This window comes from Mastacembelus armatus, chromosome 7 (genome assembly GCF_900324485.2).
Source record: "Mastacembelus armatus chromosome 7, fMasArm1.2, whole genome shotgun sequence".
Taxonomy (NCBI): domain Eukaryota; kingdom Metazoa; phylum Chordata; class Actinopteri; order Synbranchiformes; family Mastacembelidae; genus Mastacembelus; species Mastacembelus armatus.
The window spans coordinates 8,369,369-8,510,170 of NC_046639.1; the positions used below are offsets into that span (position 1 = coordinate 8,369,369).

General features: G+C 39.6%; 13 protein-coding genes and 1 long non-coding RNA gene across 18 annotated transcripts; 7 read left to right on the forward strand and 7 right to left on the reverse strand.

The window, feature by feature from the left end:
* The first annotated feature begins 7,842 nt into the window (after positions 1–7,842).
* ocstamp (osteoclast stimulatory transmembrane protein) lies at positions 7,843–11,037 on the forward strand. Its single transcript, XM_026332863.1, has 3 exons — positions 7,843–8,014; positions 8,524–9,538; positions 9,630–11,037. Exons 1-3 carry the CDS (start codon positions 7,977–7,979, stop codon positions 9,981–9,983), a joined length of 1,407 nt encoding a protein of 468 aa, XP_026188648.1. The 5' UTR covers positions 7,843–7,976; the 3' UTR covers positions 9,984–11,037.
* A 2,417-nt stretch (positions 11,038–13,454) lies between these two features.
* Positions 13,455–15,348, forward strand: LOC113145876 (thyrotropin-releasing hormone receptor-like). Its single transcript, XM_026333013.1, has 2 exons — positions 13,455–14,231; positions 14,947–15,348. The coding sequence occupies exons 1-2, from the start codon at positions 13,455–13,457 to the stop codon at positions 15,346–15,348; spliced, it is 1,179 nt and encodes a 392-aa protein (XP_026188798.1).
* Positions 15,349–24,378: 9,030 nt separating this feature from the next.
* Positions 24,379–30,234, forward strand: LOC113145713 (transmembrane protein 198-like). The gene is made up of 5 exons (XM_026332748.2): positions 24,379–24,577; positions 25,658–25,969; positions 27,832–28,407; positions 28,543–28,670; positions 29,413–30,234. Exons 2-5 carry the CDS (start codon positions 25,813–25,815, stop codon positions 29,560–29,562), a joined length of 1,011 nt encoding a protein of 336 aa, XP_026188533.1. The 5' UTR covers positions 24,379–24,577; positions 25,658–25,812; the 3' UTR covers positions 29,563–30,234.
* Positions 30,235–30,424: 190 nt separating this feature from the next.
* LOC113145712 (matrix metalloproteinase-19-like) lies at positions 30,425–33,562 on the reverse strand. The gene is made up of 9 exons (XM_026332747.2): positions 33,285–33,562; positions 32,923–33,011; positions 32,663–32,793; positions 32,353–32,565; positions 31,960–32,205; positions 31,775–31,876; positions 31,467–31,631; positions 31,192–31,319; positions 30,425–31,106 (listed from the first exon to the last, which is right to left on the reverse strand). The coding sequence occupies exons 1-9, from the start codon at positions 33,405–33,407 to the stop codon at positions 30,867–30,869; spliced, it is 1,437 nt and encodes a 478-aa protein (XP_026188532.1). The 5' UTR covers positions 33,408–33,562; the 3' UTR covers positions 30,425–30,866.
* Positions 33,563–35,402: 1,840 nt separating this feature from the next.
* Positions 35,403–39,619, reverse strand: pym1 (PYM homolog 1, exon junction complex associated factor). Its single transcript, XM_026332749.2, has 3 exons — positions 39,325–39,619; positions 37,430–37,523; positions 35,403–37,032 (listed from the first exon to the last, which is right to left on the reverse strand). The coding sequence occupies exons 1-3, from the start codon at positions 39,353–39,355 to the stop codon at positions 36,504–36,506; spliced, it is 654 nt and encodes a 217-aa protein (XP_026188534.1). The 5' UTR covers positions 39,356–39,619; the 3' UTR covers positions 35,403–36,503.
* A 425-nt stretch (positions 39,620–40,044) lies between these two features.
* On the forward strand, positions 40,045–57,871 carry spats2 (spermatogenesis associated serine rich 2). The gene is made up of 13 exons (XM_026332753.2): positions 40,045–40,180; positions 42,397–42,660; positions 43,692–43,771; positions 44,297–44,405; positions 44,921–44,970; positions 45,116–45,338; positions 45,795–45,974; positions 46,164–46,299; positions 49,826–49,884; positions 51,335–51,444; positions 51,667–51,769; positions 53,409–53,554; positions 53,667–57,871. The coding sequence occupies exons 2-13, from the start codon at positions 42,636–42,638 to the stop codon at positions 53,889–53,891; spliced, it is 1,446 nt and encodes a 481-aa protein (XP_026188538.1). The 5' UTR covers positions 40,045–40,180; positions 42,397–42,635; the 3' UTR covers positions 53,892–57,871.
* Positions 57,872–58,898: 1,027 nt separating this feature from the next.
* pan2 (poly(A) specific ribonuclease subunit PAN2) lies at positions 58,899–69,173 on the reverse strand. Of its 3 annotated transcripts, none has more exons than XM_026333346.1 (26): positions 69,060–69,173; positions 68,366–68,671; positions 68,078–68,247; positions 67,836–67,956; positions 67,639–67,716; positions 67,284–67,554; positions 66,815–67,160; positions 65,663–65,759; positions 65,306–65,425; positions 65,064–65,183; positions 64,852–64,980; positions 64,523–64,722; positions 64,200–64,348; positions 63,967–64,073; positions 63,772–63,870; positions 63,585–63,673; positions 63,156–63,300; positions 62,868–63,005; positions 62,683–62,742; positions 62,503–62,593; positions 62,255–62,412; positions 61,952–62,095; positions 61,218–61,397; positions 60,973–61,066; positions 59,246–59,437; positions 58,899–59,116 (listed from the first exon to the last, which is right to left on the reverse strand). In XM_026333346.1, exons 2-26 carry the CDS (start codon positions 68,648–68,650, stop codon positions 59,082–59,084), a joined length of 3,618 nt encoding a protein of 1,205 aa, XP_026189131.1. In that variant the 5' UTR covers positions 68,651–68,671; positions 69,060–69,173; the 3' UTR covers positions 58,899–59,081. The 3 variants fall into 3 exon arrangements, with proteins under 3 accessions (XP_026189131.1, XP_026189130.1, XP_026189132.1); XM_026333345.1 differs by having other exon boundaries at positions 68,988–69,146; XM_026333347.1 differs by lacking the exons at positions 68,366–68,671; positions 69,060–69,173 and having other exon boundaries at positions 67,836–67,969; positions 68,078–68,203.
* Positions 69,174–75,467: 6,294 nt separating this feature from the next.
* LOC113145636 (uncharacterized) lies at positions 75,468–77,045 on the reverse strand. The gene is made up of 3 exons (XR_003297260.2): positions 76,992–77,045; positions 76,186–76,259; positions 75,468–75,514 (listed from the first exon to the last, which is right to left on the reverse strand). It is a non-coding gene; the product is annotated as an uncharacterized LOC113145636 (long non-coding RNA).
* Positions 76,574–82,224, forward strand: ormdl2 (ORMDL sphingolipid biosynthesis regulator 2). Its single transcript, XM_026332595.1, has 4 exons — positions 76,574–76,696; positions 79,680–79,853; positions 80,610–80,761; positions 81,522–82,224. Exons 2-4 carry the CDS (start codon positions 79,680–79,682, stop codon positions 81,655–81,657), a joined length of 462 nt encoding a protein of 153 aa, XP_026188380.1. The 5' UTR covers positions 76,574–76,696; the 3' UTR covers positions 81,658–82,224.
* A 1,667-nt stretch (positions 82,225–83,891) lies between these two features.
* Positions 83,892–90,231, reverse strand: nemp1 (nuclear envelope integral membrane protein 1). Of its 2 annotated transcripts, none has more exons than XM_026332594.1 (9): positions 90,108–90,231; positions 89,442–89,563; positions 88,947–89,163; positions 88,794–88,866; positions 88,624–88,717; positions 88,408–88,522; positions 87,442–87,667; positions 87,052–87,228; positions 83,892–84,653 (listed from the first exon to the last, which is right to left on the reverse strand). In XM_026332594.1, exons 1-9 carry the CDS (start codon positions 90,214–90,216, stop codon positions 84,629–84,631), a joined length of 1,158 nt encoding a protein of 385 aa, XP_026188379.1. In that variant the 5' UTR covers positions 90,217–90,231; the 3' UTR covers positions 83,892–84,628. The 2 variants fall into 2 exon arrangements, with proteins under 2 accessions (XP_026188379.1, XP_026188378.1); XM_026332593.1 differs by having other exon boundaries at positions 83,892–84,673.
* A 2,518-nt stretch (positions 90,232–92,749) lies between these two features.
* On the forward strand, positions 92,750–100,281 carry cd63 (CD63 molecule). The gene is made up of 8 exons (XM_026332788.2): positions 92,750–92,878; positions 93,640–93,725; positions 97,044–97,232; positions 97,367–97,441; positions 97,523–97,618; positions 97,828–97,971; positions 98,860–98,943; positions 99,491–100,281. Exons 2-8 carry the CDS (start codon positions 93,660–93,662, stop codon positions 99,554–99,556), a joined length of 720 nt encoding a protein of 239 aa, XP_026188573.1. The 5' UTR covers positions 92,750–92,878; positions 93,640–93,659; the 3' UTR covers positions 99,557–100,281.
* A 789-nt stretch (positions 100,282–101,070) lies between these two features.
* On the reverse strand, positions 101,071–110,602 carry letmd1 (LETM1 domain containing 1). The gene is made up of 9 exons (XM_026332787.1): positions 110,474–110,602; positions 110,030–110,184; positions 109,264–109,379; positions 103,602–103,684; positions 103,193–103,379; positions 102,203–102,304; positions 101,923–102,075; positions 101,580–101,676; positions 101,071–101,297 (listed from the first exon to the last, which is right to left on the reverse strand). The coding sequence occupies exons 1-9, from the start codon at positions 110,587–110,589 to the stop codon at positions 101,221–101,223; spliced, it is 1,086 nt and encodes a 361-aa protein (XP_026188572.1). The 5' UTR covers positions 110,590–110,602; the 3' UTR covers positions 101,071–101,220.
* Positions 110,603–112,746: 2,144 nt separating this feature from the next.
* On the forward strand, positions 112,747–115,206 carry gtsf1 (gametocyte specific factor 1). 2 transcript variants are annotated; one of them, XM_026333122.1, is made up of 7 exons: positions 112,747–112,837; positions 113,480–113,604; positions 113,690–113,796; positions 114,255–114,381; positions 114,475–114,558; positions 114,901–114,958; positions 115,046–115,205. In XM_026333122.1, exons 2-7 carry the CDS (start codon positions 113,529–113,531, stop codon positions 115,125–115,127), a joined length of 534 nt encoding a protein of 177 aa, XP_026188907.1. In that variant the 5' UTR covers positions 112,747–112,837; positions 113,480–113,528; the 3' UTR covers positions 115,128–115,205. The 2 variants fall into 2 exon arrangements, with proteins under 2 accessions (XP_026188907.1, XP_026188908.1); XM_026333123.1 differs by lacking the exon at positions 112,747–112,837 and adding an exon at positions 112,873–112,997 and having other exon boundaries at positions 115,046–115,206.
* Positions 115,207–125,673: 10,467 nt separating this feature from the next.
* On the reverse strand, positions 125,674–130,762 carry nr4a1 (nuclear receptor subfamily 4, group A, member 1). Its single transcript, XM_026333163.1, has 7 exons — positions 130,669–130,762; positions 128,876–129,668; positions 128,613–128,742; positions 128,362–128,525; positions 128,068–128,270; positions 127,758–127,936; positions 125,674–127,236 (listed from the first exon to the last, which is right to left on the reverse strand). The coding sequence occupies exons 2-7, from the start codon at positions 129,656–129,658 to the stop codon at positions 126,980–126,982; spliced, it is 1,716 nt and encodes a 571-aa protein (XP_026188948.1). The 5' UTR covers positions 129,659–129,668; positions 130,669–130,762; the 3' UTR covers positions 125,674–126,979.
* Positions 130,763–140,802: the final 10,040 nt, after the last annotated feature.

Below are 140,802 nucleotides of genomic sequence, written 5' to 3' on the forward strand. Positions count from 1 at the left end.
AGAGGAGTTCAAGGTGGAGGTGGGACTGCACCAGGGATCGGCTTTGAGCCCCTTCTTGTTTCCTGTGGTGATGGACAGGCTGACAGTTGAGGTTAGACAGGAATCTCCGTGGACCATGATGTTTGCAGATGACAGGAAAGTCTAGAGAGGTGGAGGTTTGCTCTGGAAAGGAGAGGAATGAAGGTTAGCCGCAGTAAAACAGAGTACATGTGTGTAAATGAGAGGGACTCAAGTAGAACGGTGAGGTTACAGGGAGTAGAGGTGAAGAAGGTGGAGGATTTTAAGTACCTAGGGTCAACAGTCCAGAGAAACGGCGAGTGTGGAAAAGAAGTGAAGAGACGTGTGCAAGCAGGTTGGAACGGGTGGAGGAAAGTGTCAGGTGTGATGTGTGACAAAAGAGTGTCAGCAAGAATGAAAGGAAAGGTGGACAAGACAGTGGTGAGACCATCAATGTAGTATGGTTTAGAGACAGTGGCACTGAGAAAAAGACAGGAAGCAGAGCTGAAGATGTTGGGTTGGTGTGGGTGAGGAGGATACAGAGGATAGGGTTAAATGGAGGCAGATGATTCGCTGTGGCGACCCCTGAAGGGAGCAGCCGAAAGGAAAAGAAGATAACACATTATGGCCTTTGTACACACAAAAATTGAGCACACAGGTGTAATTTCCTTAGAGTGTTTGTTTTGGGTTGTAAACTAACTGAAGTCACAAGGCCTGATAAAAATGGTTAACTTGTACAAGGCTGCAGTGGTTATTCAGTGTTTGACGGGTCATTGCAAAAGATCCAGTAGTGTTTAAGTGCAAAACTGTAAAATACTCACCTAAAACCCACAAACCAGGACAAGATGTACCCAGCTAATTTTTGTTAGTTAGTTAGTAACTTTTGAAACAGAGTGTACCAAAGCTGATTTGTAGATTTGGTTTTTCAGAATCCAAATACCTGATTAGAAACGTTTGAATTCTCTGATTTTATTCATTATATATGCACTCATGAGCACAATTTTGTGTTAATCGTAACAGAAAGACTGGCACTAAAGACTTCTTATTTTAAATACATCAAATGTGTTTTCACCACTGCACATGACTAATAAAAAACCCTGTGACTTTCTGTGATAGTTGTTGAATCCTGAAAACTGTAATGTAACTTTAATACAAACACAGGAGAAAAGGGGTAAAAGCCTCTTCACCAACATTGTATTTAGGGCAAACTGTTGAATTTACAGACGAACAAACAATGTCATGCTGTAGACCACTTCCTCATCCTAATAATCCACCACCAGCTCAGCTTCCTCCGTACGCCCAGGGAGAGGAGGGTGCTGTCGGTGGAGCAACATCACCTCCCACAGCACCTTCCGATCCTGTGCCTCGGCCTCAATCTCCTTATGCAGAAGACAGTGAGGGAGTGCTGGCTTATTTTAACAGACTGAAAGAGATGTTTAACACTCACAGTGGAATTCAATTCAATTTAATTCAATTTTATTTGTATAGTGCCAAATCACAATACAAATCATCTCAAGGCTCTTTACAGAAACTAAAACTAAAAACCCAACAAATCCCTTATGAGCTAGCACTTGGCGACAGTGGAGAGGAAAAAGTCCCTTTAACGGAAGAAAAAACCTCCAGCTCCAGGGGGAAGCTGAGGGCTCTGGAGGATCTTGGGAGCTCAGTTTGGGCGGCCATCTGCCTCGACTGGTTGGGGTGAGTGGATAGAGCAGAGAGAAAAGAACAATAAACAACAAATAGTTGCAGTGTGCAGGTTGGTGGGGCCAGTAACTGCACATCAGCGATATACAGCTCCAAGACCAGGGACACCTGCAGAGGTTACAGAGAGAGAGAACAGAGAGAGGGAGAGAGCACAGACTAGGGGAGAGAGCACACAAGGTTAGAAGGTCCTGCACAGAATGGGGATGGACCTCCAGGGTTTCCCTCTCTACCCTGCTCCCTCCCACACCCCGGGTCTTGTCTCCCAGAACTCTCGAGAGCCCCCAGCTTCCCCCTGGAGGCCTCCCTCTCTCCCCTGCTCCCACCCACAACCAGGGTCTTCTCTCCCAGAACCCTCCAGAGCCCCCAGCTTCCCCCTGGAGGCCTCCCTCTCTCCCCTGCTCCCTCCCACACCCCGGGTCTTGTCTCCCAGAACTCTCGAGAGCCCCCAGCTTCCACCTGGAGGCCTCCCTCTCTCCCCTGCTCCCACCCACAACCAGGGTCTTCTGTCCCGGAACCCTCCAGAGCCCCCAGCTTCCCCCTGGAGGTCTCCTTCTCTCCCCTGGTCCCTCCCACACACCGGGTCTTCTCTCCCAGAACACACCAGAGCCCCCAGCTTCCTGGTGGAGGCCTTCTTCTCTCCCCTGCTCCCTCCCACACCCTGGGTCTTGTCTCCCAGAAACCTCCAGAGCCCCCAGCCTCCCCCTGGAGGCCTCCCTCTCTCCCCTGCTCCCTCTTCTCCCAAGAGGCCTCCCTCTGTCCCCTGCTCCCTCCCACACCCCGGGTCTTCTCTTCCAGAACCCTCCAGAGCCCCCAGCTTTCCCTGGAGGCCTCCCTCTCTCCCCTGCTCCCTCTTCACATAGGAGGCCTCCCTCTCTCCCCAGGCTCCCTGGGGAGAAGGAGGCCTCTAGGAGGAAGCTGGGGGCACTTCAGGGTCCTGGGAGAGAAGACCCGGGCTGTGGGAGGGAGCAGGAGAGAGAGGGAGGCCTCCAGGGGGACCTGGGGCTTCTGGAGAGTCCTGGGAGACAAGACTGGGAGTGTGGAAGGGAACAGGGGAGAGAGGGAGGCCTCAAGGGGGAAGCTGGGGTCTCTGGAGGGTCCTGGGAGACAAGACTCTGGGTGTGGGAAGGAGCAGGGGAGAGAGGGAGGCCTCCAGAGAGAAGCTTGGGGCTGTGGAGGGTTCTGGGAGATGAGACTGGGGATGTGGGAGGTTGCAGGGGAGAGAGGGAGCTCTCCAGGGGGAAGCTGGGGGCTCTTGAGTTTTTTGGGAGACAAGACTGGGGATGTGGGAGAGAGCAGGGGAGAGAGGGAGGCCTCCAGTGGGAAGCTGGAGCAGAGGGAGAGAGGGAGGTCTCCAGGGGGAAGCTGAAACAGGGGAGAAAGGGTGGCCTCCTTGAGAAAGAGGGAGCAGGGGAGAGAGGGAGTCATCCATGGGGGAATATGGAGCAGGAGACAGAGTGAGGCCTCCAGGGGGAAGCTGGGGGCTCTGGAGAACACTGGGAGACAAGACTGGGGGTGTGAGAGGAGGAATGGAAATAGGGAGGCCTCCTGGGGTTGTGGGAGGGAGCAGGGGAGAAAGGGAGGTCTCCAGGGGGAAGCTGGGGACTCTCGAGGATCTTGGGAGATAAGACTGGGGGTGTGGTAGGGACGAGGGGAAAAAAGGAGGCCTCCTTGGGGAAGAGGGAGCAGTGGAGAGAGGGAGGCCTCCAGGGGGAAGCTGGGAGCCCTGGAGGGTCCTGGGAGATAAGACTGGGGGTGTGGGAGGGAGTAGGGGACAGAGGGGGCCCTCACTTACCCGGTGAGTCAGGGAGGTGAGCCCCGAGCGGGCTCCCGCATTTGGTGTCAAGTGCCCGGCCCTGCCGGGCACGACCGGCTCCGGGGACAGTGGCATGTGGGAAGTTTGACTGGGGTGGTACACCTGTCAAACGGTAATGCAGGTGTCCTAAGGTGAGCTCAGGGAGGACAGAAACATCCCGTGGAGCAGAAGGGCAAAAGCTCGCTTGATCTTGATTTTCAGTATGAATACAGACCGTGAAAGCGGGGCCTCACGATCCTTCTGACTTTTTGGGTTTTAAGCAGGAGGTGTCAGAAAAGTTACCACAGGGATAACTGGCATTGTGGCGGCCAAGCGTTCATAGCAATGTCGCTTTTTGATTCTTCGATGTCTGCTCTTCCTATCATCTACTCACAATCAGACACACACGCATTATCAGCCACTAACCCTCAGCACTAACCCTCAGCCTTAACCCTCAGCCCTAACCCTCAGCCCCAACCCTCAGCCCCAACCCTCAGCCCCAACCATCAGGCCTAACCCTCAGCCCCAACCCTCAACCACAACCCTCAGCCCTAACCCCTGCAATTCCCAATGCTGCCACAGGGGGGCAGATATCCTTGTCAGGTCTTGCTAGAATCTGCAGATTCTAGCAGGATCTGACAAATGGGCCTGCCACCACAGCATCACCTTTTCATGTCTTAAAACAAAACACAACAAAAAGTTGGTTTCATTCAAAACGTTAATAAACCCACCCACTGTTTCAATCACACCCTTGATCTTGTTCTGACCTATGGCATCGAAATTGAACATCTAATAGTTTTTAACCCAAATCCTGTTTTGTCAGATCATTCTTTAATAACTTTTGAATTTAAAATGCTGGATCATGCAGTGTTTGGAAGAAAATTCCACTACAGCAGATGTTTATCTGACAACGCTGTTAATAAATTTAAGAAAATGATTCCATCTTTATTTACATCTATGCCAAGTATAAACATAGTGGAGGGCAGCTGCTTCAATCCCACTCCTTACCAAATTGATCATGTTGTTGACAGCGCTGTAACCTCACTGCGTGAAACGCTTGATTCTGTGGCCCCTCTGAAAAAGAAGTTAGTGAATCAGAGAAGACTAGCCCCATGGTGTAATTTACATATTCGTACCTTAAAGCAGGCATCACGAAGTCTGGAAAGGAAGTGGCGTTCCACAAACTTAGAGGAAATTTTTCTAGCCTGGAAAAGCAGTCTACTAACATATAAAAAAGCTCTCCGTGAAGCCAGAACTGCATACTATTCATCACTAATAGAGGAAAATAAGAACAATCCCAGGTTTCTTTTCAGCACTGTAGCCAGGCTGACAAAAAGTCACAGCTCTGTTGAGCCCAGTGTTTCCTTAGCTCTCAGCAGTGATGAATTGATGAGTTTCTTTACAAATAAAATCACAACTATTAGAGATAAAATTCAGCAGATGCTTCCTATACAGTAGCTCTTAAATCATCTGTAGGACCTCAGTTATGTTTAGACTGCTTCTCTCCCATAGATCTCTCTGAATTTACATCAGTAGTTGTGTCATCAAAATCATCAACGTGTCTCTTAGATCCCATCCCGACTAGACTGCTTAAAGGCACCCTGCCATTAATGAACTCATCTTTATTAGACTTGGTAAATTTATCTCTAGTATCAGGCTACATACCACAGGCCTTTAAGACTGCAGTAATCAAACCTTTACTCAAAAAGCCTAGTCTTGATCCAGGAGTCTTGGCTAATTATAGACCAATATGCAACCTGTCATTTATTTCTAAAATCCTAGAAAAAGCTGTTGCTAAGCAGCTATCAGACCACTTACACAGGAATGAACTATTTGAAGATTTTCAATCCGGATTTAGAGCACATCATAGTACAGAAACAGCACTGTTAAAAGTCACCAACGATCTTTTCTTAGCCTCAGATAATGGACTTGTTTCTATACTTGTCCTCCTAGACCTCAGTGCTGCATTCGACACCACTGACCACAACATCTTATTACAGAGACTGGAGCATGTGACTGGTATCAGAGGAACAGTGTTAAAATGGTTCCAATCCTATTTATCGGACAGATTCCAGTTTGTTCATAGTCCATGATGAACCTTCCACACGAACAAAAGTTAGTTATGGAGTTCCACAAGGTTCCGTGCTAGGACCGATTCTGTTCACCCTGTACATGCTTCCTTTAGGATATGTCATTAGGAAGCACTCTATTAATTACCACTGCTATGCAGATGACACTCAGTTATATCTATCTATTAACTCTGTTAACACAAACCAGTTAACCAGACTTCAAGCCTGTCTAACTGACATAAAGGCCTGGATGACCAGTAACTTTTTACTTTTAAACTCAGAGAAAACAGAAGTCATTATATTTGGGCCAAAAAATCTCAGAAATAACTTTTCTAAAATTATAGCTACTCTAGATGGCATAACCCTGGCCTCCAGCACTACTGTAAAAAACCTTAGAGTTATTTTTGACCAGGACATGTCCTTTAACTCACTCATAAAACAAATCTCTAGAACTGCATTCTTTCACCTGCGCAACATTTCCAAAATTAGGAACATCCTGTCTCAAAATGATGCAGAAAAACTAGTCCATGCATTTGTTACCTCAAGGCTAGATTACTGTAACTCATTACTATCTGGATGTTCCAATATCTCCATAAAAAGCCTCCAATTAATCCAGAATGCCACAGCCAGAGTCCTGACAGGAACTAGCAAGAGAGATCATATTTCTCCTATATTGGCTTCTCTTCATTGGCTCCCTGTAAAATATAGAATAGAATTTAAAATCCTTCTTCTCACATACAAATTCCTTCATAATCAAGCTCCTTCATATCTTAAAGACCTCATAGTACCATATTATCCCAATAGACCATTTCGTTCTCAGAGTGTAGGTCTACTTGTGGTTCCCAGAGTTTCCAAAAGCAGACTGGGAGGCAGAGCCTTTAGTTATCAAGCTCCTCTCCTGTGGAACCAGCTCCCAGCCTGGGTTCAGGAGGCAGACACTCTCTGTACTTTTAAGACTAGACTTAAAACCTTCCTCTTTGACAAAGCATATAGTTAGGGCTGGCTTCAGGTAACCCTGAACAATCCCTTAGTTATGCTGCTATAGGCCTAGACTGCCCGGGGACCATCGGTGCACTGAGCTCCCCTACCCTAACCCCCCCCCCCCCCTTCCCTTCCCCTCCCCTCTCTTCCTCTCCTCCCACCTCATGTATATTCAACCATTGAATGTCACTAACCTTGTGCTCTCTCTCTCTCCCCTAGTTTGTGCTCTCTCCCTCTCTCTCTGTTCTCTCTGTACCTTCTGCAGGTGTCCCTGGTCCTGGAGCTGTATATCGCTGATGTGCAGTTACTGGTCCCACCAACCTGCAGTGTCTATTTGTTGTTTATTGTTGCTGTTCTTTTCTCTCTGCTCTATCCACTCACCCCAACCGGTCGAGGCAGATGGCCGCCCAAACTGAGCCCGGTTCTGCTGGAGGTTTTTTCTTCCGTTTAAGGGAGTTTTTCCTCTCCACTGTCGCCAAGTGCTTGCTCATAAGGGAATTGTTGGGTTTTTAGTTTTAGTTTTTGTAAAGTGCCTTGAGATGATTTGTATTGTGATTTGGCGCTATACAAATAAAATTGAATTGAATTGAATTGAAATTGTTAAAAATTATCCTTTAGACTTGCTCTGTACAAAATCCACCAGCACTACTACCTTAATTACATTAAGACCATTAAGACTGTTCAACTCATGCTTAGGTTTTTGTGCTTAATGCTACACCTCTGGAACAGTTACTATATGCTTAGCTTATCTGGCAGGAAATAGCATGGGTGAGGGCACAGGTTAGAGACTGTAGAACTGTAGAAACTGACAACTGAATATTAAATTTGGTCACCATTGTCATGTGACAAAATTTTTTATTATTATTATTTTTTTTTTTTTTTTTTGTCATGATTTAAGCTTGACACCCACTAAAAGCAGCCAGTTTGTTACAGGCCCAAACCATTGCTACATATTTGAAATGTGCAGCAGTCATCAGTTTAGTCTATTCATTTGAAGAACTGAAGGAAAATGTAAACAGGAAAGAGTACAGTAATGAGCCCATCTAACACCCCACCCACCCCAGCAGATGAATAAAAAAACCACATGCTGTTTTGAGTGGGGACTGACTTTAAATAAACCACATGTGATTACGCTGGTGTCAACTGAACACTATGTGTGAGCTGACAGAAGCAAATGCCACAAATTACATCAAATGTTATTCCACGCTGACCTAAATCACACTGTCAGTGCACAAGTGTCATGCTTCTCCATAAGACTTTGTGTCATGTGTGGTTTATATCAGAGTTGTTTTATCATTTCCCACATGGGAGCTGAGTAGGCCACCCACCAACACAAACATGACAGTGACTGTTGTGAACTTCCTGTTTTTTTACCATTGCAGTCCAGCAACACATCAATCCTGTTTCTACTTCAGCTCGTTATTTCATTGAGAATGACGTTCATCACGGCAACCGTTATTACTGCCGTCAGGTAAGAACATTTATTTTTGAAAGTGTTTGTAAAGGCTGTTGCAAATTAAAATGGTCTGTCATAAAAAAAAACACTATATTATTCTGTAAAATTATACAATTTTTTTTTAGTTTTTTATTTGTTTGCATTTTGTTTTTTTAGAGAACATTTTTAAAAATTTTAGGAAAATTGTCGTTTTCTTGAGGAGAAGGGTACAGGACCAAAACACTATGGTTTAACAGGGAAAAGAGCTCCTGGATTTCAGATTACAGAAATTAACCATCTTCCTAGAGAAAGATCAGCTGTGGTTAAATTATTGATTATAATAATAAAGAAGTTATGGAAGTTTTAAGGTGTATGCATTTTGTATACAATTCATGACCAGCACCTACATTTTAGTGCCCATTCACCAGTTAGCTCTGTTGGTATATTCTGATTCAACACACAGACAAGAGAGTGGTATCACATAAAAATGTTCCCCAAAATGTCTAACTAGTCCCTGATTTTGAGCTTGTGGTTTTTCTCCTCAGGAGCAGAACAGCAGCTGGCAGACAGACGCTAAAATCCGTCTTCTTGTATCTCTGGGATGTTTACTGTGCACCTGCACCTGCTGGCAGAGACGTCCTGACTCTGCTGTCTGTCTGTTTCACCCTTACTATCATCACAGGTGGCCTGCTACATCACTGGTTGTCCAAGACTCTGAAATACGACCATGGAGCATCCGTTCAGACTGCATGCATCTACAGTGTGGCCATGTTTCTAGTCTCGTTCCTCTGTCACCCTCTGCGCTGCGTGCTGACTATGACTCTGCCCACTGTCTGTACCAAACAGGGACGCAAACTTCTCATCTCAGCAACTCTCATGATTTTAGTGTTGAACGTCATCCCTAATATTACACTGAACATAGGGGCAGTCGCGCGCATCCTCAAGTGTACCGCTGAAGGTTTTACAAAGACTTTATTAAACTCCTCTGAACCTCTGAACAAGGTGAAGCAAGATCTTGTGGAAGAAGCCATCAGGGTGCAAAGGGAAAACTTTGGGATTGTGACTAACTTGAGGAAGTTGGATCATTTCACACATGTTGATGTGTCAGCAGTCAAAAGCAGGTTTATGACCATGATTGGGCAGATAGAGGTCAACTTCACACATGCCAGAAACCTGCTGAAAGAATGCAAACTGCTGTCTAACCGCATCCTTGCTGCCATTTTCGTTGCTGTATTAATCTTTGAATCTGCACGCTATTTGAAATTGTATTTGACATCAGTTCAGTTCGATAATGGGTACATCTCTCAAGAACTCCTGAAAAAAGCAGCTCCTGCTGGTAACACAAGGCCAGTTAAAAATAAAATCAGTCCCAAAAGCTGTAAAATGACAAGTCAGGAATGTACCTCTTGTTTTGTATCATTGGTTGTAGTAACATTGTATTTTTTTGCAATAACTTTAATAGTGGCCTTGGATTATGTTGTATATCACATAGTACAGGTGATTATGCCATGGCTACTGGATTTTCCACCTACATCTGCTGGGATAAGTGTCGAATATAAGGTTAGAGAGCACACAGACTTTATACCTGTGGTATTTGCTTCCTAAATCATCTTTAGGATTTTCATTAATATTTTGTTTGCTTGTTTTTTAGGTTTGGTCATTCATCCCTGCTTCTTGTATTATTCCACAAGCCTGTGTCACACAGGAGCTGACAAGCTTCCACAGGAATTACAAGTGGACCTTCAGCCCCGAACCATCGCTCTGTGATGTGACAACCTCAGCTCCAAACACAGGAGTCACATTCCTGCTGGCATGTCTCTGGCTGATGAGCTACTCTCTGGTGTTCTTTGAGGTTTATGCCAGAAGGCTGCGCAGGAAAATCTCTGCTTCCTTTTTCCAAAAGCAGGAGGAGAAGAGAATGGCTTATTTGATGAAGAAAATACATGAGAAGCAGAATAAAAAAGAACAAAAAGAGACAATTTCTGTTGAAGTTTCCTCTGGATGAACTTGTCATTATGCAATACAATCCTAGTGTAATTTTTAATACAGTGTTATCATAAAGTAGCAGCAGGGCTCTCATTGTCAGACGAGCCACCAGGCAACTGGTTTTGAATAAATTGCCATGTATTTTTCCTCAGACAGGCTTTGTGTTTACTGTGCAAATGTTGGCACTAATGCTCTAAACTAAGGTCATGGTCCATATTCTAAGCTTGTTAGCATAATGACATTAGCACAGCCTCACAGAAATGCTATAGCATGACTTTGACCCCTGTTATTCACACTACAGGTTTTTCTATACATGCTGGATTTTTTTTTCTTTGTTTTTTTTAGTGACCTATAGAGCATCCTGTATATGAGTCCGTGTCCTAACACCTTTTTCTCTGCAAGCGCACAGACATTCATTCTCACATCTGATGTGGTTTTCTTAGCTGTACCCTCATATGTGCTGACTTTGCACATGTGATGGTTTTGTTGGGTAACAGGGTTTTTTTTCAGTTCACAGAAAGCACCTACAATGTGTTGCTGTATTTTTTCTGTAGCCTACTGTGTGAGCGGTGTTGCGGTTAGCTTAAAACTATGAGTGATTTATTTATTCCTCATCCCTCGGCTCCACTAGATGCCACTATGGTGCTTTGGATAGACGGAGACTGAGAATAATACTGTTGCTCCAGGCAAGAAATGAGCAGCAATAGGTTGGATATTACAGGTTGTATTGGCCTAGATAACTTTAATAGATTAACTAATCTGTTTTAAGCATACATCCAATCATCAGTCTATTTTAATCAGAGTCCCTTGCTAAAAAATCACTTCCTTTTTCTGAAAATATACTTTGCATATCAGTGCACTCTTCCTTCAAATTCCCATGAGGCCTCAGGAGTTTATTTTAAGACCCCTTCCCAGAATAATAATAGAATACCTCTTTATCATCTATTTTCATCCATTTCTGACTTTTTGTCCACTTCATGATGGTCTACAAATTTAGCAGTTTTTGTATAATGATACACTGTTGTTGGTCTATAAAACTCCTGCTTTCTATGCATGTGATAAATCTGTAACCAAATCTGGAGCATATTATTGTAAATAAAGCCATTATTTTTAATAAAAAATGACCCATTATATAAATTTTCTCTCTTTCTGTCTTTGTTTTGTGGCTGCACTAACAGTATAAGAATATTCTAGCTTTTACATACAATTCCCCCAAACCCATGCTGGTGTGCTTGGTGCCTTTACAAACTTTGGGATGTCCATTAGAATTTAAAATATGTATATGGGTTTGAATGAAGTTTGAATTGTAATGAAAAGGCAAACACTAGGAAATAAAACCAGATAAAGCTACAAATAAAAGAGTGTGGCTTGCTGAGGGCGAGCACAATAATTATAACATTTGTTCAGACACATTAGAGCTCAGATTTCTTAGCATGCAGCAGTTCAACCAGACAATAACCTAGACATGGACTGAACTGCAGGACTTTTTTTTCCCTTCTGTCAAGCTGTTATCTATTTATTACAGGTGCCCGGTGGACTGAATGTTCTGCAACTGAAAACTAGTCTATGAAAATTCAAGCATCTGTCAGGTATTGGCATTCACTGACACATCCCCGGCCATGGATTGAGAGCTAGAGTTAGAGAGCTTTCTAACCCCTGCGTGATTTGTTAGAGCTTGTTTTTATCTAAGGTTTTTAGCTATTGGGATCACGAGAACAGTGTGAGCATCTACTATACAATCTGAGCTGTGAAAGCCTTCTCAAATGTGGAGGACACAAAAAGCAAGAATCTTTGTCTTATGATGAGCTCCCGTTTGTCCCTCAGGAGGCAAGAATTTTTTTAATGCTACACTTCCAGATAATCCAATGCTGTTAATTTGCCCTTTCACACAAGATGAAGTGTTAACTGAAAGTCTAGTAGTGGCAAAAACAAGGTCAACTTCATAATTAGTGCCATTTCCATTCAATGGCCAGTGCAGTGGATGATGACAGGAATTGCAGGCTACCTCCTCTGTTCTTTCAGTAATTACAGGGTTTGTGGTTAAAGCCATGGACACAGTGGTTGACTTGACAATGTGAGCTTGGATGGGGAGGTGGAATTGATTTTTACGTTGGTGGCTATACAAGCCAGAGAGGATATAATGATGTGTGATGTGAGAGGGTGGGAGGGCAGCACTGGGGAGACAGAGAGAGAGAGTTATATCTGTGGACGACTGAAGCGGCTCTGGAGGACGGTGAAGCAGTTGTCTGTGTTTCTTAGTGATTGCACCTAAGCACTCCGACCATGTCAGAGTGAGTCTTTTGCACATGATGGTAAGTTGCCCTTTTTTTTCCTCTTGGAAATGTTTGTTTATTCTGCCGTAATGATATTTTCTTTGATTTTAATCAACTGTAGATGTTTTAGATGTTTTAACAGTGGGGGTGATCAAAATTTATTAGGGACGGGGAGACGAGAAAGCAGGAGAGCAATAGTTTTTGCTAAAGACTCAGTACTCTGACTTGTACTGAGGAATGGAGTATTTTATTTTAATTCACTCCAAGTTCATACTTCAACCTTCCCTGCAAGATCAACTTAAAATCAGATATTTGCAAATGATGGTTTTCACTTTTTGTTGATTAGCTGTCTGGCAATCATATACGTGGATTTTTATAGATGTCAATGATGAATGACTCTTGTCTCTCTCTGCAGTCACGCTCCCTTTCACTTTTGTTTGCATCGTAATATAAAGTAAAAATTATAGCGTGAAAAGTTAAATGCATCATTTCAAATTTGCCCATATTATGATTACAGTTTAGCCTTTCGTTATATTTATTCTCATAAACAAAGCATCTGGAACCTTGTTTTCTTTTCCATAAATTTTAAAATGAATAATTCTGCTTCTAATGTGCCCATTGTTGGCTATTGTGAAAAATATCATGTTATTAATTGTATTATTGATATTAATATCATCATCTTTTTTTTTTTAATGGCTGTGAACTCAACACTGGCATATCATCACCTTTCAAGTCGATATGGTGAACCTTTAGCAGACAGTTGCTTATTTACACATCCAGCAGTTACACAGCAACATTGATTTTGTTTGCATGCATTAGACAAATGTTAGTCAGGTATTCAATCTCTGTTAGATGATTTCTGCAGACCACCTCCTGAGGCAAATTTCTGGCTCCTTAGCTGCTAATTACTCCGACTGTGTGTGTCTACTGTTTGCAGCTAAACAGGCATCTCGGTTTGTAAAACCAAAAACAACAGCATGTGAAAATAAGCAAAGACAGTAAATCTATGGGCCAGTCAGCTAAACAATGAGGTAAAGCTGCACAATGAAGAAGGCATAGTTTAAACTTCTGGGGATTTTTCTTCCTGTGCTGATGTGAGACAGTATGAAGTAAATAAAAGGAAACATCTTGATTTCACAGTCCCTAACTCTTGTTTTTTTTGTTGTTGTTTTTTCTCCTAAAGGTCAACTGAATTTTAACCACAGGACTTGAACATGATGGAGAACAACACAACCATCTTTCAGGATGTCACCCAGGTTGTAAATCTAACTGAAATGCCACTAAAACCTCTTGAAGAGCAGGTCATAACAATATTTCTGACTATGCTCATCTGTGGAGTTGGGATTGCCGGGAATATAATGGTGGTGCTGGTTGTGCTGCGCACTAAACACATGGTGACTCCCACTAACTGTTACCTGGTCAGTCTGGCTGTCGCAGACCTAATTGTGCTCCTGGCTGCAGGGCTTCCTAATATCTCTGATGTCATAGCCTTCTGGATTTATGGATACACCGGATGCTTGTGCATAACCTATCTTCAGTACTTAGGCATCAACGTGTCATCATGCTCCATAACAGCGTTCACCATTGAGCGGTACATTGCCATTTGCCACTCCATAAAGGCACAGTTCATATGCACCGTTTCTCGGGCCAAAAGGATCATAGCGGGAGTGTGGGTCTTCACCTCACTCTACTGTGTTATGTGGTTTTTTTTAGTGGACACAAATGAAACTGTCTATACCAATGGAGTGGTGGTCACCTGTGGCTACCGGGTCTCCAGGAGCCTCTACATGCCAATCTATTTCCTGGACTTCACTCTGTTTTATGTGATCCCCCTCATCGTGGCTACTGTGCTGTACGGGCTCATCGCAAGGATTTTGTTCATGAGCCCTCTGCCTTCACACCTGAATGACCGAGGTGCAGGAGGGTCAGTTCACCAGGGTCACACCAACAGCACCAACAAGGCCAACAAGGGTGCAGTCTCAGCAAGAAAACAGGTACTGAAGGCTGAAAAACACTTTAAAGTAAAAAGGGAAATGAATTAAAAAGAAGAATAATGAATCTTCATGATAAAATAGTGACATTTTTGACAAAACTCATAGACTGTATTTAAGGTTAATGTGGAAAGTAATCGTAAAGGTTAAATCTTGATTGTGAAAGTCATAATTTTGTAGCAACAGGGCTGCTGATCAGTCCACTACTGAAATTTATCACAAACAACAAGACATTTTGGACAGCGCTCATAGTCTGCAGCTCATGAATCCTACTGATTTTGATGATTTTGCCACAAAGAGTTTAACATTTCTGCTTCTGGCTCAATAACTATTAAATTGAACGCATGACATTAGGTTTGTGATCCCTTAGGTTTTCGTTTAATATAAGGGATCATGGTCCAAAACTTCCATTTATACCTGCAGAATCAATGGCATTCTCAGTCTCAGCTTGACTTTGCTTTAGTGCTAATTAGAAAATGGTACACACATGGTAAACATTATAAATAACTTCTAAACATCTAACTATTTCAGCTGCTGTTTATGTGAACAATCCAGGGCAACCTTATGAATGTCTAAGCAAACATCTATCACAGAATGCCTCATGATTCAAACTGACTAATGTCAGATAATGACAGTTGCACTTCTGTTCATTATTGTCACATCACTCTCTGGTTCCTTGTTTCTGTGTCCCTGTGTGTGTGTCTCTCTGTAATAACAGATAACAAAGATGTTGGCTGTGGTGGTCGTCCTCTTCGCCTTGCTCTGGATGCCTTATCGAACACTGGTGGTGGTAAACTCCTTCATCGACCCGCCTTACCACAACACCTGGTTCCTGCTCTTCTGCAGAATGTGCATCTACACCAACAGCGCCATCAACCCCATCATTTACAACCTCATGTCTCAGAAGTTTCGCGTCGCTTTCAAAAAGCTCTGCAGGTGTAACTGGCAGCAAAATGAGGAGGAGGCCAAGTACAATTTGCCGATGTATTACAGCGTGATGAAGAACTCATCCCATGAGGTCAACGAGCCAGTCACCGAGCAAGAGGAAGTGAGCGTCCAAACCACAAGCAGATTTAATGTGACCGATGATGATGCAAGTGCGTTCAGCATTTCTCAGTAAAGTCTTTGGTTGGGTTCAGTAGGTGTGTGTGTGTGTGATAAATTATTTGTGAAAATCTTTTTGTTTTAATGTTTGTTGTTATATTTAGTATCTACTGGCAGTGAGATATGCAGGTTTTCTTCTTGTTTGCTATGACACTGGTTTTATGTATGATTTTGTAGTCATGGTGTTTTTCTATTAGTATTGTAACTCTGTTGTAAATACAGTACAATATGTGAGACCAAGCTGTAGTGTACTTCAGACTGCTTAGTGGTTTATGTACTCATTATTATGTAAGTCAGTGTTCAATTAGTAATTTTGTATTTACTATTTTAGTGCACATAAGCAAAATGACTTGAAGAAATGGACATTTTATGGGATACGTTACTGATGCTTGGGATGCTTATTATGAATTTTGCCTTGACACAATGTCTAGATGTTATAGTAACTAATAAGAGAAACAGTGCTGTGCAACAATGATCTAATGAAATTCGAAGCATAATGTGCCCCTGTGTCTCTTAATAACAAGTGCACTTGAGCTTTTCATATGCTTATAATGAAGTGTACTATACACTCACATCAACCAGATGTACCCACACTGAGGAACACACAATCCAATTTTTCTTTTTCTTTTTTTTTTTTAAATCCTCCACTATACAGGAGGCGTGTTGACAACAACAGAGAGTTTAAAGGTGTTTCTGCCATTTAGTGCATCGTATCATGTGACTAAATCGACCATACTTTTCTGGTATTTAATCAAACGGTTTTCACATGGTCATCCTGATCTAGACAGAGCCAAAAATCACAAGCGTATTTTATATATACAGCTTGACAGTTGCTGGCATGACTGAAAGCTGCAAATTTTGTATTACACACATTTTGATACCCTAGATGAAAGAATTATCCATACAATTATATAATCTGGAGTGTATGATCTGGAGTGTGACCAGCCAGCCCCATGAGAATGACATTGACAATTTGACAGACTGCATCACAGATTATATCAACCATCAGCTATCCCAACAAGGACTGTCTGCTGTTATACAAACAACAAGCCCTGGATCACCAGCCAACTGAAGGAAGCCTGGTGAAGCGGGCCTTCAGAACTGGAGAGACGAACGAGTTGAAGAGGATACAGTGGCAACTCAAGGTGAAGTTGGGGGAGTGTAAGGAACCTACAGAAGGAAGCTGGAGGATAAACTCCAGCAGAACAACACCATGGAAGGGCATGAAGGAGATCACTGGCTTTAACGCCAAAGCCTGAAGCCTGGCAGCTGGAGGCCGACCCAGACAGAGCTGACGAGCTGAATGCTTTCTTCAATAGATTCAGCTCTGGACCCCTTGCTGGCCCTTCCTCCACCGCTCCAGTCCTTACACCTCCCCAGATGACCAATCCACAACATTCCAATGACCTCTTCCTTGCCAGACACCTCTACTTCCACTCATTCTCCAACAGACTCATCCAGCTCCGCTGTCACAGTGAACGGTACAGGACTTCCTTCATACAGTTCTCCATCCTTCTCTTTAATAACTCTCCCCTTTGCAGCAGATGATTCCACCATCTTCCTCCACAGTCTCTTCTGTGGTGTTGACTATTTATGTTTGTATATAGTGTATATTTACTTCTATCTGTGCGTATATTGTACATATTCAAATGTTGTGTTTTCTGCTTGTATTTTTCTATTGTATTTTCAGTTTTCATTTTTATTATTTAATAGATTTTTTGTTGTTTTTTTTTTTTTTTCTTTTCAGTGTCTGTATGTAACTGAGCTACTGTGACCAAGGAATTTCCCTTGTGGACCAATAAAGTATCAATCTATCTATCTATCTATCTATCTATCTATCTATCTATCTATCTATCTATCTATCTATCTATCTATCTATCTATCTGTCTATCGGTCTGTCTGTCTATCTGTCTGTCTGTCTGTCTGTCTGTCTGTCTGTCTATCTGTCTGTCTGTCTGTCTGTCTGTCTATCTGTTTATCTGTCTATCTGTCTGCCTGTCTGTTGATCTATCTATCTATCTATCTATCTATCTATCTATCTATCTATCTATCTATCTATCTGTCTATCTGTCTGTCTGTCTGTCTGTCTGTCTGTCTGTCTGTCTATCTGTTTATCTGTCTATCTGTCTGCCTGTCTGTTGATCTATCTATCTATCTATCTATCTATCTATCTATCTATCTATCTATCTATCTATCTATCTATCTATCTATCTATCTATCTATCTATCTATCTATCGGTCTATCGGTCTGTCTGTCTATCTGTCTGTCTGTCTGTCTGTCTATCTGTTTATCTGTCTATCTGTCTGCCTGTCTGTTGATCTATCTATCTATCTATCTATCTATCTATCTATCTGTCTATCGGTCTGTCTGTCTATCTGTCTGTCTGTCTGTCTGTCTATCTGTTTATCTGCCTATCTGTTTATCTGCCTATCTGTCTGCCTGTCTGTTGATCTATCTATCTATCTATCTATCTGTCTATCGGTCTGTCTGTCTATCTGTCTGTCTGTCTGTCTGTCTGTCTGTCTATCTGTTTATCTGTCTATCTGTCTGCCTGTCTGTTGATCTATCTATCTATCTATCTATCTATCGGTCTGTCTGTCTTTCTATCTGTCTGTCTATCTGTTTGTCTGTCTGTCTGTCTGTCTATCTATCTATCTGTCTATCTATCTATCTATCTGTCTATCGGTCTGTCTGTCTATCTGTCTGTCTGTCTGTCTGTCTGTTTATCTGTCTATCTGTCTGCCTGTCTGTTGATCTATCTATCTATCTATCTATCTATCTATCTATCTATCTATCTATCTATCTATCTATCTATCTATCTATCTGTCTATCGGTCTGTCTGTTTATCTGTCTATCTGTCTGCCTGTCTGTTGATCTATCTATCTATCTATCTATCTGTCTATCTGTCTGTCTGTCTGTCTGTCTGTCTATCTGTTTATCTGTCTATCTGTCTGCCTGTCTGTTGATCTATCTATCTATCTATCTATCTATCTATCTATCTATCTATCTATCTGTCTATCGGTCTGTCTGTCTATCTGTCTGTCTGTCTGTCTGTCTATCTGTTTATCTGTCTATCTGTCTGCCTGTCTGTTGATCTATCTATCTATCTATCTATCTATCTATCTATCTATCTATCTATCTATCTATCTATCTATCTATCTGTCTATCGGTCTGTCTGTCTATCTGTCTGTCTGTCTGTCTGTCTGTCTATCTGTTTATCTGTCTATCTGTCTGCCTGTCTGTTGATCTATCTATCTATCTATCTATCTATCTATCTATCTATCTATCTATCTATCTATCTATCTATCTATCTATCTATCTGTCTGTCTGTCTGTCTGTCTGTCTATCTGTCTGTCTGTCTGTCTGTCTATCTATCTGTCTATCTATCTATCTATCTATCTATCTATCTATCTATCTATCTATCTATCTATCTATCTATCTATCTATCTATCTATCTATCTATCTATCTATCATTTAAAAAAACGATGAATATTATCAGCACCTTCTTTGAAACCAAATAAATAAACCTGGCCAATGTGAAAACCTTGAACCTGTCCCCAACCTTGAGCCCAACAGAACACCATTGAGCTATTTTAAAGCTGAAGTGCAACAAAACCCCTCCAGCAAACAACAGCTGAAAAAATAATCTGCGAAGAACAGCAGGGCATCTCTCCACAGGTTTGCGCCCTACTGGCATCCATGCTACCCAAACCTAGAGTCACTACAAATCATTACAAAGCTGTTCAGAGTGATCACCTTTATTCTATAATGAAACATTTCTATGCTGATGGCAACGGTGTCTTCCAGGATTGTTGAAGCCAATGAATAAAAGTCAGTGAAAGAATTAAAAAGATTAAAGCCAGTGAAAGATTAAAAGTATTTCTATTTACCCTCTGACTGCACCTTCAAATAAGTCAATGGGAATGTTAATGTCCCTTTGACACAAAAATGTGCTTGGGTGCATCAGAGGTTTTTTGTAGGTAAAATTGTGAAAGGGGTTGATCAAAATTGATTATAATTTATTGAATTTAAAAGCTACAGCATAAATTGTCTTGGATCTCTCCTTCCTCTCATTCAGCCTTAAACCTGCACTCGCAGACTTTACTGCTGAATGAAGAACATAAAACTTAGTTTTATATATCACTTTTCATTATTTTAACTATAGTCTTATTTTTTTCCACTGTTCCACAGTATATTTAAGCACCATTAGGAACAAGTGCATATTTGCGTAGTCCTTCATTCATCCAACAAAATGACACTGTTAATTGCAGGCTGTTCCAGAAGTGTTAGTAATATAACACATCTGAGTGCAGTAGTAGTACTGGAGCTAAATTGGGAATAACAGATGGATCATTTCAAGGACACACTTTTCTCTTTCTCTTTTGTTTTCATTTGCATTCATTAGCCTACATTGTCGTTATTAACATACAGAAAATAACAAATGGAATAGCAATAATGAGAGAAACATCTGTCAGTAAATGTGAAGCATTTGAAGGAGCTAAATCATCAGCGCCTGTAGAGTGAGGTTGCCATCAATAATCAGCACTTGTGTTGATAATAATCTAATGTGGGAGTTATATTATCTGCCACAATGAGAAAATCATATACATTTGTTAGGTCACTCTGCACATTGTGCAGATTGTATTGTATATTGTGATGAAAGACATGTCACGAGGGGAAGAATAAAATGCACACTCCCACCACAGCGAAGCGACTGCTAGTTCATTTTTGTGCTGCCATTTACATTTTGTTGTCAGCTTTAAGACATAACCACATACTGTACATTAATAATATACTGCTTTCTGGGGAGTTCTTTTTTTCTTTTTTTAAAGTCTGATAACAGGATGCCTTTCCTACATTTTTTTTAAAAGACAAATAGTCAGAATATAAAAAAAAATCTCACAGCTGCAGTCCAACACCCACCTCTGCATGGTGGGTCAAAGAATAAAATACCCAGACAGACACTAAATTCCTAGTATAAAGTAATGCTGGCCACTTTCTGCAGTGACAATACTTCTCTTAAAGCACAAACTTTGACAAATAGAGGCAGTTTGGTCCAATTTAGTCTTCTTGTCTGACAGCAGGTTCGGTTTTGGCAGTTTCATCCTTGTCACAAAAAATTGTGTTCAGTGGATCTTTGACAACCTACAATCGCCTTCTTCAAACACGACATTACTTGCAAACCTAGAATCTTCGTGCTCTGAGGTGAAAATGCTAACCAACACACTGCTGTGGCATCTGCAATGAAAGCTTAAGATAGTTAAGATATATCTTATATATATAATCTGAGAACGCTGCATCGCAGATGAATTTCAAAACAGCGAATCTAAGCTTTATCTAAGCTCATAAATAACAGCTTGTAAAGGTTGCAGCTACTATAATATTTTTTAATCACAGAAAACAAGAGGCATTGTCCTGTACGAATGAATAGTTTATCCATTTAGGAAGTCCTACCTCCCAGTAGTAACACAAATAATGTAAATGAGGGCAGCCAGAGTGTTTTTGTTGTTTCAGGAAGCCCAGGATGTTGCAATCAAAAGACTTTCAAAGACAAAGACATTTGCTTCTTGTCCATTAATCTTCCCATTTTTTCATGAATTTTTCCATTACCATAGAAGTCACATAATGCAGACTTTATTAAACCACAAGGCAGGAGGCAGAATATCAAGAATGAAAGGCTGCAGTAAGCCTGATCTCATGTAATATGTTCTTCTAACCCCTAAAACCTACTGTACCATTTTACAGCTGTTGATCATTTTCATTATGTTACATGAAAAGACAGAAATAAATGACATAAAAATTTCTTCAACTACAGTACATATACAGCAGGGCATATTTTAAAATGTTTACCATGCTTCTGCTGAATATGTTCAACTAGAAGTACATGTTTAAATGAGTGAAATGATAAACAGGCAAACAAAAAAAAGAGTTTAGTATTTGAGGTGACAGCTTTGAAGAGCTTTCGATGTGCGTCTGTGACATGCTACTTCTGTGTGAAATATTTATTGCATTAGAAGTGATGAGATGTGAGAGTTTATGGATTCACAGAGACTAGCATAGGCAAGGCAAGGCAAGGCAAGTTTATTTATATAGCACAATTCATACACAGAGTAATTCAAAGTGCTTTACAGAAATAAAAGACAGGTTAAAAATACATAAGCAAGGATAAAAAATAAAAAGGCATGCCACCACTTTGACCCATATTTGTGGGTCCCCTACTTTCAGTTTGTCCCATCCCTGATGGACTAAAAGTACCTCAACACAGACTATCTGCGGACATGACTCTTACGTCTAGGATCGAGTAGACTACAGCTGGAGGTTCCAAACCCCTTATTTAAGTCTACAGCTGTTTAGACCCGTATTCTAAGGTATACTCTATAGTATAAACAACATAAAACTGAAGTATAAACAGAAGTTATTTTTTGTTACAGCTGTAATTCCTGGCTTTTTAGAGGAATATATTGTCACATCTTTTAATAAATACATATCCTTCTGTCTCATATTTAGAAATATGGTAAATCTGAATATGTTAAATCTGGTAAATGTTTAGACTTGTCTAATGGTCAAACTGTCCAGTCCATTAAAAAATATTTTTTTAAAGGATATTTGTTTGTGTATCCATGGGTACTTTACAAACAAGAGCTGTTAATAGCTAGTTCATCATGCTTTTAATGAAGCTAGTTTGTCTAAATAAAAACAGATACTTCACAGCAACATTAGCTCCAAACTGAAAGAAAAATAAGTTACATAACCCATTAATATAATATGTTGGAAAATGAAATAAGTAAACTAATAACCTAAAAACACAGGCCATAATAGGGCCAACACAAGGATAATCTTGTTACTGTGTCGTTTTTGATGAATGCAAAACATAGCATTGCAACTGGAAAAACTTTGTGATGAATAGTTAAGATGATGTTGTTCATTTGATGATAAACCAATTTATTTTCTATAAAACGTGATGTCACATTAGCCCAGATAAATAGAACAAATCATCCTAACTAAATTGTCTTTGCTCCAGAGCAATTTTTCAAAAATCAAAATTCATAGCCCGCCTTCAGTGACTCCTCAAACCACTCACTCATGTTCTATACAAAGTGCAATAGTCATTTTTGATCAATACTCCCTGCACAGCAATAAAAATGTCATAAACACACACACACACAGTACTTATGAACCAGTCACCAAATGGTGGAGTGTCACGGAGCAACAGGGATGTGGAGTGTATTGTAAATTGCTTCTTATTTTTTTATAACCCTGGAGGGAAAGACTTTTTTCTCTATTACATTCACAAACCCTTAAATGTTTATTATTTTGTGATTTCTGTTTTTATGAAGAAGATAAATATGTGTATCCATTTACTGGCTTTAGCCCGCTTAGGTTTGTTTTTGTTTCTTCCTTTTATATGTTAGAAAAACATATTATCTGCCTGAACAGGAAATTATTTTATATGTCAAAGTAGTGCCAATTTTGTAATAAAGGAATATCTTTATACACTTATATGATGATGCATTTTATTCTCTAAACTGTGTATTTGTTTTTCAGTAGCAGCTTCCAGTTTCTTCTCTTTTGGTGTTCTATTGAAACTACCTAATCAGCCACTGTAGGTTATCCTGAGCAAAGAAATGCCACTTTAGGCTGAGCCATGCTGCAAAGTGTCCCACTGTTCTCTGTGGTGGGGTTAGTATTGAAGAACATTTTAAAGTGCATTAGTAATAAACCAATTAAACTATTAAATACTGGGAGGACTAGTAAACCAGAGAAGTAGCAATAACAGCTGGTCTATTGAGTGAGTGCTGCTCATCCAACTCCTGGTACATTAAACTGTGCTTTTGTGGCCATCAGTGAAAAATGTGGACCTGCTGAAATATTTCAGTCTGGACCAAAGTGGTAGACCACCCAACTGAGAGATCCATACTGCCACCCCTAGCATGACTAAAAATAAATTTAATACACCTCCCACCGTTTTTCACAACGCTCTTTTGTCAGTTTTTATCTGACCTCTCAATTTTAAAAAACATGCTCTCCTATGACCTATTGAAGCATAAAACATATTGGACTGACGAAAGTACAAGAGGCCAGTGATGTTTTTATTGCACTTGCACTCACAAGAACTTAATTCTGCCAGATGGCTCCATTTCACTGGTTGTGTACTGCAGCCCAGTCTTTCTGTTGTACCTTCACTGCTGTCGTTATTAATCTGCTCTTTCCCCACAGACATTTGCTGTTGTGTTTGAGCTATTGACTGGATGTGAGGTCTTTCATGCTCTGCTGATAATGTACTGTTTGGCTTTGCTTGCACCCTGTTGCATTCCAGACTGTGTCAGGAGACTGGTAGATTTTATATTAGTTACAGTGTTCATATATTTTATATATTCATCTTAACTGACTCAAGCAATAATATATTGCATGCTGCCTTTACATCTGCGCTGCTGATTCTTAAATTAATAAGTACACATGCTCACAGAGACAACCTGTGGAGGAAAAGTGTAACTAAAATTTGACTAGATACCAGGTACACAGGTATTAAATATGACTAAAGGAATTATTTTATATTTTGGCAAATATATGGCCAATATCATTGTCATATCTGTTAAATGTGAAATTGGCTTAGCAAAAATACTTGAAAGAAGAGGAGAAACAACTAGCCTCTGTTCCAAGGTGCAAAAGACATATGAGTGGGCTTTGGGGAGTACTTCCAGGATGTCACCAATTTCGCCTACAGATATCAGAGCTGTAATGATCTTGTCATCTAACTCTTGCCAAGAATGTGAATCAGTTTCTCATGTGTTGTGTTTTCCTTTACAGGTATTTTGCTGTGGCCCATAGTTTTCCATCACAAGCATTCAGGCAGCTTACCTTAATCTCACTTTACCTTAAGCAAAAGTGCCATTGAGCAAAACAAAGCTCTGAAGTGATAATGCAGAGTCCCAGCACCAATAGGATCATGGGTAGTGAGAGCTGAACTCTCAGCTGGCTCGGCCTTGGACTTGGCAGCAGCCTTGTCCTGTCGTTGGGGGCAGATGGTCTCTCTCCCAGAGTCTGGCGTCAGCTGTTCACGGGAGCACAGATGAGGGACTCACTCTACACTTCAGATGAACGCGTCTGACACTGAGTGTCTTCACACAGTCACACAGACTCCTGACAGATTCTTATATTTACTAGAATTTGACAAACTACCAATGAAGACACTTTTTATTCTGAGATAAAGCTCACAGTTACTCTGAAGATATGTCTCATTCCAGGTAGGCCACTGCATTATTATTTCTTCATGTCATATTTTCTTTTGTCTTTGCTTACAAACTCTGATTTGTTTAAGTGATGATACTGTCCCATATCGCTGAATAAAGTAGCGGAAATAACATGATTCTGACATAGTTTCACACAAACATTAAAACCTTAAAAGGGGGAATTATTTCAGGAGCATTTTACCCACAATCCTAGCACAGGGCACTTGTTTTTAACTTTTACATGTATGTAAAAGTTAAGTTAAGTAAAAGCTAAGTTAAATATATTTTTGTTAGAATGTGTTTTGTGACAATGAATGTGTTCATTCCCCTTTACAAGAGGACACAGAGAGCTGACATAGACAGGAGGATCACTTACTTACTAAAGCTCCTCTAATTCCATTTGCTGACTGCGGCGTGTGCCTGAACAGCTTATCACAATAATGCTCACTGTAGCTAGACAGTCGGGCGCTGAGCCAAGATAATAAGGGCATGCAAACACTGTTAACTGCACATTTGTTGGTGCACTTAGATTTCAGATTAAAATATATAGTAGTCAACAATTAAAATATAATGATGTTGATACTCTTTTTTAAAAGCTAAAAGGTCCTACGGGTATTTTTAATTAAGCAAAAAATGTGAGTAATTATTTATTGGGTAAAAATATATGTGGTATTATTGTGGAGCTGTTCTTGTTATATTATTTGGTAAACAGAGTACCTAATTCCATGTTCAGAACAATATGACCGTGTGGTGATGGCATGAGGCCACCAGGTCATATCCACATCTGTATCCTGTTCCTTAACAAAAGAACCAAAAGAGAATCTCAGAGGGGATCCTCAGTTTCCTTATCTGGTTCCTGAACAGATGTTTGCAAGTGTCATATCCTCTTAGATATTCGCTTAAATAACAGTGTGTCATTTGAAAGCATGACAATTTCTAAAATTGAATAACAATAATATTTTCACAGGATCATTTTCCAGGCAAGGCATAGGATTTGACAATTAATAAATCTTAAGTTAACAGCTGGGAAAAACCCTGAGCTGAATTTACTGCCACACTGCCACAGAATTGAAAACACTCTCCTCCTTTCTACAGGTGCACAACAGGAAACTGTTTAGTACAAGTTCTTCATTCGGGGGTTTCCTCTTTCCCTGGACCACACAATCAGGACAGTGCAGGTTTTCACCTTCAATGAACAAAGCAGATTTACGTCCAGACCAGCTGTGCAACAATAGCAGTAATAATCCTCCATGATGGCAGTCACTGTGGTCTATGTAACCGAGGAGCCAGGAGCTGACTTAACTGAAGTGGACTTATGTGCCCTTAAGATTGATATGAAGAATGAACTCATCCCATCTATCGTCTGCTCTGTATGCCTTTCATTCAGCCTCATCTACTGCTTTTTTGGTAGGTGTCATACCAGAGCTACACGTTTATGAAGGGATAGACAGTAGATTTTAAAGCAGTGTGCAACTCTTTTTAAGTCACTACTGCTTTCATACTCATGTATACCTATGTATTTGCTTTAGTAACTCACCTGATATCTTAACGCCTCACTGGCAGGTGTTTGGAAGCTGCCAGTGCTTTACAGTGGATAAGCCCAAAGCTGGAGCAGGCAGATGGGCAGGCATGTGTCTGAATCTGAGAGAGACAGTGTATGAACTGCCACCTGTTGCACTGACATCTCACTGGTGTCATAGTGTTAAACCTGACTAATGCGCATGATTGTTTTTCGCAGGGTTGTAAACACTGTCTATGATCCAAGTAACAGCACTTTGTAGAGCTGTGTATGACAGGAGGGGGAAAGACAGCCATATAAAGCAAACAAATTCATCGTAATATTGCCGTCCATGGCTTCATTAAAAAAAAAATTTGTGGACACACATCCTATAAATACAAAATGTCTTAGCATGACTAGGAGAACATGTATGGTTATGCAATTGCACATGCTGCCAAAGTCTCTGAGCTCTGAGTTAAAATATTATTCACATTAAAAATGTCAGTGACAGATGTTAGAGCTGGACATGCATACTAGAAACAATTCATTATAAAATGGATTTTAGCTAGGCCTATGTGTGACCCATCAATATCAGTATGGCCATCCAGGCAGCTGTTGTAGCTCCAAATGAGATTTCTGTTAAAAACTCAGGAACCAGCTAAAGCACTGTAGTAGTGGTGCAGCTGGTTGTATTTGAGTATTTCTAATTGGAGTCACACATTCAGAATTGGCACCATGAACCCATGTCATTTCAATCAAACATTGTACCCAAACAAAAAGAGAGCTGTACTTTTGCCCTTTAGCCTCTGATCAGAACACAAACGTCACAAAGACTTTGTTTATTATTACTGTGGCTGTCAGTTGTCTCATAAAAAACTACATATATTATGCCAGTAAAATAGTCTATATTTACTGACACGTTAGGTCCTTCAAAATATTAATTTAAAGACTTTAATTCCAAAATGCTGTATTCATAGTTTTGGCCTCAAAATGCCACATATTGCAGCACCCATAATGTGGTAATACTTCATTATACACAAGGTTATCAGAGCATTGCAGCACTGCACAGTCGCCACTTTATTAAAGTGTCATCAAAACATTAAGAGCTTTGTATATGTTAATTACTGTTGTGTTTTAAGTGCTGTAATCAATATCCTATCCTCTTCTTAATCTTCAAATTCCCTTTGGGGATAAAAAATGTTAATCTTATTTTATCTTATCTTATCCTATCTTATCTTACTAAAACCATATGCTTCAGATGGCCATACCACAGTTATAGCTTGTGTCATAGACCTTTATTGTCATGATTAAAAGATAAATACAGAGCTTACATGCTTTATTCACAAACGTTATTTGGTTAGATTCGGGAAAAGGTGTGTCACACAGGAATTAAAGTTTTATGACATATCCATCCACCTCATCCTGCTAATAAAGATTTTATAGCTCCACATGCATCACCTCGTTTGCTTGTGTCATAACTACTACAGCCACTAAGAGGTCAGCTAATTGGCGTCATAGCCACTGAGTGATGTGACACTCAGAGTCTGCAAGGTTCATTTCCACAAGTTCAGTTTATGCAGATGTCATTGTTAGAAAAAGAATGGAAACATTTGAAAACAACTGAACATGAACATGAAGTGGTTACATTTTGGGTGTTTGTAAAACACTGAGACTTTCTTGTAAAAACTGAGCCAAAGCAATCTTTCAATACTGTAATTCATTGTGATGCCCTGTATGGTGAGTTCTAACTTGGGTTTATTCTACTTTTCAGGATACCGTTGCTTCAAGATGGTCATGTTCTTCTCTGGCTTCATGTTTGGCACTGCAGCTGTGCTCCTGTTGTACCACAAGGAGCCTGTGTTGGACACCCAGCTGGGAATGGGGACAAAAGCAGGGATCGGCTTGGGTGTGGGTGTGCTCTGCGGTCTGATGACCATGCTGGTGTCCACAGCGGGGCTCGTCGTCAGCGGCCTTCAGTTGGGGAGTCTGCTCTCACTTGCCATCCTGATGGTGATTGGACAGTTTCACAGCCTCAGTCCTGTGTGGGTGCCCCTCAGTGCCATACTGGCTGCCAGTATTGCCACTGCTGTCTTCACACTTCACTGGCAGAAACTGTTCAGCATCATCTACACATCTGTGTTTGGAGCTACCACTGTAATGCTATGTGTGGATTACCTCGTGGGGACGTTTATGCTGCCCAATCAGCTCTATGATATGTTTTATCAAGGTGCCCTACATCCATTCTGCTGGTTCAACTGGGCGATCACCGGGATATGGATTGTTTTGAGCCTGATGGGTGTGTTGGTGCAGTGGAGGTTTACTGCTAAAAGAATATCACACATCGAAGGTGAGTTTAATTCAATCTGTATTTACTGATGCATTCAAGCTCAAGTATTTTTCATATGGATATACTGACTATAGCTCCAAACCTCCTTCTGTGATGTTATAAACTGAGTCCCTTTATATTTTTTATGCTTCCCAGCTGCACAAATGAAACAGAAGAAATATAACAAGAAGTACAGATACAGAGAGTCAAGGAGAAAACATCAACCTTATCGTCGACGCAAGCCTCCACCCCTGAAACGCTACGCTGGGGATGTCCTGGCACCGGTCAGTGGCTGAAATCAAATTGTGTCAACCAGCACAAGCTTTTCATTCAGCTCTTTCTTCACAGGGGCAAATTCTACACACACAATAAATGTTTTCAATTTCAGTTCATTGCATAATGGTGCAAAAAGAAAATATAAAAACATACAAAGTGCGGTTATCAGTGGTAGAATAAGTACCAAACTTTATTTAAGTAGAAGTAGGCAATATAAAAATACTCTATTTAAAGTAAAAGTTCTTGTTTTTAATCAAGAAAATTAGTAACGTAATACAGTAGCCTATTAAGTAAAAGTATTCATAATAGTGAAAAATGAGCAAGTGCTATATTTCACATATTAATTATTTTTCTATAAAATGCCAGATAGTAGTTAAGAATATCCACTCTAATTAACCCCAGACCACTGTAGTGTCTGCAAATCTGCAAATATTTTTGATTTATCATCATGTCTGCCAAAAAAAACCTCCTCTTTTCCCACACAGTTTAGAACTCTGAACCAGGTTCCATAATAATTGCCTATTAATTTGACAGTTCATTTGGCCATCAATTATTCAACAAGTCATCGCACATCTACATAATGTGCAATAAATACCATTTTACAATTGCAGTAAAAATTAGTATAATACTTGATTAAAGTTACATTCTACCACGGCTTATCATGTTATCTGCTTATCTTTGGTCGTTATGTGAAATTACAGTACATGGTCAGTGCAATAAGAAGGTGACTTTCTTATGTTTGTCTTGCAGAGTTATCTCCAAAGCCTTCAGGAGCGGCAGATGGGAACAGGCTCCTCCACCAGCAGCGTCAGCACTATTACACACACTTTAATTGACTTTGACTTTGAGACAGGCTCCATGGTGCCTCTCACTGCTGCCTCCCCTGTCTTTACAGTCTGAAGGAACATGTAAACTGTGCATATCTGAGCGATCCATTACATACATCCGAAGATAAACATTCCTTTAAACTGCTCACATTCACGGACACAATTCAAACAGTTCGACTGCAGCAGTGAATCCATTTTAATGGGCTTCATCAGATAATCATCAACACACACAGTGTATTTCCAAATGCTTGGAGATCATCCTCTTATGACAAGACAAAATAAAACATCATCAGACCTGTGACCACCAAATTATTTTAAACAGTTTATCTTTTAGTTGTTTCTTTTTCACTGGCATGAGAACCTTTTATTCTCCAAAAATAACTACACAGTCTCAGAAACTGTCTATTGGATACATAATGTACTTAAGCCTAAAATATGTGTGACTATTAGTTTGACTTAACAATTTTAACCCATGTATGGTGTTAATGTTGCAACGTGATGTTGTTTCATATTAAAGCCTGTGGAAACGATGCCATGTAACTTGCTGGAAAACCAAACATTACAGGATTCTGATTCTGATTTGGTGTTATCAAACAAAAAGTTAAGGTCATAGCTGTAATCTGTTCATGTTAAGAGTTTTGATTGCAATGGACTCGGTAATGTTGCTGCATCTTTACAGTCTATATTTTTCTATCCTCCTTCATCTTTAGCTGTATTCCACTTCTCTGCAAAGCTGTCGTTGATCTTGGCCACTAAATAATGCTGTGTGATTTCAAATTAAAGAGTAAAATTGCATCTCAAACTATTTATAAACTAACTGCATTGTATCTGTATCATATGAATTCACATAAGGTCCTTTGAAGGTCCACCTGTCAGCACTAATGTACTTGACAGCCAACAAAAGTGAATAATAAATATTTTTTTTGATTTTCAGATCGAATGAAAAACATGGAATGACACTAGGAATTAGATTTTAAATCCAATAATATTTGATTGATAGGTACATAATTACTAAAATCCTAATGCATCAAAATTGACTTTTCAGTTCAAGGAAACCAAAAATTAGATAAATTAGAATCAGTAAGTCTATCTCACCCGCTATAACCAGCATGATGGGTTTTTACCTCTGGTTTTTAGTTTTTATTCCATAACATGTCTGTGCTAGCTAGTTATTAAATAAGATCCAAAAATGAGTAACCCCAACATATAAATATTTGTCAATTTCATGCTGATTTTGTCTAAAAATAATAAGAATGCTCTCATTTCTTAAACAAGGAATCATTTGTCAGGCTCCAAATAAATAAGCACCTCTCACTGTCATACTGAATTACTGTGCAGGATAAAGCTTGTTTTGAGTCCCTGGTAGCCTCTGGTGGCTCAGTCATCACACTGCATCCAATGTGAGGCAGTGTTTAAAGGATAGGCCTTCTCCACTGTGTGATGGTGCGGGTTTACCCGCCAGTACTGATTGCCTTTAAACATGTATATGTGGCCATTTGTCCATGTTAACGCAGCATCAGTATTGCTGGGTGCCCCATGGAAGAGTCGCCCAATAGGTCTGGGATATAAACTGAAGTCTGTCGGTCCAATTTCATCCCATTGCCAGTATCCAGAGCCCTAAAATGAAAAGTATGTTATTTTCTGAAAAGTCTAAATACATGTCACACAATAAATTGGAGCAAACATTACCTTTTGCACTTACTTTGAGAAATAGAATTTTTTTGGTTTTGGTGAAGTACATGGCTGAGTCTATGTTAGCAGGAATATTGGTCAAACGTCTGGGAAAGCCATGGTCAAGTTTGAAGCCTGTGTATCTCCATATTTTGTCTTCTGTGAAAATACATTTTAGAAGTAGAAGTAGAAGAGTATTCTGTAAGCACTCCAATAACATTTTTGGAACATTTTAAAATGTTAAAACTCTGCCAAGCATTGTACATTGTACTTGTGAGAAATTTAGAAACTGTGTAATGAATTCACCTTTCAGAAAGTAGGATTTGCCAGTCCTCTGAGAATGAACAGCTGCACTGAGGCTCCCTGGCAGCTCTTTCCACAGTGCAGAGATGAGTACAGGAGTGTTGTATCCAGAGCTGGACATTGTCCACACATACTCACCACTGAAAACATACGTCTTATACAAAGAATCTGCAGGGACACAAAGGAGAACAATGAATGAATATCTGTAGAATAATTTACCTGTACAAGTAGATTATTGAACAAATGTCTTTTCTTAAGCTAATTATTTCCCATTTTGCCTGTTAATTTTGACTGGATCAGAGTCTTTGTACCCAACATAACTGCATCCAGTATGGCCTTGCAAGGATTGACAGGAACTCGTCCTGGCACTGACTGACTCGGATTTCTGGATGGAGGCGTATTCTCTGGCTTCCCTGAAAAGAAGTGACACTGCACATTGTTTAAATTCTACCGCAAACAGCATTACATCTTAGCAACATAATATTATTGACATTACCATATAAGGCCTGTATCCCTCTTATGTCATCTGGATGCAGCTTGAAATCGGAGCGGTATCCATTATATAAAGGTCCCATGAGTGCACTGTAGTACTGGGAGTGGCCCAGACCAAGAGCATGACCGATCTCATGGGCTGCTACAATCCTGAGGTTGAAGCCGTGAGTCTTCCCCTCTGTCCATAGTTCATCTTCATCAAAATGCACAAGGCCTGACTCAGGGGCATCAGCGTGGGCTAAAACATGGCCTACAGATAAAGCAAAGAACTCTTATCATTTAGTAAAACATCCCATTTACATCTGCCAAATGTCAACCTGGCAGGTGTAAAATCAACCAGTGAGTATCAGTTTCTTTCAATTTTAAGCTTAGTTTGTCTACTGAGAAAACTGCCTACCTCGCCCATCAAAGGGCACTGGACATGTCTTATCTTTTCTGTGAAAGGAGATTTTGATGTCTGCTCTACCACGGTGCAACTCCCTGAACTTTAAAGGTGACACGTCACTCCAGTACTTGAACGCACTCTGGATGGCCAAACGGGTTTTTCCCTGACCCAAGTCAGGAGTGTAAGTATAGATGCGGTAAGTCAACATCTTCTTACGCCAGTAACCTGTTCAGTTTGGAAACATTTGAATTTTAGTTTTGAGTTTCACACATTTTCTCATGCTCTTTATTAAAAATCTGAATAAATCTAAAACGTTACCCACCCATGACTCGATATTTGAGAGATTTGGTATTGAAATTGTCTTCGAGACCACACCGAGGTTTGTTCATCATTGCCAGAGTGACTGAATTTAGTTTTCCTGATATTTGTAGGTTTGTTGCTTTCTGAAAGGTTCTGATGTTCAAAGAGAGAAGCGATGTTATGGCACTTGAGATAAACAATCAAACCCAGGGTAAAATAAAAAGCAGGGGGAAATGTATTAAGCTATTTTTACAAATTAAAATATAGATGAAATACAGTCACCTTAAGGCCTCCACTATTTCCTCATGTGAATAGTTTTGGCCTTTACTGTCCAGTGGGATGTGCAGATAGCCATACTTCCTTAAATACACCTGAGGAAAGAGGCGTTCACTTTAGATATGGAGGAAAACATATTCAAATCATTTAGTTAACTAAAAATAGTAATTTATTATCGTCAACAAATGAAAAACTATTAAACTATGTTATTTGACTGTTAAATAGGGTTATACTCCCTCAATTGTCTGATTTGAACAGTGTACATATGTAGAAATGCCTCCAAGTAATTTTACTCTGTTGTGATAAAGTTCTTAAAACTTACATCTTTATAGGAATATTTGAAGTTTTAATTTTCTGCATGTTCTTACCACAGCTTCAGTCAATTCTTCTCTGTTCAGGGCAATAGATGAAGCTGTCGTCATCAAGACAAGAAGCACAATTAATGCCTGTCTATATTCCATTTTCAGGTTTGGGTCTTTTCCCATTATCATATAAACAAAATATGTCCCCAGCTCGATCCAGCGCACAAGTCGGCCTTTTCAACTGAAAAACACGTCTGAAATGTTTCTAAGCATCGTTGAAAACTGCAGTTCCTTTATCTACAGCCGTCTTCTGTACGTACATTAGCCCTTCTGTAGTCTGTGTATCTACCCAAAGCTGGTGGTGTCTGAGATGAGGGATTCTGTTTTTATACCACCAAGTGTCTGATCAGGGTTTGCCTCAAAACCACACAATAAACCTTGACAAGGAATGTGTGGAGGACAAAAAACGGTACATATTTCAAACACAAACAGCATAATCACGCCTACTTGCACCATCATTTGGAGTTATTTGTCTGGAAGTGTGTAAAAATAACACCCAGTAATGTTTACATCAAAGATCACAAATAAATGAACTCAGGGTGATGACTTTTACCAGTTATGTCACTGTGGTGAAAAAAACACTTTCTTGCTATTAAAGGTGCAATACCTTGTAAGTGAATTATTCTCCAGATGTATGACAGATGTGCCAGAAATACCGCAGCTGTTGCTCATTTAGGAGTTATATTTGTGAAACATATTACATGTGAATCCGAACATTCTTCTCTTCATGGTTGAAGCTCTATGAAGAAAACAACTAACCACACTTTCAACAAAATTAACTGTTGTTAATTATATTGTTCACAATGCAGGAGCCTATTCTAGGAGAAACAATGACACCCCCGTGAAACCACTGCTACAAATCGTCTCCTGGAATTGAGACAGAGTTCTCCGCCTTTTCTGCTGTAACGTGGAAAACAGATCATAAAATGTGAATGGACAGACCGAAGAGAGACACACATGCTTTAAGCAATTGCAGTCACTGAATTTAACGCTAATACACTGGATAGTCCCTGATTTCTCACCAGTAGAGGGCACGTTTATATGCTACCTAATGGGGTCCTGCCTCTCAGATGGAGCACAAAAACTTTGTCCTTTGCCAACTGACTTGTCCTTTGACTGATATTTTATATATAAGTTATTGACTGCCAGCTTGCTGGACTAGAATAAAACCTTAGGCTCTACTACACACTCTACACACTACAAGGAGGTTTTTAGAATTAGTGTTTTCAAAGTGACAATGCTAAATATACTCAGAATGTTCAATATACTTTATACCATGCTAAAATAAGCATGCCTTTTGAATGTTAATTTTTAACGTGGTTGAAATTATAAATAAACTACAACGTGAATCATTGCTTTTATTTGTGAAATGTAATTATCAGTGCCATTCTAAATTTACTGTTTGATTGACATCTATCTGCACATGGATCGCCTGTAAATTATGTTGATTTTTAGCATGCTAATGGGAAAAGCCAACATATCATACTGCATACTGTATGCAGTTAATGAATAGGATTCATTCAAATCAAGACACATTAAAATTAGAGGGACACTCCATCAATTTTACACAGTTTGTTGTCCGTGTCACAGACCACTTTTCAAAAAGAGTAATTAGTAAATTGTGTAATCTGTAAGTAATGCCTTCTGTAGCTCTGGAGGAGTCTTCCAAAATCTGACAGAATATAACTCTAATGAGATCATCAACTCGGACTCAAATTTCTAGCAGAAAGTTTTTGTTACAAACAGGGTTTGTCCCTGTACCTACTTGCCAAAATGTAGTACACTGGATGTGTACTCCGAACTGTGCTACAAAGTGGTATTCAGAACAAGGCATATCCCACAGCTCACCACAGTCTACTGCTCCACCTCTGTGCAGTAGTTGGTGGTCGAGCACCTACTGGCTGGTGTTAGGACCAACAATAATCAACAAATATGAGCTTATAACATATTGGATTGATCAGTGTTAATATTATTATTCATGTCCAAACATCACAAAGGGCCTTGACAGATGGCTCTTAATCTGTTCCCATCCAAAGTTGACAGGAATATCACATATGTGAGAATGTGACAACACACATTAATATCATGTCCCTTTATCAAAGACAGTGAGAAGTTCAATCCATCCCCAGACATTTTTTTAAAAACTATTCAAAATAACAGCAGGCTATATCTCTGTACAGTAACATCTTTATGCATTTCTTGATCTTCTCAGTTTCTGACTGTATGTTTTACTGTCATCTGACTGGAATCATAATTCTTCTTTGTGTACACTTATTAAAAATACATAAACAAATTAAACAAATACATGTTTTGCATTTATTGGGGACTACAACACTTAAAAGTAGCTACAATGCCAATGTTCATCATAATAAGGAACATGTCCACAGTGTGGCTCATGGATGTGTTTTTTTGATACTTATCGGACAACAATTAAAGCTGTATGGCACAAAGGAAAAGGAAATGGGCTTTGGCCACATAAACTTATTAGTAGGATCAATTCACAATTTGTTTTGGTCTTTTATAGGATTTGTTGAAAGTAACAAAAACATACAACACGGTCACCCTTACAGTCTCAAACCTGTTTCCAAAATGTCCAATGACACCAGATTTGCTTTTATAAGAAATTTATGTCCTACCTTCCAAAATAATGTCCCAGTTATCCATGCTATTGACTCATTTGCTCTACTGCTAAAAAGCAATATGTGATAAACACTGACACAGCATGTAGGTTTAAAGTTATGACTGTATAAACTCAACATTAGAGTGACTACAATGGGCTATACAATCACTGACTAAAAGGTTGTGTTAATTCCTAAAGCAGACAGGTTAACAAACTGTATTCAGCAGGATTTTTTCTGCTTCCTGATGCCTATGAAAGGTAAAAAATGCAAAGGACAGACATGCACAAAACAACTTACAATTAAGTCTTAAAAAGACATTTATAAATGAATGGCCTGCCCAATACAAGTATGTAAGTAGGAGTCAAATTGTTATTTACAACCTACAAAACAGGCTTGTCAGTTCTGATGTTCTGGTGCTTGCTACAAACATCCTGTTGTTCTCTGCATGACAGGTGCTGGGACTGTATTCACTTCCAAAGTTCATAATGAAAATCAAATAAGTTGAATATATTTAATGGAAACTATGATCACAAAACTGCAGAGGTCCCTTTCCTGTGTTTCAGTATGTAGTTTGTGTCTGACTCTTCTGCTGTCCTTTATTGCTTCAAGAATTATGCTCAAGCTGCTGTAACTCATCTTGTAAGGCCTTTGCCCGACCCAGCTTTTCCAGCTGATCCTTTGTGGGCTCTTTTATTTCCCCTGAGTCCACTTTCTGCTGCAATTCTTCGACTTGTCGCAGCTTCTTTTTCAGGTTTTTTATCTTCTTGGCCTTTTCAGCTGCTGCTGCTGCTGCTGCTAAGGAATCGTCAGGGGATGAGGCAGAAACCGCCACCGCCGTCTTGTTTGAAGATTCTCTGCCCTCGGAAATAGACACATTCTCAACTCCATCGCTCACCAATTCTACATCCGCATCTCCGTCCTGACCCTGGAGCTGTTGCTGTTTTCGTTTTTCTTTACGTTTCATGTTGCGTTTGGCTGACTTTGAGAGACCAGCTGTCTCACTTTCCACACCGGGGATCTTCTGCTGCTGCTGTTGCTGCTGCTGCTGCTTGGGTTGAGCTGCATCAGATGGGCTCAGGCCAGGTGGCAGGTCTGGTTTGCTTTTGAAAAACTTCACATACTTGTTTTCATAGCTAAACCAGCAACAGAAGAAACACAAGATGAAACAGAGGAAAACAATGCCCCTTGCTCAAAGCATATTAGACTTTTCTAAACCATAAAGAACATTCTAATCAATCAGACAGTCTCCCCTACTGATTTCCAGGGGAGCTGATTTTTATTTCAACTGCTGATTATGTTCTCAATTCACAGACTAAGCATTTGGTCTATAAAATGTGAAACCAGCAAGTCTGGCATTTATGCTTAAAATGTTACTAAAGTAATTGCTTTCCTTATCAAAATAATTACCAATTAACCTTCTATTGATTGATTTACAGTATCTATTAGATTCCTGCTCTACTGTTTTCACAATAACAGTATGATTTGTACTGTGCTGTGTATGGCTGTAGGGAAGGAAAGAAGTATACTTACACTGGGACTTCCTCCTGGGGGACATAACCATCCTTCACCCGCCTCGGTTTCCTCCATGTTCCATCAGGTCGTTGAGTGGCAGCAATATACTTCCCTGAAATGCAGATTCAACATTTTAAAGAATATATTTGCACCAATTAACCTTCAATTGTTGATGTTAACAATGTAACACCTGCCCAAGGAGTACAAAAAAAGATTGCTTTCTTGCATTCACTAACATATACCAAAAATTAATGAACCAAAAATTAATCAAATATGAAGCTATCCTTTCTGAGTATTATTATAGCAAATTATAGGGTATTTCTGCTAAAGTTAGAACTAGCATTTAATGTAAACTTTATGTTTCAGTAATATAAACATTTAGAGGAGAATGAATGAGATTTAGCAGTGGACACACTAAAAGAAATAATGCTTATAATTCCAAAATCACATAACACTGAAACTCAAAACGTCAATAAATAATTGACCACAAATTCAAAAAACCTAAGCCACACCATTAAAGTACATTTATATTTTCTGACAGCAGAAGTATTTCATATCTAGGATTTGGACACTTTTGGGTAAGAATTAAGTATGTGTATTTATTGCAGCACTTCTGAACAAGAACTTTATTGATTTAATAAATAACACTACTGCAGGCTCTTGGTTTTTTACTGCACATTAAATTGAAACTGTAAAGCCAGTGAGGCGTTGAAATGCAGTCTTGAAGGGCTGCTATAAGTTTTCCAAACCACCAGATGTCACTGTGCTTGCAGAATTTAAAGCCCTGAAGCGTTTTGACATATACAGGAAAAGAAAGCCCCACAGCATTGTCTGCCAATTTTGTCATACCACCTATACTGTGGTAACTATCCATTCAGTATTTGAAAATGAAATATTTACAGCCCTTCCAACCGGCAGTGGAAAGCAACTAATACCTGGTACTAGTATTGAGTGGAAAGCTACCAGTACTTAGGACTTATTCAAGTATTGAAGTTAAGTACAATTTTGAGGTATGTGAACTTTTCTTGAGCATTTCTATTTTCTGCTACATCATACTTTGACTTCACCACATTTTAGAGGAAAATGTTGTACTTTTATTACACTAGATTTTTTTTTTTAACTTCAACTACTAGTTTCTTTTTGGAATGGGATATATAAAATAAAATACAGTATAATCATAACATTTTATTGATCCTCACTAGAAAATTCACAAGCTACTCAGCAGTATGTAAGGTACTTTACATTATAAGTATATAAGGTAGTCAAAATTAGTTGCACTTTTACCAGCTGCAACATTAAAGTGATGAAAACAATCAACATCAATAAGTAAGATCCAATATTATAAAACACATCAATGTGAGATGTGCCATCGAGTACCTTATCTTTTAGTACTTGAAGTATATTTGGCTGCACATAGCTACCTTTATACTTTTACTTTGAATGCAGACTTTTACTTGTAACTGAAACAATAACTTTGTGAATAAAATATCGTGATAGTATCGTCAAGCTCTGACAACACCAGACAAGTCCAGTTACAGCAGAAAGATGGTAGCTGGCTGAACTGGCAACCTCTGATAGCACTGTTGTTAAAAACGATAAACATAGCGTTACACAAGGTAAAGACTAGTTAAATAAGTTCCCGACAGACTTGTTATATACCATACGCTGCCTCTATAGTGAGACCTGTGAGAGCTACAAGCTAAGCTAACTATAGTGGAGAGTATGACGTTAGCCCTTTAAGCTAAAGCTAGCATTAGCAAGTAGCAAAACACAACGGCTGAATCAGCAACGTTGTTAAATGCGCTGCACTTGGCAAAAGCGCTGCAAATACACAAGGCAGGCTCGGCCCCGAATAAAGCTGCTGTGTTCAATGTTTCTGTTAAGACATGCTGTGGCACATGTTGCAGCCTTACCAGATTCATCTGTGACATAGGGGGTTGCCATTTTGGTGTAATGTGCGGCTTCGCTCCCTGAGCGGGACAGTAAGGTGTCCTCTAGCACCCTGCTAACTGAACTACTCTCCCACACAACGGAAAACTACAACTTTTTTAAAACATTTGTTTCGCAGATGCTTCTTCCCTCGAACTGACAACTATCATGGCAGCATCTACACAAGGACTGCAGCTCAAGATGTCAAACGAAGTGTCTATCTGTAGTCGGCCAGTGCAGGACAGCAAACCAAGCGAACCCTTTTCTTTCACTTCGGAAGTGACGACGTGGACTGTGGGTTGCCAGGTGTGGATGGTTACCCGCTTTTAAACAGTGGTGACTACGTATTCAAGCATATGCTGAAGTAAAACCATGAATGGCTTATTGAATAGATGATTCTCGTCATAGTTTAATACAAATAACTAACTGATGAAGGCCCAAAGAAGTGCTGTTATACAACACTTCACAAATATGGTCAAAATCAGACAATGTAATTTGTGGTGTAGCAGAGAATTGTTTTTCTTATTTCATGAACCCTCAGATTTATCCTACGATCCTGGGGCGGGGGGGATGCTAAATTAAAAAAAAACTAGTCCATACTTTAATTTCCAGCTGGGTCGATCACTGTAATGTCCCTTTTCAGGTCCGCCTTTCAGACAGCATCAGTTTGAAACGTATTTGGAAGGGTTCTTTACATCCAAACTGGCAACCCTAGAGGAGCCTGGTCGGAGAAAACACTGCCCACAGCAGACGGCTTGGCAATATAGACGGCTGGCTGGCGGTAGGAGCTGCAGTAGCCTGTTTCCAGAATCCACTGTTCTGATTTCTCGCCAACACCAAGTACGTATTTAAAATAGTTTAGCTACAGAGAGTGCGGGTCGGGCGTCGGTTTAAAACCGGTGCTTTCGTTGTATTTGTCATTTTGGTTAAGTGATACTAGCCCACCAACGGAGAATTGAATAACAACAGCGGTCTGCTAGCAGCGCGCTAGGTCCGGATCCATCCACAAAGAAGGAGGATACGCTTCGTACCTCGTTAGGTTTTGTCCAGGTTGTGTCTATTATTTACCGGTAACGACAGGCGGTTGCAGCCGGTCACACAGAGCCGTGCACAGCCAGCGTTAATCAGGTAATGCTAGGTAACATTAGCACGCTAACGTTAACGTAACCCCCGGGCTGAGTATGTGAGGTGAGCTGCTCTGACATGAACGGCAGACCCTGTTGTGGTCGGGACATTAACCCAGGAGTCATTAAAATATGTCACGGATTGAAGAAGCTAACATTTTAAACATGTGTATTTGCAGCAGATCTGTAATTGACCCCGTTCGGTGGACAGGGGTAGTTAACGCTAGCTAGCTGACATTAACCCTAACATCAAGTTGGCGTTTTAAAAGCTCCTGGTTTCCATTTTAGTTTTAAATAAACTATCCTGCCCGCTTAAACGTCTTTGTACAGATATTTTGCAGCAAAACGCATAAGTGATGACGGTGATGATTAGCCAGCTACAGTTAATCAATACTTGTTTTAATGGAGGGTCTTTCGTTTTCTAGTCTAGATCCAGAAATGCACAGTGTTTAAGGGAAAAGACTAAAGAGACAGGCAGACCCGACTTCATGCTGCTTCCCTTGTCATGAGCAAAAATCATTCGCCAGTGCTGATGATCAGTATGTAAACTGGAGGCTAGAGAAATCCTTGTTTGAGATTGACTGAATGACGGCCTGTCACTGTAGTGTGAATGGGTCCAACTTGTTTAAACTGGGCAACCTCTTCACTGTAAACACACGTTTGCAATTACCTGTTTTATTTGAGTGCTTAGTTAACACTTCTTCCGAGCCACATCACTCAACACAACTGCACCTGGCTCTCTGGAAGATTCAAGCACCATCCCTCTTGATAAACATGAGACATCCCACTACGTGCATGAGAGGCCATTGCAGTGTTGATTGTGCTCATGTGAGTTTGACGTCTGTGAAGGTGTGGTAGAACCAGGACAGTGGCATGCTCAGTCGTAATCAAAGGGTGTGGGTTAGTTCAGCATTTAGGTTTCCCTTTCTAGAGAAGCAGGGTCAAAAATGGAAACCTAAAAGATGGAACAGCTGGTCCATAAAAATGACTCCAGATTGGTGAATGTCTGGTTTTCAAGTCCAGAGGGGAAATAATTCACGCAGACTTGGCTGTGTAGCGATCAAAAATAGAACCTGGTTACCAGTACAGTGTTGATCTTTCAGCAGGGTGATGCCAAATTTTCCAAGACAAACCAAGATTGTTTTAGAGACTTGCATATGTTATCTTTGCTGACGTGGCAAAATTCTTTATCATGGTGTTTCTTTTCATTTAAGAATTTTAGGACAAACTGTTTCTCCCCTTGTAAAAAGGCCAGTTGGCTTCATCAGCAGTCACTTACTTTGTCGTTTACAGTACCAATAATTATAATGATAATGAAAAAAAAAAAAATCACTTGGCAAGGTAAAACAGCATCTATGGGCAAATAGACAAAAATGTGCATGTCAGATACAGTTATGACATCATTTAGCAAGCATCTGTGCCATCTGTTGGGCTATGAGGCAATCCAAAATATCAAAGGGACATTTTGATAAACCCATAAAAATGTTTGTCAGTGCGTCATACTAGGGTTTTAGAGCCCTCATCGGCCCCAGACTGTGAAGGCATGCTGGATATACTCTGTTGCCCATGTTTGCCCACCACCACCACTGCAGAGAGCTGAGAAAAAAGGAAATACTCCTGTAAGATGTGTGGCTCTAAAGCCCTCCAACTAAAGTCGATGCTTCTACCAAGGACAATATTAACTGCAGATTGTTTTGACAATACTGTGCCAGACAGATAGTAATTTATTGAAATCTGTTTTCATTCATATTTTATAGCTTAAGGAAATGGATTTCATATTCATGTTATCTGTGCCTTTTTGTTTCCTACACTATTACTACAGTTTTGTGCAATGGAGCTGTTTTTCTGCTTTTTTTTTTTCTTATCACTTACTGTTAGGACAGAGCTGCATCTCTTTCTTTGTTTTCTTTTGCCCCCTCCCCATCCCCGCAGATTTAGATCGATGTGGTGAAGAAACGAGGGGAAAACCTGAAGCTTTGCCTAAATGGTGGAAGCCTAATCTGAACCTCGGTCTTCCAGCCCTCCTGCCAGTTTTGAGCCTTGTTGGCATCTTCAACAAGAAAATCTCTGAGTGAAAGTTCCTGAATTTGGTGCCATTATTTGAACACCAGCTTAAACATATTTGGAGGGTTATTTTACAGTCCTGAGGAGGCGTTTCTCTGTGTGACAATATGGCAAAGAAAAACAGCCAAAAGGGTATGTATTTGGTTTATTTACTTTTTTTTGAAAAGTCTGTATTTTATGCTATATTTCCATTAATTATGCAAATGCACTAATAATTTGTTATTGGTGCATTAAGTAGTTTTAATTTATTTATCTAAGAGAGCAGTCCCAAAATTATGACTTTGATTTAATAGCAGTATATTTTACAGTCACTTTGAGCAGTTGCAAATGTGATATCTGGACATTTATAGTAAACAAACCTACTTTCTTGCACTGGAAAAACAACTGTTACAAGCGCCCAGGAGTTTTTTTTTTTTGTTGTTTTTTTTCCCCCCTTGTTTGTCTGTAAATAGCTATAGGTTAACTTTGGACTTTACCCTGACAATTCATATTCAGGTTTGATACTCAGTGGGTTTATCATTTTTAAAATAAATTGTATTCAAAGCTTTGTTTAAAATGTTACCATCACCTAACTTTGCTGTTTCTTAAATGGAATCGTTTTATTTTATGATAACAGAAATGCTGAGGTTGTGCCTCTTGCAAGAATGTCTTTTTGGAAGCCTTCAGTGGTTATTAGTCATTGAAATCAGACACAGATTCCAGACTTTTTATGCACAGATGTGATGAGTTTTTGTTTCTTTTTATTTTCACAAGTGCTTGCTGCTTGTGCTGGTAACTGAAGTGCTTGTACTTGCTTAAATAACACATCCTACCACCTCCACAGTGCAGTGTGCAGTGATGCTGGCAGCTTCTTGTTGTGGGTTGTTTTGGGCAGATTGTGCCTATAGGAAACACATCAAATCCATTTTCAGCCTGTTAAATACAGCGAATAATTGTCTTTGATGTGTTCATGTAGATGAATATGGCAGCCAAAATGGCCTCACATGCACAAGTCTCCTGTTGCATTTTGTTTGGGATTCACAAATGTAGCTAACAAGTCTTTTCCAGGAAATCTCTGAAGACGTCTGGTGGTTGTTTTGTTTTGCAAATGGTGTTTTTCAGTGGTTTGCAATACGCCCCAAGTGCCGAACAAAAGATGGAGTTTAGTCTTTGTTTTGTTCCAGATACTTCTGGGGTGGTGTTTGACACTCGCTCAAAAATGGTCATGTCCCAGGGAGGAACAGCAGAGAGGATGAAAGAGAAGGTAAGAACTACTCACACACTGCACATGGCTGGCTCAGAGAGCTTGCTCCTTTCTTTACTGAAAGGTTAAGTTTGACCTGTCCACTTGCTCGGTTTCTTCAGCTGTGCCCTCGGCTCCTGTTTCCCAGTGTGCTTGTTTCTTGACAGTAGACATGAGAGGGCAAGCTTACAGTGCATGATTTACACAGTTATACACAATAACACTTGTATTGCTAAAGAAAAAAATAAATGTTTGGTGGTCATTCATCAGTGTCTGGAAGTTATTGAAATGTTCAGTAGTTCAACACTTTAACCAAGCAAAAAATTGCAAAATTAAGGAAGTGGCACTTTGCTTTGCTTTGGTGTCATAATGTTTTTGTGAGTTTGTCACGGTTTGAGATAGAGGGCTTTTCATCACAAGTAATAATTATTTAACAATAATTATTTTGTTAAAAAGCCTTCTCTGGCAATCCAGATACCTTGAATGAGATTAGAGATTATATTAAAATCTGTTCCTTCATACTTTGTACTTTGTTTTTCCTTACAGATTAGTGCTGTCAGGGCAGTCGTCCCCAACAAAAGCAACAATGAGATCGTGCTGGTGCTGCAGCATTTTGAGAACTGTGTTGACAAGGCTGTTCAAGCGTTTTTGGAAGGTATGATGACGTCACTTTTTACCTTGAAGAAAGCAAATAGTTGGCTTTCAGATCTTCCTTATTAAAGCTAGCAGTCTAGCATATTTTAGTGCAGCTATGTTTGAAGACTGACCACATGAAGAAGAGATTAAGGATAATCAATGTTTAATATGCTATTATGTGAGGCCTTCTTCCACAGATATTCTCATGAAGCAACTTTCAATTCCAACTCTACTCTTTTTAGTTTACTGTGTTTAAGTCATTCCTGTCCTGGCATGCTGCCCACGCTGTTTGTGTTTAACCTTGTGAACTTTTTTTTTTGTCATGCATTCCATGCTTAGCATTCAGACGTTGCATGCCTTAAGTTTTGCAGGTTTATTTATAGAACAAAAAGGCTGTCGCCGCACGTCAGACCGCTTTGTTACGTATTTAACGCTATTTTAACAGCACCTCAGGGCATTCAGAAACTGAGATGGTTTTAAATCTGCCGTGTGTCACTGTGTACCTCCATCGTCATTGTTTGCTTTCCACTTCAGGCAGTGCAGCTGAGATCCTGAAGGAGTGGAATGTCACTGGCAAAAAGAAGGTGGGAACCAGAAAGGCTGTATCTCAAAAGCCTCTTTGTTGAGTTAGCAGATTCATGTCATCTTTAATTATAAAGACGTTGAACTATTTGTTGAATAAAAAGAATTTGAACCAAAGAGTTTGACACTGATATGTCCATGGTCCAGCCCAAGAAGAAAAAGAAGCCCAAGCCTCAGCCAGAGGCCTCAGCAGAACCTGCTCAAGCTGAAGCCACGTCTCCTGAGGAGCATAAGGATGAGATGAATGGCTTTCACGCAAACGGATCTGTAATGGATGGAGAGTCGCTTGATTCTCTGAGTGAACAATTGGACTCTGCCTCCCTGGATGCAGCTGAGCTAGACTCTGAACCTGCCTCATCTGAAACCACTGGTATGCACAGCTCATCAGCCAAAATGATGGACAATGCATGATGAAAGCAAAAGTACAAGCTGTATTTTTTTGTTAGCCTAGAGATAATGGCCAGGGCACTGATTACTGCCTTTTCTGAGGCCTTGATAATGTTAAGTCACAGTTGGCTTCATGCAACCATGCAATTTGTTCTCAAGTTGCACATAAAAGTGATTTTAAATGATCTTTGGATTTTTGAACTGCTGCTCAGACAAAAAGACCAAGCATACTTCGCTATTGTCTAACATGTTATAGGCAAAGTGATTGATCAGTATTGCAAATAATTAATAGTGCTCAAAAATGATTGGAGTTAAGAGTTTGGTAACTCTGAGTTAGAACACCCATATGAAGAGCTCTTCTGGCTCATCCCTATTTTAGGCAGTTTGGGGAAAGTTAGCATTGAAAATGCTTTATTAGTTGTAATCTGTCTTCCCACAGGTGCAGAAGCAGAAAGTCAAGTTAGTGCTCCAAGTCCTGCCCCTAATCAAGGAGGGAGGAATAACCTGGGTCCCAGGGGCAGCAAGAGCCGACACAGGCCGGGCTCCAATTCACATCCCCCCACTCCTTCAATCCCACCCACCACCGATGAGCAAGGATCGTCAGGAGTTAAGAAGATGGGTTAGAAATTCTGTATCTCTTGTTTCACAAATAATCATCACCTGCATGTAGCTTTTAGTAAGATTATGATAATTGACAATGCATTGTGACCTTTTCCAGAAAGTAGAAAAACCTAACGTGAGTAAAAATGAGAGACAGTCGTTCTTCTTCAGCATGTGCTTAAGTCGTCTTTTAATGTCTACCTATCAGCTTCCAACATTGACCGCTCTGTGAAGGACCTGCAGAGATGCACTGCCTCACTGACCCGCTACAGGATGGTCGTCAAAGAGGAGATGGACTCCTCAATCAAGAGGATGAAGCTGACGTTCGCTGAGCTACAGAGCTGGTATGTAAATTTCTTTTAAAATCTGTCTCTGGTCATGGTTATAGTCTTAAGGTGATTAAAACATCTGTTGCATGTTTAAAAATGAGGTGTAACGAAACAGGTTTCAGGCTTTTTTTTTTTAAGATCTGTAGCCTTTCGAGGAATCCAGTCGGGCTAAAAGAGATGCCTGTCCTGATTTTTTTTTTTTTTTTTTTTTTTTTTTTTTTTAAGCACACCGTTGTTTTAATTTGTGCACAGCTTCATTCGTAATATAGGAACTTGCGCCAATATTGGTCTAAGGGTTTGACGAAAACTACTAGCTAGCTGCCAATCTGCTGACAGCACAAGAACAGTAAGAGAGAAGAGGAACAGTAGTAGGTGCTTTTGGACCAGAGGAACTTTTTCATGTTTCTTAGATTAACTGTTGGAGGAAGTTCTTTTTTTGTGTGTCCAGTCCTTAGAAACCTGTAATAGTTCTAAGTCATACAGAAAAAGACAGCAACCACCAGCCATCTTATTTTACTTTAACGTTCCTACAGGTGGTGTGAATGCAAATAGAAAAAGGCCCTTGCGGGCTGTAGTTCTCAGGTCTGTTCCTCAGTGAGTTAGGACCTAGAACTTACTGGTTTGAAATCACCTAGTGAGTGAATGATAAAGGAAAGGGAAAAAATGTTTGCATACTAATAATTTAGCTATAATTATACTTCTGATGGGCACATGTCTTCCACATAGTTTTTTATTTTATTTATTTTTGTCACATCTAGTCTGCACATTTCTTCAGATACAGCTGCAGCAAGTGGGACTGTGCAAGAACTTTACTTTGTAGACTAGTTCCTATAGGACAAAAGTTTTATGGTTTGAGAATGTGCAATTTGTGTTCTAAGATATTTATTCTTAGTTAATGTTTTTTTTATTATTATTTTATAGATTTTACTGTATCATAAGTGAGGCAAAGGGCTTTTTTCTTACCTATGTCCTTATTGATGAGACTGGGTCAGAGCTTTGCATACCAGGGAGTAGACGGTTCTGTATGTTGTGCTTTTATGAAGCCTGTGGTGTCATGATTCAAACTTTATACACAATACATTATTACAAGTATTCATCATATTTTTTCACTTCATCTTGATAGTTTGCTTTTTAAATTTATAATTACTGAATTTTTTTTTTTTTTTTAGTACTTCAATTTACATGCACTCGGTTCATGTTAGCCTACTCACTGATATGTAATGTTATAAATGAAGATATTATGAAACTGCTTTCTTTCTTTAGTGAGATATTACAAGCAAGACTCTGGTTCAAGGTATGAAATGTAATAAAAACAAAGTGCCAGGTCATCACACTGCAGTGTGTTGGGTGTGCATGCTTCCAAGAAGGGCCAAGGTTTGTCCTCTTTATCTTCTTATTATCTCACCATACAAAACATCACAGATGCACAGAGAAAGGGAGAAGAAAATCCAGGTCCAGTTCATCTTCCAGTTTAGGCCATGGAAAGTCAGTAGAGTCAGATTGTGTTAAAGGTTCTTTAGAGAATTTGGCAATTGCTGAGGATGCTAGCTCTGGGTATGTAGCTCGCTAGATGGTAATAAGTTGAACTAGAAAAGGAGAATCTGGTGTACTCAGCTGTAAATGTTAAACCTAAACTTATTGTCTGTGGCAGAAAAACAAGAGCACTCTATGTATCTGTTGCTCAGAAATATATTTCCTACCTTTTAAGTTCTGAAGTAATATTCAAGTTTTATTTTGCATCAAAAACCCACCATCTTTCACTGAAAAGCTGAAACATGATGCTGTGGTTTCTGCTGTCGCTGCACTGGCCCTGAGCGCTTCGTCATTTTAACAAATAGAAAAGGTAGATTACTGTACTGTGTTCAACACCTTTTATCTCCCTTGAGGCTGTTACAGTGCTTTGTTGTGGCGAAAACTAATATTGCAGTTGCATGTTAATAAAAGAATAATTTATTTTTAATGAGTTGCCTATTTAAACAGCCAGTACAAAAATAGCTACTCACATCTCTATAACTCTGAATCAGCTACAGTCAGATACAAGGTGTGTCATGGGCGTAGCTAGATATCCAACATTCAGGATAGTTACTCACATAACTTATATGTAATGTTGTACACAGTTTATATATTGTACAGAAGCACAGATTAGAATAAATCAAATTAAAACAATGATCAGCCTTACCTTAACTTATTTCTTACCAAAACCTGAGCCTTAGGGTCCAATAGAATTTAAAAAGTTTCTGTGCTTCATTAGTAAATTGTTGTATGCTATTCATGTTTGTGAGAGCTGCCTGGAAGTCAGCCAATTAGAGGCAGCCTTAAGTAATTTACTATTAGCCAGCTCATGCAACCGGAGGACTCCTGATGCAAAATTTTTACAACAACATGTATGAATGTGGCAGCATCTTGGAACATGATATGTAATTATCTTGAGGCATCCATAACTTATTACTTTTCTTTCATCACACTGAACCGCACTCAGCGTTTCTTCTCAGGAGTTCTGTATCTTTGCAGTCCTAAAAATTAGGGTAAATTGAGGAGCAGCACACATTTCTGTAGTGTAGTGTGTTTCAATGTAGTGTGTTGATACATACATTTGGTTGTACAGACAGAAAGGGTTGGAGGTAGTTGTGTGAAGAAGAAAAAGGGATGAAATGTAAATTCCTGCATGCTTCATCACCTCTGCACACATAGGCCAATAATGCTGCATAATGTGGCAATGATTGCTAGATTGTGTTTTTGGAAAATTATAAAAAAAAGTGGAATGCAAGCATCCGTTTTGCTGTTGTGACACTTATCAGAAAATTCAACAAGTGTTTTGTTTCAAGTTATACCGGACCCTTAAAGGAACTGTGTGAAATTTTCTTGCAAATGTTCATTTAAATTCATTCTTCCACACCCATACTCATGTTGTGTGTCCTTGAGACATATCTGACATGATGAATGTAAACTTGTTCCTCTGCTTGCAAAGCCAAACTTTTTTTTTTTTTTTTAATGTTTCATATCCTATTCAGTCAACTTCAGTGGCTGACCTGGGACATTGCTACACCTCTATTATTAGTGTCACAATGACAGTAGGACAGTCACCTATGCTTTTGCATTCTTGGGCACATTACAAATACACATGGCTCCAGTGGTCAAAAACTCCACAAGGTACCTCGAATTGGACTTGGATCAGAAGCCTGAAATAATGGATGGGTTTGTCTATGCAGTGTTTAGAAGTACTTTGCCCCTCATCTTGTGTGCCTTAGTCCTAGATTAAAAAAAATTAAACAATGATATGTCAGCAGCAATGCAGTGAAGGTTATGGTTTATCATGCAGACACTGGTTTGCTAATATATGGTATGAGATTTAGCACTTCTAATATATTATTGCTTGAGTACTTCAGTAAATGTATTGCACTTGCAATTTTGCATTGTCAACTACTGTGATTCCTAACTATGCACCATCCTTGTTAATGTTATCAGGAAACTCAAAGTCAGCAGGCACAATCCTTTCTCTTGGCATGAGCAAAGAAAAATGACCCCCTCTTCTCTTTTCTAGTTTAATGGACAGAGAAGTGACTCTACTGGGAGAAATGGACAAAGTAAAAGCAGAGTCCAGTAAGTACTATATTTTCCAGTATGTAAACTGTTTGTCACATAACACCCAGGAGCTAGTATTCACATAATATGATCACCTCATTCATGGCCTGGTAGAATCTGACCTAAATCACATTCAGAGTAATAAAAGATTGTTGTGGAGCCGCAGGTCCCAGTTTCTTCCAACCTGCAGTGGTACCCTCAGAGTCCTGATACAGCTACAGCATACTACTGTGTGCATGTAACATTGGAGAGCAAGATTGCCTATTTGTACAAGTAGGCCATTCTCCTATTCCTCTCAGTGCAGAGTGTTGTGTGTTCCAAGCCTGGAAAAAGTGAATAGTGTCAGGTGTCAAGGGAGGTTCAATGCTGTCTTTGTGCAAGGTGTGTGGGGCATTGATGGGAAAGCAAAGAAACTCTGATACTTCTTAAACATCGCAAAAGCAAGGTTTCCTCAAAATTGACCTTCCATCTATCTCTTTCACTTTCCTGCATTAAACTTGTGGTAGCTGAAGGGTTCCTTCTACAAACATTTTCCCTCCTGATGGAAAAAATGTGACAGATAAATCTGAATCCAGATTGTTTAATTCATGTCTATTGTATATCTGACTGAATGATTTTAAATGACCTCTCTGTCATCTGAATACTTGATGAGTTTTCTTGTGATCAAATAAATGATTATTCCATTTCTGTAAAAACACAAAAAAAACAAACAGCTCATCTTCGCAGTGCAGAAGCTGGAACAAGAAAATATTTCTTAGATTTTAAAATGTCATCTACTGATGTCTTTTTTTTTTTTTTTTTCTTTGGATGGATCATCTTTGATAGAAGTATAAAACACAAAAATCTGTTATAGCGGCTGTTGTCTAAACTATAATGCCACATTTGTCCAAATTGAAATGAAACACTAATTGATTTTAAATCCATACCTGTATAAAATATGAGTTTAGTACCTTTACTTACTGCCTTCATCTTAGCATGTCAAGGCTAACTTGATTTATGGTCTTGATTTGAATGTGGCTTTATGTTTGACCCTTGTTTACCTGTAGATGGCAGTCAGCTCCACAGCAACTTATGAAGACTGCAGTGAATATCAAGGATGAAAGTGTTGGTTGATCAAGTTTATTTGAGACATTTTAAAATTAGACTGATCAGTGACTATTTGACCAGCAGGTCACCTTGGCCTCTGGGAAGTAGTGGTGTATTTTCTGACATTTCATACACCAGCTAATGAAGAAAATAACTGGCACATTATTTGGGAATAACAGTTAATTGCAGCCCTAATTAGCACTAAGTAATAGTGTGATAGCATGAGGTTTACTGCTGGCAGACATGTAAGGACATAACACATGAAGAGATTTAACAACATAATAAATTCTTATGTTTCACACCGAAAAACACTCAGTATGCATGACCAGTGTGCATTACAATCAGTTTCATATGGTAAAGATGAGATATTTGTGATTTTCAGTGATGATTTTGGATGCCCGACAGAAGAGAGCAGAGGAGCTCAGACGGCTGACAGACCGGTCAGCATCAATGTCTGAGGAGCAGCTGACTGAACTGCGTGCAGAAATTAAGGTACTTCCATAATATTGCTGCTTCAGTTTAGCCTTGTCTATCTCAGTCACAATGTTACTTTAGATGACAGTTGACAAAATGTGAAATGGGTGGTATTTGTTCAGCCCCTATTGAAAGAACATTAAGAAGCTCATTTGCAGTATGTTGTTGTCTTTCCCCGGATAAACCACAAACCGATTGGTTTAATAATATAATATAACTGGTTATCGTATTTTTTCACAGCACTTTGTGAGTGAACGTAAATACGATGAAGACCTTGGAAAAGCTTTACGATTTACATTTGATCTGGAACCACTGAAGATGAGCATCTCTGGGTTTGGATCAGGTACCGAATCCTGTTAATTTCTCCTTTATCTCCCTCCTAGTTAACATTTCTGAAAATGCTCTCCTACCCCTCTATAGTAATTTACATTTACAAAATCCACATTTAGCTATTGCAGCTGTTCACTTTCACAATTTATCAGGTGTCTGAGACCTCCACAGTTATAGCAGTAGGTTAGTGGCAGAGCAAATGATGATATGTAAAACAAGATATAGACATGTTCTGTATTTATATGACTAAGCACGTCTAAGAGAGGAATAGTCAGAGATTATGTAGATAAAAGCTAGTCATTTTGTTTAATAATAGACGCACACAATTGTTTTAATATTAATCTAATCCTCAATGTCAGGTTATTTTTGTTGCTAGCTCTCAGTTGCAGTCACAGTTGTAATGGTTTTTGTTATGGAGGTAGTATAGTTGTTACTGGAAGGTAGTGAGATCTGATAGCCACAGAAATTGTCACCAAAACCTGGTCATAAAGAAAATTATGGATCAAAACTTCAGACATTTAAGAGATGATATGTGAATTAAGCTAAATATAACTTGTGTGGAGTTGGAGGAGTTATAATAAAGAGTGGCTTTTTGTTCCTGAAAATCTGAGGTGTTTCTCCCTTCATCTGTGAGTGGTCAGAATGTTTTGCTCATCTGTGCAGTTTAGTAATAAACTCTGGTGACAGGTGGTCAGTTTTGCTCCTGCTATAAAGACATCCGATGTCATTACACATTTGCTCATCTGAAGCAGGGATCAGTCTTAAAAAACAGGATTGTATGTCCCCTGTTCAGCCTTGCTGAGTAAAATCCTAGAAACCCTTCAAATTCCTGGCTGTTCATGTTCATTGACACAAAGCCCAACTGAGGGACACAAATGTCGTTGCTACATGTTACAAAGGTCCTACATTTACTGCTGGTGAGGGAATATTGAGTCTGTAAATCTATCTACTATGTTGTGCCCTAAAATCCTCCACGCCGGAACGAAAAAAAAAAAAATATTGTCCAACTCTGCTAAATTCTGCTAACAATCCCACAGTGCAGTTCTTTGCATTATTCAGATGGGGAAATGACCACTGTGTTTCCACAGTTGCTAATGATGATGCAAAATGATGATGATTAGTAAGTGTCCAAAATCTGAATTTCCGGCTCAGTATTGAGCATACATTGTATGACAAATAGTAAAGTCAGTGAAGAGGGAGTGATGTCAGTCACAGCCATGGAAATCCAGTGAGAGATGGCAGCTCATAGGAGGGATAACACCAACTGAAGCGAGGCAAAAATAAGCACTGTCAAATGAACTGTGGGTGGGTCTCAGGTCATTAATGCACAATAAAGGAAAGGACACAGCACACATGCATGAGAGGTTTTTGTTTCCCTGAAGTATTACAAACAAAACAATGAGATGCATTTCAAAGTGAACAGTCTGTCAGCCCATATCAACCTGATCAGCAAACCACTGATTCCATAGATACATAAAAACGCACACAGACGTGTCAGCTGTCTTACCCTAGGATGGGCACTTCTTCCTCTCTGTGCAAATCTTTACACCACTTTTATTGTGTGAAAAGCTAATTTTACACTTTTAGCTGTGTCTTTGGGATATTTCCTTAGGTTTTGAGATTTTAACTAAATGATCTACTTTCTTTTACAGTTTACCATCCACGTACAGGCTACTCAAATCGTTCCCGTTGTAGCTCCACGTCATCTTCTGTTGCCAGCCCAAGCCTGGTAGAAACTCCTCCTGCCACCCAGACCCAAAGCACCCCAGGCGAAAACCGCCCCCCACCAACCAAACAGGTCAGCCGGAAACATTCAGAGCATGAAGCAGCCTCACGCTTCACACACACTGATGTAATTCAGAGAGGGCAATCATTTTTAAGGTCTGACTGACTTCTAATTCTCCTCTCAGATTTTCCAGGGTAACAGGCGTACTTTCCAAGGACAAGGTTATCACTCAGGTGGTCAGCGGTATAATGGCGGTTCCTATCATGACAGGAACACTGGTCGTGCTAACCACCGCTACCATGGTGATGGTGGATCCTCTGCTCATACTTCTCAGTACTCCAACAACTCGAGAGGTCCCACCCATTCCTCCTCGTCCTCCCATAACCAAGACAGGACACACTGCCCTTGACGTTGGAAATCCTCCGTTGATCAAACCCATCTACTAATCCTTGCACCCCCCTACCCCATGTCCTGCACTCCCACTCTACTAACCCCTTTCAATGAAGAATAGATTACAAGTTTACATATTTACATCAGTTGAGCTGTAGTGCCACCTCTCTACATCAATTCCTTCATCATCTAAACTTGAAAGCTCTCGCTCTCCTATAATCATGCTTCCTTTTGCATTTCTCCCATCCTGGTCTAGGTAACTGCTTCTACAGTATCTTTAGGCTTCCTTTCAGAGATCTCATTGCTATGCTGTAGTCAGTCTCTGCTGTTACTTTTTGCAGTTAAGTAGTCTGCCAGAGACTGGCACAATTACCTGCAACAATCTGTGCACTATTGAAGTTGAACTCTTAGTACTATTTCTACTTTTGCTGTGGCTTCAGTCAGCTCTCTGATTTGCACCTAAGATCTTTTTTTTTGTTTTGTTTGGTTTGTTTTGTTGTCTCCCAAAACCATTTCAATGCCTTCACTGTGGAAAGTGTAGTGAAAGTGCAGATAGTTAGCATTAACATGGGACTTTTGTCAGGAGAGTAGACATGCAATCAACACTACAGACTATCGTTAATGTTTGCAAAGTAAAAGACGAAACATATCAAACTGTAATTCAGAGCTTTTTGTATGGCTGCTGCGAACTGTAGAGAACATACTAACGCTAGGACTTAGACATGTTTCAGAGTAGCTCTGGAAATGCAGAAATTGCTCTTGCAAGAATAGTTCCCAACATTTGGGAAATACGTTCATTCGCTGTTTTGCCGAGAGATAAATTGGAGAAGATCTGTACCTTTCTCATGTCTCTACACTAAATATGAAGCTGCAGCTGGATTGCTTAGCTTAAAGACTGGAAATGAAGAACACTTTGTCACTTGACCTAATGTACTAGAATCCTCATACAAGCACCTTTAAACCTCATTCACTAATTAACTCTTTCTAGCTTCTCTGCTTTGTATAGAAAACCTAAGTTGTGGTTTACAGGGAAATGTGTGACGGGGAAAGGCAGGCTAGCTGTTTCCAGTCTTTATGCTCAGCTAATCTAACCATGTTCTGATCTAACTTCATGTTTACTGTATACACAGGAGTGTAGCATGTAACTGCTCATTCTACTCTTGGCAAGAAAGCCAATAATAGCATTTCCCACTGGCCAGCGGGGGTTATCATCTGTGCTGTTCTTGGCTGTCAGTTAGGGCTCATTACCTTTTGTAGAATAATGTTAAATATGTGAAAATACAACAAAGGAAACTGTCCTCATGCTATAGTTAGTTTTTCACATTTATTTGGATGGATTTTTGTCCACACGTGCAGTTTGTTCTTTGTGTTTTGTTGTTATATGCACACGAATGGCATATTAATGACATGCTTGCCTTTAGTCACAGAGACTTCACATTTGCCTTTCTAGAACAATGGATGTCTGCATCATGGCGGCTTTCTAAAAAGATGGTACTTGCAGAGCAAACATGTAAGTTATAAATGTGTGAGAAAAAGGCGCAAGATCTACTCTTCCCCTTTTTATATATTCACTTTATCCTGCCTATAAAAGTAAAAATGGCTCATACCGATGAATGATTTGGAGGGTTGGTATTGTATTTTTCAGATCTTTTCTATGGCTCCAGAGTAGATGCTTGTTGGGCTTAAGTCTCTTCCGATTTTGAACAAAAAGCTGGTGAATACCTCATTCATTGCTGATCTTTTGACAGCCTGCTTTCAAACCATGGGCTCTTGTTAAGGCAGTGCCCGATGATTCTTCATGTCTGATCATCTTGTAGTTATGTACATAGGCAGAGCTGCAAGGCTACAGAGTACACCTGGTTGTTACATTATTGCTGCATCTTCTTTATAATGTGCTTCCCTCTGCAGACTTTTGGGGAAAAGAAGAATTTTCGCTGTCCCCCCTTTCTTTTGTGTTTTTAGATGTTTTCTGGTCATAGGGAGATTTTCTTTCATTTCACATAAAAATCTATAATTCAGTACCGATATTTGTGATTGTGGAGAGAAGAGTGCTAACTAGTCTTTGGTAAATTTGTGCTCATACATAAACAGGTTACACTTTGACTTAAAGGATTAGACTGGAAATATGGGAAATATGCTTTTTTGCTTCCCCAAGACACAAGGAAAGTTGGATATCATGCTCATAACTGGGAGCAGCCAGGTTGGAAAGCAGAGCAGACACTGGAAACTAGTAGTACCATTCCCCTAGAAAGGCTGAGGGAAACTGCTGTGTTCAGCTCTTTTAATGAAGGTGGAGACAGACAGAGACACACCTTTGCTAAACCAACCAGTTGTTCTTCAGCCTATAAGTCTTGTAACTCTTGTGAAAGTCTGTAGAACTCTCCTCGTAAAGTATATAGTAAATCATACCACTTTGTGTGCTTTCAGTGTGGAATGGGTTCAGTGCTGCTTCCTGTGGCTGTAGGTGGAAAAACAGCCACTACAGTGTCTTGTACTTGGGGGCCTCCAGCCTCAGGGGGCAGTAATGAGCCTGTTATAGTCTAGTGCACCACAATTAGGCTTAAGAAAATGCCACACTGGAAATTCTTGTACAAATAACACCAAGTTTGAATTTATGCTTCATCAGAAGCATATTCAGAGTATCTAATGTTTAGTCTTACAGCAGAAGGTAGAAGACTCATTGTGCAAATATGTGTCAGATGAATGGTTGCCAAATCTGTTCAACATCAGTTTGCATGTTTACCTGCTTTCAAGTCTAACAGTCAACCTACCAGCTCCTCTATAACTCACTAATTAACATATCTAAAAACAGGCTTTTACTGGCTTACAGGAAATGATGTGACAGACTGTGTCTTACTGTTAGTCAATTTATAATTTGCTGTTTTGCAGTAAAGTTCTGCGTTAGCAAGTTGTTTTTTTTTTTCTTTTCTTTTCTTTTTCTGACGGCTAAACAGAAAAGCTGGGGCAAGATATTTTAACACAGAAACATTGTAAAGCTACAAGCAACAATTCTTTTTATTATCAAGACATGTTTGTTTTTCGATATTCAGCTGATTTTTAGTGGCTAAAAAGGCTGAGCTTAGTACAAAAAAAAATGTCCACTCAGCGAACGGATTAATCAACTAATATTAGCTTTATTTCACCATGTATAGTGGAGGTCACCAGGGCCCCAACAGTATACTTGCCCAAGGGCCCCCTCAGGATTTTCTGTCTGGACATGTGGTAGCATCATATCTGGAATCAGTCTTCACGTCTATCTCTCAAACCCAGAAAGCAAAAGTATTTCCTGAAAAGCCAGACTATTCTTTAAAGTCCTTTCAGAGGTGATCATTTTTAACTTTCCAGTTCTGCTCTGCTTGTTGCTGGTGGGCTGCACGGTGAATTGGTCACAGCCACAGGGCAGCTGATAGACAGTTTTAGACAGTTCAGTTTTTACTCAGCACATCTCTCCTCACAGATGCTGGACTCAAAAACTCAGAGTAGTTTTTTCACATGGGATTTTGTCTCTCACTTTAACCACTTTCCAGACTGTAGGAATACTAGGTTATCGCCAAAGAAATCATTCATCCTGTTTAAAACTTGCTGCCTCTTTCATTTTCTTTCCTTGGGTTGTAAAAGAGTTCCAAAGGAGATAAATCCAACACTTCACCTTTTTATAGTTTCCACTCTACTTTATTTTCCTTATTCTTTACTGTATATACATATATGTAGCTCTATAATTTTGCGCTCAAATGGGGCATTTTGTATGTGATATTCATAGGCATAATGGAGGTAAAACATGTAGTTCATTTCTTCCAGTAGACCTTGTCCTCCTTCTCAACACTTTTCTGAGACAACTGTAAACTCAAGTGCCTTTTCTTGTCTCCCTCCAATTCTTTGACATCCCTCGCCACCAGAGTATGGACCAAAGACATCAGCCGTCCCTGACGCCATCTCTTTCTCCCTCTCACTCAATGGCACACTTTTCATTTACTACAAATAAACTGTTTGCAATACTGACTGTGTATGATTTTTCTTGTTATTTTGTATGTCAGAAAACCAGGAGTTGGGATCCAGTTCAGTTTTTTTTTTTTCCCCTAACAGTATTGACAAGGTGACGCCACAGTTGTACACATTGGCAATAGCAGGTGCTGCCAGCAGAGGGCACTCCTACACCAAAGAAAATTAAAATGCGATTTTAAGACCCGCTTACCCATAATTAGGATCACAGGGATCTGCTGGAGCCTATCCCAGCTTTCTGGTTGAAAGGCAGGGGTACACCCTGGACAGGTCACCAGTCCATCACAGGGCCACATAGAGACAAAAAAACTTACACAAAAGTATACTTGGCATTAATGCTATTAACCTGTGTATCTAATGGCCCTTACAACCAGTGGGAAAGATCCTGCTTTGTTTAACTTCCGTTTACCTCTTTAGATCATAAAATCCACCTGTTAGTCATTGCCAGAGAATATTAATAGAGTAAAGATACTGACTAGGGCTATAAATTTCATCTTCTTAGTCTACAACTGCATAATTAAGCATGATGCATCGGCCTAGCTGGAAAAGGTCACATTATGTCAGCTGATAGAAAAGTAAATGTCTTTAACCCATCAGTAATGCCTCTTTGCGATCGATGTGATGTCAATAAAACTGGTCGCTTTTAAATGCTCCAACAAGTCGCTCATGGTGCTGTTGCCTATGGATCTATAGAGGTATTACATCAGTTTGTTGTAGCAACAGCCGGTTGCTATGAGACTTGTCCTATGAGAAAATTAAGAGGAAAATCAACAACCAAGCACGCATAACGCTACAACTTCAGAGAGCTGGGAAACTCATTGTTAAATTTGAATAGACTTCTCTGAAAGAGCGTGGAGTACAGACTTTTGATAAAGTTTCTCATGAATTCATGTAAATATATTTCCCACTTCCTTGTACTGAATCACAAAGTATCTTACAGTGTTCATCATATGTTTATTTACAAGCACCAAAAAATACACTGCATTTTATTTTTTTTAAAAAAAAAACAAAAACAAATTATTTTCCTTTTTCTGAAAGTCTTTCCTAAATGTGAAGTATAAATTTTGACATGTTTAAAACTGTTCAGCCACTGAGCTAAAGCGGCAACAGAGACCTCCATTAACACAGTACACAATGCAAAAATACATGCAAATTAAAACTAAATGACAGTGACTAAATGACTAATCAGAGGCTTTCCAGCAGGGACATGTCACAGCCCCATCACAGAGGGAAACACAGCAGCACCTGTTGAAGGAAGCACAGGGTTTTCAGTCCGCACTCACACATACACAGTTTCTCATAAACCCCTTATCTAAACTTGTTATCACTTCATCACAATCAGCCTCCATCTAACTCACTGCCATTCTGTTTTACCTTGACCATCTCCTGTCTCCGAGTCTGGGACTTTCCAATCCAGTTGACGACCTTTTTCATAGAGTCCCTTTAGGACCTTCCTCACTTCGTCGTTCCCACCTCCACGACTCAGTTCCAGGTACTTCCTGTACAACTGCAGAGCAGTGCGTGCATCCTCTATGCTGTCGTGGGTTTCCCCTTGGATGTTGAGGTCTGTAAACATAAACCATTGAGGAAGACAATCGAGAATGACCATGATTTGTACAGCAGACTTTCTGACGTTTAGCATTACTTTACAATATGAGTACTGGGAATTAAAACCTCAGCTATAGTCCAACCTTGATTTTAATCATATTTCTGAAAAATTTCAGTCTGGTTTTAAGTCACACCACAGCACAGAAACACCCCTCCTAAGAGTTTTTAATGATCTTTTTTTAATCTGTTGATTCTGGTAACTGCTGCCTTACTGCTTTTAGACTTAGCCGTGGCCTTTGGCACAGTAGACCATGAAATTCTTCTGACTCGTCTTGAAGAGTGTGTTGGCCTCAAAGGGACTGTTCTCCAGTGGTTCAGGTCTTATTTATCTGGGAGTTCCTTTTCCATTAACATGGGCTCCTTTAGCTCAACAAAGGCTTCTCTCCCCCAGGGTTCGGTCTTAGGCCCACTCCTTTTTGCTCTGTATATGTTACCTGTGGGGTCTATCTGCCATAAGCATAATATTTCATTTCATTGTTTTGCTGATGACATTCAAATTTACCTTCCTGTAAAACCAGGTACTGTCTCAACCTGTGCTCTATCGGACTGCCTTAAAGATATTAAAGAATGGATGTCCAGAAATTTCTTGCCTTTAATGACAAGAAAACTGAAATTCTGACTTTTGGAGCGCTTCTGCTCTAGACGGTGTTGACAGCACCTTGGGCCAGACCAGCCAGAACAATGAGGAACAATGAGAACCAAGCTCAAGCTGGGACCTGCTACAGCTTTCTCTGTAGCAGGTCCCAGGCTTTAGAATAGTCTGCCCCTGAATATCCGATCTGCACAGACAATTGATGTTTTTAAATCCAGGTTTAAGACATGCCTTTTTTCACTGGCTTTTAATGCAAGCTATGCTTGACTTTTAGCTACTTTATTAGTATTTCATATGCTCTTTTATGTGTTGTTATATTTATCGTATTTATGTATGCACGTGTATGTATATAAGTGTGTATATGTTGGCTTATCCCTGTATATGTGTATTTATGTGTATATGCATGCATATCTGTGTGTATGTATGTATATACATGCATATCCTTTTTCCCGGTTTGTACAGCACTTTGGGCAGCAAGAGCTGTTGTAAATGTGCTATATAAATAAAATTGAGATTGACAGTGACATTGTAATATCTGCCACAGGGAGATGTCAAAACTTGTTTCTATGCCTCAATTACTGGTGAATTTATTTTCATTTTTATGGTTCCCACTCACTTTCAACTAACAACACACTCAACCTTTTTATTTTCAGCTCATATTCAAAACAACAACTTTAATATGCGTGTTCAGAGTCTCACCTTACCACTCTAACCTCATCTGCTCTCTAAAAATGTCCATGTTTTTCAGGACACATGGGAACCCCCAATTTTTAAAGTGTTTCTGCTGCAGGTTACTTCTGTTCACTTCAATAAGTAAAGACTCTGGCACCCAAAGGTAGCAGCTGCATTGGCTTATTTACTACAGCCTTGCACACAGTTTTACTTTTTCATCTCAACTTACCTAGAAAGTACCAGGCAAGAAATCTCAGAGAAATCATCCTCTTGCGGGGCAAATGGAAGAGATAGACGGTGTCAATGACTTGGTCTTTAAGAACCTTAACAACAACAAAGAAACAGCAGCTTTAGTCTTATGCTGTTCTTATGCTTATGTAATTACAGCTTCTTTTTTTTTATTATGCACTGCCAGGTCTGTAATAGTGCTGACCATCAACCAGGCAACAAAACAAATCTGACTGACCAACATACCAGTAAATTAATGACACGAAAGTCCTTCTGTAAACCGTGACCAACAAATCGAACTCCTGTATCGATAAGGAAGCGCAGCTTTAGGTAGGTGGACTTCAGAGTGGTCAGGTGCTTTGAAGAGATCTTTGCATCCAGGTCTCCTGGTTTGATGCCAGAGTACTGAGTCAAATAGTCGACCACCTGATAGAACAAATATTCCCACAAGTGTTAGGGGTCTACACGCAAGCAGTTTTTTCATAGGTGTCATCTAGAAGAATCACCTCCTTAGGGTTAATACTCCACTTTCAAAGCTTTTCATCTTCAAATAATAAGTAAAGAACACATAATCATCTCAGTTTCAGCATAGTAAAAGATTAAACTGTTCCTCTTTTGCTTCCTGTTTATGCATCATGTAGTAATTAAACTGCAAATGAAAAGCTGAATGATGATGACTAATGTGTCATTTCAGAATTTTCCAAAATGTATTACTAAGTGAAACTGTGACTGTTTATCCTGCTTTGTTTGATTGTGACTCATCAGGAGAATTATCAGGGATATGAGTGTGTTACCACACTAACAAAAAGGGATCTAGCTAATGACAATGAAGGAAATGTGATGCGGTGATAGGAAAATGTCTCGGTACATAATAGCTCACTCAAGTGAATTCTGCTTGCATAAGAACAAAAGAAAACCTCCTTTAAAGGTCATGTTTATCTTGATCTTGGGCTATCTTGGTGTTTTCTGCAGTCTCTCACCTGCTCCTGAGTGGAGATGTAGTCATCGATGAAGGGCACCCCCTCGTTGGGGCCCTGACCCCTGACACAGGTGATCCTGGCTACCGACATCTGGCTGGGTTTAATGGTCGACTTGGTGCCATCACTGCGCAGTTCTGCCTCTTCCTTCCCACACAGACACACATATTCAAGTGTTTGAAATGTATAATCACAGAGGATGACTATACAATAAAAATTATTATTAATGGTACAAATGCGCCTGAACGAATTTTGTGCCAGTTTGTAAGCTTGTAAACATGGCGTGGCAAAAAACTCCAGACTCACCTGATTGAGTGTGACAAACTCTGCATCCAGCCCGACCAAATCACCAGCCTGCGGCATCTCACTGACCATTAGGGGGATAAAAGTGGCGTGACTCTTCCTTTGCTTCCGAGCCAACGAGGCCTCTGTCAGCAGCACGCTCGCATCGATGGGATTTTTAACTGAAACAAACAGCAAAGCACGAGCAGGCGAATTAATCCATTGAATACAAATCTACAAGTTAAATCTCCTGCTTCATGCCTAAAACTCACTGCGGAGGTCATATTTGGTATGGTAGTTCCTCTTGGCATAATACAGAATGGCAGGCACTTTCCAGCTCACATCAAACTGTGCAGCTTCAGTCTTTGATGAACAAAAAACAACACCACATCATCATAACTGCAACATCACATCTCATGAACACTTGTAAAATAGCCAAGTAGAATATTTACCTTGTCAATTGGCTCAATTAAGAAATCATTGAAAAGGTACCACTGCTGGTGTGTGACTCCCTGAAACAAGCACATCATATCAGTAAAGTGTAAAACATCCCCTACGCCTTGTCTGACCTTTGACTTGCTGAGGCATCTCTCTACTGACCGACTACTGTATATTTTCTTATCCAAGTTTCAATCACCTCTTTCCTTTGATGGTAGGTTTCTCCCACTTTGATGTGTGCGACCAAGTTTCCCCCTGTGCGAGTGTCCAAGATATGAGGCACCGTGACCACCAAGTCATAGAGAGACGCACCCTCCGCCTCTTCAGCAGCACTTAACTAGTCAGACGCCATATGATGACTTATTAGTTGCATGTAAATCTTTACACAATGATCCCAACCAGATTATTATGTGGTCAACAAGCCAAAAATAAATAATCAAAATCAGAGCAGTAATTTAGAAATCAGCTAAAAATCGTTCTCCCTCACCTCCTCTCCTTCAGGGTGGCTGCTGATCTCCAGGCCCTGAGTTTTGCTGATGGACATCTTGACAGTGAGAGGGATCCAGACGTGTCGCAGATCCTCCGCTCGAGTGTCAAAGGTGAAGCCTTCCATACTGCATAACTCCTCCCCACTGTGCAAAGAGATACAGTAAAGTGAAGGTGAAGCTGCAAGTTGTGCAATTATTGAGCTGATACAAATAATGTTAAGTGGGGAGCTGTCACAGTTTGTCGACACAAAACTCACAAACTCATTTGTTGTTTAAATCAACTTTCATATCATTTAATGTTGGGGCTGATCTGTGTATTTGGGACTGTTGCAAGGTAAGTAAAAGTAATGTCAAGAAGTCTGGGAATTTTTTTTTTTTCATGTTAGTGTTATGTAAGTTCATTCATTTGACATGAAGGGGGATCTTACTCCAAACACCACTCTGTGGGTATAGGCAGGGGTTCTTTAGGTTTTGCGGGTTCCATGGCCTCTTTTTGCATGGCCTTATTGAAAGCATACTGTGAAAGTAAACAGAAAATAATCATTATGCATTAATATGTTCATTCATAAGGTCTATCTGAAACTTGTCAGGATGGAGATAAAGAGCGCCATTTACCTCTGCCTGAACCTTCCAGAATTCAGCCTCTTTAGCACTGTTCACCTCACAGTTTATAACCAGAACATCGGGTAGGCAGCGAATATTGCGTGTTTGCACCTAAAGTGGTACACAAAAAACATTATCACACTGCAAAATGGATTTACATCAGACTACAAATCGTTGTTAATATGAGCTGCTGATAATGTAACTCACTGTGGGCTGATACTTCTCACAGTTATCACACCAGGCCTGAGTGCTCTGCTCTAGACAGATGCTCTTCTTCAGGATCTCAGCAAAGTCATACTCCTTTATAGTCTTTTCTGATGAGTCAAAGTGAAATCAGTATTGTTTACTGTGAACCTATATACATCTATTTCATTGTCTTTTAATTCAACCTTCACAGGTCTATCTATGCACAGCAGTGTGAAAGAGCACCTTGGACTCACCTTGAGAGTTTTGTTCAGGGTAATGCATGGTGAAGAGCAACGTGAGCGAGGATCGAACTGTCTCCTTTCCACAGCAACACAAGCTGCTGTTCTCAACTTCACATCCAAACAGTTTTCCTATGGCAGACTCACCAGAAGATCCCACTGAACTGTGAGAAATGCAGTGATGATAACACAAACAAAATATTAGATTTCCCTTAACCCCTTTAACAAAATGTGTGTGCCTATAATACCTCCAGACCATGTATTGGTCATATGAGAAGTATAACCTGACTCTATGCTAACAGGAACATGCTGAGGTGTATTTTAGTTGCGGCTCTGACCTACTGCTGGCTCCCCTGTAGGCCTGTGGACCCTCCTGCTCCTGTGTCTCCTGGTGAAGCTGGGTAAGGATGAAGCGGTTCCAGCTTTGGATTAAGCGACCAAGTCTGGCCTTGCCCGTCTGCTCATCCGAGTCTGCGAGGATCAGACCAAGAGCCGACGCTTCAGGGATGGTACGAAACGCTCGGAGGAAGTTGCTGGCCTTGAGAAGAGGAGATAGGAAATCTACATGGTAGACAATATGCAGTATACAATGAGGGCGAAATCTGAGCTGCTCTGTATTGCCACAGAGATCAACCTACCATTGTTACGAGAAATAATAAACACCTACCTGGCATGGATCTCCTCGTGACAAATCCAACATGTGGAAGAGGAAGCCAAGCTCACATGCCAAGCAAAACTCCTTCTGGCACAAATGATTCTGCACTAGACACCGGATTGGCTCCAGGAAATATAATACCTGCATAAAAAAGGATGAACAACTTTGATTAAAGAAAAAAAGGAAACCTTTTAGAAAAATGGACTTAACCTCTCTTTTCTTACCTGGATCATGCAGTTACAATATGCATTGGGGATGTGCGGCTCCAGGCCAGCGAACAAGGTTTTGTTGTAATGTTTAAAGTCAAAGTCTTCCAGTCCCAGTTTAGAGTATTTAATTGTGACCTGAACGAGCACAGAGATGTCTTCTCATATTTCAGAAATTCACTTCTATTACATGGAAACAACAAAAATAAAATCAACTGTTCTTTGACATGAAAACCATAATGAAATATGGTGAAACTAACTTTTCTGTACTTTTTGGGCACCATGTAGAGGTGAGGCTCTTCATCTCGTCCAATTGGTGATTCGGGAACCTGGTTGTAATTATCATAATCAAGCTCTGCATCTTTGATTTTATAAGGAACCTGAAACCAACACAGAAAATAGATTTAAGATTATTGAAATCAATGTATGAACATAACTTTGATCAAAGCATAAAGCTTTAAATTTTTGACTTGAAAATGGAATGGAAATTACACAACATCATGGCTGTTACCTTGATTTTTGAATATTTAGTATTCCAAGACATTTTCTAAATGCTATATTACACAAAAATCTGCTGTAAAGTAGCTATAGATATGCAATGCATATTTTTGACATGCCTGATTGCGAAGGCGGGTGCGAGGGTTTGCTGCATAACCAATGAACCCCACAGTCTTCATTGTGCGCAGGATTTCTGGGTCCACAGGAGGAGCTCGTCTGTAGGCAAGACCAGTATGACAGCACATGACAAATATTCATGTAAAATCTTTATTGAAAAGTAGATGTAGATGTAGTAGATGAAAAAAACTTAAAAAGTAAACTAAAACACAGGAAAATACTTGCCATTATTCACATGTAATAAGTGACCTAGCTTAAGCTAATGCCATACACTTCATACTGAGAGGTGTTTATATTATTTTATACTCCATTTGTATCAATTACTTTTGTAATTTACTACCGGGTTGTTGTGTTAGACTGCATTAGTTTGAGCTACAGAATGAAGTGGTTTGTCAGACAATTTTCAAATAGATGACAATTGACTCTTCTAAGACCAGCATTAAAATTTGGGCACTCTAAAATTAGAATCAAAGTCTTTTCTCAAAGACATCAAAAAAATATGAAACATAAAATAAAAAAGCTCATATTTTTATGGTGTGAGGAGTGAGATCAGCATCTCCATTTCCAACCAGCCGCAGTCAGCTGTTCACTGTAGTCTCATATAGTCATTCTCATAAGTCACTCTACCAGTTCAACAATAAGGATCATAATAGTATATTCTGTATTCTGATGCCATCGACAAATTCCATTAAAAAACTAACACAATGGGCTAGTCTGTCTCACAGTACTTTCCAACTTCACTATCTTGTCTGTGGCATTCAATTCCCAGCTCTCTGGTTCCTACTGAAGACAGAAAGCTTCAGAACACAGAAGTATACTTTCATCCTTGAAAGGTTTATTGCCTAACACAGCTGGCCACTGTAGTTTTCATAAAATGTTACTCAAACAGAGGTAACCAGAGTGTATAGTGGGAACTATCAGTCCCGTCTGAAGTGAACTGCTGTGTGTTTGTGAGACTGACTCAAAATAAAGTAAATAAATAGCCCACGTTCACGAAGGAACCGATCACTGAGTTTTAACAGTGTAGCTCACTTCTGTGTTTTAATACATTTGTGGACAACCATGGATTCATTTTGGAAACACCATGGGCATATCTTGATTTAGTGGGTTCATTAGTGTCACATTTTAATTTAAGTACCAATCACTACACCTACCTGGGGCTGGGTGTGGTTAGGGTAGTGGGCCAGTCTGACAGCAGTGGCTCGGTACTGGTCAGAGGCATTGGAATGAGAGAGAGGGGCAGCAGGTCATGGTTCCAGTCCAGCTGAGGCAGCGTGTCCACAAGGCAAGGCAAGGCAAACTCTGTCTCACGAGAGTAGTCATTGAAGGAAACCTCCGGAGCGTCAGACCACAGGTGCACACAACCACCTGAGTCCCCAAAGGCCAAGGCTTGCTTGCTAGATGAGACGTCAAAACTCATGAGCAACTGGCCTACAGTGTTGACGTGAAAAATGTCTGCCATGTTGGCAAGACCAGTGGGTTCGCAGAACTGGCACTGACCTGGAAAAAGAAATGGAAAATTAGACATAGACATTTATTTTCACACATCACTTCAATCAAATCTTCATGCTATCATAAAAAAGTGCACATCGTATTTACTCTAACAACTTCTCTAGGTGATACCTGTCTGTGAGATGATTGCCAGGCGTGATGTGTAGGTCGGAATGAAGCGCAAGAACAGTGGATCCACATGCACCTGAAGTGGAGTTACAGCTCGCATCATGCGGAGGTCATACACCATGAGGAAACGGTCGCATGACAACCCATTCAGTCCACGACTGGAGAACCCACAGGCAGCCAGAAGATTTCCATGCACGTCAAAATCTGAGAGGCTACCAGAGAACGCATCAAACTCGTGCTCCATCTTGAATGTCCGCAGATCCCTAAGGGTTACCTGGTTTCAACACAAGTGCGTGTAACAGCTGTGTAAGACCCATAAAACTTATTTCACAAAATAATTTGATCAATTCATTCTTACCTTGCCAGAGGTGTGTCCACAGAAGAAGAAACGATTACTTTGGCGCATTATCGCCACTCCCGGTACCTCAACAGTAAACTGTAAGGTACAAACACTTGATTAGGTTTTTTATATTATATGGCAAACTATGCAATATGATCCTGTGCTACATGTATAGATAGTTGTGCATGTTGTTAAATTTAAACACAATGTCTCACCTTCTGTGTTTCTTGAACCGTATTCAAGTCAACTTCAACCACATAGTTTTGCAATCCGCCCATCAGCAACGTATTGTTGTCAGTCATGAGAAGACTATGCATATCAGACCCTTCTTCCATCCTGGAATCATAAACTTAAATTAATAAATAAGGAGAAAATTAATAATTTCTCAGCTGCAGGTTGTCTACACTTGATCCCTGCACACATACGGCTATTCCAGTTAATATTTAGTGACACTTACGGATAATCAAAAATGACAAGCCCTCCACGAGTGTAGCATTTGAGGCTGCACTTGGAAAGAAACAGGACGCCCGTTTCCAAGCTCTGAATGTGTCGGATGTCATCTGTTGCATGCACTTGGAAAGAAGAATAGCGGCCCATTGTAGGTCCAAAGAACGAGGTTACATGACCCTGAAGAGAAAAATAAAAGCAATAACAAAAGCTGACATAGCTGTCACGATTTCATTCGACTACAGGAAAAAAATGCATGCTTCAGACACAGTCCATTCTCCATAATCAGGGCCCTCACCCTGTGGTTTCCCATCCAGAGCATTTCCTCCTGGAGCTCAAAATGCACTGCAGTGACTGGGACGCCAACTTCTGAAACGACACTGTGCAGCTCAGAAAACATCCCCTCCATTAGGTGCACTGGTTCGGGGACGGTAACGGCCAGTCCCTCTGGGTCGAGCTCCACACCCTGCAGCAAGGTGGGGTTAAGGTGGGGATCCATGGAGGGCTCCAAACCCGGGTCCAGAGCTCCATGAAGGCTGGGCGAGTACTCACCCATCCCAGGGTCGAGCCCGTCAAAGTTCATGATGGGCAGAGCTAAGTCGACCTGCAGACGAATGAGGACATGTGAGCATATTAATATCGAAGACACAGACGAACCAAGCTCAGCGGTGTTGTCATGTTAGCAGGAGCTAGCTAGCTAAAGCTGGAGCTAACTAGAGCTGCTAACTGCGTCCAAAGCCAAAGTCCCAGTATTATAAAAAATAAAATAACTAAAATAAGTATCGAAAGCTGCCCTAAGAACAGCAGTGTGTGGAGGCGGCCTGCCGTTCGCGGTGAGCTAGTTTCGCTAAGGTTAGCATGGTACTGAGCCAGACAGACTGCTAAAGCTAAACATAAACACGGTGTGTACAGCAACATACCAGCGCCCAGCCTGTCTCTGGGTCTCAGGGGAAAACAGAAAATCACCAGAGCCGTGCAGAGGTCACACACACCTATTCATGAAATGCAATGATCCGCAGAGAAATCCATGCTCGTCTCATCCACAACAACAACACACATGAAAACATTTCCGGAGCAAATGGGTGTGTTCAAGAGCGGCTCCACCAGCGGCGGCAGCTGCAAGACCCTGGGGTGTCTCTGTCCACAGCACCTGGATTACTCAATATCAGCTCCGCCTGGACCTCCATCAGGTCCTTACTCTCTAAAACCTCTAGCGTTATGAAGGTGTGTTTTATGAAATCGCTTATTTTTTCTGTGGGTCAGGTTTTCAACACGCTCAAAATGTTGGTGTTTTGTAATATGATATGATAATATGATATGATTCTCATTGAAATGCTCCCGTGCTCCATAACACACCATATAAGCTATTAATACAATAATAAAAAAAATAATAAAAATAAATGCACATATTTGCAATACAGAAAATAATACAAAAAATACTTTACAGAATTAACACTATTTAAAACATACATATTTACATATTTTGGCTACAGCTAAGGCATCATTTACAGATAATAACCTACAGTACAGATCAGACAGACTAGACGGATTGAAACTATGAACAGATGAACAGGGCAGGTTGACTGAGCAGATCAAGGAATAAACAGATTGATTTTCAGAAGGAGGGGCTGAACAGTTTGATGGCCACCAGCAGGAATTAATTCCTGTTGTGCTCTGTGTTGCATTGTGGGGGTATGAGTCTCTGATTGAATGTGCTTCTGTGTCTGAGCAGCATGTCATGGAGGGGTATGAAGAGTTGTCCAATGCTGAGATTATCTCAGACAACATTCTCCTCTGTGACACTTCTGTCAGAGAGTCCAGCTCCTCTCCCACAACATAGCTGGCCTTGCTGATGAGTTTATTGCGTCTGTTGGCATCCTTCACACAACAGCATAGAGGATGGCACTAGCTACTACAGACTCATAAAACATCCTCAGCATCATCCAGCAGATGTTGAAGGACCTCAGCCATCTCAGGAGAAAGAGTCTGCTCTGGCCCCATTTGCCCCAGTCAAGTTTATTGTCCAAGTACACCCCTAAGTATTTGTACTCCTCCATAATGTGCACACTGACCCTGCAGATAGAAACAGAGTTATCTGAGCCCTACTCTTCCTTATGTCCAGCACCCTTGTCGTTGTCACGTTGAGCTGCAGATGGTTCTGCCCACACAAAGTGATTGTTGTTTTTGCACCATTGAGACAGTTCGTGGATCTCATGGACCAACTATTGTGGTGTCAGATTTTATAATGGTGTTGGAGGAGTGGATGGGGAGTACAGTCGTGTGTGTACAGGGCGTAGAGGAGAGGGCTGGTGGAGGAGCTGAGGAGGCCGATCCTGAGAGTTTGCGGGCGATTGGTGAGAAAGTCTCTTATCCAGACACAGAGTTAAGGTAATGTGTGGACACATGTTTGGCAAGTGAATTAATAAAACATAATGATTATTCTGAGAGTATAAACCTTTTACAGTCTTATTTTAAACAAATTAAGTAATATTAAGACTTCAGATCATTGTAGTTATTGGGTGGTAACTCAGCAATGCTGAGTTTATCAATGTTTATCATTTGAACTATTGAGAGTATTTTGTGAGTGTTTTTTGTAAGTTTTGTGTTTCAGTCAGTGTTCCATTTTATTGACTGCAGGTTGATTTTTCGCATGTTTCTTCAGTGTAGCAGATGCACCAGAGTATGTTACTGCTGCACTACTGATGATTTTAGGTACTTGTCTGTCCATCAATTTTTGAGACCGCTCACTGAAATAGGCAACTGTCAGGTGAACTGGATTCACTGTCTCACAACTGCAGTTTATCATTTAATCAACCATAATAGTTTTTTGGCTTGAATTGATTTCATTCATCTAATTCTTCCTCTCAATTTCACTCTGCTTCTCCTTGAGTTGTCTTTCCTTTGGAGACTTATGTTCTTAGTTCACATTGCAATGAAAGTTGAAAGGAACTCATCTCTCTGTCTCTCACACACATACATACAATCACAAGGCTACCAAGGCTGAACTGTGAGAACTTGTTTGAATGCAACAGTGGTCAGTCACTAACTTCCCTACCATAATCCAATTAAGAACGTGGACTTCCACACCTAACCATGTGCTTTGTTAGCACAGCCTGAACAAATAGTTTGTATTTGGACATGACTTGTGGTATTTTTATATTTTAATTGTAACAATTTCATCAAAGAGACAAAATGACATTAAAAATGCTGCAAATTCAGAAAATTGGTTTGTTATCATTAAGTTAATTATGAATCATAAGTGAATCATATTCAAAGATCCAATTTGAAAGGTGCTGTACAGACACTTCACAAAATACTATCACACTTAAATTTTCAAATACTGCTTTGTGTAAAAGTCCCATGATTTACGGAGTGCACAACAACAAATGATGGCATTTCTTCAACCGTTCTGTTCTGGTCACCTGGTTGAGTTATATTAGCACTTTTACTTTTTTATTTAAATATGTGACCAAGTTGATAATGTCAATATTTATGAGTCTTGTGTACTTTCTACTATTTTCAACAAAAAGCCAATTAGCATTTATCCAAAAAATGCTCTGTCTCTGATTTCTTCAAGTACTACTGTAACATTCAATTGTTTCCATTGTTATATTAAAGTAAAATGTAAACTGCAACGAGAAGCTGTGGATATTTTTGTTATTTATATACTTTTAACAGTTTACAGTTACAGTTTTAACAGTTTACAGTTTAGCACGTATAGTGTGTATCAATAATATAAAATGTTAAAATGAATATCAATAACATAAAATGTTTTATTAAAATGTATGTAAAAAATACAAACCTATAAGTGTTTTAAAATACATAAGTAAACTGTAAAATTCATTGAAAGAAAAAGCAGCTATATAATGTAGTTTTAAGCACATCTGTTAACTGTAAAATACTGTAAAAGTAGTGAAAAACAGGTTCATATTGTATTTTTCTATTTTAGTGACAGTAAAAAATTTTACAGTAACATAATGGCAACCCTGCTGCCAGTTGTTTACTTCTTTTTTTTTTTTTTACAAGAGTGTAACAGTGTACATAAACAAACTACAATGACTCCAAAAAGGTAAGTCCAAATACTGCTGTATTACTACTAACACTAATGGGAAAGGTATAGGAAGTGTGAAAATATCTCATGCCTTCCCTGCTGAGTTTCATTCTCTGAAGGAAAAATTCAGTTGAAATGCAAAGGTTGTTCTCTGGTAGAGAAGAGGGGCAGATCGCGGACACAGATGGAAAGTTTGTCCAATCTGTGCGAAGAATTCACTCCATTATCGCCCTGAAACATAAAGGTTAATCTCACTTCCTCGGCATAGCCTTAGATGTGAAACTTGATTAGTGCATTAGTGCTTAGATTAATTGGTGTTTCACTTATTTTATTACTCTCTCGCACGCAAACATATATACAGAGATCAATAAATTAGGATAAATTGCATGGTAGTCATAGTATATATACTAGGCTATAAAAAACAAATAGCTAATTGAATACATTCAGGATATTATGTAATTAAAGCAGCACAATATAACAGCTCAGTGATGACCGCATAATAAAAATGATGACATTTTAGTGGAGGAAGTAGAGGAATATTAAAACGGGCTATTAATAAACCCATTCATAAGACCCCAAAGGTTAAATGAACATGTTGCATAATTTCAATATTTTGATTCTTGTATTTTCTTGCTTTCTTTTTTGTGTTCACTGAGTCATCTGGTATCACGTGGTCATTGTCGGGCCATAGATGCCACCCAACCACCCGCCTGTGCGTTACAGTAGGACTAGAGATTTGCACTCAGCATGAACTCACCTGAGGGACAGGAAAACCCTTCACTGCGTCACTCTCCGGTGTGGCGCGTATCGCACACACTTAAAAGCAGAGCGGGCTTCACAGCGTTCACCAGTCACAGAAGAGCACCCAACAAGACACAAGTGAACACAGCAACCTGACACCCAGCATGGACTTTTGTTTCGCGATTTTTGCTGCTCTTTTCTCGCTTCTTACGACTGCGTCCTGCGCTCCAGCCGGGCTCAGTCTGCAGGATGCATGCGCGGATGTAAAGAGCAGCTCTCTGGAGCTTAATCACATCGCTAAAACTGTATCAGTAGAGGTGAGTGTGTTTTTTATTTGATTTTTAAAATGTTTTATTAAAGAATGAATTTGTTTGGAATCAACAATACCAAATACACCCATAAAACTGGAAAATGAATTTACCATCTGGAACATTTCTGATCATCCTATGGGGCAGAAATATCTTTCAGCAAAATGAATTTGAATCATTTATGGTTCAAAGTGAATGGAGCAATAATTCAATGCCTCAGCTTGAATAACTGCACTGAAAACTGAATTGAAACGTCTTAATTGATATGAGATTCAATTTCAAGTTTATTTGAGTTGAGTTTTAAACAAAAATTCAATTTTAAAGTGTGCTGCTGAGATTCAGCTTTTGAGTGCAATTATTTACTTTGAATCATACATGACTCAAATTCATTTTCTGCTGAAAAATTTCTGCCCGTAATACTGGTGTTTTCATGTTACACCATACAACAGTGTGCTGAGCATAATTGTGTCAAACGGTCTGTAGGCTCGGAATGGATCCAAAGATGTGACAGATTTTTCCACCTCACTTGCTTGGATGGAGGCCAAAGATATGTGTGATCCCGGGACGCTCCGGAAGAAGCCTGCTGTAAGCAATAAATATTAATGCATACAAGAATCGTCATATTAATGTAAATACTTAAAATGAATAATAATTATAAAATAACCTATGATCATTGTAGCAGTGGCAGTAGAAAAGAAGGAATGAAGGAAAGAATGAATCGGTTGCATCTTCCCGATCCTGAAGTGTTCTTCCTTTCTCTGTCCTCAGCAGTGCATTAGGAAGATACTCCAAGTCTTGAGCAGCTACAAATCTGCAGTGGAGAGGGTTGGTGGATTTCAGAGCTGCTCAGAGTTTGTCAGCAAAGTGAAGCCAGTGATGCAGAAACTGCACAAAGACATGAACACGTGTGTGAATTCGAGGGAAGGAATGACTAATGAGAAGGTAGGCTGCAGCACGACTTGGCGCAAATTGATTTAATTTTCGGTGCAGCCGATGGCTGGTTTGGACATTATGGATGAGATGAAGTGTTACGCCTTCTTGATGTTTTTTTCTAAATTCTGCAGGAGCATCACACCAGTGAAGGCGAGGTTGACCCCATTGAGCACTGGCAGGAGGCTCTGCTGTGCCACTACACCTTGGATAGACTCTTCTCCTTCTCTATCCTCACCGCTCGTGTCTTTGCTGTAGGGGATCCGGCGCATCACGCACAAGGCTCAGTCCAGAAGTGCATGTAAAGCATCCGATCTTTGGTATTCAACGACACGCAGCAGCTGTGAACCGTACAAGCATCCTGTAATTGATCACATTGATCAGAGTCTCTGGAACAGCCTTCAGTGGTTGAAGGCTTCACTCTGGTTTCTGCCATGTATGCATGTATTTCCAATGGAATGATTATCTAACGTATTTATTCACACTATATTTATTGTATTTATTTATTGATATTTATTGAAATCATTTTGTTTTTTTCAATCTTTATATGCTTTTTAAACAATAAAAGCTGATCATCAATCATCATGTGTTGTGTTTGATAAATGACATCATAGTATTTTTTTAATGGGGACAGTTCCTTCCAAAGAAAACAACCACAAGAAATAATTCCTCATTAAGCTTTAAAATTAAATGTGCTCCTCTTTTCTTTGAATGAATTTCCAAAACAACACACTGACAAATATGCAGAGCTAAGGAGGAAGCTGTGATTTCCTGAAACACTCCTGTTGCTCTTCAGTGATCCACCTTTTCATGAGTACTTCCGCCCAGTCAGACTGCATCCATGTCCTTTCTGCACACTGATGATGCAACATGCACCAATAATTCAAAGCAAGGTCTGACATTATAAGGGCAAGAGGAAGTAGCCATGTGCTCAGAGTAAAGGTTGTTCAACGAGGAAGTGACTTAATATCCAGAATTAATTCAGTCTCACATCACATCCTGCACACAGGAATTCTGTCTCTGAAGATGAAAAACTCCAGAGGTTATTGTTGCGTCTGCAGTGAGTTGTCAGCTTGTTTTAGCCCTCCCACTAAAGGAGGAAATTACTTAGTCAACAGACTTTCCAAAGTGCTTTCCAAGAAAGGTAAGCAAATAATGATATGATCAGATAAGATGCACAAGCAAAAGGAAATAAATGCATAAGAAAAAAAATCAGGAACCACTTTGCCCTGAAAGTACAAAACAAATAAATAAGCACGTAACAAGACACACCAGTTGCCCTGTGAGGCTTACTAACACTCACTGTAAAGAAAAACAAACTTGGAAGTGATACTTGTTTTGGTGTTTTAGCAGTCAATACTAGCAGTAAATGTGGTAATCGACCAAAGGGTAGGATCTACATAAAGGTCTTCACAACCTACATGAGAAGGGTTTAATATATTATGAACATGAAAAAATAATAAGTGCCTGGCAGTATTACTGCACTGCTTATTTCTGTGAGGATGGAAAATGATGTAAGCAGAAAGATTAACATATTACTTTTTATGATATAATTTATAGTGTTTTATATGAAGTCATTGAGTGCTGGATGTGATGACTATTATATTTCCTTTGTTATATTTACCCTTTAAGTAATCTTTTACTGATGTGCATATTGCTTTAACATCGCAGGAAGGTCTAACTTTATTTAAGGCTGATAGGTTATAAATGTTTCCAATTTGTTGAGTACACAAAATCCATTGTTGGTATAGTCAAAAGTAAATGCATGAGTCAAATATGAATCACCAAGTCATGTAAGGTGATTTTCTTCTATCATAAAGGTACTGTAAGGCTGTAATAGTCATTTTCGTTATCAATATATTTGACAGCAATTTTCTTTAATAAACAAGTTTTCACTATTTTAATAAAATGAATAGTGAAAAAATGTCCACCAATATTCCAGGATGCCAAATGAACCTACAGAGTTTGCTTTACAATCACAGAAAACAAGTAAATATTCACATTTCCACAGTTTGAGCATCAATCAAAGGGGATGGCAGATTCATTTTCTGTCAGTAAACTAATCAATGAATTCACTAATCATTTCACCTGTAAAGTGAAGACTGGTTTCTGGAGGCCTGGGAAACAATGACACATGTAAAGTGGGGGGATCAGCAGGGGCCCTGAGGAGGATCAGCTGAGAAAATGTACTTAGTGACTTTTCATCATTGTTCTTAAAGAAGAAAGGATTTCATATGTTGAGAGTCAAAACATAAGTAGTGCAAACAAGCTGAAAGTTGAACTGAGAGTTGCGTTAAACCTCAAAAGCGAAGTGGCAGCATTCATCTCCATCCCTCCTGCTACTGCTATGAATATCAGCTATTATGTGGGAATTATTGCTGATATCAAACGCACTGCTCACATTTACTGTGGCCTGAAAAAAAAATCAATGAGTATAAGCAGTCCCTTTGTGCCACCTGTCCTTGTCTGGGGCAGAGGAACCAGGCTGCAGGCTTTGGGCAGATATCCGTGCAGCCGAGGAGGCAGCCCAGACCTCGAGAAGGCGGAGTGTCACAGACAAAACCAGGAATTTCCTGGTGAGCTACGACAACACAGGAAGGTAAAGTTTGCTGCGTTGATACGTGAGGTTTTAAGTCTGAAATGCCGCATGAGCCACACGTCTTACTGACAGCTGAGCAGAGGCGGTTATGAACTCGTAGAGTATGAGCCTGCCGTCTGCAGCTCTCAGCGTAACTCTTAACTAGTTAGCCCGAGATAGCTGCTGGTAGCTAGCGTGCTAATTTAGCTAGCACTACTCCATGTTAACGCTAAGGCTTAGGCTTACGTGAGGGCTGCGTGGAAGGTACGGCCATAGCATAGCAAAATAAACCACAGCTGGGCTCTTAATTCATTACGTGTGGCCTCGCTACTGTGTGTGAATGTGGCGCTAACGTTAGCTAGCTGTGTCCGACTGGGTTAAGAGAGGGAGCACGTATTTACTCCCCCAGCCCAGTTCAGCCGGGCGGAATCATTCGCTAGCCGTGTCTGCTCATTTCACGAGTTGTCGTCCATTGGCCCTGCGACCGCCCGGGCTGTCTCGGTGCAATATGCAGCCAGAAACTTAGTCTTAAAAGTGCGTCTCAAGTACGTTTTAATTGTAGACTACTAATGACTGATGTTGTGCTGATTGATGTGTGATTTTGCTCTATTTTGTTTTTGTAGTCCTCCTTAGCTGCACCATAGTTGCACATAGTAGCCTTTCTGTCTCCATCTTTAAATGCCTCCTTTTTCTGGTTAATGATTGCCCTGATGTCACTAGTCATCCAGCTATTAGTGAGACAGCACACAGACGTTGTAGGTGTCTCTACAGACGTTGATGTAATGTGATCTGACCTCCTGAGGAGTGGTGGTAAGGCAGTAGAGGTATAGGCCTCCTTGATGTTTGCATACAGCAGATCAAGACCTTCTCTGGTAGGAAAATTGACAAACGGAGAAAGTCCAATCAGGTGTGAGGTGAGAGTCACATGGTTAAAATCTGATATTATAAGTTATTAGTTGAATGTAAAGAAGTATGGCAGTGGTATGACTGAACTCCCTGGGAACATAATAAGGTCTGAGACCACCTACCAAAAGCTCAGTGTCCTGTTAACATATCCTTTCCTTAACAGTAATATGACAAAGGATACACCATCTCTTGTTTACAAATAAAGCCAATCCTCCACCTTTTGTCTTGCCACATGCTTCAGCATCTCTGTCTGCATATACCAAGGTGAGGTTAGGTACATCCACACAGGAGTCTTCAATGTTTTGATTCAACCAGGTCTCAGTAAAACACATCAGGTTACACTCACAAAATTCTCTCTGGGTCTTAACCAGTGCTCATCACTTTTGTTCAGTAGAGGGCTGACATTCCCCATGATAATGGATGATAGGAAAGGTTTGTTTCGAGGGATTCCATCTCCTAGCCTTTAGTTTAGTAACACCTCGGCATCGATGTAGAGACCTCATTAGTTTTGCTGGAATAGGGTGATATACTAGTAAAAGGAGGTCATCTCTTGTGTAGATTCTTCTCCCCACTGAAACATCAATAGGTCATAAGCGAAATAGAGCACATAGTTGTCAAAATATGTGAACATTTTGGGAGTTACATGAGTTTGCTGCCATCTGTTCAGGCGCAAATAATATTCAGGTGGTCAGTGCACCTGAAAGATCTGTTACCAGTGTTAGTGTAGGTACCAATTTGGCAGGGTAGTGTAGATCCTAGTACATATGACCCTGCAACAAATATAATCAATGACCTGCATCTCAGATATGAAATATGCAGCAGTATACAGTAATACTGTCTATTCCAATGCATGGCAGACATTCCCAGCTGCTCCCATAGAAGAGTCTGGAAGTGGCTGTTCACTTTAACAGAGATGGATGAGTTTTTGAAATGTATTTTTCTGGCTTTACAAGAGTTATAAGACTTAAATTACTAAATTTTTGGTTTTGTAAATGTATGTCTGGTTAACCACAAACCTTCATTGAAGTGTATCACACAGCCACTTCCTGGCACATTTCTTTGAGATCTTCTGGGATTGTCTATGGATGACACAGTCCTGAATTGGGACAGTCTAATATACATTTTGTGATGTATAAAAAAAAGTTTACAAGGCAACTATTATTTTTATTAATACTTATTTTCTCAATTGATCATCTATAAAAGTGTTAAAAATCACCTCCGCCCAGAGTCCAGGAGTTCAAAGAACAGTTTAAAACCATATAAAATTAAAATGATTTAAAACAGCAGAAACAAAAAATCTGAGACATTGAAGAAGATGGAACCATTTCATTTTTGCTTAAATTACTTATACAATTAGTCAGTGATCAAATATTAAATGTATAATTTAAGCAAATTTGCACCAATTATAATGGAACGTAAACTGTTATTTTCAACCCATCTATCAAAGGTAGAGACATTTTTTTTTTTTAATAAAAAGAAAAATCTGTACATTTCTTAATGCATCGATTAATTGGTTGATTAATCGGTGCTGCATTAAGAGTTGACAAGGTGGTTCCCTCATTTGTGAAAATTTTATTTGATGAAATATGTGACATAACAGATCTATGATTTTAAAAAGGAAATTACCCCTCCATGTCAGCCTGAGAGCAGATCACAATCTTGGTTTTATTTGCCTTTACAAAAGTGCACGAATAGCCAAACAAAAGAACAAACATGAAACTGAGCTTTAGTCTGATGATTGTAGTTACTGTAAATGCTGCATTACCAATTCTGTAAATGTCTAGTGATGGCAGGAAATTCTGAAGTCATAGTTCCATTTTTGTTGACCCAGATTGTGACATGAGGAAATTGTACAGGAAATTGTTCTTTTAGTTCCAGTGTATAAACCATTTAACTCTTATAAGCAATTTTACCATTTGCTCAAGGTTCGCAAACAGCAGGTTTTCTCTTTTCAGGCTGAAGATTTAGTCAGCTTGTAAACACCTTGTATGAGAACCTGGATACCAGGAGAATAATAACTTTACTCTGCTTCTTGAAGCTACAGATCTTTGTCTTCAGCATCCTGAACTCTTACCTTTTGTCTGTGTCTGTATTCAAGATGAATGTGGGCGTTGCTCACAGCGAGGTGAACCCCAACACGCGGGTGATGAACAGCAGAGGGATCTGGCTCACCTATCTGCTCCTGACTGTCGTGTTGCACGTCGTCCTGCTCAGCATTCCTTTCTTCACTGTGCCGCTCGTCTGGACCCTTACAAATGTCATCCACAACCTGGTCAGTTTAAAAAAATATATATGTTAGACAACTGAACTGAATAAAAGTGTACCCACTACAGGAAGCCAAGTGGGTATTTCCTTTGACCTCAGCAATTAGGGATTCTGAGGTCTACCTGACCTCATAGGTCCTGAGGTCTAATTTCAAGAGACTAAAATGGTTTATATAGCAGCTATTATACAGCATATTTTAATATAGAATTTATTTTTGGTGTGGGGAAATATGATGATTACCATTCCACAATGACAGCACAGATGTTACCAAGCAGTTTATACTGAGGTGTCACATCTCCCTGTTAAATATGAAGTTTGAACCAGGAGGCACTTAGCTTAGCAAAGAGGATTTTACTGACCCCAATTTTTTTTTTATCCAAAATACATAATCTAACATTTTTTCAGCATTGCAATCATGTTCCGCCTCAACAAGTGGAAACTGATAATGAGATTAATTTTGACATTGTTACTTTTTCCTGACTTCATTATAAACATTATCAGCACCTGAATCAGATTTACTACCACATGGTAAACCTAAGAAGTCACAATCAACTAATTTCATATGATCTGTTACTGAGTGACCTCGTGTGCTGTACTCTTTTTTTTTTTTTTTTAATCATCAAAAACCGAAAGCACTTTTAGTTGCTAAATTGCTGCAGCAGTTTCTGTAAACTAAGTACAGTATGTAGCAAGACAGCTAATTATTGTAGTCTGTGTGACTAATAATGATGTGTGTATCTGCTGTGTGATTTGATGTCTGCAGGCTATGTACCTGTTTCTGCACACAGTGAAGGGCACTCCTTTCGAGACTCCAGACCAAGGCAAAGCTCGCCTGCTCACACACTGGGAGCAGATGGACTACGGTGTCCAGTTCACGTCTTCACGCAAATTCCTCACCATCTCACCAATTGTTCTGTAAGTGTGTTTGGTGTTTATATGTAAAGGTCACCTTTACACCACCAGCGTTCAGTTTCCCTTTCGTTACAATGGCGAAATCAGTATGTATTTGAAAATACGAGCAGCTCACTGATATGGATCTTTTTTTATTCACTTGACACTCAAGCTGTTGGGAATCTCCTGGCCTCTTACCATCTGGTAACAATTTTAATTTTCTGTTGTCACACATCTGCTTTTCATTATGATAATGTTGGCAGTTTTAGTAATCAAAATTCCTAAAATTATATAAATCTCAAACCTATGCATGTAGTACTGCCTCACAAGTCCTCTTAGTATGATTGTAGATTCAGTTTTAGTGTTCATCAAGTGCAGAACAAATCCCTCCACTGCAAGTGTTTTGTGATTGAAATTGTGTCCTTAAACTAATACACTTAATGGCTCGTACACAAGTATGAAATATTTGGTGAAAGGTAGGTGGTGTGAAAAATATTAATATAGCTTTTGTGGGTCCACATCTTCTGTATCAGCCCTTAAACTCACCAATACTTTCAGAGCTATCACAGAAACACAGATTAAGTGCTAAACCTTTACCTTACATACTCATACCTTACATTTACCTCACATAAAATATTAGTTGCTCACAGACTGTATTTTCAGTTTTGATCACATACTGTATTAGAGACTGTTTTTTTATATTGTTTTTGTGTTAAAGCCTCAACAGAGGTATTAATCCTGACACGGCTGGCGCTGCATTTACTCTATTCTTGTCTCTTTGCAGGTATATTCTTGCCAGTTTCTACACAAAATATGATCCCACACATTTCCTTATCAACACAGGTTCCCTCCTTAGTGTCCTCCTCCCAAAGCTGCCTCTGTTTCATGGAGTACGGTTATTTGGGATCAACAAATACTGACAGAACTGACTGAATACTGGGTTTTACTCACCGACACTGGACTACAGATTTTCTGTTTGTGCTGAACTATTTAATCTTAAACATTTAAGGAGAAGACCAGATTGATTTGTCTGTCTAGACTGTGTTGAGTAACATATGAAAGTTTCAGTTGTGCTGCCTCTTGCAGCCTGAAAGTAAATGCACTGCTGCTGAAAGTGTTTGTTTTTTTTTTTTGTTTTTTTTTTACTGACATTGCTGACATACATTTGTCAAAAGCCAGATACTTTGCTCTTATCTCTGAGAAAGAGCAGTGTTTGAACTGTACTGCTTTCTAATGTGATTTTCATTTGTTATTCTTTCCCAGACATTTTTCTATTCTGGTTTTCTATTACAAACTGCACTGGCTGTACAGCTGTTGATGGTCTGGTTGTCATGTTCTGAACAACAGTTATAAATTTCTTGATTTACTATGAAGGATTTGTGTGCATCATGCAATAAACCCTGCAGTCTTTGTGTTGCTATGATACACATAATCTGTGTATCTGTCGGTATTTCCAGTAAAATGAACAATACAGCTATATAGCAAGTTACACATGCTGCAAAATCCTTTTTTTTGCGGATGTTGGTTGGAATCAATTGGTTAATTGTGGGTCTGTTTGTAAGCTGTGGGGAAGTCCACACACTTTACATGAAGTAACCATGGGTGGGAGGGGAGGAGGAGTGGGTCTGTCACAGTGTTTGCAATGTGCTCATATATCCAAGGGATTCCCCCCTTCCACGTGCAGTATGGGTGTGTTTGCATCGCAGTGAGGTTTCCCTGTTAGTGACGCCTGTTTTGGGGAAGTAGCACAAAAGAAATGCAACATCATGTGCATGTGAATACACTGATGGCTATACCAACCTGAGACTGTGAAACACATGCAAATACAGCTGGCTGTATCAGCTGTTTCAGAGATGTGATGTAATCACTTGCAAGTGTTTTTGTGTTCGCTTGCTTCAAATGGTGAGAGGACAGACACATTAATGTAAAGAAGCCAGTGGTGCAATGCAAAGGGCAGTTGGGCTAAATGTCACAATGTCCCCAAGACATCAGATATGGATCACTGAAACTAGAGTGGGAGAGAAAGGATGAATAGATGGGTTTTTTTTCCAATATATACTGAAAGCTGCCTGAAACAAAATTTAACTGTAACAGCAAATCAGGCCATGCAGTGCAGTTTTTACAGTTCTGCTTCAATAAATTAGTAAACATTGATGTAGGTGATGCATTCAGTGCACTGGCGCGAGTGTGTGGCTCATAAAGCTCAAGTAATCAGTTATCACTTTGACTTGAACTTTTGAGCCACAGATCGATATGGAATATACCAAATGAGATGTCAGAGGTATTGCACAGATATGAGAAAGTTCAGATGTTTCTACTTTGAAAGAGATGGTAGAACACCCTGAGACTTAGATATTTGTAACATAAGATATAAGAAACTCAGCAAAACAAAAATTCAAGAAAAATCACTTGCTGGGCTTGTGGGTTTTCAAAGTAAAATGGTGTTTCAATTGGGATTTTAGGTAACTGAGGAAAAACAAAAGATGTCATTCATAATGCTGACTTTGGGTGATTTGTTTCCCATACATGCAGATTCAAACTGTTTACTCCAGCACAGCTTTTTCAAGTCCTTTGTTTGATTGAATTCAACCCTCTGCTGTTTGGAAAGAAGAGGTTTTCCAAACTTCCATTTATTTATTCGTTCGTGAAATTCTACACAAAAGGACACCTTGTTGCTGAAAAACAGTTCAAGTACCTTGCAGGACTTCCTCTAACACCAAGTAAAGTCCTGAATTCATTGCTTTAGTAGTAAGTCATTAGGCAGCAAATTGGCCTAGCAAATGCTAACTACACAACAGTGAATAAAATCAAGCTGTAGCCATGCAGTACAATTATAAACTGACCATGTACACTGTATGTACATTGTCTTTAAAGCTACTTAAAACAGATATAGTCGAGAAAAAAAAAATCACAATATGAGCCTTTTAAATGTGCTGGAAGTAAAACGGAAAAACTTGTACAATTTTAAGATACTTATGCTTGATTACAGTATTTGAGCACACGTACTTTATTTTCCACTACTCTTTGAATCTTATTTTAGTAAAATACTGAAAGCACCCATTATGAAAATAAAATTTTAACTTTTTTGGGTTTGAATATATCATACAAAAACCTTTCACTCATAATATTGGACAATAATTTTAACACATGAATGTCAGTGCTCAAATGTTTATTCAAAATAGTTCAGAACACCTTTTTTTCCCCACTCATTTATGCTCAATAAAATATGAACTACAAACATGATCAACCATTTTCTCCCTGAGCAGAAAGCTGGAATAGTAAATTCCACAGTATATGCTGCTGTACAGAGAGTAACTTGTTACCCTAACCCCTAAAACTGCAAACATTTTGAAAACTAAAACATTTTCTGTGCTATGACATAAGACAAAACTCAAACACTGTAGAAGTTCACTTGTTTTGAATTCACATTGGTCTCCCTTACTGAATTTCAGTGCATTTTGTATCCTCAATTTTTACAGAAGCATTTGTTCCCTAAAAAAGAAAACATTTAGCTTTAGTGCATATTCTTTAAACCACATTACTTTGACATTTTGCTAATGACAGATCTGACCACACTGTTCTGCACTGTCTTGTCTGTCACTGAAAGCCAGGACACAATATGGCCCTGAAGACTGATATTTTTTTTTTTTTTTTCTCACCCAGCCTCAACAGTACATCATTCCATGTCATGCTGAACATTTGCACTGAAGCCATGGAGAGCTGATCTCCCATCGTGCTTTCTGAAATACAATAATGGTAATTTTATACTCAGTGCCATCTCACTCTGGTTTCATCATAGGCTTAATATATTCGTCCTCATCGTCAGTGTCAAAAAGTTCATCCTCAAAAAAAGATCCTCCAAAGCCATATTCCTGCGCGTGGACAGACACCTCAGTTGGCATCAAGTGAGGAGATCCTTCAATAAAATCAGCAAACCTGTGGATTAGTGACAGTATCAGCAACACATTGTATGCAACATACTAACCATCTATAAATATTTGAGTGTACCTACAATTATACATACAATTGTTTTTGTTTGTTTATTTTTTACAAAAGAACAATATCTGGCTATTCTTCACCATTTCTCAATACAATCATTATGTCAAAACTGAGTTACTGTGACGATCACCTGACTTCTTGTGTAGCAAAAGCCGGATGTCCCACACACTGTAAAAAGTGTGTGAACACGTTGTCACTGGCTACATCATATCAAAAGCCCTGGAACTTATACACAAAATACTCCACGATACTTGGTTATAATCCCTCTTTGCATGCTGTAATAGTGATCCAACAAACATATGAGCACCACTTCTGGCCCATGTCCCATCCTCCCAATTAGGAAATGAGACTTTCTAGTTGCAGGGCATTCACTGCTATGAAGTCAGAAAAATTAGTGGCATGGTTTGATATGAATAAAACCTGAGTAAAATTTATGTGGAGTAAATTTTTGTTGTAAGCTCATTGTCCCCAGCATACAGACTACCCAACTTTCACCCAATGTCAACTGGCAATGGCTCCAGCCACCGGTGAATCTCTACAGGGCAAGCGGCACACGCTGATAGATGGATGGATATATTTGTAACCTATTACAAGGGCTAACTGGAACTATGCACATCAAAGTAATCTTCAGATGAAATAGTTCTGGTTATTCTGAAAAGGTGCAACACATCCAGATTTTATTTAAGGTACACCACTGAAAGTAGAAAAAAAAATTAGCACTACAGTAGTCTACTACAACTTACTGATGCTGCTAGAAATTCCAATGATGGATGACCAGGGGATGTGCTATTCTGGCGGTTATGATCATTACTGATTTTTGTTTCTATGTAAAACTACATGCAGAATACATGCAGTGTTCACAGCACTGGATTAAACTGCACAGCAATGTAGTCAGCAACTAGGGAAGGGGAATCAAACCAGTTCCAGGTTAGAACCGATTCAACACTGTCCCTTCTATCGGAATCACAACATTAGAGCCTCGTAGCAGGCTCAGCAGATCAGAAGTACCATGCATATTCTCTCATTTCATCATTTTAGAAGATGACCAACAGACATTTACTACAAATAACTCTGACACTATCTATACCAAACCTTCCTTGTGCAGCACATAGTGATTTGCACAAGACTTATGTTTGTGTCTATACTGGGCACATGTTCACTCAAGCACTGGAAGCACAGTGTTTCCAAAAAGCACACAGAGGAGCCTACAGGAAGATCTGGGACACGGGAAATACGGTCTAAACCTCCAACAGAACAACAACAATGCATAAGGCATGGGTGAAGGGGTGGTTGTTAGGTAGGAGTTTCAATTGACTGAAAACACTCGTCTTGTGCAAAATTGCACTATGAAACCCATCGTAACACTAATAAACAGAACAAAAACACAGAAAAAAAAAAAAACACACAACACTTCAATAGAACTGTATGTTCATGATAGATTATGCGCCTCAATTGTGTTTACTTGATGTACTTCTCTAATTTGGTGTAACTCTGTGGAACACTATGTTGAGACTCAGAGACAGTAACAGCCATAATTTTGTGGTGCTGTTTTTTTTTTTTTTTTTGCGAATCAATAGTCGGACCAATAATCGGAATTGATGGTATTGGTATTGGGATCAATAAAATCTTAATTCCGATCCCTATCAGCAATCAGGAAATGGCATTGTAAAGCAAATTTTAAGATCTTTTATTTGTTTTAAATAGTTATCTATTTGAATAAGTATACTAGCATTATGTCTGCAGTATTAAAATATAGTGCCTATAAAAAATATTCCCCCCTGGTATGTTTTTGCTTTACTGTTTAATCACCAGTACATGGAATTAGTAGATTTGACATTTTTGATACTGATAAGTAAAACATCCTTTTTTGCAAAGTGGACACAGATTTAAATTAATGACAAATATAAAATACACAACACTTGTGTGCTTAGGTATTTGCCCACTTTAATGGGAGACTCCTAACTCATCGATAATGCAGACAGCTGGTTTTTTTTTAGTCACATCATTTAGGGAGATCACCTATGTGTACTGACAAGGTTTCGATTAATAAACCTATACCATACCTGGAAGGTCCAACTTTTGGTGAGTCAGTATTGTAGTAAATCTTACATCATCTCTAGTTTTATCTTTTCTTGTTTATCAGTGTCAAAAAACTCATATTGATCCTACTCTGATTCAAGGTTCAGAGTCAAAGAGTCTGTGTCTGAATCTGTGGTATTACCCAACCCTAAATGTAAGCAAACATGTAAAATTAACAGTGTGTCTATTTCAGACATGTTTAATTTGAACAAATCATAGATGTGTGGAATCTGCACCTTTTGGGAGACTGAAGCCTTGACACTGCCTTCCACGGGCTGAACTCTGGACTGTTACAATACTTCCTCAGCTCCTCCAGTGCACGTTGAGTCTCCTCCTCCCCCTCTTTCTGATACTCCTCCTCTGTCAACAGGCGACGTGGCTCTGGCCTCCAGTGGAGATGCTGCCTGACCTTCCTGCACAACAGGCCAAGTGCCCAATAAAAATCCAAATTATATGAAATGAATGTGATTATCGATGATTACCTAGCTAAAGCTAAAAGCAAATAAAAGGAGCCATGTAACCATATATCTTGCTGAGTCAGAAATGCCATATAAACTGAGTAAATTTTCAGTTTAATATAGTACAGTACTCTGATGCCACCTTCTGTCTGAATTATAAACACCCACCTCCAGGCAACAACTGCCATAGAAACCGGCTGCTCCAAATGTTTGGAGAACAAAGCTGCCACAATGATGGCGAGGGCAACTTGCCGAATTTGAATTCCAAAATAAATAAGCAGCAGTCCAAACAGCTGCAGTGTCCACGACAAGATGTTAATGCTCTTCTCATCCACCAGAGGACCGTAACGGTAACACACAGCAAAACTGATGAATCCCACTACTGCCACATAGCCTGACAAAAAAAAAAACAGAAATAATGACTTACACAGTGTTAAAGAACTTACTCAGTGGAGAGTTGTGCAACACAAAGCCTGTGGACTGAATTTGCAGAATGATTTAGAGGTTCTGTAAAGGTGCCAATCACATTACTCAATCTAATCGGTTCCACATTTTTCTGACCTGCAGCCCATCATGTATATTGTATTTCAACATTTACAAACGTGAAGATTTTATGCTTTTCATTGTCAATAAAAATAAATATGTTGATGCCTGGATGTCACATTGATTTTTTTTTTGAAAAAATGTCTTTATATTTGTTCATATTTTTAAGAGAACTGATCTGTCTTGTAAACTTAACAGACACCCATTCATTTAAGAAAGGTGATTTATGATCAAAAGGTAAGAAATGCATGAAATGCTTATTCACAAGATCACTACAAGTTTTATGACCTAACTTTGCTGATTCATGTTGTTTTTATTTGAATGTGTTTTCAATGCTGAAATTTTTGATGTAGTGTTAAAATAATACTTATATATATTTTTTATTATTGAGAGTATTGCTTTGTCTGCGATGGACTGGTGACCTGTCCAGGGTGTACCCCTGACGTTCACCCAAAGAGAGCTGGGATAGGCTCCAGCAGATCCCTGTGACCCTAATTAGGCACAAGTGGGTACAGAAAATGAATAAATATATGGAGTGTTGCTTTGTTCTGATGTCTCTCCAAGTCAGTTGTGTTCATGAAGGGTCTGTACCTAATGCCACGTGCCAGTGCTCTCGCAGAATTATGCTGAGGTTCTTGCAGACTAGCTGGATGGCGTACACAGAAAATGACCACCCACCAACAATCAACACATAAAAAGGGCTTCTCTGTGGAAGCATTAAACACAAAAAGTACAACGATTAAGCATAAAAACAAAGTAATTTAATTTATTAAATCATGGATACTTAGGGACAATTAAATACCTTACCTTTGGCAAAAATCGTGCCAAAATGAAAAACATGATGATAAGAGAAGCGATCATGCCTGTGCTCATGCCAGCAGAGTAGAAAAAAACTTGACTCCTTTATACAAGGGAAAAAAAGTTAAAGCATCAGAACGCTATAAATTCCTAACAATGGAAAATAAGTTATGAATTACCTGCTGAGGGAATCTGCACAGATAAACAACAACATTCCCATGAGGAATACCAAAAACAGGTAGATATCAAAATCTGTAAGGAAAAAACAACTATTATGTCAGAGCCAGCTAATATCTCTCAACAATCGGCAAATATATTTCTTTACAGCTTACTGCGAAGGGGCTTGACAGTGTACCGAGTACTGTCAGCAGGATCGATCTTGAAGCATGTCTTCTTGTTGAACAGGCTGATGTTAATAGTCGTTTCGTTTTGCTGCTCCCGTAACAAGCTCTGAAACCAGCCCCAGAAACTAAACTGTTCCAGCTCCTGCAGCTCCTCCTCACCTTCCACAGTTTCCAACTTGAACACATTTGAACTCCACACTTTGACCTGTCAGAAATTGTTAGTAATTAGGGACCTAAACAACACCCTAAGGGATTAAGTGTCTTAAGATCAAACCCTTTCATGAAAACTGTGGACACTATATCCCTGACAAATGCAATACCAAAGCTTCTATTTCTTCCCTAATATCAAGTTTTAAACATAAATTAGCATTTTTTAAATTTTTGATCTAAGACACTCAGATTGAGGGAAAGCGATCTGTGATTAAGTCAAATACATTTAAAAAATTAAACAGGTCTGCTGTAGATTGGGCTCATGGGACTTACCTGAATTCTTGTCCATGTTTGCCTCCAGTTTGGTACTATGGAGTTTTTATAACAGAACCTGTTGATTCCTGATATGACATATTGCTCCCCATCCTGCAGATCAATTACTGGATGTTTGTTACCTGGGTTTGACAAGCAGAAACAGCTATGTAGAACTAAAACTGAATCACATGTTATGCACTATGTCTAGAAGGAATCTGATCTGGTGATTTCCATATATTTGTATTATCAGTTAATCCAACTGAAAGACCAAAACCAACAACGTGTTAGTCTGTCTGTCAGTAGTCTCTGACTTGTGTATCCTGTCTGTGGCACTCAGCTAAAATCTACGAAATCGGTGATGCAGTGTTGTGTTTATATAGCTTTGTTGTAACATTGTAATGATGCTGTAATTGTTCTTGTGACAAGGGGCTGACCATGTCAGACACTGTGTTATCTCGAGCACCGTAAGATCAATGTTCTGCAAATCTACAACAGCAGAACAAGAGACATTAGATTTGTCAGATAAAATAGGAGACCACACAGATACGGACAGTGACACCAAGACTGAACACAGAGTAGCTAGCTAGTTAGCTGCTAACTGCCATAACACAAGCTAGCTCTGATAAAACTTGCGGATCCTATCAAGTCAAGTGTCTGATATTGGAACGTAACACTGCATCTTACCCGTTCCCTGGCGTGATGCTTGAGGTAAAGAGAAAAGCAGCACCGCAAAAAGCAGGAATTTAGCACCTGTAAAAGTGAAAGCGTTTATCATTTTCATGCATCCCGCCATGATGAAAACACATATACCCACAATTATGGCTGGTCCCGCCCCTTCCTCCACTGACGGCTGGATTGAGTTACAGGTCATTCCACCAATCACAACATCAGACTGGATGTCGTCATATTATTATTATTGCACGTTCAACGTCTCAACAAGTGCTGTCTTAATACAGCCAATGTTTGAATTACATGCTTTAACAGAGAGCTAAAATCTATGATATCAAGGCTGTTTAATGTATAACTGTCAGAGTAACAAGCCATTGTCATTAACTCTTCTTCAGCCTAAATCAGCATATTCAAATTGTTGTTTACGTCTGAACGGCAGTCCAAAACCATTTAGTTAACAATAACAGAAAATAACAAATAGTCATATTTGATCAGGTGCCACTAGTGAATCTTTAAAAAAAATCCTAAACAACTTATGAATATTTAAAATTGCTGCAAATTAATATTCTGTCAGCTGAGCTATCAGCTTAACATTTCAGCTGTTTGATTTCTGGGTGCGTTTTGTGTGACTTTAGTAACCTTTTTGGAGCTCAATTTAAGGTGTGCAGCCCAGATGGAAATTTTCTGACCATACTGTGTACCTTTGGCCCAGACAAAAGCAGCTGTAGTTTGGCATTGGTGGAGTAAGTAAATATAAGAAGACATCATGAGCCTGCTGGATGAATATACATGCAGGTGCATTTGGCTTATAGAAACACAGTGGTGGGTGCAAACATTAAGGTCAATAATACTTTTTTTAAGGTTCCATCATAAGAAAAATAAACAGTGAAGTAGCAGATGCATTGCATATACTATTTCATGGCAGCTGCCAACCTATTCTAAGCGCCACACAAGAAGCAGAACCTGCATCTGAAGTAAATACACTAATTTGACCTTCTGTCTTTCTTAAACAAACTGTCAAACAGCTGGCATCCAAATTAGATTTTAATTTTAAAGGGATTGCCATAGGGCTCTCACTGTTGTCTCGGCCTATGGGCCGAACAACAGTGCAGAGTACCCGGCCTTTTTGGAGTCTCTCGGCTCACGGGGGGGGGGGGGGGGGGTACTGAAAGGTGCTCCTCCTGGGGACTCCATTATTCTGCTGGGGGACTTCAATGCTCACGTGGGCAGCAACAGTGAAACCTGGAGGGGCGTGATTGGGAGGAACAGTCTCCCCGATCTGAACCCGAGTGGTGTTCCGTTGTTGGACTTCTGTGCTAGTCACAGTTTGTCCATAACACCATGTTCAAGTATAATAGTGTCCATCAGTGCACATGGCACCAGGACGCCCTAGGCCGGAGGTCAATAATTTACTTTGTAGTCGTGTCATCTGACCTTCAGCCATATGCCTTGGACACTTGGGGCAGCTAGAGAGGGTCAACTGATCACCAGCTGGTGGTGAGTTGAATCCTTCCAGTTTAATGAAGTCTGGAAAGGATTAAACAGTTGACCATACCTCCCATTCTTACACACCCATTCATGGAATGTGGTTCAGATTGAACTTATGATTTGATACTACCCAGTCCTACAGAGCTCCATGGTGTACAGCACTGCCTTTGGCCTAAGGGCTGGAACACAAATTGTTGGTGCTTTGGGCTCGTATAGAGATTAGAACCCATTTTCAACCTGTCTACACCAGTAAAGCTGTCATGTAACAGAAACTAACTAGCTAACTAACTAACTAACCTTCTGTTAGTGAAGGTTAAATTGAAACTTTCTGATAAATATTTGTCAAATGAATTAACCATAATACTTATTCACCCTTAGTCCAAAATCAGTGAAATGAAAAATAATTTTTTTTATAATAACTACATTTACTTCCTGAGCACGAGTTAAACTATGTGAAATTTCACTGTAAACCAGGTCAAGCTGATATCATTGGCTCATTGTGGCTTGATCCAACAAGTCATGCATATGTTTGTTTTTTGATAGTCTTGTGGTACAGTAACCATACAAGCTACAGTGAGAACAACTGAGGTCAGAAATTTGGTCCACAACATCAACCTTCACAGTGATAATGTGGGAAAACACACAGCACAAGTCAGAGGTTATTAGCAGTCTGGGGATTTTACTCAGTGTGTAAAAGAGAAAATGTTTGAGTAGTGGGTTCTTCTTAAAGGCAAACCTTGCACACATGCTGTATAACCATTATCGTCCTAAATAAATTAAGACATCCAGGAGCCATAAGGACCTGAGGGACCTAGAGCAATGATTTACCCACTAAGGAAGGTGATGTGTAGACTGAGTAATTAATACTCCATTAGCCATGGTGTATTTTTCATGTTGTATTTCTGTATTTCTACTTGTATTTAAGAAACCGATCTGGACACTTCTTACACCACTCTTACAGTTATTTGAAGTCTTGTAAGCATAACTGGATGTAAAAATGAGCCTACATTTATGTTTCAAATTAACTTCTAAAAGATTAACTAACTACTAACTGCAATCTATTATTATTTCCGTGGCGGTTGTACCAATACGTACTATGGAGGGGTACGCACTAAGTGTCGAAGTACTAAATTCCGTGAGACCATGAAGGCGGCAGTGTGTGTCAGTAAAAAAAAAAAGAAACAGAAGAGGGAGTGAGGAACTGAGGGAGGGACTAGCTATAAATGTTATAAGAGTCAAATATTTCAACACATCGTCATCGTCTTTAACCAGTGGATTTTTCAAAGCTTTTCACAAAGGTACGCACCAAAATGTTACGGAAATAGCATTTTTTCGTTTTATTCACCGCTTTTGCCGTTAACGTTATTATTTTTGAAACAGCGCGTCTAACGGTAGCGTTAAAACTAACACTTCAACAAAAAAGTAGCTAACAACGCCAGGTTTGCAAAATGTTGTTACTTCCACATTAGTCGTGGAGGAAACTGAAACTGTCTAACTTTGTTTTTATTTACAACGTAGTTGTCAAAATCGAGCAAATTCAGTAAGTTAGAGAAGTCGATGTGTTAATGTAGTTAGCGTTAACTAACTAATTTGGCACAAATTGTCTGGCACAAAGATAAGTTAACCTAGTTAGCTGGGACTTGGGGTTTCTACGACACTTTTGTTGTCGTTATGGCCCGTTTCATGTGATTGTGGAAGCCTTTGCGGTCTAACACTGTCAGCTGTTCTTGTTTGATGGAAGTAAGTTAACGTTGTTTGGCGCTGCCCTATTTTAAGGCCCCTTTGATGTTAACACAATAAATGCAAACTGGGGCAGATGTATGCAAAAGCTCGTTAGTTAACGCTATCTAATAGTCGATGATGTATCAGAAAACACGTTGTCACAGTCTTCGTGTTTCAGTTCTTTTTATAACTAAATCTTTGGATTCAGTTTTCTACTGAACATGACTGCGATCTTCCACTGTGGTGCTGCTCATGTTACAGCTGATGTCATTTTCATGCATAGCAGTTCAGCCTTGAAAAATATGAGTCAAATGTTTGTTTGTGATTTCTGTTTCAGTAAATTGATCCTCATCAGCCATGGGTGTAGCTGGGGGAATGAAATGTGTGAAGTTCCTGCTTTTCTTTTTCAACTTCATTTTCTGGGTGAGTAGCAGCTACCAGAGCAAAAGAAGGTAACAACACAGTTGTGCTGAGAAGTAAAGGGAACAAACATCAAATAAAGCCAGGTTATTTTTTTCCAGTGCGATTGGTTTTATCAGGATATTACTCTTTTTTCCGCATGCTCGAAAAGGTTCTAGGCTCGACTAGTTTTGTGACATTTCTGCCTTTTGCCAGCCACATGACTTTGAGCCTGAAATATGGCCTTATTGCCCTACTTTAAAGTTAACGTAAATGGTGTCACCATCCATAATAAAGCTGATAAGCACATGTTTGCATAACCTTTTGATTAGTATCAAATTCTTCCTCACAAAAAAGTATATAAACGCATGAACCTATGTTTCCAGAGCGAGCGGTGTAGGTTACGACAAATAAACTAGCAATATTAAATGACTCATTGGTATGAATGTGTGTTTCCCTTAATCCTTCATTAGCATATTTCTACCTAAAGCATTAAATATTGGTGTCTGTAGCACTGAGTACAAGTCATCTTTTACAGAACAAGAGGAAGTACAGAATGACAATGCTATTAGTTTATATAAGGTTAGATACATGTTGCAAGTCCAAAGCAACATATGTAAAGGCCTTGTTTTGTCCAAGCAATAGTCCAGAGCAATTCAGTTTATTGGAAAACAAAAAAAGATGAAAACCAGAAAATATTCACATTAGAGAAGCTCAAATAAGAACTTTCATCATGTAATCAACTGATGGTTCAGGATTACACATTTTCATCAAGAAATTCAAGCTAAAATTAAAAATCCAGCAGCATTCTGGATAAACACTTCACTGTTTTATTTAGTCAGAGATTGATGTGACCCTTTTCGGTCTGTTTGCATGCTCTGTTCGCTCCTTTATGTTTCCTACGTCAGCCATTAGCTACCTGTGTGACTGAAGCGCAAATATTGACATTGGTGGCGCCAACAAGGACCTAACACTGGACTGATAATGAGTCATCTACTATTAAAGATACTGACAGACTTCCACTATACATGTTTAGGTTTGCTATGCTGACATGAGCATTTATAAAAAATTAAAAAAAAAAGAAAAGAAAGACTAGTATGTCCAGTTTGGCCAGGAACTGTTCCTGAGGCTTTGGTTAATCTGTTTACTGTCAGTCAACAGGAAAAAAAAAAATACATGATCAAATCTTCAGAGAAATAAGTATCCCAGGCTGTGAGAGAGTGAAACAAGCCCAAATTATGATGTTCCCTCCACCATACTGTGTGCCCTTAGAGCTAGTATTCTTCCCAAACAGGTTTTCGTCTGTCCACAACACATTTTCCAGTAGTGTTGTGGATTGCCAAAGAGCACTTTGTCAAATTTCAGGTGCACAGCAATGATTTTTTTTTTTTAAAGAAGTTACTTTTTTTTTTTTTTTTTAAATGCTTTGGAGAGTAGCAGCTTCCTTCATGTTCTGCAATGGGCACACTGCCTTTTCAGAGATTTTTGTTTGGTAGATTGATGAACAAGTTCCAGGGATGTCTTCAAACCTTTAGCTGTTACACACAAGTTCTTAACCTCATAGAGCATTCTGTGTTGTGCCTTTGGAGTCATCTTGGCCGGCTGCCCACTTCTGTTAAGAGTAGCCACAGTTCTAAATTGTCTCACTTTATAGACAGTTTGTGTGTTGACTGATGGATGCCTAAACAATGAGACACTGTGACTCCCTTTCCAGCCATACGCAGATCAACCACTCTTGATCACACGTCTCTAGTTGCCTCTAGTTGGACTTGTTGTAAAGGCATAGTTCACATCAGCAGATGCTTCATTTAATCAGCAAACTGAAAATGTTTGACCATCTTTTTCAAACAAAGTAGCTCTAAACCACAACTCAGTTATTTAACTGGACTCCAAATATGCAAACTATTAACTCCAATAGCTTTCGTTGAAGTAATTTGTCTAGACTAGGTTCAGTTACCTTTTTCTCCAGCACTGATTGTTTGATGTCTGTTTAATAAGCACATGGGAAATTAGAATTGCTTTTTATGTCATCAACTTAAATATCCTGTTTGTCTATTATTGTGACTTAGATGAAGATAAGATCACATTTTATGGCAAATTATTGAAAATCATTTAATTCTAAGGTGTTTCCATACTTTCTCTTGCCACTGTAAAACTATAGCTCCACCACTGAAATTCAAGCATTTACATATAGAAAGTTTGTAACAAATTCATTTAATCAGCTATGCATACTTTGTACATTAATTTAAATGGGGAAAAAAATCATGTGAAGCTTTCAAATTGAATTGCCCAAAAAAGGGAGGCTACTGTTCTGGTATATATGACTATTCACTTCCCAACTTTCTGGAAATTGCAATGACTAAATGAATGAATGAATGAAAGGGGGGGTGTTACCGATTGATAAAGTCAAAGAATGTGCCTGGACTGCATTGATGACCTGCTCTACCTCCTGAGCCACATCTGCCAGTAACTTATCAAAATAGTTGTACACTGGTTCTTTGTAATGTTTGCTTTAGGTCTAGTTGATCCTAGGGTGGTCATGGTCAATTAACTCACACTGTTAATGTTCTAGTCAACTGTTTACCGTCCACCCTGAGTCGTGTCACATGAATTTCACAGTTTATATCTGATCACTTTAGCTGAGGACTGTTGCAACTTCCTTCCCTCTGTTTAGCATTAGTGTTAACTTTTTTTGCTTGATTGAGGTGTTTATATGAAAACTCTTGACTTTTTTATATAGAAACGAAATTGAATTGTTAAATATAAATGCAACGCAATGTCAGTTGCTTTATTTCACCTAAAAAAATGTATGGAATATAATATTTACAGACATTCACGCTTCCCACCACATGGGCTAGCCTGGCCAGCTAGATCCACTCCTTTCTTAACGAAAGAATGTGGGTCTGAAACCCCCGCCATAGAGAAGCCTTTATCTGGCCTCAAAAGTATGATGTGATAATAGGTTAAGAATCAGCAACACTGAAAATTAGGATTTGAATGTTTGAAAATACATTTTCAATGTGAAAATTTTGATTTCAAAACTGAAAGCTGATTCAAATCTTTGAAAATAAAATTTGAATATCTGGAAAAATGCTTCATTCTCTTCAGTGTTACAAATCAGTCTCTTCAAATTTTAAAACTTGCTTTGCAAACATTCAGCACTCTTTTCAGAGTTTCAGATCTGCTTTTCCTGACCCTGTCTTAATTAACAGGAAAAAATGCGTAAAAACTTGAAATGCTCAAATAAAACCTTGGTTTTGGGCTCAAACCAAAGGAACACACTCATTTCATAAAACAAGCAGAAATGATTTCAGCCTAACTAATTCATTCCTTTTCCTGCAGTTATGCGGCTTAGCGTTGATTGTGGTGGGAATCCTGGTTCAGGTGGCTCTGCACAAGACCTTGAGGATCCATGATGCAACAGCCTCGGGAGCACCGATTGTCCTCATTGGAGTTGGCGTGGTGATTTTCTTTATCGCCTTCTTTGGCTGCTGTGGAGCCTGGAAAGAGAACTACTGCATGGTCACCATGGTAATTTAACCATGTTCAGCAAAATTGGATTGACTTTGCTCTGTAGAAATTAGTGGTACAACAATAACATGTCCAAAACATATATGAAGTAGCTTGGAATGGAATTCATGTTACAACTATTTTTCTTTTTCCAGTTTGCCATCCTTCTCGTACTGGTCATCATTGTTGAAATTGCAGCAGCAATCGCTGGATACATCTTCAGGAACAAAGTGAGTGTATACATTTACTGTGTTACTTATATGATAACCCTGCTGAAGGCGCTGTTTAACTTCCCGTTGTCTTCCATCTAGCTCTCTGTTGTTGTCCAGGATAGCCTCACTGAAACACTTTCCAGTTACAAAAACAACACTGAATTCAGAGAGGCTATGGACAAAATTCAAAAGGATGTAAGTTGACTAAATTTGCCTACTCACTGTTTACTTACTCTGCCAACACCTTTACATAACAGTCCAGCATCCTGTTGGTTGGAGTTGTGACATGTCAGTGTTGTTCTTGGCACCACATGCTAACATAAGTTAAATTATTTTACTGTGCACTGGTCATCTGTAACCTGCCCATATTAAGTGTTTCTCCTCTGACACATTTGTACCTCCAGTTGAAGTGCTGTGGTGTGAACAGTTCTGCTGACTGGAAAAGCTTCAAACCTGATGGGAACTCTGTGCCTGACTCATGCTGTGTGAATGTGTCTAAAGACTGTGGAGCCGGGGCAATGAAAAACTCCTCCAAAGTGTACCAAGAGGTAAACCCCTATAGACTGAAGCTGCTGTTGTGAAGACAACATTGCAACCTGAGATTTAGTTAAGGTTGTAATTAAGATTTTAGCCCTGGTTTGTTTTTGCGACACCTTTGGTTAATGGTGGTAACAGCATGTGTGGTTTAATGCTAACACAAACCCTCCTTTTGCTAGACATACAAACAGAAGGGCAGAAGTTGTTTACTGATGTCAGTCATAATCAGCTGCTACCTCATTTTATGCAGCGCATAGTGCAAGCAGTTTTCCATGGTTTGTTATCTTACTGAGAAGCTGGTGGGGTGGCCTGAAGTTGTTTATAGCAGCTCTCTGAGGCTACGCTTTCTGTGTTCTCCTTGCAATATTTAAAACTAGTCTGTTAAACACTGAAAAAACTACAGCTATAGAAGAGTAACCAGTAAACTGAGTACACAGTAATCAATGCGTGAAAGGCCCCCCAAAATAACAAATAACATTAACAACTGTTAAGTAGAGCCCAACTGATATTATTAGAGATATTTGAGAGTTTAAAAAAAAAAAATCTTTTTTTTTTTTTTTTTTAAACCGGTGCATTGTAAGCTGAATAGTTTGCAGTTGACTTGGTTGATAGAGAAGTGATGTAATAGCTTTTTATACTTTGTAAGGTATGGAAGTTTTTTTGGCTTCTTTATTCAATTTGCAGTTTTGGTTAAAGGTTTAAATGAAAGCTTTTAGCAGTGGCAGATCATTTTCAGCAAAAAAAAAAAAAAACAAACTCTTACTAAACAATACCAGCTCCACACCAAACCATAGTTGTTGCTGGAGTATGTCCAGCATCTCTCAAGCTAAAGAGACCGAGTTAGCTGAAACCAAAGGAAATATTAGACCAAAAAGACAATATGTGTTTTTCAAATGCAGGGTTGCAGTGTGGCGGTGGAGGCACTGCTGAAGAAAAACATCCTGTGGGTCATAGTCGCAGCTCTTGTTATTGCTTTCCTGCAGGTATGTAATATGAATAAACACAAACATGCTGTATTAGAAACATAATATAATCTTAGTACAGAATTCCTAACAGGTGGAGTTTTACCAAACCCTCTTACACACAGACATACAATACAAAGTCTATTTTTTCCAAAGATGTAACTGTATTTATGTTATTTTACTTTTATACCTAATTTCAATTCACTTAAAGTCTCCCATTTTAGTATTTAAATTCAGTATACAATCATAAAATTGTTTAGCTTACAATGAAATGTAGTTATAAGCTGTTATAGGGAACTAACTCATGAAGATATTTTATATTATTACAATTCTTTTACTGTATTGTCATGTGTTTATACAGCAATTTTCACTTGCCCACAGGAAGTGTTAGTTATTAAAAGCTTACAGGCTATATTAGCATTATAGTGTGTTTGTAACAAATTTAGAAAGCCTTCTATATATGGCTAAACAAAATGGGTATTGTATGTAATGTTAACAAAATCCAGTGGAATTTATTAGCAGGCAGGTCAGGAAACACTAATGGCAATATTTCCTCTCTTCCTTCCAGATAATGGGTATCGTGTTCGCCTGCATGTTGATGAGAGGCATCCGCAGTGGCTACGAAGTCATGTGATTCAGCTTCATGCTTGAATAGGAGCTGGCTGTTTAGGTCATGCTTTTTGGGAGCTTTATGTTAAGCTTAAACATAATAGACAATGCACAGAACAATATATTTTGCTCTTTTATTGATTTGGGGTTATAATTTCATGTGCTAATGTTATATCAGCTTAGTCTGTGTAGGAATGGAAAACATTAGAAAAGGTTCCATAGAGAATCAGTATCTTTATATTGCTTAAGCTTAATTTGGTCTTTCAGCAAATTTATACTTTGCCTGTTTTTGCTGGAGATGTTTTTATGTATTGCTAGTTTCCAATTTGTTTTTATTAAAGACCACAACCAAATGTGCAGTAAGTGTAAATACAAATGGGGAAAATAAATTCACCTTTAAGGTATTTATTTTGTACACGGTTCACTTACATTGTATATAACACTGGCACAGCACCACAACATTGCAAACTTAAGTAAATAATGTTTTTAAAAAAAAAAAACAATTATAAATACAATATCATTTTTTTTCCATTTACATTTAGATATACCAATGTGAGACAGGCAGCAAAGGGAATTTCTTATTTGACACTTACCACACACCAGCAACATGCAGTTCCTCTTATAGTATCCCAGAAAGAGACACAAAGCTTGAATAGAACTTTTGTGCTCATGTGGTTTTAATAAGTTTTTCTCATTGTAAAGCTCCAAAGCAGAAAGTAGTTAAGTAAATAAAGTGCCGTTGACTCCTCAGCTTGCATCTGCTGTGCTGCATCACAGAAAGGTTAGAATCTTCATCTACAATAAGATGTTCAGCTTCTAACTACACAAACATGCATGAATGTCTTTGCAATTGAGTCACCAATAGACTTCTTTTTAGGTGTAATGTACACACAATTTTTTGTCTTCTAACACGACTAGCCACAAAATTCCCCTTTTATGCATCTGTAATTATGTGATGAGCAGTGTCTGTATTTTAAAAAAAAAAAAAAAAAACTACATAGTGAGTTGAGAAAATACAGTAGATAACTGATGTGAACGTGTAAAAACATGCAATATGCCTACGTGAGCTTTTATCTGTTCTGTAATGAATGGAATGTGCCTGAAACCATTCTACCATTTCTCAATCAAAATATCAACAGATCACATAGTCCTGACGCACATTTACTAATGGTATCATCTTCCCTTGTCTGTAGCTTCATGTATTAGCTTAGATGTAAACATATGACAAATTTGCACCTTAAAGTGGCTTGAGATGCATTGGAAGGTGATATTACCCTACTCTCACCATGAAATATGTGCAGTGTATTACAATCACTTGAACTGCACCAAGCAAGATCTTTTAACCTAAATACACTTGTATTATTGTCCTAATGTAAAAACACATCTAGAAGAGTTTATCTTATTTTTCCAAATGAGATTCTGTTAATTGCACATGTACTTTGTCATTTGTAGTTTAGGTAATAATTTCACTTAGAAAATAGCAGAGCATTTTCTAATAGGATCCTTACAGCTGCAGACCTGCTGATTTGGGTTAAGTGGTTTTTTTTAACCTGGCTAAGAACAGTGTTAAAATGTTTTTTTTTTTGTTTTTTTTTCCTTAACAAAAAGAAAATGTTGACATTGTTACAATTTGCTTGCCAGTGCACAAACGAGAACATAATCACAAGGCAGACTGCTTCAGGCTTCCTGTCAGTGGCAGCTAGGACCATTTGGGAAGTTGGCTGAGAGAATTACAATGCTGTGCAGCAGCAGTGACACCTCTGAGTCTGCAAAAGTAAAGACAAAGATATTTTAGACAACTGGATTATGCTGCCAGAAGCTGTTCAATCCTTTTTTTTGAATGTCATATAGCATGGTATCTGTTCATCATAAGACAACAAAAAAGCTAAATTAACTTTGCTCTTTGGAAATTCGTGGCACATTAACAATATGGAACATATAATGTATCTTATAACATTGGTGATATTCCATTTTACATGGACTGCACAAAAGAGACATGCCCATAGTTACAAAAAATACAAATATTCTGTATATCATAATGAAAATACCTTTCAGTGAAGTGGACACCTGAAGCCATCGGGATAACCACTCACGGCACTGGTAAACACCAACACTATCAGAATTGAGCCCCCGGACAAAACAAGCCTGGGAAACCGAAAATATTATGTATTTATCATACAGCTTATCATTTAGGTATCAATCAGAGTAGATCTGACAAACACCTCCAGTCTGGGTTCACTGGTCAGTAACTCCTGACTCGAGTTAGCTCTTGTTGATTTCACCAGCTGATGGACGAACATAAACACAAAAAGTTTGTGCTTGTTCATTATCATAACTTAGATATGCAGGTAATATCTAATGGCTTATTCTTCTAAGTCAAGTCCTACAGACCTGTCTGAGTTCAGCATCACTCAGCTGGTGAGGGCCCAGCCTACTGAGTGCCCGGTCCAGTTGGAGCAGTTCTAGGGCATGGCTGTTTAGCCGCCGGCCAATCAAGAACCCAGGGAGGCGAGGCGTCAGGAAGACCAGGGGACTGATGTGTCTCTGAGTGGCCATGAAGACAAACAAAAGATATGGTCTAGTGGAGTCCATAGCCTTTTCCCCTTCCCATCAAATAAATGGGCAGAGTGTGTTTGTGCATAATGTGAGGGAAGAGTGGAGTTGTACTGACCATGTGAGCCACACTCATAGTCATTAGGCCTAAAGGGGGTCTGGAAAACAGGCTTCGAACAGCAAGAATTTCAGACACATTAGGGTTTGCGCCACTTTGTACCTGAAAATGCACAAACAGTTAAACCGGTGAGAGCTCACAAGAGCTCATTACAATAGCATTAAGTGTTTTAAACACTTTTATTGTCTTAGCCCCACAAACTGGAGCATAGCTTCAGCTTGCATTTCACAATGATCATATCCGATTTAAGAATGCACACAGTTTGTGTGTAAAGTTATTTCTGTTAAATTTTAATACTGTTAATTTCCAGCTAGTAATGTGCTAACTCAGCACCATCAAAATTTCAAAATGTCTTGTGGTAAAGACGTACGCAATGTGTAAATCAGTTCTTGGGAAATATCTGTAGAATAGCCAACAAAAAGTTACACAACATGACTAACATGATTTCCAAATGTAACAGAAAGAAACAGAAATGAAACAAAAAGCTGTGTTGTCAACCTACATGATTTATATAAGATTTTAATCTGCTGTAAATAGATAATAGGGCTGTTAAATGAATGTAGAGGTAAAATGCACCTCTATACTGTACTTAAATATATTTCTGAGTGAATCTATCAGTTGGTTCAGTTAGACACAAAACAGAGTTTAAACAGTAATTCTCTCCAACCACTAGTTTGTGTAATGCAATCAGTTGTAACTGGGTGATGTGTAAATCTCGACTTACTGTACCACTCTATTTTATGTAAATATATATAAATAACCAGTCTAAGTTTGAACTTAAACCAGTTGGTGTAACCAGATTCTGGAAATTGCAAATTATCAGTTTTCTATGTATTTGGTGATCTTATAGTATAATGATATTCACTAATCCTATGGTATAATAATGTATAAACCTGTCAGAAACCTTAGATGTAATCTGCAAACAGAAAGCGGTATTACTAAGCATACCACAGCGTTCCTATTAGCAATAATTCTGATGCATTCATTTACCTTAGCACAAAGTTCCTTGAGGCGACCCTGCAGCTGAGCATCTTTGATCTGGCAGCTCAAATGCTCAAGCTCTTTGAGCACTGGCCGGTGATGCTGAGTCCTGAGAGAATGGTACACTCCCCGAAACTCTACATGCTGCCTTGGAGTCCAGAAGTGAGGGATCAGGAGCTGGCGGGGGAAAAAGTACCTGGCAGTGAACAGGACAGGAAGATAGCAAAGTGCTGCGTGATGGGAAAAATGTGTATGAACAGGGACTGAAACAGGAAGAAATATCCAGAGCACTGTAGTACACAGTATATTATTTAAAAGGGATACACATGAACAGTACTGTCAGTAATTTCACAATGCTTTGCTCAATATGAATATAAGGTGCCAAATGACATAAAAAGATCATTTTATAGTAACTTACATCAAGACAAAAACCAGGTAGTTGGCAAAGGGAGGAATCGATATCATCACCAGTGGAACAGCCTTGATCATATCTCTGCGAAACTGTGTAACAAGAGTAACAAGTAAACCGGTGACAAGACAAGAAACATTACAGACCTGAAGTGAAACAATGGCACTGCATTTAACTGAAATACTATACACTATATGAATACTAATGAATTTCCTTAACTCCTGAAATCTGCTGCTGAGGCTCAGACTTCTAATTTTATTTAATTCAACCAACAATCATAAACTCTGTAGTGTTACTGCAGTAGACTGGATATTGCTTCATGATGTAAGAGGTGGATCGAAATCCAGAGTCATTATTCAGTACAACACCTTACAAATTTTATCAAAGCTATATAAACTTCAGCATAATTCCACATCTTTTTAGCATTAAATTTGACTTGAAAAATGTTTTGACTGTGGATTATACAAGAGATGCTACCAGTGTCCTCTGTAGTAATGGTCAGTTTTTTATGCATCAAATTAATTGAGGGAATAATTAATTGGTATTAAAAATGCTGATCATAACAATTTTAATCAAAGTGCCAAGTTGACATTTTTTACATACTAACAGCCACTCCTCTCAATTTTATATTGTGGTTAATTATGATAATGATAACCAAATTACATCTAGCATGTTTTCACAACTTGTACTTCCTGTTTCTGAAGAGTGCAGACGCTCTTCTGCTTCTGCCAGTTTTACTTTGCTTTTATTCCTTTTCATTTCATTTATTCTTACCCAATGATTTTATAATACACTTTTTTAACTGCACTTCGAATTTTAGTGAGGATTTTATTTTTTCTTTTTGACCAACCTTCCATGATCATGCCTCCCTTCTCTGAGGACGATTACAGCAAACTCCTACAGAAAATTACTATGCTGGAAACTAAAGTGCAAAGGTTAGAGATGAACGCGGAGATAAATGGACTGTTTGGGAAGAAGGACACTACTCTACCACTCTATCATAATAGTAGACAAGAGCATGCTAGCATACAGGGACTAGCATTAACAAGACCGAGCAACAGGAGGGTTGTGTCCGGGTAAATAAAACTACTGGTAACAGTCCTCCCTGGAATGCTCCAGGAAGCCAAAGACTATCACTTCCCTCTGACATGAGAGGACAAGCAACAGGCAGAACTCAGCGCCCAGAGATCTGTGATGCGACAGGCTGGCCAACGTTATCATCCTCCTCAACTCCTGTGCAGAGGAAAGCTCAGCCATGGATAACAGCTAAATGGAAAAAGAGCAACAAAACTCCTAAGGAACCAACTGTACAGCTACAAAATAGATTCGCTCCACTACTGCAGGACCGTGGATCTTCATCTGATGACTTGGACAATCCCCCACATCCACAGAGAGGGGTAAGGTCTGAAAGCACATCAGAAGACAGAAAGCTAAGAGGAAAGTTAACAGGGCCTCAGACTCTGATTGTGGGTGACTCTGCCATAAAAGATGTGAGACGGATATGCAGTAACAACACAAAAGTGCTATATTTCCCAAAAGATATGGTCTCTGACATAACTGACAAAATCCTGAGTGTTGTTGCAGAAAATCCAACTCTGAAAAACCTCGTACTACACACAGGGGCAAGTGATATTGTGAAGCAGCAGTCCGAAATCCTCAAAAAGGACTTTAATAATCTGCTAAACACAGTAAGGTCGCTAAATGCAGAAGTTTTCAAATCAGTGGACTTCTACCACCAGTCAGAGGAGGAACTGAGAAAACTAGCATTGAACACATGGCTTTCAACTGCATGTGATGTCCATTCAGTACATTTTATTGACAATTTTAACCATTTCTGGGATCGCAGGCATCTTTTTAAGGGGGGTGGATTGTCGAAGATGAGGAGGTCACACCCCTTCCACCAGCAGACATTGCCTGTGAGGATTCACATCCCACAACCCCGCAAACCCCACCTAGTTCACTATCTTCTCTGGGCATCCTATCCCCTATCACCAAGAACCTCACCAATCAGACGAAGCACGTCACTACTGGGCCCAAACTGACCTCCTCCCCCGGTGTAATTTTCACACCCAGAAGCCCCTCAAAGCAGCATGCTCCACCTATTCCTCAGCAAGCTCTGCTGCAATCATCACAACTGCAGCATCCACCACCCCCTCCTCCACGCCATCACCGAAATCATTCTTTGTCTCCACAGCCTGATAACAGCACAGTAAGCTCTAACTGATATGTGCTGGGTCCAGGCTGCAATACTGTTAGTCATGGCTCTCTCCAGGAAAAGCCATGGCCCAGTATGCAAAAAAGTTTGGTAAATCTACAGAGAAACATGGGGAAAATAATGTTTTTAACACACTAAATTTAGCTCTTTTAAATGTCAGGTAGGCAAATCATTTTTAATCAATGATTTTATTATTAAGCACACGCTTGATTTTATGTTTTTAACTGAAAAATGTTTAGGACAAGATAATAAGGCTGCAGTTCTTATTGAATCAACCCCTCCAAATTTCAGTCTCATAAGTGAAACAAGAATGCATAAGAAAGGAGGTGGAGTTGCCATTTTATTTAATGATAGCCTCAAATGCAAAAACATATCATATGGAAAGTTTGACTCCTTTAAATATGTTGCCCTTCATACCAAATCCTCCTGTCGAGCAACATTTATAACTATTTATAGACCCCCAAAGTACAATGCACATTTTTTTTGACGAGTTTGCTAAATTACTATCTATTGTATGCATTGATTTTGATTGCATTGTTTTAGTTGGTGACTTTAACGTGCATGTTGATAATCTCAATGATGTAAGTGCAAAAGAGCTCTTGAACATCCTGGACAACTTTGGGCTTTCTCAGCATGTAACAGATCCAACACATATCAAGGGACACACACTGGATCTAATAATCTCTAAAGGTCTTAATATTTCTGAGGTGGTGGTGACCGATGTTGCTCTTTCTGATCATTGCTGTGTTTTTTTAAAAACAACCACCCCTGTTGTTTTGAACAAGGGTGAAACAGAGGTAGCCAAAAAGCGGAATATTAATGTGAAGAGCTGTGCATTATTCATTCAGGCTTTTGCACCATCACCAACCATGCCATCAGCGCCTGTTGATGATCTTGTAAGCAGTTTCAGTTCCAAAGTTATGACTGTAATTGATTCCATTGCCCCAATTAAGACCAAGGTATTGTCAGCAAGAAAAAAGTCACCTTGGAGAAATGCCACAGTGGTTAAAATTCAGAAAAGAATATGCAGACAAATTAAAAGCATGCGGCGAAAAACCAAACTCCAGGTTCATTTCGACTTGTACAAAGAGAGTCTTCACAACTATAACCAAAAATTAAAAAATGCAAGGCAATCGTTTTTCTCAGAGGTTATCAATAGAAACAGCAATAATGCCTGCACATTGTTTTCTGTTGTAGACAGACTCACAAACCCAGTAGCCTCTGTTCCTTCTGAACTGCAGTCCAAAAAGTCATGCAATGATTTTGCTGCTTTTTTCACAGATAAAATATCAAAGATAAGACAAACTATATCTAGCTGCAGTTCAAGGAATATGACAATATCACCTGTGCCTCCTTGTTCTCCAGTGAATCTAGAACATTTTGATCACAGAGCTCTGGCAGAAACTCTTCTACAATTAAAATCTACATCATGCTGCCTTGATATTTTACCAACAATTTTTTTTAAAAATATTTTTAACAGCTTAGCTCCAGATATATTACAGATTGTCAATAGTTCTCTTCGGTCAGGGAAGTTTCCCCAGGCCTTAAAAACTGCTGTTATAAAACCTCTTCTTAAAAAGCCTAATCTAGATGCTTCAGCAGTAACTAACTACAGGCCAATATCAAATCTTCCATTTTTGGGAAAAATAATTGAAAAAGTAGTTTTTCAACAAATTCAGTTTTATGGTGCAAAACAATCTTTTTAATGCACTTCAGTCTGGATTTCATGCACACCACAGCTCTGAGACTGCACTTATTAAAATTTTAAATGATTTACATTTGAATAATGATGAATCTAAAACCTCTGTTTTAGTACTACTGGATCTCAGTGCTGCATTTGACACAGTTGATCATGATGTGCTGCTTGATAGACTAGAAACGTGGGTGGGAGTTACTGGCACAGTGTTAAATTGGTTAAAATCTTACTTACAAGATAGAGACTATTTTGTCTCACCTGGTAATTACGAGTCTGAGCTAACAAAAATTAAATGTGGGGTTCCTCAAGGGTCTATTCTCGGAACTCTCTTATTCGATATCTACATGCTGCCCCTTGCTCAGATTATGGAATACTACAACACTGACTACCATACCTATGCAGATGACACCCAACTTTATATATCAGTATCATCTCATGACTATAGTCCTCTAATTTCATTATGTGAGTATATTAATCAAGTCAAAGAATGGATGTGCCAGAATTTTCTCCAGCTCAATACAGACAAGACAGAAGTGATTGTTTTTGGCCCCAAAAATGAAAGGTCAAAGGTCATCGCTCACCATGACTCCATGAAATTGAAAGCTACAAATCAAGCCAGAGTGGTGTAATCATTCTCAGACCTGAATTTTAACCACCACATAAAATCATCACTAAATCTTCCTATTACCACGTGAAAAACATTGCTAGAATAAAAGTATTTCTGTCTAAACAAGATGCAGAAAAACTTGTTCATGCATTTATCTTCAGTAGGTTAGATTATTGTAATGGCTTGTTTACAGGTCTTAGCAAAAAGTCAATCAGGCAGCTGCTGCTAATCCAGAATGCTGGATTCCTTACAAACACCAGGAAACTGGACCATATCACACCAGTTCTCAGATCACTACACTGGCTTCCCATTAGTCAAAGGATAGATTTTAAAATCTTATTGCTAGTTTATAAAGCACTAAATGGTTGTGGACCAAAATATATTCAACATGTATTAGTTCCCTATGAGGTTTCCAGACCCCTCAGGTCATCTGGGACAGGTCTACTGTGTGTTCCCAGAACCAGAACCAAACAAAGTGAAGCAGCATTCAGTTACTATGCTCCTCACTTGTGGAACAAACTTCCTGAACACCTGAGGTCTGCTCAAACTGTCAGCTCATTTAAATCAGGAATGAAAACACTGTTGTTTACTGATGCCTTCAAATAATTGTTCATCTTTGTTTTCTTAATGTGCTTTTTACATCTTATTTTAATTTACTTTATTTTATTTAAATTTTTTTTATTTTAAATGTCTATTTTTAAATGCTCTTTTCCATGCTTTTAATGTAATTATATGCCTTGTAAAGCACTTTGAATTACGTAGTGTATGAATGGTGCTATACAAATAAATTTGCCTTTGCCTATGTTTTGTCTGTAAAATGTCAAAAAAAAAAATGCTGTTCAAATCTCCCACTGCACAAGGTGGTGATATTTTTAAACATCAGTTATAAGCTGTTTACTATTATATATGATGAACAACAGCATTTTGTTTTTAGATTTAAGAAGCTGGGACCAGCAAAAGTTAGCAATTTTTAGTAAAAATACATTAAACAGTGGCAGATTTATTTTCTTTTGACTGTCTGATCAATTAATCAAATAACTGTTGCAGCCCTAATCATTTGTGACTATAACTCTTTATTCTAATGGTCCAAACACCCTGTTTTTTTAGTGTTTAAGTGTGGTGAGGCTCATTTAGTAAAAGAAAAAAAACCCACCTGTCTGAGTTTCTCCATCTCCCTGTAGGGCAAATCCTGGAACTTTATTCCATCTGAGAACATCTTTGTTTTTATTCTCTTCACATCCTTGGCATCTTGAAACAGTAACTTGAATCCTGGAAAATGACAACTATTATGTTTAAAATATTAAAACTATGGAAATGCAGTGCATTTATTCAGTGGTTTTCAACCTGGAAACAAAGTACTTTACAATGTGTTCAGACACTATGCTATGCTGTTTGGACCCCTTGTATACAATGTTTGTCCACTGTGAGGTAAGACAAAAGAATAACTCATGTATTTGTGTTATACAACTCCTGCCATTACAGTGAATTCAAAAGGAAAATTATTTTTAAGCACGTTCCATTAATACTACTCAACCAAATACAAAAATGATGGAGAGTAATGACAATGTAAACTGTTTCTCTGGCTAATGTGCGACACTGAAAAGATGATCATTCACTTCAGAGTCCTGGCCTATACAGACTCACCTGTACAATGTGATGCAATCTCATCCAAATGTTCTGCCATAAAGTCTACATTCTTGTACACTGTACATTCATTTTGACTTATTGTTCAGTTTTATTGACAGTACTGCAGGAAGAATTTCCACAACCAAAATGTCATTGTGCCTAAACAGCCTTCATGTGGAGCTTACAAAGCCTATTTAAATAATGCCTTACCAGAGAGTGGTACTAAACTCTCTAAATAATTTTCAGTCTACATCTGTAGGTGACTGAAACAGGTGAGGTGAACGAGGGATTACCTTCCACAAAGGTGTGGTAAAGCTGGTAAAAGCGGGGAAATCTCCTCTTGAGGAAACCTTCGTATTTGGTATTTGCCCACCGGATCCTGGAAGAGACAAATCGCCCAATACCTCTTCTACCAGTGGACGACGAGTACTGTCTACATAGGCATGACCTGGGAAACGGAAGAGATCTTATTAAAAATTATTTAGGTATTCAGACAAAAAGCACCTAGGTTAGAGAGATTACATTAATGACCTGCTGAACAGTAACATTAGCTCACACAAAGAAACCTATCATAAGTTAAAACACGATGTGCTCTGTGTACATGATGGTCTGTTTCAGTGCCACTGAGCTGCTATCAGACCGCAGCTAGCTAGCTGTTAGCCGAGGAACTGAGTTACAGACATAGCGAAATATGAGAGTAAAAGAAACGCACAAACTATAAAGAGTTGTACACATACCTGGGCTGCCAGGACACGTAGGGAGAATAAAGTCCATTTGTTATTGTGTTTGTCCGGAGGCCACACAGTCGGACCAAAGACAGGTGGCTACACAGACTGGAACAGGACAGCGCCATGAATGATAAGGCGAACCGCCCAGTCGTTACCGTAATGACGCTCATACACCGCAAAGCCAAAAGGCCACATAATTACGGTAATCAAGGCTGGATTACCAACTGGGTAAACGTCAATAGTACACACAGCTGTCCTCAAATACCAGGTTTTTCACCCTGTCATTTGGGTCTCCATAACCAGGTAAATCTGGTGGCACAAACCCAGTGCATAAAAAATCTTTTAAATGTTGCTATGGTCATTTAGTGTCTCTTTTTTGGTTTAGTTTTTGGATATTTAGCCACAACATCTTATTACAGAGACTGGAGCCTAAAAATCTCAGAAATAACTTTTCTAAAATTATAGCTACTTTAGATGGCATAGCCCTGGCCTCCAACACTACTGTGCAAAACTTTGGAGTTATTTTTGACTAGGACATGTCCTTTAACTCACACATAAAACAAATCTCTAGAACTGTCTTCTTTCACCTGTGCAACATTGCCAAAATTAGGAACATCCTGTCTCAAAATGACACAGAAAAACTAGTCCATGCATTTGTTACCTCAAGGTTAGATTACTGTAACTCATTACTATCTGGATGTCCCAGTATCTCCTTAAAAAGCCTCCAGTTAATCCAGAATGCTGCAGCCAGAGTCCTGACAGGAACTAGCAAGAGCGATCATATTTCTCCTATAGGCTATTAGCTTCTCTTCATTGGCTCCCTGTAAAATACAGAATAGAATTTAAAATTCTTCTTCTCACATACAAATCCCTTCATGATCAAGCTTCTTCATACCTTAAAGACCTCATAGTACCATATTATCCCAATAGACCATTTCGCTCTCAGAGTGCAGGTCTACTTGTGGTTCCCAGAGTTTCCAAAAGCAGAATGGGAGGCAGAGCCTTTAGCTATCAAGCTCCTCTCCAGTGGAATCAGCTCCCAGTCTGGGTTTAGGAGGCAGACACTCTGTATTTTTAAAGCTAGACTTAAAACCTTCCTCTTTGACAAAATCCCTTGGTTATGCTGCTATAGGCCTAGACTGCCCGAGGACCACCGGTACACTGAGCTCCACCAACCGCGGCCCCCCCATCCCTTCCCTTCCCCTCTCTTCCTCTCCTCCCCCCTCACATCTATATTCCACCATTGAATGTTACTAACCTTGTGCTCTCTCTCTCTCCCCTAGTTTGTGCTCTCTCCCTCTCTCTCTGTTCTCTCTCTGTACCCTCTGCAAGTGTCCCGGTCCTGGAGCTGTATATCGCTGATGTGCAGTTACTGGCCCCACCAACCTGCAGTGTCTATTTGTTGTTTATTGTTGCTGTTCTTTTCTCTCTCCTCTATCCACTCACCCCAACCGGTCGAGGCAGATGGCCGCCCAAACTGAGCCCGGTTCTGCTGGAGGTTTTTTCTTCCATTAAAGGGACTTTTTCCTCTCCACTGTTGGGTTTTTTGTTTTTGTAAAGTGCCTTGTGATGATTTGTATTCTGATTTGGTGCTATACAAATAAATTGAATTGAATTGAATTGAATATTTGAGTGCAGTGTTAGTGAAATAAAAAAGTCATAATGTGAAAAGTGACATCATGGAATAAAGAAATGACAAGGAATAAAAATGATGTCACAGGGGCGGATCTACAAGGTGGAAAGGGGGGCACATGCATGAAATTAAATATTGCATTATGAAAACTTATATTAAAAAGATGAAAATAGGCCTAGTGTGATGTTTGTCCAAAAAATGAAATAAAAATGGGCATTACAAAATAAATAGTGACATTATAGTAACGTAGTATGATCTAGCTATATACTATATGTAACGGTAACAAAACCAACAGTATAAAATAAATATATTTATAATAAAATATCTATCCATCCATCCATCCATCTTCTATACCCGCTTTTCCTGTTCAGGGTCACGGGGATCCGCTGGAGCCTATCCCAGCTCTCTCTCGGGTGGAAGGCAGGGGTACACCCTAGACAGGTCACCAGTCTGTCGCAGGGCATAAAATATCTATTTTATATAAATAAAAACAAAATAACTATGAATCTCATAAGTGTAATAATATTGTTGTAGCTGCAGTGGCGTGACAGTAATGTTTTCTTTTGTTCTACTCAAACACCGAATTGTCTTTTTTTACGAAAAGGTACGAAGAATTAGTCACGTGACGTGAGCAGTTAAAGAAGCGAGGGGCGGAGCCTTCAGCTCTTTGAATCATTGAATCCTGTTCTTGGGCCTGGGCGACGCGTCTGACATAAAAGTCAACCACTGTGGTTTTGGGGGTTTGTTTTAGCTATTCTAAATTTTTGCCTATGGGGTTTTAGCTTCAAAGTGTTTAGAAGCAACTGCATTTGTCTTATGTATTAAAACCGGATGGTATTAGAAGTCGCTGTTTTGCTAGTTAGGAGAGTGGTCAGGCGGTCGCTCAGCGTGCTGCCACAGGTCAGTTTAGCTTACGGGCTAGCTAAGTGTGGTTTACCTTTAGCTAATGTTTCTCGAAAAGCTGCTGTTTCCACCACGCGAATTAGGCTTGATGATTTGTAGCTGTTTATTTACGTTCAAATGTAGCTAAGTCAGCCTTTGGGTTCTGAGTTAAAACCACCCGAATGAAACCTTTTTGGGGACTGCACACCTAAAACGACGTGGGGCGTTTTCGCAGCGTTAATACGAATGTAGGAAATGTGACCATTTAAACTACAGGAGATATTTGGCCTCCAGGCATGACTTTAGTTGTTAACACGTTTTAGGTAGGCTAATACTCCACTTTCAGACTTGGAAATATACAGTATATAGTACCCACTAGTAACTATTTTTGTGCATTTTTTCGCACAAAAAAGATGGCGTGATCTTTAAACGGAATGAGCCTACACCAACCTATCAATGTCTGTCTTCACCTTTGGTCTGAATAGTTTTTTGCTTTCCAGGCAAGCCTGAATTGTATCATTGGCCTTCTCTGTAATCGTCAGACTAGAGATGGCGACAGTAAGACATGGAGCAGCTGTCTGCATGAGTGATGCTGCTGAGAGAGCACAGCTGCCAGAGGAAACTGGTACAACTAGATATTCTTTGACACGTTTCAACGGCTTGCATTATATTGTTTTATGAATATTAATTATTTTGTTCTTATTTGAAAGATGAAAAAGGAAACTGCGACCCAGACAAACTTTTGCAGTGTCCTTTTGACAAGAACCACCTGATTCGATCCTGTCGCTTCCCTTACCACCTCATAAAGTGCAGGAAGGTGAGTAGCGTGCTTGTTTACAGCAACTGTCACTAGCAGCTGTGGTAGAAGTTACAGTGCAGAGCAGACTGCATCAGTTTTAACTAGGTGTACATAATAATTTCCCAACTGAGTGTACATTTACCTCTCTCAATATTGTGCTTCATAAATGATGTTTAAAAGTTCCCAAGAGATTAAAAGTTAATTGATCGAGATCTGGATCACAGATCAAGATATTTAATATTTGATTTAACCCTACTGTAAGCAGTTACTGTAGAGGGATTACATTTAGTTATGAATATGATTGTGCTTGTGACTCCCAAAATACAGACTCAGAACTTTCTTTCTGAATCATTTTGTGTGTGGGGTAAACAATAGCTGCATGTTGATTGGTCTAAGCATATAAGCAATGTTTGTGTTGTTGGCATGTTAACTGTTCTATATTAATTGTCATATTTTATATCTCTCACTGATTGTAGAATCATCCAAAACTTGCCAGCGAGCTACAAACCTGCCCCTTTAATGCTCGCCACCTTGTCCCCAAGGATCAGCTGAAACGCCACACTGAGACCTGTGAGGACAGAATTTCTGTGCACCCTGTTGATGGTGAGATTATCACTTGGCTGACTCCTGACCTTGCAGATTCTGCTGTGATGTACCTTTGCAGAGTTTCTGAGTTGAATAATGCTCTGTTTACAGGTGAAACCACAGAGGCCCATTGTAGGTGGCAGGTTCCTCTCAGTACTTGGGTAGTTCCAAATATGTCTGAGGATTGGGACAAAGGTATGAATAATAATTACAGGTTCTTGTTTTTATTTTTGGGGGGGGGGGGGGGGGGGGGGCAGGTTTATCACCTGTATGTTTCATATAATTAGTATATTAAGATGTCATGCAAAGTGGAATTTACCTTCAGACAGAGCAAGGTGAACTGTTTTTTCCATTTCCAGGCTTTTTGTTAAGCAAAGGTATCACCTGCTGCATATTTATTGTACTGAAATTAAATCTGGATGTATCTTTACATCCAACAAAACCTAGTTTCCCATTATACTCTGAACTGGACATAGAATATGTGGTTCCTCCAATGCCGTTTCTGTTAAACTGACAGTATATTGTTTTGTTTTGCAGAAGCTGATAATGCTGCTGCTCCATTTGTTTGGGGTGTCAGCACAAGTTTAAATCCAAAGTAAGTTGTCTGCTCTACAGCACTGGCTCAGTTCTCTGCACTCATCTATGCGTATTTTCTTTTTTAATTCATATTTTATCTTTGCAGATTGGAGACACTGCCCACAAACAATCTTAGTCCAGGCTTCAGAGCGCCGAACCTCCTCCCGTGGAATGGGTTTAAGCCATGACTGGTTTACTGATTATACAAATAGAAACTAAAGTTGAGTCGTTGAATTAATGAATGCATGCGTTTTAAGCTCAGCTTCGTCTTAATGGTTGCTTTTTTCTTGTTTGTTTGCTAGCTTTTGTTTTTTTTTTTCTTAGAATGGTTACCATATTTTTAGGGCTTTTACCAGTAAAGTACAACTTTTGAAATGATGCCTACTGAGTATTTACTGTACTTTTATAAAATATCTCAACAGTGTACAAAATATCTCAACAGTGTACAAAATATCAGCACAAAGCCACAAGTGTTTAGGTTTGCAGATAGATTCATTTATATATTGCGTGTTAAGTTGTACCATTGCCTTAGGACCATAGAAATAAACACAGCAAATAAACTACCAGTATTTGTTATACAGGGTGGGCCATTTATATGGATACACCTTAATAAAATGGGAATGGTTGGTGATATTAACGTCCTGTTTGTGGCACATTAGTATGTGTGAGGGGGCAAACTTTTCAAGATGGGTGGTGACCATGGTGGCCATTTGGAAGTCGGCCATCTTGGATCCAACTTTTCTTTTTTCAATAGGAAGAGGGTCATGTGACACATCAAACTTATTGGGAATTTCACAAGAAAAACAATGGTGTGCTTGGTTTTAACGTAACTTTATTCTTTCATGAGTTATTTACAAGTTTCTGACCACTTATAAAATGTGTTCAATGTGCTGCCCATTGTGATGGATTGTCAATGCAACCCTCTTCTCCCACTCTTCACACACTGATAGCAACACCACAGGAGAAATGCCAGCACAGGCTTCCAGTATCCGTAGTTTCAGGTGCTGCACATCTCGTATCTTCACACCATAGACAATTGCCTTCAGATGACCCCAAAGATAAAAGTCTAAGGGGGTCAGATCGGGAGACCTTGGGGGCCTTTCAACTGGCCCACGACGACCAATCCACTTTTCAGGAAACTGTTCATCTAGGAATGCTCGGACCTGACACCCATAATGTGGTGGTGCACCATCTTGCTGGAAAAACTCAGGGAACGTGCCAGCTTCAGTGCATAAAGAGGGAAACACATCATGTAGCAATTTCAAATATCCAGTGGCCTTGAGGTTTCCATTGATGAAGAATGGCCCCACTATCTTTGTACCCCATATACCACACCATACCATCACTTTTTTTGTTCCAACAGTCTTGGAGGGATCTATCCAATGTGGGTTAGTGTCAGACCAATAGCGGTGGTTTTGTTTGTTAACTTCACCATTCACATAAAAGTTTGCCTCATCACTGAACAAAATCTTTTGCGTGAACTGAGGGTCCTGTTCCAATTTTTGTTTTGCCCATTCTGCAAATTGTGTGCGCCGATCTGGGTCATCCTCGTTGAGGTGCTGCAGTAGCTGGAGTTTGTAAGGGTGCAATTTGTGAGTAGCTAATATCCGCCGAAGTGATGTTCGACTAATGCCACTCTCCAGTGACATGCGGCGAGTGCTACGCTGTGGGCTCTTGCTGAATGAAGCTAGGACAGCCACTGATGTTTGTTCATTAGTGACAGTTTTCATGCGTCCACATTTTGGCAAATCCAACACTGAACCAGTTTCACGAAACTTAGCAAGCAGTTTGCTAACTGTAGCATGGGAGATGGGTGGTCTCGTAGGGTGTCTTGCATTGAAATCTGCTGCAATGACCCGGTTACTGCGTTCACCAGATATCAACACAATTTCGATTCGCTCATCACGTGTTAACCTCTTCGACATGTCAATGGCTGTGAACAAAGAGAAACTTGTAAATAACTCAAACCAAGCACACCATTGTTTTTCTTGTGAAATTCCCAATAAGTTTGATGTGTCACATGACCCTCTTCCTATTGAAAAAAAAGTTGGATCCAAGATGGCCGACTTCGAAATGGCCACCATGGTCACCACCCATCTTGAAAAGTTTGCCCCCTCACATATACTAATGTGCCACAAACAGGACGTTAATATCACCAACCATTCCCATTTTATTAAGGTGTATCCATATAAATGGCCCACCCTGTAGTGACTAAACACATGGTCCACAAAAACATATAAAAGATCTTTAATATCCCTGGGAAGAGAAACATCTTTGACTCAGCCTTGTGCTGCAATGGTATGGTCAATAAAGATAAATATAAATGTATGCAAAGGAAATCAGAATATACAGAAATGTGCACAAATTGTGAAAATACAGCGTTAATACGAGAAATGGACATCACTGTATTAAGGACAAATTCTACAAGGAAAAGGGGTGGCGGACTGGATGAGTGGTTGGTACTGTTGCCTCACAGCAAGAAGGGCATGGGTTCGCAACAAGTCAGAAACCTTTGTGTGGAGCTTGCATGTTCTCCCTGTGCTTGCGTGAGTTTTCTCCAGGTACTCTGGTTTCCTCCCACAGTCCAAAAACATGTATAACAGGATTCTGTCTCAGAACAAGGAGTTCTGTTTTTGCATGACCACTAGATGGTACTACTCATCTATTTTTTTTTTTTTTTTAACTTGGGAAGCAACCTGACACACTGACACTCTGTCTCGCCTTTTCCCATCCTTTTGAAATTTAAAGCCTTTGATATGTTACCCTGTTCTGATTGAAGTAACTCCTCTGACTGTCAAACATTTTTATTATGGGAATTTTCCATGCACAAACTACAGGATGTTTGCTAAGAAAATGGTCTGGGTGAAAGCTATAAGAATGAACTCAGTGGATAATCCCAGCATGTGGATGTCCTGCCGCAGCAACATGTTATATCTAAGAGGCATTATTGATTTCATGTGCTGACTGTCTATTTTAGCTGTGGCTATTATTGGAAGTGTTCAGATGGGCTCTGGGCTGCCATGTCACTAAGAATCTGGTAGGACTCTTTAGGGCAGTGTGTGTGTGTGTGTGTGTGTGTTTGTTTGTTTTTTGTCTCTATACAAGACCCTCCTATACTGAGGGATCACCATCTTTTAGATGAACTGTTTATCTGTCCAGTCTTTACTGAGTGGCAGAGAAGTTTTGAACTTGTCACTGATGAGCCCTTAATATCACATTTCCTCTTTAAAACCCATATCACTAATGTTAATAGCTGCTTAACAGATCCTACAGCTTTGTCAGAGTGTGCAGATAAACTTCTCGTGAGGACTGAAACTGCAAAATGACTTGATCCGTGACAAGAATTCAGAAACAGTCTCAGACAATTATACTGTATTTTCACTTTGGATATGCTAAACCAACATGCTGCAATCATGTAACAATCACATAGAGCATATATAACATAAGAGGAAATTCCAAGTGTACATACATAGCATAAAATGGAAAGTACTACTTAAGTAACATGGTTCAAATTCTTAGTTACTTTCCTAAATGAAATAGTTTCATCTAAAATAAGAGGTCTACAGTGAAAATGTAGTTTGGGTTTGTTCAATGTAACATACTGTATTATCATGATGCTAGACAAGACCATTTTTAATCCGAAGTCATTTAGTTATGGCTGTTGATAAGTAATGAAATGTCAGTGATTTAAACCCTTTCCCCCATTTTGGCTAGAAATCTAATGCCTATCCAAATCTACACTCCTGTCAACTAGCAATAGAAACTGAAAATAAATAGCCATGGTTCATCATGTTCCAGGTTAGGTGTACGAAGCAGTGGAAGAATCCAATAAAATACATTCTGTCAACACTGGTTCTGAAACTCTTGCAGATTCTGAGTATAGCCTCACTGAGCGGCAAGCTTTGCCATAGACATCTACTGTCATTAATATATACAGTAAATAAGCATCACTAAATATCATCAAATAACGTGTAAATAAATATAACAGTGCTGACCATGAAACAAAGAAGTTGAGGTGTGCTGATATGGGGCTACACAAGTAGAGAAAGTGAAGCGGAGATGACATTTATAGACATTTTTATACTGAATGATGCCCAGTCTTAAGATGTTGGGCAGTAAAGGACATTTCCAACATTACAATGACCCCAAACACACTCTGGAGGTTTTTTTTTTTATAGAAGAACAAAGTCAGAACTATGTCCTGAGCAAGTATGTCCTGTGGCTAGAATCTAACACACTTTGGGGGTATATTAAAGAAGTCTGCATAGTGCAACTGAACATCTTTCTCTAATCAAACATTAATGTCAAAGTAATTGGCTTTGCTTTTCCTGGACTTTTGCCTTAAACAAGTGCATTAAATGCACAGGATTTGTAATTAGCATTGTTACACTGTGTAGTACATGACACTACTGCTCTCATTGAGGTATGACCCTAATTCAATTCAATTCAATTTATTTGTATAGCTCCAAATCACAATACAAATCATCTCAAGGCACTTTACAAAAACAAAAAAAACCCAACAAAAAACTCAACAAATCCCTTATGAGCAAGCACTTGGCGACAGTGGAGAGGAAAAACTCCCTTTAACGGAAGAAAAAACCTCCAGCAGAACCGGGCCAGTCCTAACTATACGCTTTGTCAAAGAGGAAGGTTTTAAGTCTAGCCTTAAAAGTACAGAGTGTCAGCCTCCTGAACTCAGACTGAGAGCTGGTTCCACAGGAGAGGAGCTTGATAGCTAAAGGCTCTGCCTCTTATTCTGCTTTTGGAAACTCTGGGAACCACAAGTAGACCTGCACTCTGAGAGCGAAATGGTCTATTGGGATAATATGGTACTATGAGGTCTTTAAGGTAAGAAGAAGTTTGATCATGAAGGGATTTGTATGTGAGAAGAAGGATTTTAAATTCTATTCTGCATTTTACAGGGAGCCAATGAAGAGAAGCTAATATAGGAGAAATATGATCGCTCTTGCTAGTTCCTGTCAGGACTCTGGCTGCAGCATTCTGGATTAACTGGAGGCTTTTTAAGGAAATACTAGGACATCCAGATAGTAATGAGTTACTGTAATCTAGCCTTGAGGTAACAAATGCATGGACTCGTTTTTCTGTGTCATTTTGAGACAGGATGTTCCTAATTTTGGCAATGTTGAAGGCAGTGCTAGAGATTTGTTTTATGAGTGAGTTAAAAGACATGTCCTGGTCAAAAATAACTTCAAGGTTTTTCACAGTAGTGCTGGAGGCCAGGGCTATTCCATCTAAAGTAGCTATAATTTTAGAAAAGTTATTTCTGAGATTTTTAGGCCCCAATGCAATAACTTCTGTTTTCTGTGTGTTTTTGAATGTAAACGTAGAAAGTTACTGGTCATCCGGGCCTTTCTGTCAGTTAGACACGCTCGAAGTCTGGTTAACTGGTTTGTGTTAACAGGTTTCATAGATAGATACAGCTGAGTGTCATCTGCATAGCAGTGGTAATTAATAGAGTGCTTCCTAATGACATTGCCTAAAGGAAGCATGTACAGTATGAAGAGAATCGGTCCTAGCACAGAGCCTTGTGGAACTCCATAACTAACTTTTGTGCGTGTGGAAGGTTCATCATGGACATGAACAAAGTGGAATCTGTCCGATAAATAGGATTGGAACCATTTTAATGCTGTTCCTCTGATACCAGTCACATGCTCCAATCTCTGTAATAAGATGTTGTGGTAAATAGTGTCGAATGCAGCACTAAGGTCTAGGAGTACAAGTATAGAAACAAGTCCATTATCTGAGGCTAAGAAAAGATCGTTGGTAACTTTTAACAGTGCTGTTTCTGTACTATGATGTGCTCTAAATCCGGATTGAAAATCTTCAAATAGTTCATTCCTGTGTAAGTGGTCTGATAGCTGCTTAGCAACAGCTTTTTCAAGGATTTTAGAAATAAATGGTAGGTTGGATATTGGTCTATAATTAGTCAAGACTCCTGGACCAAGACTAGGCTTTTTGAGTAAGGGTTTGATTACTGCAGTTTCAAAGGCCTGTGGTACGTAGCCTGATACTAGAGATAAATTTACTAAGTCCAATAAAGATGAGTTAATTAATGGCAGGGTGTCTTTAAGCAGTCTAGTCGGGATGGGGTCTAAGAGACACGTTGATGATTTAGATGAAGCAACTACTAATGTAAATTCAGAGAGATCTATGGGAGAGAAGCAGTCTAAACATAACTGAGGTCCTACAGATGATTTAAGAGCTACTGTATAGGAAGCATCTGCTGAATTTATTTATAAAGAAACTCATCAATTCATCACTGCTGAGAGCTAAGGAAACACTGGGCTCAACAGAGCTGTGACTTTTTGTCAGCCTGGCTACAGTGCTGAAAAGAAACCTGGGATTGTTCTTATTTTCCTCTATTAGTGATGAATAGTATGCAGTTCTGGCTTTACAGAGAGCTTTTTTATATGTTAATAGATTGTTTTTCTAGGCTAGATAAAAGTCCTCTAAATTTGTGGAACGCCACTTCCTTTCCAGCCTCTGTGATGCCTGCTTTAAGGTACCAATATGTAAATTATACCATGGTGTTAATCTCCTCTGTTTCACTACTTCTTTTTCAGAGAGGCCACAGTATCAAGGTTTCACGCAGTGAGGCTACAGCACTGTCAACAATATGATCAATTTGGTAGGGTGTTATGTGTTGAGGTGCTGGAAGGAGGAAGAAGAGACAAGACCCAACTGCAGGACAGCGAAGTTTATTAATCCCCCTGGATGTCCCAGGAATCAGGAGAGAAACACAAACTTAACCGTAGTGGTAACATAGAATCGCCGGCATCACAGCGTTGTGTCATACATGGCGTAAAACTAAACCAAATAGTCTCTAACACAGGTTAACACAGATTAATGCTTCTGCAAATAACAAAGGAACACAGGGAGAACTCATAGAAAGCAGAAACAGGTAATTGAACACAGGTGTGAATAATCAGTGACAAACGTAAAGCTGCCGGGGACTGATGCAGGGGGAAAACAGGAAGTCCTTTCAGCATAAGGGTCCCTGGCAGGAAGTCCCAAAAGGGGACTCATGACATAGGGAGTGGGATTGAGGCAGCTGCCCTCCACTGTGTTGGCACATGGCATAGATGGAATCATTTTCTTAAATCATCATCTTATATTCAAAAGTTATTAAAGAATGATCTGACAAAATAGGATTTTTTCTTAAATGTTCAATTTCGATGCCATAGGTCAGAACAAGATCAAAGGTGTGATTTTCAACATCTACATAAATGTTAAAATCTCCCACTATAATGACTTTATCTGAACTAAGCACTAAATCAGACAGGAAGTCTAAGAATTCTGTTAAAAACAGAAGGGAAAGGTGAATGGTACACAGTGACAAGTAGAACTGGTTTTTGTGTTTTCCAGTTTGGATCTGAGAGACTAAGAGTGAGGCTCTCAAATGAGTTATAACTGTTTTGAGCATGAAAGTTTAATATTAAGTTTGAGTGGAAGATTGCAGCTACTCCTCCACCTCGACCTGTGCTTCGAGGAACATGATAATTTTTATGACTGAGGGGGGTTGATTCATTCAGACTGACATATTCATCCTGCTGTAACCAGGTTTCAGTAAGATAAAGTAGGTCAATTTGGTGATCAGTTATCAAATCATTTACTAACAGAGATTTAGAAGAAAGGGACCTGATATTTATTAATCCACATTTGACAGTTCTGTTTTTCTGTTCAATAAGAGGAGTGGTCTTAATTTTTATTATGTTTTTATGAATAACTCCTCTTCTGTTAACCTCTGATTTATTTGATTTATATGTTCGAGGGGCAGACACAGTCTGTATGTGGTTTGAGGAGGTGACGGCTCTAAGGAAACTGCACAGAGGCGTTTTAGATGCGTCCCGGTCCCCACTCTGGATTGTTAAAACTTTAGGTTGGCTAATAAACTCGGCCAAATTTCTAGAGATGAGAGCTGCACCATTCAAAGTGGGATGGATGCCGTCTCTCGCTACCAGACCGGGTTTTCCCCAGAAAGTGGCCCAATTGTCTATGAAGCCCACATCGTTTGCTGGACACCACCTAGACAGCCAGCGACGGAACGACGACATGCGGCTAAACATGTCATCGCTGGTCAGATTGAGGAGGGGTCCAGAGAAAACTACGGAGTCCGACATTAATTTAGCAAAGTTACACACCGACTCAACATTAATTTTAGTGACCTCCGATTGGCGTAATCGGGTGTCATTGCTGCCGACGTGAATAACAATTTTCCCATATTTACGATTAGCCTTAGCCAGCAGCTTCAGATTTGACTCGATGTCGCCCGCTCTGGCCCCAGGAATACATTTGACTATGGTCGCTGGTGTCTCTAGCTTCACGTTCCTGACTATGGAATCGCCAATTATCAGAGTCGGTTGTGTCGCTGAGCGGGGAAAACCTGTTAGAAACGTGAACAGGCAGGTGATGAGCCGTGAGCTTCTTCTTAGGAGTATGTTGCCGTCGGACCGTCACCCAGGCTAACCCGGAGCTGCCCTTGGACCGCTAACAGACCCTGAGCTCGGTGGCTCCACACCTGCTAACGGGGCTAGGCTAGCTGGCTTTTGTTCAAAGGTTCACTCTCGCAACTGCCTGCCGGACAAGCACACATCGCAGGCCTGTGAAACCAAAGCCTCTCTGTCGGTCTTGTTTTATAAATGTGACATTGCGGACTCTTGAGTGGGCCTCTAATCTCGTAACTCAGTCTGGAGCTTGTGATCCTCAGCTGGCATCACTGGTATTTTATACTCCACTCAAACAAGCCACATTCAAGTTGCCCTTGCTTTCCCCCAGTTTCCACTGAAGCAAGATGGGTAGCTCAGATCCTACTCCACACTATCATTATCAGTGTATATGCCTGAGTCCTGTAATTAGAGTGATCCTGACTTTATCCAGCTGGTCTTGTTGCATAAGTCCTAAGAAAGGTTATCAAGTCCTCTAACTTCAATATTAAGTTACATTACAACACCAGACGGAGAATTTCAGAAAGTGTAACTCAAGAGAAGCAAGAGACCAACTGGGTTGCTGCTTCAGATGAAGTTAGCTCTAAATTCAAGAGCAAAGTATTCTCTGTGACTTTCAGTCAGATCAGAATCACTACAGTCCAGTCGTTATAAATGTGCTGAAGCTTACTGATAGAGTTATGTGTAGGCCTACACCACAGTGTACATTACAGTGTGACATTCATCATCATCTTCAGTGTGCAGCTGAAGGGGAGCTGGCAGCTGACATTGTCTGAGAGGTGGGGTACATACTGGACAGTTCAGCAGTCTTTCACAGGGCTCCAGTTTATTACAAGACAACTTTATAAAAAAGATCGTAAAAAGTTATCCCTAAGTTCTTTCTTAACAGTAGTGATGGTTTATTAATACTTTACAGGTATAAGCCATTATTAACACATTTTTGAGTCATAAAAATTCCCAGTTACTGGTGTAACTTACTTGTGTTTGTCCTCATAACCCTGCATTGGCCTTTTTTTAAGGTGCCACATTCATAAGGGAGACTCCTCCAGTGGACTGTTAGACTCTGACCTAATGTAAAATGTATGAGCTGTGTGAATTATTAAAACCTCATTCTAATGACATTTATAACACAGACCAGTTGACTTGCTGCAAAGTGAAACCTTGTGCTTTCTTCTCCACAGTAAGTGTTATCTCAGTGTAGTCAGTGTACATTCAGCTCCCACATGTGCTGCAGCTTTGTGATGCTGCCTCCAAAACTTCCTGTTGCCTGGGACATGGACATACAGTCTGGACCCATTGCTTATGGACACAGAGCCTCTTGTATTGTCTTAGCTGCCTGACAGCACCAGCAGAGAGTGCTCTCTGCTTGGTGTCAGAGGAGTACAAAGCTTCCACATTCATATTTAGAGAGTGAAAGTCTGGATTAGCCAGCTGCTCAACATCCTCTTTTCCACCAAAGCATCCTCTTGTCCCACTGCTGCTGATAAAATATTGTCTGCAGCGACGTGGCAGCTGCAGAGCACATGGAGAGCATTTTTTTATCCTCTTTTCCAGCATAGTATTTTATTTCAGCGCATGATTATGTTCTGTGGGGTTTAAGCTCATTGGATGATAAGTGTCTGTCGTAACCTGCTGGGCCTGAAACTTTTTCAGTCCTTGTCAAACTAACCACAGCAGACATTTGCCTGGGTCCAGTACCGCTCTCACAGCTTCAGGCCGACTGCATGGCTTTATTGATAATTTTACTGATGGCACTGTTGCTGTGTTACAGTATCTACATATGTGGTTTCCAGAAGATGGTGATCCCCTGACTTTTTTTTAAATTCTAGCATAACCATGGCATTTTTGATTTTGAGGGAACTGTATTGATAACTATTAGGGGGACTGCCATGGCATTTGGCAGATATATTTATGCATTGCTCAGAATGATTGGTGATAACCTTGGTAATATCCTTACTTTTCTTTTGGTGTCTGAAAATAGTTCATTTGTTTCTAAATCCTTTTGCTTTCGTGTCTGTGGGAAATTATCAATCAACATCACAGAACACTACAATTACAGACATCAAACAACAGCAACCAACATAGTGGAAATTGTCATTCCTACTCCTGCTTAACTCAAGCCTGTGGTTACTGTTACCTGCTAATTTAGTCACTTTTGCTCATCACAGATTGATCCTTACCCTCCGTATTCCTGCTGACTGTTGTGGACTATGATAGTGGATCATAGAGGCCCATATGCTATGAACAGGTGTACCTGAGTATTCTATAATCACCTACAAATAATCTTTTATTGCTTTGACTTATAGCAGTTTTCCCACATTTGCTTCAAGTAGCAGAACAAGGTATACACTTGTGTTTGGACACACATACAGTGCATGCATGTGAAAGCGTGGCCACTATACAATGATGAAGTAGTCTGGGTCACTTGAGACTGTACTGGGAATTCCACCAGCTTCTAAAAAGAGATCAGCACATAACTGAGAGGGAGATGGGTGGGGGGTACATTTTTTAGCTGTATGTTCAGATCTGTTGCCAAAAGGAGTTAGACTTGACTCAGCCTGCTGACAGAGCAGGATACTCGCTACTGCCACACAATGGAAGAATAAACATTTGACTAATCTACTTAATATAAAGCGAGAAAAAAACCTTTAAAGTAATATTTATGATGTTTAAAGTTTACCACAATAAAAATAGGAAAAGCAGGTGAAAGTATGCAGTTCTACTTTGTATTCCATTTTTAGCTGCTGAAAAATACAACTTCTTAGCATGTAAAAACCATAGGCCAAAAAAATTACATTCTTACAGACTGTAGAATACCAGCAGGTTTAAAAGAGACTCAAAATAATTTACAAATAAGGACAGTGTATAAGACTGTACTGGATGATACACAGTATTTTAGCTGCTCAGTGTCTATTCATGATACATGAATCATACTACTGAATAATTTGGTAGGTTTAATGTACTTTCTTATAAATGAATATATATATACGTTTGGTGGTTTTAACATGCCATAGCACCCAAAATGTTTAATCTAAACAAAAAATATTTCAAACATTTAATACTTTAAGCTAAGGATATAATAATGCTTTGCCACGTTTTATGTGCAATTTAGTAATCCAAATCACAAAAAAACATTGTTACAAAAATAAATCTCAAATCCCTTAAAATGATGATACAGATATTATTTGTTTTATACTGGAAAGTGCAATCATATTCCTTCCATCAGAACTGTTTCCATTCATGGCACCTAGTTCTATGTAAACAGTCACCCTTTGGTCCATGAGCTGGCCTGTCTAATTCCATGTGGAGAGTACACAGTTTCTCAGAACAAACTGAGCATTATTTGATGCCCACACATAATGTTGCTTCCACAACTCTGAAAACTGTTTCACTTTATACATCAGAAGTAGTCCTTTTTCTTTGTACGCGCATAATCAGTTAGGATTCCTCTTCATCTTAGCTTCTTGCAGTTTCACTTTATACTACCCTGAAACAGGAGCATTCAGTCTGTTCTCTTTGGCTCTCAAATGAACTTCAGATTTTATGTCGCAAACAGTCGAGCTCCTGTTTCACACTCAAAATGGAAGTGTATCCATGAAGATTTTGTCCACTATTGGTGGTGGAGGAACCAGATCTTCTAATTTAAGATAGAAAATGCGTTGGAGGCCTTGAGTGCACAGAGTCCTGAGCTCAGGCAGCTTCCCAAGAAGTCTGGACAAATAATTCGGCTTCAGTGTTTCGGAGCCACAGCCAGAAACATGATCTTTAAGGCAGGTGATGAGCTGGTTCTGCAAGTCCTCCACACGTTTTGGTTCCTTAAGACCATGTCGATCTGCAGAGGAAAATAGGAGGCATGTTAGTTGGTTCAGTTAACCAAATAACACATCTATAAATCATGTAACATCGAATTCATTGTATTTTGTTTTTCTAATTGTTTGTTTTTGTGCTTGTTTGATTTTCAATGCTTTAAAAAAGACTATAACTCAATATCTTATACAATACAAAAACTATATTTAGCAAAATACAACCCTGCTATGGCGGATGTGTCAACTGTGTTAATGCTGTTATGCTGCAGCAATTCCTTGACTTCAAATGTAAACCTGTATTGGGACTATGTTTAGCCTGCTGTGATATATCACATCTACTCTGTTGTGTATGTGAGGTCGTGTTACATTTTGTCATACAGCTGCTGTGTCAATCCTGTGTTGTGTAACTCCCATGTATTGTCCAGATGAGTAAAATCAGATTCCTTGTGCAATCAATTGTCCCAGCGGCATATAAGTAATGCTGCACCTGGTTTAAAATTAGAAAAGGAAGGAACAGACTAAAGCCTGATATGACTAAAGCTCTTACCAGTGATTAAGACCAGGGCTGTGAGACAGGAGAAGGAGGAAACATCCAGCTTCATGCGATGGAGGCTTTGAGAAAACTCCAAGATGGAGTGAATCCAGTCTCCAAAGCCTCGGACACACTGCGTTTTGTGAAGCACGGCCCCATTGCAGAAGGTAAGGTTTTCTGTTTCAGGGTTGGACCTTTGAAAGAAAACCAACATAGGTAAGTTATCAGGTGTGCAGGGAAATTACATGAAAGTTGCATAATAAGACTGCTGTTGCATGATGCTGTCTAAATCTGTTGTACAGGTTTTGTGGCATGTGGCAATTACCGATATGCAAGGCGCAAGATGAAGAGTTCAACGAATGCAGACTCTAACAGCAGTTCCTGGTCTTCTGAGCAGAACTCGGAGAAACCTGGGATGCTCTTTGCCCACTTTCTGATAACCTCCATTGAGGACGTGAGTAGGTCATAAAACTGTTTGATGTCACTAGCATCCTCCTTCTGGTTCGAACTGACCTCTGTCTCATTATGCTGGAATTACAGATGACAGTTGTTGAGACAGATGCCAAATGGGTTATCAAGGACAAAGAAAAAAGGTGGGATTTTGTTTCTTTCTTCCTACCTTGGAATAATCCAGTTTCCCAACACCAGGGTTTGAGCTAATGTGGGCCCTCACCAGTGAAGCAATCATGCTCACTGGAGAAACGGTGGTTGCCACGTCCTGAACGACTTTAGGTTTGGAAGGCAAGCGACCTCTTCGTCCTTTCAGGCTATCTGTTCTCACAACTGGAAAAAATGGTGACGTTACTTTCAGTGCATCAATATCATCCTAATAATTCTGCGCCACTTCCTCTGGGTTTGTACTGCACTCACCTTCCCTAACCATGCCTACGGCTAGACACTTCTGGAAACGGCAGAACTGGCATCGATTCCTCCTCCTCTTGTCTACAGGACAGTCTTTGTTGGCAAGGCAAACATACTTTGAATTTTTTTGTACCGTACGCTGTAAAATAAAAACAGGAATTACTTTAACATGGTCAAAAACACAAAACATTTAATTCGATAACACATTGTGTTTGTGTTGAAAAAACTGCAGGTTTCAAAATTAGCCGTATAGAAAAGTCAGATTTTATTACCTTGAAAAACCCTTTGCATCCCTCACAGGTACGAACCCCATAGTGCTGACAGGAGGCATTGTCCCCACAAACTGCACAGCAGCCCTCATTTCCACTTTTTAATTTGGGTGATAAGCTCCCAGCCAGCTGGTCAGTGACCTCAAGGTTATGTGTTTGCTCTGTCACCAAGTCAGGGAAGGTCAGTGTCGATGGGTGAGGATGGGTGGATATGAAGGGGCTCTCCTCTCGTACGTGTGGTTGGCTCAAGTGAGGCACATCCTCCACAGACCCTGAACCAAACGTGAAGAAGGAGGGTGCATGTGGCACTGAGGTTTCCTCAGTTGCCCAGTATCCTGGACTTGACGTGTAAGGGCCAAAAGCTGCCTCCCAGGTGGATGCATGCTGGCCCTGGAACCCAGGGGTTGAAGGAGATGAGGCCGATGTGGGGCTGCTGAAATAATCTGACCCACCAGGAGACAAGGCCTCGTCTGGGTAACTCAGAGTGAATGTTCCAGGGTAGCAGCTGTAAACCTGGAGGTTATCCAGCTTGAAGGGGGTCTCCTGGCCTGATGATGGAGTGATGTGGGCAGGAGCTGCAGTAAACTGGCATGAATATGCATCAAAGTCACCCACGTGAGTGTCACCCAGGGAGCTGATGCTTGGCAGGGATGGAGCAGAGAGGTGGTCCTGTGGGCTGCTCATATCCACAGCCAGCCTGGAGATAAAGTCTGTGCTTTGTAGCTCTAAGTTGCCAAAGACATTCTCATAGGATTGTGATCCATGCTGGGGGTGTATGCAAGTCATGGCTGCAAAACTGGAAAAAGATTGAATTAAAAATGTTAGAGCCAAACAAGCTTGTTTTTCAAATCTTACACAAAATCCAGCCAGTTAACCTGCTAAGGGACCACAGCATGAAAATGAGCATCTTGACCATATATATATATATATATATCTTTGCCCAGTTTGTAATCTGATCTTAAAGGGAATTTGCGTATTTAATTTTATCTCAAAATTTAGTAAGTCCTTTGCAAGTCATAGCAACACTGTTAAATAATCTCATATATTATTGCTCCCATACACATGATGGAAAATACATTTGGAGTTTTAGACATTTATATTCTAATCCATCATACATTATCATCAATTATCAGCCCTGGGTTCAATCAGTATGCAGCATGACAATAAGCCCAAACAACAAGAAAACCCCAAAACTCCTGAAACAGATGCTAGAGAGAGTCCTGAGAGCCCTAACCTCAGCATCATGGAATCAGTGTGGGATGACATGAAGAGACAGAAAACAGTGAGAACCGTGAACTGTGGCAGCTTCCCCCAGATGCCAAGTAACCCGGGTAAACTCTCTCTATAGGTGCAGTGTTTAAGGGGTGGTCAAATCAAATACTGCTTTAATTTAGGTTTTATTGTTGTTTGTTCTTTTAGACCTACTGCACTTTGTATGAAGTTAATGGATCAATAAAAGCTACTCGTGGTATGATATTTAAAAGCATATGCGCGTTTAGTGCCTAAAACTTTTGCACAACGGCGTTTGCGAATGGATGACAAAATAATTAAATATACAACAAAAAAACAAAAATACAACAAAAAACAACAATACAACAAAGCGTATTTGTGCAAAGATGCCTATATTGCTGTTATAAAACCGGATTTGTCGTGCATATCCACATGCATGTGAACATAGCACATAAAAAAACAACTTCAGATAGTTCGCTTTCTTTGACAATACCAATGTGTCAGTATTGCTACACCTTTAAAAAAAGAAGTTTCCATATTCACGAATTAAAATAATAATTTCTCACCTGTTAGGTCCGTTACCAGTGTTTTAAGGTGTGTGTACTCCACAAACGAGCGTCTGTCATCTTGAGTGTTTCCCAGTTGAGGACTGGTCCCTCCTCGGCTCCTCTGCGTTTTTATACCTCAAGTTACCGTGCCATGACGTCAGAGGCAGGTTTCCATACAAGGCTGCGCGGTTGGCTGGAGGTTTCCACTCACCGACCAATCACAGGCCGCGTTCGAGAGAATAGCCGTTGGATGACGCACGGCGGGATTCCGTTGACGCGCGTAAGACGAAGAACCGCAGAGTTGTCCGCCCGACACGCTCACGCACACACGCACTCACTCCACGGACAAAATAAGACTCGGACTAAGAATCCGAATAAAACTTAATTTTTTCAGCAGAGGCCGTTCTGGCACAGAGTCGTCGTTACAGTGTCTCCTTGTTCTACAAGGACAACTTACAATACAGTAAGTTTAGCTGATAAAAGGGAAATATGATTTCACAATACACAGGAAGTCACAGGTGTCTATTTTTGGGAGAAAAACTATTTTTAAAGGCTGTTATCGCACAGTTAACGTGTGGGAAAATGCTGTGAAACACTGCATTTTTTTAATATGTTATTGCATTTTGTTTGCACTATAGAAAACAATTCCTGGATATATATATATATTTATATTTATATGCATTTTGCTAAAATTGATCAATGACTGCTCTCCTACTGCAAGAGACCTTTAATGAATTACCACATGAGAGGATCAGGTCCACGCTTGAGGCCATTGCTGAACGTTTGGAGGCCATTTGTGGACTATCTCCCTATGTAGAGAGGGTTCATTTGTTTACCAGGAAACCTTCAAGGCAGAGTCTTGGTACAGGAAACACTTACATGCACTAACGTGAGGTCATAAAATCATTCAACCAACAGCCCAACACCCGAACAACATAGGGCAAGGCTTGGACAGACGCCAGTCTATCATAGGGCTGACACACAGAGACAGACAAACACTCACACTCACATTCTACAGGTAATTTAGCATCACTATTTAACCTAACCCAAATCTGCATGTGCTTGGACTGTGGGAGGAAGCTGGACCACCTGGATGACCAGCAATTGAACCCATAAACTTGTTGCTATGAGGTAATAGTCCTAACCATGATGCTGCCTAGTGCAAGCTAGTCCAATTCAATTGTTGGTATTTATGATAGAAACAAAGTTTGTTTATTTTTCAGTTTATATTTTCCTGTTATTGTGTCTATCACTTATAATGAAGAGGTCCAGTTATTGCAGTAAAGATGCCTGAGGCCTTTGGTTTTCTCACATTTCTATACTGTTACAGTTTTTTTCTTTTTTTTTTTTTTTTTTTTGCTGTCAGCTGCTTAAGGTCTTAATAAACTCATGGTGACCCAATGGGACGAATAGCTTTTTCCCACACACACACGATTAAGGAACTGATGATAATTTTAATAAATGGATTCATTCAGGTGCCGATGAATGCAGTACTATGATCCTCATTCTTACCATCTAATCTTGAATAGGGAAAAACTTAAATGTTTGCCATCAGCTGCAAAACTGATGGTACACACTTTTGGTTCATGTGTGATGTGTGTTGAAATTCCCTCACATTGAAAGTTTATTTTCTGTGAATTACTGGGAATTCATGGTCATGTCAGCGCTGGCTGGGTCTCCTTGTCGGACAAAAACAGTTTACACATATCGGATCTGGATTATTAAAGATAATCTTTTCCTGTCCTGACATGCATGACAGTTATTTTGCAAAGTGAAAGGATCCTTGCTTTGGCTTTCCTTTACTGTGTATTGTGTGTGCAGGCTGATGGTATACGTATGGTATGGTCTGGTGTGGTATATGTGTTATAGTGTGATGTGTGAGAAATGCACAACTGTTGTCACATATGCATGCACACATTCCTGTTATGTATATCACATGTGCATGGCCAGTGGTCCCTCCGCCGCTTGTTGGTCCTTCACAGTGTTATTTTTGAGTTGACAAGACATTTGTCATTGTGGAGTTTGTCATACACAGAAAACACATTTCCATTAGATACTAGCAGGACTTCACTGACTTCAGGGAGGTCACTGTTGTGATAAGACTGTTAACAGATAAGTATGCGCAAAGTGTTTCATCAGATAGACTGACCTACGCTCCGACTGTTAAAGCTGGAAAAAAAAAACTGTTACAGTTGTTGAGGCCAGTTGTCTATTAGCACCCTAGTAGTTTGCATACAGCTGTACATGAGATGGAAATGATGCTATCAGCAGCGCTTTGCCTTTAGAGGATTCCACTGCGTATGTACAATTATTATTTATAGCTATGAATTTAACACATTACAACTTTATTAACTAATTTTAACTCTGATCAAGATAACAGACTAAGGCAGAGTCTTTAGTAGTATGTGGTAGTCTATAGTTTATTCCTGACCATTTGTTCACAGTCGGTCTGTGGAAGAAGACATTGCAGGAATGTGTCATCCACTGTGTTCTTTTCAAACTGTATAATAATCAGTGTCATCACATAAATTCTCATAATAACATCAGCAAATGCTTTAATATCAGCACCTTATTAGCTTACTGTAGACAGTCTATTGGGACAACAATCCGATTTTTGGTTTGTGAAATAGATGAAAACCATTTTATCCATCCATTTTCTATACCCGCTTTTCCTGAATCAGGGTCACGGGGATCTGCTGGAGCCTATCCCAGCTCTCTCTCAGGTGGAAGGCAGGTGTACACCCTGGACAGGTCACCAGTCCATCGCAGGGCCACATATAGACACACAAAGACAGACAACCTCATACACTCACACTCACTCCTACGGGCAATTTAGATTCACCAATCAACCTGACATGCATGTTTTTGGTCTGTGGGAGGAAACCGGAGTACCCGGAGTAAACCCACGCAAGCACAGGGAGAACATGCAAACTCCACACAGAAAGGCCGGGTTACGAACCCACGACCTTCTTGCTGTGAGGCAACAGTGACTTTGGTAAGCTAACTAGTCCAGTATGTATGTAGTATGTGTGAGTCTTCATGCACATACCTCTAACAACACAGTATGTAAGTGTAAGTTTGGCATGGGGGGTGGGAGGGTCCACACCTACATATTTACACCATCTACAGGTAGTCTGTTTGAGAACCTACACATAAACGTGTGTCTGACACAGCTCACGTACTCCGCATAAATTACCTGGCTGCCACCACAGGTAGAATAGCCAGAATATGACAAGCTTGTTCAAACATGCATTTGTCCTACAGGGCACTAAGTTGTCACATTTGTGGTTTTATGTGGTGTGCAAGGTGTGGCATATTTTCCTGAAACATGATATGAAGCCATGTTTGTGTACATGTGTACTTTTCTTCTGTTTTATTCATACTGGATCTGATATTTATTGGTTTTAAAGTAATTGTTTTACACTGAGCATCTGAAATACAGCAAAACTACTATGATATAATGTAATAAATGCCACACTACTTTAAATGTTATAAATGTTTCATTTGTTAGAACTACTTGATTAAATTTAGTTTTATATTATGAACCTGGGTTGAGTTGGTGTTTTATTAAACAGCATTAGATTGACAGGTTCTTCTTTAATCCACTTCTACATCAGAGCATTGGTATGTGATACAATGCAATATGACAAACTGAAAATGCCATTAGGTTTAATTAAAATAATATTAGGTGATGAGCTGACACAGGTATCACATGGATCACGACTGTGGGGTTCATTGTTTGGGGACAATGAAGGCTTCAACAAAATGTGAAACAAAATAATCAAAAAGTTATGAGAAATGAATATTTCTCACAAAGTTCCTGTCATATCAGTGCATTTTCAACCACGTTTGTCTTGATAGAAACTGCATAATAGAACCCAAAAAAAGACCACTGGTTATACTTCTGTATTTTTTTAATAGATATGTGAAAAGTAAAACAATGTTAAAGAGATACCACATGTATTTTCAAAACCACAACATGGAATATGTTGCAAAAAACAGAATTTACAGACCATGAAATTGTCATATTTGCAGAAGCTGCTGTGAATGACAAAATCGTGCCTCCCTGTGACTCTTCCCTTTTTTTTCACAGATTTCTATCATCCTCTCCCTTCCCTAAAATGCTTATGTCTTTATCCAGTTCCACTTTCCAGTTTCAAATGAAAAGAGGATCAGACATCTCATGAAAAAAGAAAAAAAAGCTCATATTTTATAGTCAGATCACATAAATAATTCCCTGCTTCTCTACTCCTCCTTTCCAAAGTCGTAACCCCACACTTATTAACACCACCAGTCCATCACAGGTCCACATAGAGACAAACAACCACACACACTCACACTCACTCCTATGGGAAATTTAGAGTCACCAATTAACCTGATGTACATGTTTTTGGACTGTGGGAGGAAACTGGAGTACCTGGAGAAAATGCAAGCACAAGAACATGCAAACTCCACACAGAAAGGCCCCAGCTGGGTTTTGAACCAGGAACTTTCTTGCTGTGAGGTAGATTTGCTAACCACCAAACCAGCGTGCTGCTCAGTCTTCATTCTTGTTTTTATATTTTGCTTAGCCCATTGTTGCACAGGCATGGTGTTTTTAATAGCCTTGAGAAGTTCAATGACTGGTACTTTTTATCAGATATTTCAGTACAGGAACAGGTGACGTCTTTTCCATTATGTGTGTGGTTACCTAAGAGTTGTGATGTGTGCACCAATGGGAGAATATATCACATACTCCATCTGGTGGCCTAATGTGGGAACATTGTAATATCACTTGGTAGTATACACCTAGTTAAATTTAACACATCAGTCCTACAATAAATCTTCACTTCATGAAACTTATGTTGACTAAATTTTGGAGGCTGTAGTTTGTGCAGCTTTTGACTTGCACCTTTTTGTACAGAGCATCAGAGGTATACACAGGTTGGACAAAATAATTCAATTCAATTCAATTCAATTTTATTTGTATAGCGCCAAATCACAATACAAATCATCTCAAGGCACTTTACAAAAACTAAAACTAAAAACCCAACAATTCCCTTATGAGCAAGCACTTGGCGACAGTGGAGAGGAAAAAACTCCCTTTAACGGAAGAAAAAAACCTCCAGCAGAACCGGGCTCAGTTTGGGCGGCCATCTGCCTCGACCGGTTGGGGTGAGTGGATAGAGCAGAGAGAAAAGAACAGCAACAATAAACAACAAATAGACACTGCAAGTTGGTGGGGCCAGTAACTGCACATCAGCGATAAACAGCTCCAGGACCAGGGACACCTGCAGAAGGTACAGAGAGAGAGAGAGAGAGAGAGAGAGGGAGGGAGAGAGCACAAACTAGGGGAGAGAGAGAGCACAAGGTTAGTAACATTCAATGGTGGAATATACATGAGGTGGGAGAGAGGGGGGGGTTAGGGTAGGGGAGCTCAGTGCACCGATGGTCCTCGGGCAGTCTAGGCCTATAGCAGCATAACTAACTAAGGGATGGTTCAGGGTTGCCTGAAACCAGCCCTAACTATATGCTTTGTCAAAGAGGAAGGTTTTAAGTCTAGCCTTAAAAGTACAGAGAGTGTCTGCCTCCTGAACCCAGGCTGAGAGCTGGTTCCACAGGAGAGGAGCTTGATAGCTAAAGGCTCTGCCTCCCATTCTGCTTTTGAGAACTCTGGGAACCACAAGTAGGCCTGCACTCTGAGAGCGAAGTGGTCTATTGGGATAATATGGTACTATGAGGTCTTTAAGGTATGAAGGAGCTTGATTATGAAGGGATTTGTATGTGAGAAGAAGGATTTTAAATTCTATTCTATATTTTACAGGGAGCCAATGAAGAGAAGCCAATATAGGAGAAATATGATCTCTCTTGCTAGTTCCTGTCAGGACTCTGGCTGCGGCATTCTGGATTAATTGGAGGCTTTTTATTAAGATATTAGGACATCCAGATAGTAATGAGTTACAGTAATCTAGCCTTGAGGAAACAAATGCATGGACTAGTTTTTCTGCATCATTTTGAGACAGGATGTTCCTAATTTTGGAAATGTTGCGTAGGTGAAAGAATGCAGTTCTAGAAATTTGTTTTATGTGTGAGTTAAAGGACATGTCCTGGTCAAAAATAACTCCAAGGTTTTTTACAGTAGTGCTGGAGGCCAGGGCTATGCCATCTAGAGTAGCTATAATTTTAGAAAAGTTATTTCTGAGATTTTTAGGCCCAAATATAATGACTTCTGTTTTCTCCGAGTTTAAAAGTAAAAAGTTACTGGTCATCCAAGCCTTTATGTCAGTTAGACAGGCTTGAAGTCTGGTTAACTGGTTTGTGTTAACAGGTTTAATAGATAGATATAACTGAGTGTCATCCGCATAGCAGTGGTAATTAATAGAGTGCTTCCTAATGATATATCCTAAAGGAAGCATGTACAGGGTGAACAGAATCGGTCCTAGCACAGAACCTTGTGGAACTCCATAACTAACTTTTGTTCGTGTGGAAGGTTCATCATGGACATGAACAAACTGGAATCTGTCCGATAAATAGGACTGGAACCACTTTAACGCTGTTCCTCTGATACCAATCACATGCTCCAGTCTCTGTAATAAGATGTTGTGGTCAATGGTGTCGAATGCTGCACTAAGGTCTAGGAGGACAAGTATCGAAACAAGTCCATTATCTGAGGCTAAGAGAAGATTGTTGGTAACTTTCAACAGTGCTGTTTCTGTACTATGATGTGCTCTAAATCCTGATTGGAAATCTTCAAATAGTTCATTCCTGTGTAAGTGGTCTGATAGCTGCTTAGCAACAGCTTTTTCTAGGATTTTAGAAATAAATGGCAGGTTGGATATTGGTCTATAATTAGCCAAGACTCCTGGATCAAGACTAGGCTTTTTGAGTAAAGGTTTGATTACTGCAGTCTTAAAGGCCTGTGGTACGTAGCCTGATACTAGAGATAAATTTACCAAGTCCAATAAAGATGAGTTCATTAATGGCAGGGTGCCTTTAAGCAGTCTAGTCGGGATGGGGTCCAAGAGACACGTTGATGATTTCGATGAAGCAACTACTGATGTAAATTCAGAGAGATCTATAGGAGAGAAGCAGTCTAAACATAACTGAGGTCCTACAGATGATTCAAGAGCTACTGTAGTAAAAGATTCATTTATTGCAGGTATAGGAAGCATCTGCTGAATTTTATCTCTAATAGTTGTGATTTTATTTGTAAAGAAACTCATAAATTCATCACTGCTGAGAGCTAAGGGAACACTGGGCTCAACGGAGCTGTGACTTTTTGTCAGCCTGGCTACAGTGCTGAAAAGAAACCTGGGATTGTTCTTATTTTCCTCTATTAGTGATGAATAGTATGCAGTTCTGGCTTTACGGAGAGCTTTTTTATATGTTAGTAGACTGTTTTTCCAGGCTAGAAAAATTTCCTCTAAGTTTGTGGAACGCCACTTCCTTTCCAGCCTTCGTGATGCCTGCTTTAAGGTACGAACATGTAAATTATACCATGGGGCTAGTCTTCTCTGAATCACTAACTTCTTTTTCAGAGGGGCTACAGAATCAAGCGTTTCACGCAGTGAGGTTACAGCGCTGTCAACAACATGATCAATTTGGTAGGGAGTAGGATTAAGGCAGTTGCCCTCCACTATGTTTATACTTGGCATAGATGCAAATAAAGATGGAATCATTTTCTTAAATTTATTAACAGCGTTGTCGGATAAACATCTGCTGTAGTGGAATTTTCTTCCAAACGCTGCATGATCCATCATTTTAAATTCGAAAGTTATTAAAGAATGATCTGACAAAACAGGATTTGGGGGAAAAATTATTAGATGTTCAATTTCGATGCCATAGGTCAGAACAAGATCAAGGGTGTGATTAAAACAGTGGGTGGGTTTATTAACGTTTTGAATGAAACCAATTGAATCTAATATAGAATTAAATGCAATGCTGAGGCTGTTATTTTCAACATCTACATGAATGTTAAAATCTCCCACTATAATGGCTTTATCTGATCTAAGCACTAAATCAGACAGGAAGTCAGGGAATTCAGTTAAAAACTCTGAGTAAGGAACAGGTGGACGGTACAAAATGACAAGTAGAACTGGTTTTTGTGTTTTCCAGTTTGGATGTGAGAGACTAAGAGTGAGGCTCTCAAATGAGTTATAATTGTTCTGAGGATGAAAGTTTAATAATAAGTTTGAGTGGAAGATTGCAGCTACTCCTCCACCTCGACCTGTGCTTCGAGGAACATGATAATTTTTATGACTGAGGGGGGGTTGATTCATTCAGACTGACATATTCATCCTGCTGTAACCAGGTTTCAGTAAGATAAAGTAGGTCAATTTGGTGATCAGTTATCAAATCATTTACTAACAGAGATTTAGAAGAAAGGGACCTAATATTTAATAATCCACATTTGACAGTTCTGTTTTTCTGTTCAATAAGAGGAGTGGTCTTAATTTCTATTAAGTTTTTATGAATAACTCCTCTTCTGTTAACTTCTGATTTATTTGATTTATATGTTCGAGGGGCAGACACAGTCTGTATGTGGTTTGAAGGGGGCGGCGGCTCTAAGGAAACTGCAGAGAAGCGTTTTAGACTGAGTCTCTGCATCCCGGTCCCCACCCTGGATTGTCAGGCTTTAGGTCGGCTAAGAAACTCGGCCAAATTCCTAGAGATGAGAGCTGCACCATTCAAAGTGGGATGGATGCCATCTCTCGCTACCAGACTGGGTTTTCCCCAGAAAGTGGCCCAATTGTCTATGAAGCCCACATCGTTTGCTGGACACCACCTAGACAGCCAGCGACGGAACGACGACATGCGGCTAAACATGTCATCGCTGGTCAGATTGGGGAGGGGTCCAGAGAAAACTACGGAGTCCGACATTAATTTATCAAAGTTACACACCGACTCAACATTAATTTTAGTGACCTCCGATTGGCGTAATCGGGCGTCATTGCTGCCGACGTGAATAACAATTTTCCCATATTTACGATTAGCTTTAGCCAGCAGCTTCAGATTTGACTCGATGTCGGCCGCTCTGGCCCCAGGAAACATTTGACTATGGTCGCTGGTGTCTCTATTTTCACGTTCCTGACTATGGAATCGCCAATTATCAGAGTCGGTTTCTCAGCGGGTGTGTCGCTGAGCGGGGAAAATCTATTAGAAACGTGAACAGGCAGGTGATGAGCCGTGGGCTTCTGCTTAGGAGTATGTTTCCATCGGACCGTCACCCAGGCTAATTCTCCGGGCTGCTCCGGAGCTGCCCTTGGACCGCTAACAGACCCTGAGCTCGGTGGCTCCACACCAGCTAACGGGGCTAGGCTAGCTGGCTTTTGTTCGAAGGTGCGGAGCCGCGCTTCCAAATCAGTGATCCTCGCCTCCAAAGCTAACAGAACAGAATAATGCAGTACAGTTCAACAGCATCCAAACTCCTAAATGGCCTTCTAAATGAATATATATATCATAAAACCCTAACATTAGTGTCTTCGTAATGGAGAATTTGTTACAGGACTTTTAACTGTTAGACATCACTGGTTTTAGTTAGATGTACTCATACCACTATGAGGGGGGGGGATAAATAAGAATTCTCACCACACTATTTCATGACACCTGGATAACCAGTTTATATACCTTAAAGCTCCACTATAGACCTTGTAGTGAAACTTGATTGCAGCTACTGTTTTTTAAAAAAATGTTTTTCTGATAAAGCAACAACAGTAGTCAAACTAACATTAAAAACCAACTAAAACAGGTCTTGTGTGGCATTTTTAGCATACAGTGTATGGATTCTAAACCAACACATTTCAAGTTACATAAAATATATTTGATGAATATTTGCATTGTCACCTGGATTTTTGAGCTGAAATTGAACTGTTTATAATACATTGGTAATTTAGATGCCTAAGGGGTTTAAACTGTCTTGCTCACATTTTTTAAAGGTTTTTTAGTTCTGCAGTATTGAAACTTGGTTGACACTCATTGTGCAGCAGAATGTCTTTAACTCTGCGCTGAGCCTGAGGTCCAGTAATACTTGGATCTGTCGACTCTGAGAGGCCTGAAGCTTCTCATCTCATTTATATCTAGTTACAAAGATCCCTAAATATTATATGGGGGAAAGCAATGCCTAAAATTCTCCTCTGAAGATTCTCCCTGCAACATGAAAAAACAGAACCGAGC

Coding starts and splice junctions, on each gene's coding strand:
- ocstamp (XM_026332863.1), top strand. CDS start 7,977: ATGACGTTCATCACGGCAACCGTTATTACTGCCGTCAG. Junction 8,015..8,523: donor ACCGTTATTACTGCCGTCAG/GTAAGAACATTT, acceptor TTTTCTCCTCAG/GAGCAGAACAGCAGCTGGCA. Junction 9,539..9,629: donor GGATAAGTGTCGAATATAAG/GTTAGAGAGCAC, acceptor CTTGTTTTTTAG/GTTTGGTCATTCATCCCTGC.
- LOC113145876 (XM_026333013.1), top strand. CDS start 13,455: ATGGAGAACAACACAACCATCTTTCAGGATGTCACCCAGGTTGTAAAT. Junction 14,232..14,946: donor CAGTCTCAGCAAGAAAACAG/GTACTGAAGGCT, acceptor CTGTAATAACAG/ATAACAAAGATGTTGGCTGT.
- LOC113145713 (XM_026332748.2), top strand. CDS start 25,813: ATGATGGCAGTCACTGTGGTCTATGTAACCGAGGAGCCAGGAGCTGAC. Junction 25,970..27,831: donor CCTCATCTACTGCTTTTTTG/GTAGGTGTCATA, acceptor TCTACTTTTCAG/GATACCGTTGCTTCAAGATG. Junction 28,408..28,542: donor AAGAATATCACACATCGAAG/GTGAGTTTAATT, acceptor TATGCTTCCCAG/CTGCACAAATGAAACAGAAG.
- LOC113145712 (XM_026332747.2), bottom strand. CDS start 33,407: ATGATAATGGGAAAAGACCCAAACCTGAAAATGGAATATAGACAGGCA. Junction 32,566..32,662: donor TCTCAAATATCGAGTCATGG/GTGGGTAACGTT, acceptor CAAACTGAACAG/GTTACTGGCGTAAGAAGATG. Junction 31,632..31,774: donor ACTGGATGCAGTTATGTTGG/GTACAAAGACTC, acceptor GTGTCCCTGCAG/ATTCTTTGTATAAGACGTAT.
- pym1 (XM_026332749.2), bottom strand. CDS start 39,355: ATGGCAACCCCCTATGTCACAGATGAATCTG. Junction 37,524..39,324: donor CTATGTCACAGATGAATCTG/GTAAGGCTGCAA, acceptor TCTGCATTTCAG/GGAAGTATATTGCTGCCACT. Junction 37,033..37,429: donor CCCCAGGAGGAAGTCCCAGT/GTAAGTATACTT, acceptor TTGCTGGTTTAG/CTATGAAAACAAGTATGTGA.
- spats2 (XM_026332753.2), top strand. CDS start 42,636: ATGGCAAAGAAAAACAGCCAAAAGG. Junction 46,300..49,825: donor TTCGCTGAGCTACAGAGCTG/GTATGTAAATTT, acceptor TCTCTTTTCTAG/TTTAATGGACAGAGAAGTGA. Junction 49,885..51,334: donor CAAAGTAAAAGCAGAGTCCA/GTAAGTACTATA, acceptor TGTGATTTTCAG/TGATGATTTTGGATGCCCGA.
- pan2 (XM_026333346.1), bottom strand. CDS start 68,650: ATGAACTTTGACGGGCTCGACCCTGGGATGGGTGAGTACTCGCCCAGC. Junction 63,871..63,966: donor GTGAGAAGTATCAGCCCACA/GTGAGTTACATT, acceptor GTACCACTTTAG/GTGCAAACACGCAATATTCG. Junction 63,674..63,771: donor TCTGGAAGGTTCAGGCAGAG/GTAAATGGCGCT, acceptor TTACTTTCACAG/TATGCTTTCAATAAGGCCAT.
- ormdl2 (XM_026332595.1), top strand. CDS start 79,680: ATGAATGTGGGCGTTGCTCACAGCGAGGTGAACCCCAACACGCGGGTG. Junction 79,854..80,609: donor CAAATGTCATCCACAACCTG/GTCAGTTTAAAA, acceptor TGATGTCTGCAG/GCTATGTACCTGTTTCTGCA. Junction 80,762..81,521: donor ACCATCTCACCAATTGTTCT/GTAAGTGTGTTT, acceptor GTCTCTTTGCAG/GTATATTCTTGCCAGTTTCT.
- nemp1 (XM_026332593.1), bottom strand. CDS start 90,216: ATGGCGGGATGCATGAAAATGATAAACGCTTTCACTTTTACAGGTGCT. Junction 89,564..90,107: donor AGCATCACGCCAGGGAACGG/GTAAGATGCAGT, acceptor TGTCAAACCCAG/GTAACAAACATCCAGTAATT. Junction 87,229..87,441: donor ATGGCAGTTGTTGCCTGGAG/GTGGGTGTTTAT, acceptor CCTGTTGTGCAG/GAAGGTCAGGCAGCATCTCC.
- cd63 (XM_026332788.2), top strand. CDS start 93,660: ATGGGTGTAGCTGGGGGAATGAAATGTGTGAAGTTCCTGCTTTTCTTT. Junction 97,233..97,366: donor ACTACTGCATGGTCACCATG/GTAATTTAACCA, acceptor TTCTTTTTCCAG/TTTGCCATCCTTCTCGTACT. Junction 97,972..98,859: donor CCTCCAAAGTGTACCAAGAG/GTAAACCCCTAT, acceptor TTTCAAATGCAG/GGTTGCAGTGTGGCGGTGGA.
- letmd1 (XM_026332787.1), bottom strand. CDS start 110,589: ATGGCGCTGTCCTGTTCCAGTCTGTGTAGCCACCTGTCTTTGGTCCGA. Junction 103,685..109,263: donor AGATGGAGAAACTCAGACAG/GTGGGTTTTTTT, acceptor CTTGTTACACAG/TTTCGCAGAGATATGATCAA. Junction 101,677..101,922: donor GTGATGCTGAACTCAGACAG/GTCTGTAGGACT, acceptor TCGGTTTCCCAG/GCTTGTTTTGTCCGGGGGCT.
- gtsf1 (XM_026333122.1), top strand. CDS start 113,529: ATGGCGACAGTAAGACATGGAGCAGCTGTCTGCATGAGTGATGCTGCT. Junction 114,382..114,474: donor TTCTGTGCACCCTGTTGATG/GTGAGATTATCA, acceptor CTCTGTTTACAG/GTGAAACCACAGAGGCCCAT. Junction 114,559..114,900: donor GTCTGAGGATTGGGACAAAG/GTATGAATAATA, acceptor TTTGTTTTGCAG/AAGCTGATAATGCTGCTGCT.
- nr4a1 (XM_026333163.1), bottom strand. CDS start 129,658: ATGACTTGCATACACCCCCAGCATGGATCACAATCCTATGAGAATGTC. Junction 128,526..128,612: donor CGTAGGCATGGTTAGGGAAG/GTGAGTGCAGTA, acceptor CATTTTTTCCAG/TTGTGAGAACAGATAGCCTG. Junction 127,237..127,757: donor AGCCCTGGTCTTAATCACTG/GTAAGAGCTTTA, acceptor TTTCCTCTGCAG/ATCGACATGGTCTTAAGGAA.